Below are 144,179 nucleotides of genomic sequence, written 5' to 3'. Positions count from 1 at the left end.
TTTGCAGGATGCATTGCACGCTGCAGGATGCATTGCTCGCAGGATGCATTGCTCGCAGAATGCATTGCATGCAGCAAGAGGGCAGAAACCCACTGTGGGTGAACACTGGGGCCCTGAAAGGTGGTGGCCAGGTCCCTTGAAACCAGCGCTGGCTGTGGTACGAAACCTGTGGCTGGGGTCTGCAGGGGGAGGGAGGAATGACAGAGGTCACTATCGTATCCCATGGTGAGCACCGTCCCTTCTTCACATCAGCTCAGCCCCTCTACTCACTGGCAAACCCAAAAGAGACATGGACATACTAGAGAAAGTCCGATAAAGGGCCATGAAGATGATGAAGGGACCGGAGCATCTCTCATGTGAAGAAAGGTTGAGAGAGCTGGGACTGTTCAGCCTGGACAAGAGAAGGCTCAGAGGGGGGATCTCATCAGTGTATATAAATACTTGAAGGGAGGGTGCAAAGAGGACATAGCCAGGCTCTTCTCAGTGGTCCCCAGTGCCAGAAAAAGAGGCAATGGGCAAAAACTGAAACAAGGAGGCTCCATCTGAACATCAGGAGATACTTTTTCACTGTGAGGGTTAACGAGCAGTGGAACAGGTTGTCCAGAGAGGCTATGGAGTCTCCATCCTTGGAGATATCCAAAAGTCATCTGGACATGGTCCTGGGCAACCAGCCCTAGGTGGCCCTGCTTGAGCAGAGGGGTTGGACAAGATGACCCCCAGAGGTCCCTGCCAACCTCAACCGGTTTGTGATTCTGTGATTCTGCGATTCTGTGATTCTGTGATTATGATAATCAGCTTTAGGTCATACTATTCCAATAAGCTCTGGGCACAGAGTCGGGGAAGGTGTACAAAGTCTCTGAAGTCTTTGCTCTGACACATCACAGCAGGAATTTGTGACAGCTTCACCTACATGACAGGTAGGAACATTTCCAGAAAGTAAATGTAATCCTTCCAGCAAGGGGGTTCATGACAAAATGTCTCAAAGACCATTTGGGAAAGCATTTTTCTTGGCTTGAGTCCTCACTCATGAATCTTTGAAGACTAAACTAACCACGTACTCTGCTAGTGGCTAATGGTGCAGGAAACCAGCACTCAGAGAAAAGGTGCCAGTTAGACAGATAAGACAGTCTCCACAAGCCCAATACAAAATTAGCTGAGAGCTTTGTGACAGCCACAGATTAATCTCATTGCGATCTCAGAGGCAGCTTGTTCCAGCAGATGAAGGATCTGTGAGCCGTATGGGGATTAGTTTGGGTGGCAGTGTGTGCTTTACAGGAGTGGAGGTAGGGGAATTCTCCGTAGGGCAGGAGTGGTTGGGGGACAGTACACCCATACCGCACACCCCGGTCCCTCGCACCACCCCACCCTCATGACCTCCCATCATTGCTCCCCTTCCTCCCACTGCTGACTCAGACCCCCAGACCCCACAAGCACATCCTCACTCTGCAAACCATACCGACGGCCCCTGCCGAAATCCAGTGGCACCCCCCAACCTCCACCATCACAGCTGGGCACTGCTTTTAACTCAGGTGATCCCACGGGGAGCTCTTGAGCCTGCTCTGTCTCCAGGCACAGCCATCGGGCAACAGAAGAGTGTGCAGAAGGCTACAACAGGGAGGTGAGCACAGAAGGTTGTACTGCTACGTGGCAAGGGAGGGATTCCAGGAATAGGGAAAATTGCAGGAGTCAATGACCTGTGACACTCCCCAGTGCTGGCAAAATCTCTGCTTCTCAGCTATCATAGCTCCGTCATGTTCCCCGTGAGACCATCGCTTCCCCCATCCCCTCCATCCTTGCCGTCTTCAGTGCTTCTCGGAGGAAATGGACGTGTCGGGCAGCTTCAGGCTCTGTATATACGTTGAATTATTTGTGAGGTACCTTACACCTCCTTACTGAGTACCTTTTAGAGAGTGTGCTTATAAATATATTAACTCCTTACAGCTCTGAGACATCTGACACCGAATCCTTCCCCTTTTCCCTGCTGTTTAGGACTCAGTAAGCCAGGATAAAACTTTATTTACTTAACAAATAATTTTATATGATCTAAGGCAACCTAGGTCTTAAATTTGCCTGTCACAAGAAGAAAACCCAGAATTATGTCATCCTACTGTCCGCAGTATGCAATTTATCCAACAAATTGATCTACTTTTGTCTTAGCCTAGTGCTTGCAAACATGGATTTGGAACTGGTTTCCTATGGGAAATGGCTTGACGAGTTTGTTAGGTGCTTTGGAAGAGCAGTTTCCTCTGCTGTGTGAGCTGACTCCTGTCTAAATCTTTTCCCTTGATTGAGACAGATTTTATTAAGCCATAAGGCACTTCTAAGCTCTGTGATGAATATTAGTGTTCATGCAGGACAGGTTACAGCCAGGGTGAGATGGACTCTATGTAAGATAAGTCAGGCCCAGAAGAGTACTTAGGATTAAATGAAGGTTAAAAAGGGACTTTACAGGAGGAAGGGTATCTCAAACTTAAGCTGTTCCTGTGGAAAGGCAATATAGCCTTACAATGAACCAGAAAGAGGTCAGGAGGAGCATAGACACTAGCAAACAGTGGAGACTGCACATCAGTGCAGCTCCACCGGTGTCATTAGTGGGGATGTAAAAATTCACACAGGTTTCGAGCTGACCTAGGTCTTCAATGACTTACTTGAAAAGTAATTGAGAACACGTCAAAATGTTTCCAAGCACCTTCCCTGGGCTGGCTAGGAAGCAAATAGCCTGTACCTGAGCAATCAGCTGGTCCAAGTGGAGCATTTGGGGTAAGCCCGCGGTGTGGATGAATGCAGTTCCTTTCGCAGCACAGAGCTCTATTGCCGTATGTAGAAATTATTTTTCTCCTCTGTTCTCTGCTTCTGAGCCCTGTCCGGCAGTAGTGATGGCAGGGTGGTAAGATGCACCTCTGTTCTGAATTTCGGGTCATCGTTGTGAGTCTCCTCGTCTTTGGTAACTGCTGAATTTTGAGCTGTTGACCATTCTCCTTCCACCCTAAAGGGATTTGTTCTCCCTGCTGCAGCAGCTCCCCATGTCAGTTTTTACTCTGGAGGGAATTGTATCTTATTTTTTTCACCGCTGCTGAATTGAAGGATCAGGATTTTGTGATGGGAACTTGTTTAGACAAACTAATATACACCCTTTTTTTTTTTCTTTGTCTTCCCCTGGCTCTTGCAGCATCATCTTGGCTGGGTCTGCAGTCTTGTTCAGGAGTTAAGTATTTCACATTAAAGGGCATCTGTGTCAGTGGGAAAGGCTGAGGTGGCCTTTATCAGAGTATTCTGACCTGTCCTGAAAATGCAGCTCCCAGTTCCCTCAGGCCAAGACGAAAGCACCGTTCTCCACACGGCAAGGTAAAGCTGGCGCTTTCCTGTATCAGTGGTGAAGCTCAGCATGAAGACAAATGTCAGTGTTAGCTCCCCAGTAAACTGGGGTAACAGCTGGTGGCCAACTATGGTCAGCCACGACTGTATGCCAAAGACATCGTTATGCAGCAATGAGAAAAGGCGTATCTTTGTGCTGAAGCACGAGGGGGGACATTCAAGGTGACATTCACTGCACCGGGGTGCAGCCAGAACTAAAAAGCCTGACAGACTCTGATTATCTCCTCCAGTCTCCTCAGTTCTCTGCATCCTTTGCACAATTGTGGGAGGATTTAGTGGCAGAAGGTCTGAAGGGCTAACAGGGGCTCAGCTGGTTTAACTACTACCATCCCCTAGGAGGGGTGTGTTTGGGGCTTTGGACAGCAGCTTCCTTCTTATTCACAGATGTCCTGGTTTCAGCTGGTCAAGGACTTTCAGCTTCCATGCTCTGCCAAGTGCACAAGAGGCTGGGAGGGAGCATAGCTGGGACAGCTGGCCCAGCTGGCCAACAGGGTATTCCATATCATGTGACGTCATGCTCAGTATATGAATGGTAGGCGTGATCCAGGAAGTAGGGATTGCTGCTTGGTTATCAGTCAGCGCGGGTGGTGAGCAATTGCATTGTGCATCACTCATTTTGTATATTCTATCATCATTATTATTATTATTATTATTACTACTATTACTATTACTATTACTATTATTTTCCCTTCCTTTTCTGTTCTATTAAACTGTCTTTATCTCAACCCACGAGTTTTCTCACTCTTACCCTTCCAATTCTCTCCCCGTCCCACTGCGGGGCGGGGAGGGGGAGTGAGCGAGCGGCTGCGTGGTGTTTGGCTGCCTGCCGGGTTAAACCACGACAACAGAGCACTGTCTACCTTGTTCTGGCTTCTGGTCTTACGCCATAAGCCAGCGCTTCCACAGTGAGGGAGGGAGGGAGGGAATGACTTCCTTGTAATCAGTGCTGATCTGACGAAGGTATTTTTCCTGCCAGGTCCTCGTGGGCTACCTCTTGCCATGCAGCCACTGGGTTCAACCAGGAACGTGTCTCAGTTATGCTCTGCTGTAACGAGGCCTGGCTGTTGGTTGCACATTGGTCTCTGCCCATCACCATCAGCAGAGCACAGAAGTTTGCTCTCTGGAGAAGATGACGCATAGGTGAAGCCTCTGGGCATGACATTTGGGTGAAATGCAATAGTCTCTACTAGTACAAAGCTGAACTACATTGACTCATTGGTTCCCTCTGGCCTTGAAGCATGTGATGGTCTGAAGGAAGGTAGAGGAGAGCAGGAACCAAACCTGGACCTGACCAGGAGTGTAACCATATTACTGCTGCTGACTTTTCCTACCATGCAACAGGTCCCGTGCCCTTTCTGTATGAGTAAAACAAAGGCAGAACATGCAGGATCTTGCAGGAAGGTGAGTCCAAATATCCAGAGACTCCAGGGTGCAGATGAGTGGTCATGTGGATCCCCACAGCCCAGGTTAGTCATCATGGAATCCCAAGAACAGGTCTTCTCCAGTGATGGACACTGTGTGTGCAGCTTGTGTAAGGGCACATGTAAACCCCTGGTGCTAGGTGACTTGGGGTAAGCAGACCAAGCTCTCTGAAGAAATGAGCACCGCAGGCGCTTTGGGAAATGCAATTAAATACCACTGGGTCTGTGACTTACGGTGTTTGGCCCCCTGACAATCTGCCACCTTATCATGGAAAAATATGTGTCTTACTCAGGCCTAAACGGCTCCCTTCCTGCTGCCTGGAGAAACAGATTTTTGGCAGCGTCTCCAACCCTGCCCAAGCCCTCTGTCTCCCTCCCTGCTCTCCAAGTCCTCGCCTCTCATCTTTCCTGTCAGACGCTTGCTGTCTGTGGGCAGAGAAAGGCAAACCGGAGTTCGGAAGCAGGAGGCTTTTTTTTTTCCCCCTATAGACCTAGTACATCACCCTGTGCTGTCAGGTATCTTCAGACTAGACAGCCTGGCCTTTTTCTAACCCCTCGGGAGGCACTGGGCCTGCTCACCCCTCAGCTTTTCACAGAAAACATCTGCAGAAATACATCTTTCTTGAGATTTGCATGCAAGCTGGAACAAGCACCCTGTGGTTCAAGGAAGAGGGACAGAGCCTTTTTTGAAGAAAATATCTCAATTCAGCCATGCAAACTAGCCCCAAGGAGCATCCTACCTTTGCAGGAATGCAAAAGAAAGGCTCTGTCCTGCAAGCTAATGCAGAGCCGGGAAGGAGCTCGGCACTGACTGCGTGTCGTGAGTGTATCAAAACTCAGTGAGAGATTGTAAGGAAGCAGAAGAGGATTTGATTTAATGTAACTTTCCGAGGAAGTTGATTCTGCCCACCCGCATTCTCACACGCACATTCACAAACTCCAGGACGTGTATGCCCAGGTGGTCTCAACAAGATCTCTTGTGTGCAACATGGGGGACAAAGGGTGTCAGCTCCTGTGTCCTTACAATGCTTCCCTGGATGCTCTTGGTTGGTGAGGAAAAGGGTTTTTTGGACAGTAGTTTTGACCCAGGAGTCAACATTTATTGCAATTATTAGCATTTCTCTTGCTTTACCCTCTGTAAGTCTTAAGCGAGATTGCTTTCTGTTGCCTGTGTTTCCTCGTTTTGGCCCTCTTGTGGTTTTGGTCTCTTTGTTGGGATAACAGGAGGAGAAATGGCACATACATTGTGCCAGAGCGGCCAGAGGACAGACTTTCTGCTGAGAAGTCACCTGAGCCGTTGGTATTTGTGCAAGCAACACTTTTCTCTTTTACTGTCAGCCGTGTCCTTTTAATCAGAAGACAACTCATACAATTCTTCTGTGAGCAAAGCCAGGACGGATACCACGGATGGTGGCATTTGGAAGAAAGCATTTAATTTGAGGAGCAGGCTCTCATTTTCTAGGTTCACATTGAGTCCACAGCACTACGGCAGGGCAGTCCCTGATTGTAGCCCCTGGCTGGAGTTTGTCGTATGACGGAGCTTCATGAGATGCTTTCGGTTCTCTGTGGCTTTAGTGAGGAACTTTGAGAAAGGCTTGTGAAAGACGAAGTAAATTGCATCCTTCACAACCGGTTTGTTGACACACTTAAAGCAGGCAGAGGAACACAATTTTCCTTTAAAGAGGAGGTGCTGGGTTCTCTGTCTTAGGTGCCATAACCGGTAATGAAAGTCGAGCACGTTCCCTGCACACTCGCAGGCTTGTTTAACCCTTCTTGGTACACTGCCTGCTGTGAGATGCAGGAGGGAAGACACCAGATTGCTAACAACGTGAACAACCTGAACAATTCTGCAGGTAAAAAGTCAGTGAACTGATCTAAACCAAGAAAAATCTGATTCCAAACAAGGAGGAAGAACGGACTTTGAGGGGTGAGTAGGGTTATAAATATATTTTTTTTCTTAGATAGAAATCACATATACACTTTGCCTTCCTAGAGTTTTAAAAACAGTTAGCTGAGCAAATTGGTAATTAAAAGGTACATAACTTGAAAAACTAACTCTAAACATCTGTTAAATATTGTTTGTAGCTAAAGCTTAGTTAAGTATAGCTGTATTTACCTGCTAACAGAAATTCCTCTGCTTTTCTTTCTCTGTTCAGATGGTTTAGTTGAAGTCAAAGACATTTCTTCACCACACAGGTGGCTAGTGCTGGACTTCCCGAACATCCTGGCTGTAACATCTGCTTTGCTAGTACTGCCAGTAAAAGCTCACTGTTCCCCTGCTTGGATCTTACCCCATAAGAGAGAGGGTAAGAGCAATGAATTTTAACTTCAAGAATATCCTCCTCATTCTTTAATCAGAGACAAAACGCACTTGCTCACTCCCCTCCATGGAGGTTGGCTAAAGAGGTCCTCTTCCAACTTTACATCCTTCAGGATCGTCCCCAATCCGTCCTCCCTCCGGGGCAATGGAATAACGGCTTCTGCTGGAGTCCGAGCTCCCCAAATGACACCTTTTGCAGAACTCCCCGTGCAGAGTCCCCTGCGTCAGAAGGCAGTCCTGTCTGAGAGGGCCTCCCCTGTTTCTGTTGGCATCTATTTATTATGCCAAGCTTGGAGTAATCTTTAGGTTTTCCTTAGGGGTTCGTTTACACGGTTTAGGTATTTGATTAGATTTGTGCTTTATAGTTAATAGTAAGCATACGTACAAATAAGCACATATTTCACCTGTGACTTAAAAACAGGGAAAGACTGTCTCTTAGCATGACAACACTCTCATACAAAGGGGAAAGTCTGAGCATATCACTATCTCTTTTCCTCTGTCCCACTGACTATGAATGGTCCCTTCCTGGGCACTGGAGTAGGTTTTCCCTCCTGTTGTTTATCGTGATCAGCCAAACAGGCCGTGTACCTCTGTGAAGGCTCCTGCCTTTTCCCTGAAGCATGTGAATCAGGGTGCAGGCACAGTGTAAGACACATGCTACCCTGCGCTGAGGTGGCAAATGCCTGGCCAGAGAAAACAGACCCATATGGGAATGCATTCAGGCTTCCCAAACCTCGGCTATGCACCCCAGAACGTGGCTGGGCAACACACGTCTCACCAAACCTGGCTGTAACTGGGGGCTCCTAGGGGGGAAGGCTATGGGGGATGCTTATCAAGCCCATCTCCTGCCAGCGCACGCAATCACAAATCACAGGAAAAGGCAGTGATCCCAGAGCTGCAGACGATGTGGCAGTGATCCCAGAACGGGATCAGACTCAAGCCAAGAGAGGCATCCCGCAGGTGAGGAGTTAGCCGAGGCGGTAAGTGGAGGGAGCGGGATGGGAGGCACCGGAGGTAGCATGAAGGTGGTAGAATAGAAGACTAGTTTCAGGAAAGACTGGACACCATTGAAATAATACAATTAAATAAATCTTGAGATGAAGGCTGCAGTAATGGACCACCCACATCAAAGGGCAGTAATCAGCGGGTACAATCAGACTGAAGTATGATCGACTTTGAGTAACAATCAAAGTATCCCAGGGTCAAGCAGCAGAGTTATACAGTTCTATATCTTCATATGCTTTCTGCACGATAACTCAAATGCACCCTCACCGAATTTGTAGACAGCACTAAATATGAGGACGTAGCTGGCACATGAATGGCAGAGCTTCAGTCCAGAGGGACCTCAAAGGACTTCAGGCCTGGGCCAAGAGGCACCTCACAGAGCTCAGCAGCTAGGCTGGCCAAGCTCTGTCCCCAGGGCAGGGTGACCCCGGGCACCAGCGCAGGCTGGAAGCCTGCTGAGAAGGACCAGGAGGAGGACAGACTGAACGTGAGTCAACAGTGCACTCTCATGGCAAATGAGTGAAAACACAAAGTGGGCTACATTAGGGCTGTGACCAGCAGGGAGGAGTTGTCATACCCCTCTACTTAGTGCTGCTGTTGTTGCATCTTGAATACTCTGTTTGTCCATCCCCCAAGCCCCCTCCCTCCACCCAGAACAAGAAGGACAGGAAAAAAAGAACAGAGGAGGTCTGGCAGAGGGTGACTGAGATGTCAGAGGTCTCAGACACACGGCCTGAGGACAGGTAGAAGGAGCTCTTTTGTCAGACAAAGAGGATGCTGAGGGGCTGGTAATCACAGCCCACCAATAACTGAAGGGCAGTTACAACCAGAATGAAGCCAAACACTTCTCAATGATACCAAACAATAAAACAAGGGCCACAGAGACAAAAAAGGTTCACGTAGGATGTTAGGAAAAAATGTCAACATAGCATTAGCCCTTGCTCGGTCAGGTCCCACAGTGATCTCTAAGACATTTCCCAAAACATCTGCTTTTCCCCAGACCCACGCTGCTCCTTGCAGAACAGACATTCCCAGTCTACGATCTTGCGTACGGCGCTCTCATCTGCACAGCAAATACCTATTAGGATCATTTTTCTTCAACATATCTTCGTGTGGAATTCTACTTACCTGAAACTTTTCACCAAGCAAATTTCAGACACGTACTTGAGACCTGTTTATACAGGAAAGGAAATGAAAAATGAAGCGGCATATTAAAATTAGTCTGCGAACAATCAGTGCTGTGTAAATTGGATAGTCAATGCCACAGTTTGGGATACCACCTACTTTGTGAACAACTGATAGAATAATTTTTAATAAAAATATTCATACAATATAAAAAAAGAATAGATCACTATGGTAGCTAAGGGTGGAAGGGAGGTGGAAAATGCAGTAGAAAAGGAAGAAAATAAATCAACTAGTAGCTGAACAATGAGTATCAGCAAAAGAGAAAATGTAAGAGAAGTAGAACTAGTTTGACTCATTCAGACTAGGCAATATTTTACTTGTTCTTCAAGGCATCACAGGGAATGAATGCAAACTCAGAGGGAGATGCATGCAAATTCATGTAAATTTATATGAAAATCAGCACATACCATCAGTCTCTTGGCAAGTTACCCAATGTCTCTGTGCCTTAGCGACTGTATATGACTAAGAAAGAGGTTAAAAGTGAGCAACAATATAAATGTTGCATACCTCACCGCAAGGATCCACAACCCTGGGACAGGAGCTGGTAGACTGCATTTACACAAAAAAGGCTGGGGCTCTATTTCTGCTGCCCTTTTCTCACTCCAAAATTAACAGCATATCTCCACTTTGTCCACTGGCAGCATGGGAAAGCCAGGTACACAGAGAGGAACAAGTCAGGGGACTAATACGCACAGTTGAATTTGCTGGTCATTACAATTCCTCCATCCTCCAACAATTTTACCACTGTGTGAACAGAAGTGTTCTATATTTTGGCTTCTCCAAGAGCCGTTCAGAAGTGGCTGTGTTTGAACCCTCACATGCAGGTTTCTCCTGTATTTTACTCTCTGTGTTTAAGGATTCAGCTCTTCTTTTTGTCAATATCATTCCTTAAACCCACATAAAGAAATGCTAACAGTTGTTTATTTGCTTTTCTTTCCAGATCACTTATTTTTAAATATTGTCTCAGAATGAAACATTTATGAATGTTCATCACTATGGGCTCCATCCTCATCTCCTGAGCCCAGTGGTCCTTGCATGTGACATCCAAACAATAGGACTAAATTCTCTCCCTTTCTTGTAATGGAGTATAGCAATTTATTGTGGGTTTGGGGGGGGCGTCGGGGATTTTTTTCTTCTTTATGATTTGTTGAAAAAGCTTTGTATGAATTGTTCTGGGACTCCAAAGTATTAAAATGTGTAAAGCTACTCATCTGAAGGACACCAATAACTCCACCGGGATGCATCTGCTTGGAAAGTGTATGTCAGTACCAACACCCAGCTTTGAAGACTGAGCAACCATCTGAACATCTTCCTGATTCCTTTCAGCATCCTGTCCTCACCTCTCGTGATGCTCACCTGTAGATTTTTGCCTGTTAGGGTAGGAGAAGGGACTGGAAGTAGCACAGGGCAGAAACTAGTATTTATAATTGCCTATAAAATAGTAAACACATTTTTAGGGCTATTTTTTAATTAAATAGATTGGCATGCATTTAAAAGCTCCACAGGTAAAGAAATAATGTGCGTCTGTTTTTATGTATACAATCAAGTGTTGAAAGAGGTTGTCCAGAGAGGTTGTGCAGTCTCCGTCCTTGGAGGTTTTCAAGACCTGACTGGAAAAAGCCCAGAGAAGCCCCGTCTAACCTCATAGCTGACCCTGCTCTGAGCAGGAAGTTGGAGCAGAGACCTCCTGAGGTCCCTTCCAACTCAAATTATCTTATGAATTTGTGAATTGGAATATTTCCACAGGCAAATTGCACTTTCAGCATAGAATCATAGAATCATAGAATCATTCAGCTTGGAAAAGACCTCTAAGATCATCGAGTCCAACCGTCAACCCAACACACCATGCCCACTACACCATGTCCCTAAGCGCCTCATCTACACGTCTTTTAAATACTTCCAGGGATGGTGACTCCACCACTTCCCTGGGCAGCCTGTTCCAAGGCTTGACCACTCTTTCAGTAAAGAAATTTTTCCTTATGTCCAATCTAAACCTCCCTTGGCGCAACTTGAGGCCATTTCCTCTCATCCTAAATGTCAATGTCTGTTTTGAAGATATATTTCCCAAGTCTCAAAGCTTTAACACGATAGCATTCGTCTGCCACACATTAATGGACAATCATTTTCAAAAATCCCAATGGACCCAAAAATCCCAATCACCCCAAAATCTTAGTAGGACTAGGACAATAAATGGTAAAAGCCCAGGTTCTGCAGAGGCTTTGTGCTTCAATGGGCATGTGTATGCGTATGTCTGCATTGGGTAGCACCGGCATGAACCTCAGTCTTGCGTCACTCGACATATGATGCTGCTCACCAGTTCACATAGGCAAGAATGTCAGCCAGGTTCTCCTGGTGGCACACACATGGCTTGGACCAAATGCTTTTTAAATCTACCCCGTCTTTTGAAATGCACGTGAGTGTCCAAATCAAGAACCACAAGCCTTGCTGTTCTTGCCCTGACCCTGAATATCTACGTATGCCCTACATGTGCCTAGAAGGCACGTAGTGGAAGCAAAGTCCAGATCCAACACCATTGCATATATGTGATCCAGGTAAAGCTATTTTTAGATGATGGAGGGTTCCTAACATATCAGCTCTTTTCAAATTAATTTTAAAGGGTCCTATTCTTGCACCTCACCTTCCCCTGTAGGGGTTTTGTTCAGAATTGTATAGCTTTCATTTAGACTCTTTGTTCGACCTTTTTCCTCTGGTAGCTTCTGGCATGTTATATTTCCTTTATTTTTCCCCCCTTTTTCCCCCCTCCTTAATCTGAGGGAGCTCAGTTCACCTTCTGAGTTTATTCTCTGCTCCTTTCATTTTGTAACCTGCTGACTGAACATCTCTCTGATCTGGGACACAGATCTCAGGGAACTGTATTGATCCTGCCAAGTGAGTAAAACCAGAGTCTAGAAATGACATACGAGACACTGGAGCAGGTTGCCCAGAGAAGTTGTAGATGCCCAAACCCTGGAAGTGTTCAAGGTCAGGTTGGACGGGGCTTTGAGCAACCTGATCTAATGAAAGATGTCCCTGTCCGCAGCAGGGGGGTTGGACTAGATGAACTTTAAAGGTCCCTCCAAACTCAAACCATTCTATGATTCAACGATCCCAGGCCAGACCTTGTAGTAAGTCCCAGCTCTAAGCTTTGCACAGAGCTGTCAGAAAACCTGTGAAGACCTGTCCACCATTGCTGAAGAAGAGCTAAAGCCATTTTGCAAAACACATGGAAATGGTTCCCTGGGCTCCCCTGAGTTTGCTTATTTGATCTCTACTGGCTGCTAAAGCAGCTTTGGGTGACAAGGGTATGTGGAAACAGCTAGCTGCAGATATCTGGAAGAAACTACAAGGAGTCTTCCTCATTGACCTCATTCTTCTCAGCCATCACCATTCCCATCCCCTGGTCTATTGGGAAAGCAAAGGAAAGAGGTTACCACTGGAGTATTAGCTCCTGCAGGAGCAGAAGTGACTACAACCAAGATCACTGCCAAACTGAGATGGTTCCCAGCAGCGCTGTTCAGGGCTGTCTCATCTCAGGTGGGATGTCAGCCCTGCTTCTCTTAGAGGTCTGCTGGAGACTGGGAAAATAAGACGGCAGATTTAACATCAGAACATGGGGGATAAAGACAAGTCAGTCCTCTGGTTCACACGGTCATGATTTACTCTATTTGTGCTCCATGCAGCTCACTGGGCACCTGACACCGCAAGCCTCCTCCAGCTCTGGGCTCATTCTCAGCCCTCATCCTGCTCTTTTTCCCCAGTGAGGTGTCCCTGCCCTCATGTTCACCCCCCATCAGACCTAATTTTGTCCCACAGTCAATCCCTACCCCTGCCTCCCCTGGTGTCCTGCTGCCCCCACGGTGTCCACACCCCGATGCTCAAGTCATGCCCTTTACTGTGACTCCACTTGCTCTCTGCCACGATGAAAGTCCACTGGCACTGGTGAAGACCAGCGTTGTTCTCTCCTCCAGAAATGGAGAGATTTTGATCTCCAGGCTAAACTGGCACTTCACTATTATAGACCTCCACACTGGTGCTGGTCTCTGCAGTGAGTCAGGAGAGCACAGAGAAAGGATTTCCACCGGCTCCCCAGTGATGGGTTTGTACCACTGTGGCCCACAACGATGTCTGGGACGTGTCCCTGTGCGTATTTAGGAGCAGTGACAACGACCTGGCTGGTGGTGCTTCAGGGCAAGGCTGAACCGGCACAGGCACACGGCACGTGAGGAGTTAATAAAAACTGCTGGATTAAAATCATTACATTGTCACTGAAAAACCCTGCTGTTAGCCACAGGGAAGGACCTTGTCTGCAGCTCCCTTACAATAAAATGAAGGGTAATTTCATCCAGTCACCTGCTGCTGACCTATTTAAAGTACCCGGAGGCAGGGCAGAGCAGGTCGCTGCTGGTTCAGCCCACGGCAACCAGGGTCAGGCTGCAGGCAAGGCATCCCGGTGCCACCTCTTTGGGGGAACGGGGTCCCCACACCTTCTTCTCAGCCTGGACAGTGCAAGCAGGCAAGCTGGTGTGGCTGGTAGCATCGCTCTGCCTCGGCCCCTGGTCAGGCTCTGAGCCTGGCAGAGGCTGGGGTGCCTGGCAAGTGATGGGGCTGCACGAGCCTGGCCACCACGAGCCGTACCCAGGCTCAGGGAGGTCGCTCCCCAGTACAGAGAGCCCAGCCTGCGCACCCAGACTTTGGGGAGCCCTGCACATCCTTCCTCAGCACCTGCCCAAATCCCCCCACGCTCCTTTAGGGAAAGGGGGAGCTTCCCCGCATTATCTGCCACTGGATCTGCAGCTTTTCAAGCTGGGCTTTTAAGAGTTGAATAAACTCTTCTTACTTGCAGTGATGCGGTTTGCACAACCATGGCAATTGGCTGTAGTGGTTAACTGTACGCTGGTACCTAATTGGCTTGAAAGTCAGTCTGGGAGGCATTCAGACGCCAGCTCCAGCATCCTGTACTATGCTACAGGACATTGCTTTGTTGAGAAGGGGTGCACAGCTGCTGTGAAACCCCTCCCTGGGGTCACGCTGGTACCTAGCAGGAATTGCCTGGCTGGGTTAGGTGGCTCTTCAGGGAAAGATACTGCTTGAGCCTTCTGTCCACTTTACAGAGGATATGCAAGGATATTAAAAGGATACTATTATGACTCTTATTCAGTGTTTCCCAGATCTTGGAGTACCATGATAACTGTGGGAGAAGCGCTGCTTTCATTAAAACATTTGGAAAGCTTTTGCAGCCCCATTGGCACAGAAAAAAAGGCAGGCGATGCAATCTCGAAAGCTCCAAAAGCCAACTGCAGAGAGAAACACTCTTAGAAACTTCATATTTCTAAGCCAGTCACGGTCTTCCAAGCTGTGTATTTCTTAGGACATGCGGTGCCATCGGTCTTGGTGAGTGCAGGTGGCCACAGGGGTCGGGCACCGTTGCTGTGCATCCTGTCCTCTCTGCTGGAGCTGGTGCACCCCAGGACAAGGGTTGCACGAAGCTGCTTCCACAATCAGCTGCTCCCGCACCCACACATGCGCCCAGTCCTGCACGGGGCGTCACAGACACACAAACACTCACGTGCCAGGCCCAGCCTGCAGCATGTCGGTGCTTTCACCAAGTAGAGTTGTACGTGGGAAAAAGGATGACCCAGAGGTGTTGTGATTTCCCTGGTGACGAAGAAGGTTGGTTGGAGAGTGTACGCTGGATACTGCACCCAGCCAGTGTCTCCTCTGCTGCCTGCCTGGATGAGGATGGTGCAAAAGAGCCGTGCATGGTTTTTCCAGCTTTTTCTGTCCTTGCCTTGAATGCGCCCTTCTGCCATTGAAGGCTAACTTAATATTGGGCTGTATTAACACAAACAAGTGATTCTTCTCATTTACTGGACACTCATGAGGGCACATTTGGAGTCCCATGTCCACTTTTGGCACACCCTGGTATGGGAGAGGTGTTGATGAACCATACTGGGTCCAGAGGAGGATCGCTGTGATGGTTGGAGCTGGAGCACAGGACATATGAGGGGAGCTGAGAGCTGCGTTTGGACTGACAGGAGGAGAGGAGGCTGGCGGGATCTAACAGCATCTTCCACTGCCTGAAGGGGCTGGAGAAAGGACAGAGCCAGACTCAGGTGCACAGAAAAAGGACAGCGGCAATGGGCGCATGTTGCTGTATGATGGGACATACAGGAAAATTTCTTCAACTTGAAGGTGGACAAGCACTAGAACAGGGTCCCAAAAGACTCTGTTGGAAATCAGGTGAAATGAGTCCTGCCCTTGAAATCAGGTTTCTTGTAAGGAAGATTAGCACCTTTCAATTTTCAAAATGCCTACAGGATTCCCATATCTTCACTTGACTCCATGAAAAAAAAAAAAGCAATATTTCGAAATGTTAAAAATTGCACTGCCAGGCTGTGTCTTTTTAACATACTTGTGATTGTGTGTGTTTTTCTGCCTTACCTGCGAAGGGAAATCATCTTTTCTAAGGGACTTTCCTAGAGGCAAGAGGTGGATTACTAGAGCTGTGTCCTTCATTTAGGAATAATAGCCATTAAACTCCTTGTTGCTATGGGGCTGCGATTTCCAGAGGCGATACCCATTATCAGAGAACTGGCTGCTGGCAAGCAGTTAATGAGAGAGCTTTGAAACAGCTCAGTAAAAATCCAGCTTCCCTGCAGACTTCTGAGACGTGTATGAAAGAGGAAAGGGAGCCAAAGCTGGATCCAGCTGCGATCTGCACAGATGTGGGGTGGTGGCAGCTTCGCTATTGCTCTACAGACTGAGGAAAGCCCCTTTCAGACCCAGCACAGGAGGGTTTTTGCAGAGCTTTGGGGGCTCTGCTGGCCTGTGGCAGGTCAGGGCTCTCTGCCCTGAGTCCAGACCCCTTCGTGTGTCCCGAGTCAACACAGCATCCTGCTGAGCCAAGAAAATACAAAGGTGTCTTTAAGCCATGAGAAAGCACACATGAGAGCCGGGCATGGGGTGTGAAGGAGTTCTTACATCACAGAGTCATTCTTCTATTTGCACTGGGCTTTGGTCTCTTCACTGCATCTTCCCAGCAGCAGAGAGGAACTGGGAGAGCGGCAAATCCCGCTGGATGCAGCTGCTGCCTGGATGGAGGAGCTGCACACCCAGACGCCAACCCAGCATCTCTCAGCAGCGCAAAGGCACCTCACCAGACTGCAAAAGGGAAGCCAGGGAAATGCCATGGTCCTCCCGTTCCTCTCCGCTGAACTAAATCTGCAGTAGATATAGCAAAGGTCCTTGCACAGAGGCATGTGATCAGGCCTAATCCTCAGGGACAAGCAGTTTCTCTGAGGCCCAAGGCAGCTGGATGAAATAAGGCAACTATCACGCTTTCCGTTTTACTGGTTTCCTTCCTTTTTGTTTGTTTCTGTTGTGAGAGCACTGATGGGAATTCACGTTCGTCCTTTCCTTTCTGAGACGAGAAAGTCTTCATCTTGCTTTGTGACTGAGGAAAAAGAGAGGAAACCTGAAACATCAGGGCTCTGCTGCTCCTGGCAGAGCCTGGAGGGATGCCCAGGCTGTGACAGCACTGCCACCGCCACTGAATGCCTCTGAGCATCTCACTCTCACACGAGGTCCTATTAACAGTGCAAACACACTGTGCATCACGGATCCCATGCTAGCAGTGGTCTTTCTGGTAGCGCGAAATTCCCCCTCAAGCAGACATGCTGAAGATCCCCGCTTGGGATGCTAAACTTCTTTATATACCTGGAATCGCAAAGTCTAAATGCAGCGTAGCTCGGTGCAGCTTTAGATAGAGAAGACAAGGGGATGGGCCAGGTTGCCATAGTTATGCTCCAGAAAGTGGAGGGAATTTCCCAGTGTTTAAAAAAACAATTTCAGCATCAGCAGACCTAAAACATAAAAGAAATGAATGACACTTTGGGGCCAGGAGTGTCTGGCTTTTCATTTATTTTCTAAAATGTGCTCTAGCATGGCATTTTCATGTTGTAACCAAGAGGGTTAGAAATAGAGGTTTTCATTGAAATGGTGGATACTAATCACATGACTCCAGGACCTGCAGATTGAGGTAACTATCAAAAATCTCATAATGCACAGTAGGCAGTCTGTAGTTTTTCAGTGGCAGAAAGATTGGACTGCCTCCCATGTGCTAACGACCTGCAGATTTTCAGTGAGGTGGGGGCATCTAGGACATGTACGTTTGCTGTCTGTGCACAGTTCCAGGAGCAGGATATTTTTGCATCAGCACGTTGGCACGTTGAGGAAGAAAAAAACGTATTTTCTGTAAATGCGTTAAATAAATCAAATGTATTGAAAGGAGTTTACTCTTGTCAGGGAGCAAGAGGGCTGTCTGCTTCCTGAGGGGAGGGGAACCGGGAGCCGAGGGCAATAACAGGGTCTGCGGGGCAGGGACCTCCCAGCCAGGACCCAGCCCCGCAGTACCCAAGCAAGGTGAGCAGAGCAGCACCAGCCACCGTGGCCAGGTTCAATCAAGGGTCTCTATCATCAGGAGAGCTGGTGCTGGTGAGGCAGGTCCAATGTCAATCCACATGTCAGGGTCAGGGTCAGTGGAGTCCACGGCCGGGCATGGGAATGGGCACAGCTGCACTGGGGACGAGCAGTCTGACAACGTATCTCAGGCAAGGACTAAAGGCTTGGGTCTTGAGCTTAAATGCAGCCCTTTGGGCCAACAGGCAGGGCATGTAGGTGGGGGCTCCCGGTGAGGCTGGTCCGGGCCATTAATGCTCTCAGGGCCCTCACAAACCCCCATGGAACATAATGTAGTATATCCCATACTGTAGCATGGAGCAGCATTCTCCATTTCTATAGACTTTTGTTTGATTTTATCACAAATCTGTTGATAGACAGTTTTTCAAGAAATTCCCAAATCCTGGGGTCATGGGATCATGACATGTTAAACAAAAGAGTAAAACCAGTACGCCTCTGTACTACTTATTTTGGAGAAACCTTTGAAAACATGTCCCGGCTGTCTCCAATATTGAATATTTCTTCCGAGGCTTCTGACTCTTGTTTTCTGAATTCCTGAGTTGGGCAATGCCAGCAAATGGCAATGCTGGCCACCCCCTCCATCGCCATCTGAGTCCGCGCCGTTGCTAACATGCCTGGATACAGGAACGTGCAGCCGGAGCCCATTTGGCACTCTGCTCTATCTTTTGACTTTCAAAGCTCACTTCAACCATACAAAACTACCAAGAAAATGAACCAGCTGGTAATGGGACACAAAGGCTGACAATGGTGCCCAGTAGGACACAAAGGGCACCCGGTGGGACAACAGAGTCCCTGGCTGAGCTCTGCAATGTGGGACCGGGGAAGGGGGAAAATCCCCTTTCGCCCCCACGCTGGTTCAAAGGCTGGCGTTGAGAGGAGGGCAATTAGAGCCGCCAATTGCTTTGCCTGCTGCAGCTTCCCCTTTGTCGCTGCTAAAAGACTGACAGCCCAATAATGAGATGATAGCGCGGCTGAGCCCACGGCCCCGAAACATGCTCACTGCTCTCCCCGGCAGACAGAAAGTGCCTGCACCATTCATTCAAGAGCCTGCCTCGGTTCATTTTCTAATTCCTTCTTTCTCTTTAAGCTACTCAGGACCTGCTTCATCCACTCAGGCTGTTTCATTTGAGATGTGCAAGTATTTGGGGTAAAATTTCACCCTGACAGCTTCTGTTGGTTTTGAATCATCAGACACATAGAGCAAGAAAAAAGGCATTCCTGCAGTGGGATAGGGTCTCTTTAAACCCGAGCTTCTGTCTGCATGATTATTCACCGCTTAGTCACTGGGCCTATTTACTTTGCAGGTGAAGGAATAGCTCAGAGGTGTTTTTTCTCCCAGTCGTGGGCTGCATTTTCTTCAGGAATATCCATTTGCCCTGCAGTGGTTCCCCATGGGCTGCTGTGTGAATACCTGCTCCGGCATGGTCCCTTCCACCGGCTGCAGGGAATATCTACTCTGGTATGAGTCCTCCATGGGCTGCAGAGAATATCTGCACCACCATGGAGCACCTCCTCCTCCTCCTCTGACCTCTTTTGTTTCTCACTTTGTTCTTTCCTCCTCCCTCCATATGGCTTTTTCTGCCCTTTCTTAAGTATGTTTTCACAGAGGCATCACCAGCTTCACTGGTGGGTCCATTATGGAGCTGACTGGAACCAGCACAAGGCAGCCCCTGACCTCTCCCCAGAGGCCACGTCTGCAACCCCTCACTACCAAATCCTTTCTGCATATACCCCAAACAGTATGGCAAGCTACATCCCCCAAATTCAGCTAGGGAAATGGGGATGGGAGAGGAACTCAAGAAGGAGAAGACTGAGATTCTAGAAGAACGAAATGCATGGGGTGCCCAGCAGGATGCTGCCAGTGGGAAGGGGGTGTGGGGGGGGATGATATCTCACGCTGCTGATTTCCGATGTCTCTGCGTTAGCCCCATTAGTGCCAACGACAAAAATTGTTTCTGGGCAGGGCTGGCCAACTAATTTAGCTGCAGAGAGTCTGCCGGCCGTTCTGGCTCGCTGCTGCAGGAGCAGCCTGCCCTGTGCAAAGTGCCTGGGATTGCGGCGGTGCGGGGCTGGCTCCAAACGAGCTGGAAACGGAGAGGGATGCAGCCAGACTGTGTGCCGGGGCGGTCCGGGACACACGCAGGTCTTTGTGTCGATTTGCGGCTGAAGGGGTAGAGAAGCCTAAAAAGCCCTCGCACGGCTGCCTGTTTTGGTCGTTCCCTATCCTGCTGGGCTCCTGGGTGCTTCCAGGTCAAAGCCATTTCACGGATTGACCTTCGCAGCCTGGGGCTGCGGTGCTTTGCTGTAACTGGTGTTATGAAACACAAAATCTTTTGTGTACAGCCACTTACGTGCAGTTTATGTTCAGTCGGGCAGCAGGGAGGACAACTGCTCTTTACCTTCCTGGTTGTGGCTCTCCGCATCAGAGGGATGCTCTGAGAGAGCAGCCCAGGAGGGAGAGACTGCCCTGGAAACCCGCTCAGGACAGAGCAGGCACGAGCTCTTCTTACCCCTCTTCTGCCACGTTTTGAGGTTTCTCTAAGGTAGGACCCTTCTCTGAGCCAGTGGAAGGCCATTCAGGTGCAAGGAGGGACTGAAAAACATGAAAGTGAAACTTATGAAACACCGCTGAGCCAGGAAAGATGGAGACTCCATCATGGTTGTGGGTACGCAGGTCCTTTTTGGGGGGAAAGCACAGAGCCAATGGCTCTTGGAGAGAAGGTCAAGAAATACGGGGATAACGAGTGAATTGCTGCAAATCACACTGTGTTGGAGACTGAATAACTCCAATCTTTTTAATGAACTCTGCAAAAATGGAGTGAAAATGAAGAAGGAATGGGATGACAATGTGTCATTCCATGTAAAGTGCATGAGTTACCTACATGTGCACTTCTTCTCTTCAGCTTTGAGGGAAGATCACTGCACAGACTGTGCAGGAAAGCATAGGAAGGTTGGTGGCAGGGACAGAAGGAAATAGGAGTTCCCAGAAATGAGGATCAACAAAACTGTGAGGAGCTTGATCTACTCTAATTAGTAAGGAGGTCGCCTGCAGCCCCATTCACCAAAATATGGGCACAACTCTGGGGCAGAGGCACATGGCTGCAGAGGCCCCACTTGAGTATTTTGAGCCCTGTCAGAGCCTGGGCCACTACTGGAGTTACTGAAATGAAGAGAGGGTATTGACGAGAATACCCTTACCTGTGACCATCTGAAGAAGGCAATAGGATGGCAGGACCCCTGAGGTGCATAATCCCCCTGGATTTGGTGCATAACTGGGGGCATGACCATGCCCTCCTCTTTGGAGAGCATTTGTAATGTACTTTACATGGTAACGGCAGTTCGTTATTAACATTTCCAGCTCCCAGTGTGTTAAGGATACCCTCCTCCCCAGCTCCCCATTTTCCACTCTGCTCTATTGTTTGAGCCATGAAATCACCAGCAATACTCCCTTTTGGCTGCATCCCTGGACAGATGCTGCATTGCTTGAGGAGGGGTGAGGCATGGCCGATTAATCTGTGCTCAGAGAGGCTGACTGGTGGGATTAGTGCTTCAGATGCTCTTAACATCTGTAGCTCCGGGACAGCCCCAAATTCATCAGCGCTGGAAGCTGGAGGGTAACAGCAAGGTAAGAGCTCTTATGGGGGGGGTTGCCTATTGAATTGCCGCTGCCAGGTAGCAAGACAAGAGGGAGATTTTATGGGAGAGATGGCAGCCATGCCATTATCTTGGCACTTCCAAATCTGTCGTACAGTTTCTTGCCTGTGTCTGTGATTCCTAAGACTAAGGAGGGTGGCGTTGGCTGTATAGAGGGAGCAAGGCTGAGAAGCCAGGGAGAGGGCTGGAAGGACCCTGCAGAGCAGGCACAATAGAAATGTGTCCGTCCTGAAAGCCTCAAAGCCCTAGTTCCTTGTGCTTGGGAGGTGGGACGAGGATGGCCGTAAGCCCTGGCGAGTCCCAGAGCTTGGGTCCAGCCCTTGCAGTAAAGACAAGGTGCTGCCAAACCAGAGGTAGAGAGAGGGAAGGTGTTACTGGGGACTTATCTCATGTGGTTACTGTGGTTTATCTCCCTATCCAAAACCAGTCCCTCCCTGCTGATCTGCTTATCTGAGCTGGGCTTTGTTACTCTGGGCTTCCCTCCTTGCTCTGACTCCATTTTTTTCCTGCACTAACTTTTTGTTTCTCTTCATCACAGGTTTTATGAGCCTTTTGTTTGTGGAGACAGGGGATGAGAAGAGACTTCTGAGCAGCCATGGATGTGTTACAGCTGCGGGTAAGGCTCACCTCATGCAAATCACAACCTTCCACCATCCTTCAGAGTCCCCAGCAGCTATGGGAAAAGAAAATACCAGCTCCATCTATGTCTAGTGAGCCTGTTAGCTGGGAATGTCTGTCACTGTGGGGGGAACTCCAGGAGGCTGTTTAGGATTAAGCCCAGAGAGTGCCTGAGCTCCTGGCTTAAGCCCCCCCACCTCCCCTTCCTGCAAACAGCCCAGCCTGCCCCCTCCCAAGCCCGCCCAGGGCCGGCGGCTGGAGGCACGCAGGGGCTGTCCATCTCATGAGTTAATCGCCTCCTGTTCAGATGTCAGGAGGAGATGAAGCTGCTATAAATAGATTGCGAAGCCCTCATGGTTTCAGCTGTGATTCACACACACGGCAGAGAAGCATTAGGAAGAATTAACATTCAATCGCTCAGGCACTTTCCTAAGAGCAAATGCCGTTCTGTTCCCGTCACTTAATCTCCTTGCCCAGGGGAGGTCAGCAGCACTTTCTGGAGGGTCTGAATGGGTCAAATGGACAGGGAAACCTGGAGCAGGACTGTTGGGGAGCTAAAAACGGCCACTTCAGCCGGAATGACTGAGCAGCACCTGCCCACGATAAGCAGCTGCGTTTAGGAGCATGGCGAGGCGCTCTGCACCCGCCTTCCCGGGGCTGAGATCAGACGGTGTGGTTTTGTTACGGTACGCGTATGCTGAGGCACCTGACGACAGCCTCTGGGACTGAGACGGCTTCTGGCGATGGTATGTGCAGGGGACTGGGGCTCTTTCTTGCTCTCCCTAACCGGTGTTAAGATGTGCCTGGCTCGCAGGGTCTGTGGTAGTCTGCCTAGGTGAGCATGGTGGGGCAGGACAGCGTACCTGGGTGGTCTACGTGAAATCCCCATTTCTTCCCTCCCTACATCCTAATTTTTCAAAGCTCGGGGGGAAAAACACAGAATACAGCTAACCTACCCATGGGAAGGTGTGTGCACTTGTTCCTGCATGTGTTTGCATTCATTTGCATGTGTCTAAGTGCTTGGTAGCCTCCCTCCCCCTGCCTTGGTGTGTTTATGCTGTTAGCAGTGACGGTCACTGAGCAATGTACGTGAGATGGAGAAACCAGTTGAAAGGGAGGTGAGACCAGACAGGTCCTGGAGTGGGAAGTGTCAGGAGTCTGTCTAGGTATCTATCTGGTGTAGGTATCTATCCATCTGTTTGTCTGACAGTCTCCCAGAAGAGAGTGGTATTTTTTCCTGAAAAATAGCTTAGAGGGTAGAGCATCTCCTCAGGGTGATGGCTATTCCTCACTCTTTTGCATAGTTGGTGCCCCATCAATAAAAGACAGATCCATATCTCTAGTTTCAGAGCATTGCCACGGCTTAATTGCATTGCCACTAGATCATGGGTCAGAGAACGGAAGAGACATTCAGGGCACTCATCATCCACAGGAGGTAAAGGGGAGTTTGGACTAAAGGATGAGAGTTCAGTGTTGGCATCTTTGGGTCCTCGGTTAGTGGTCTAGGGAGTCTGGAGGTCACGAGATGAGGCATATACCAGAAAATCTTTTCCTTTCACCCTGCTTTTAGGGACCCAGGAATCGGGGTTTCTCAGTGAAGCAAGGAAAGAGGCAGAAAAATGGTCAGAGGAACTGCAGGCTGGTGGGGAGTCACCTTGTTATGATGGGACTAAATCCAAGAAAGTCACCCCATGACTACTCCAGGGCAAAAAGGGCCCTATCCCACTCCTTGCTGCAGGAAAACAGCATCTCATTGCAGCTCTAGGCAACATCCTTCAGCATAAAGTGAAGCCTGCCAGCATGGCTTCAGCGTGCCAGGATTAGAGAGATCTCAATACACAGCCTGCTCCTCGTGTGGATACGATCTCCTGCCTACCAAGGCACTGTATGAAGCTGGTATATCTAAACCAAGCTGATTTTGGTGTCAAAATGGCATTCCCCTATTTAGGAGCGCGTGTCGCTTAGTCTGATAGCTGGAATATGGACTGTATGTGTGCTCTGGCAGGCTCAGGTCTGAGTGGGTCTGCAGGCACCTGTATGGTCTTAAGCATTCCTTGAAGTCTTAACTGTGTTATGGAAGAACCTGAAGAAAGCTGCCTTCACAGATTTATGTGGGAATGCCTGAACAGGCTAAAGGGCTTCAGAAATAATTGTGACGTATTTCTGTTATTGTACAGAAAGTGGAATTGCAACCTTGAGTTTCAGCAGGGGCTAAATTCCCCATTTGGATCCTTACAGAGCCACAAAGCTACGTACAAGTCTGGAAGTGGCTCTGCAGATTCCCTTGTGTGAGGACAAGGCTCAGTTGACTTGCAGAAGCTTTTTCATGAACTATCTTGTATCTTAAAAAAGAAAGAAAGGGCCATGTGGAAATCTAAAGGGAGTATTTTAGTCTGTCTATCCTACAACCTGAAACAGCTTTGGAATGTGGACCATATTGGATGCAAATGGCAGGCCATATGTTTTATAACATTAATTGCCAAACTTTCAAAAGCACCCTATTGACCTCCTACAGTCAGTGAAAGAGCACAGCTCATGCTTAGGCACCTAATCATTTGTCATCTGTTCCTTGTTTTTCTTCAACATTTATATGGTAGTATCACCAACCTGGATGGTCTCCAGTGTTGTGAGAGCTGCACAAACCCAAAATATTAGCCAATTTTCCAAAACATGGCATCTGTAAATGCCAAGCTTACAGATGGTACATGATATAATGGGAATTACAGGCACAAAATAGAGGGGTAAGGGCAGTACATGGTGAAAAATTCCATCATTCATCTATAAAAGCTGGATCTGCTCAGATGATCTGGCTGGTGGCTGCCATGAACAGATGCTGGACTCTGGAAAAAAGGGGTTGGAAAGATATCCAGGAATAAGTCATGACAGTTGAGAAGGGAGGAAATGAGAGCTGTAACAGCATCCTGCCAGCCTGGGCTGATGATGTTCACCTCCAGGGAGGGGAAAAGGCAGGAGTGGATGGTTTTCTTCTACAAGAACCAACAAGGCCGACAAGGTAAGGAGAGTAACATCTTGCAAACCTCACTGGAAGACGAGAAGTCATCTCTGGTTCCAGTTACTCAATGTGGTCTGGTATGCCCAGCTCTGGTGCCGCAATAGTACTGGAATTAGTCCATGTCCCAGCAGTAGCTTTATTCTCCGATGTGGTGTGCGCCTCTTTCACCTAGCTGGTATGCATGAGAGGCAGTTTTTCTCTCTCTGAAATCATCTCTTTTCTGCTTACAGCAGGCATCCAGCAGCCGGAGCCTCCTCAAGCTCACAGTTATGGAGGTGAAGTGGATTCACGTGTTGGTCATCATCTTCTTCCTGTTGTCTGTTGCAATGACGGGCTGCTTTCTGTGGCAGTACAGCCTCCCCAAGGTGGAGCCCAGTGAGTAGTCATCTTTAAGCTTGGCATTGTTTGGCACGGTTGGACTCGATGATCTTAAAGGTCTTTTCCAACCTAAATGATTCTATGATTCTATGAAATTTGTGAGACCAATAAACACCTCTCTCCCCATGTGGACATTTCCCCAAAGAGATAGAAACAATTCAAGATTGTCTCTTTGCCTATGCAGAAGTGTCCTTCAGCTTTGGACAACACAAGCAAGAAAGCTAGTGCTGACCGTTGGATGAGGTTAAAGCGTGTTAGTGTGTCTATTCAAGTCACATATGGTATCTTTGAAATGTTTTCCAGGCCCATCTGTGATGCAAGTGAGATCAGAAGCTGTGCAGATGTGCCCCCGCTACCCTGAACCAGTACCGCTGGACCACCCAATCCCCATTCTGAAGGATGCATTAGAGAAGGTCTGTGAGGAGAAGGGAGCAGAGGGAGACAGAGCTCATGACTGCTTTTCTGAAGGTGTAAAGGGGAGAATATGTATTTTGCCCCTGAGCATCTCTGGGGAAGGAGGTGGGAAATCAGGGAGGTGGAGAACATGTGAATCTAGAAATGGGTATATAAATCTCCTTCACTGAACATAGTCAGACTTCATAGAACAAGTCAGTAAGCACTTATCTTATCCAAAGGGTAAGCTATGATGAAGAAACATTATTACTTGACCATCAGAGGGTCTGGTGAGCCTACATCAGCACAAAATGATGGCTCTTGGCATCTTGTCTACTGTTAGGCAGCCCTCATGTCCTGGGAAGTAGGTGACTTGTAACTAGTTCCCATTCATCAGTGACTGCCAATTCCTTATTTTATTGCTTTGCTGGCTTTCCCCATGCCACCATTTAAAAATTGAAAAGCTACTTGTAGGTAACTTCAAGGAAGGGAATGAAGGGGAAGAGGAAGAGGACCTGCATCTGAATGAGAGACCTGCTTTTCCTCAGTATGATACACTGTCTCTGAAATTTTAGCATTGTCTGAAATTCTGGTGGGCTCTGTTTGCAATGAGGAAATACTGCAGCGTTGCCTTGACTGTATGGACCATAAGGACAGCCATGCTCTGACAGGAGACTCCTGAATTTGTAGACTTCTATCATATAATATAACCTCTCATTTGTCTCTTTCTCATGAGTAGCTTAATTAGTCATAATAGAAGCTGTCCCACAGCTCTGATAATTTTTTTTACCCTTTTTTGAATCTTTTCCAGCTCTAACATACCCTTGCGGAGATGAGGGAAACCAGTACTGTGTACAGTATTCAAGGTGCAAGTGGATCAGGGATTTATACAGTCATAAAATGGCATTTTCTCTTTTATTTTATGCTACTTCTCTAATAATCCCTCATATTTGATTTACCTTTTTTTCTGCCATAGGGCACTGAGCAAATGTTTTCATAGGAGCATCCATCATAGCCCCAATGTCTTGTTCCTGAGTGCTAATGACCAGCTCGCTGCCCATCTGTGTGCATGTGTTGTGAAGTTAGGGTTGTTTTCCTGCACGCACACCGCTTTATCTACACTGAATTTCGATTGCTGTCACTTCACATTCACTTTCATGAAGTCTCTGTCGCTGTCTCTGGGGTTACTGTAGAGAGGTAGTTTATTATTCAATTAGGATTAGTCAGAGAGGTGGGGGAATGTGCAGAACATTGAGTGTCCATCAGAGAGTCATCTAACCTCCCTTCTTTGTGCTCCTCAGAAATGAAGCATCCAAGCACTTCTTTGAAGTAGGCCGGTGAAACTATTCCTATTTTGCAGATGGAATAGAGCACAGAGAACCTGAACGCTAGATGCATAGGAAGACATAGGTATTTGAAGGGGGCTCAGGCACCAGCACCTCAAAAATTGTATCTTCAGATGCCCTTAGGTTCTGCCTAAGTCTGTGGACGCTCGAACCCACACTAAAGATCTTGCACTACCTGACACCAACTACCATCCTGCGCCAGGCCAGGGACCCTGGAACTGGGACTCTGGACAGTACCAGATGCGATTATATTGCATACAGGGGAGGACTTTTTCCTAGCCCATGGCAGCTTGAAACAGGAGAGTGACATTCACTCATGCATGACGCTTAAGGAACCAGTTCTTTTCTAAGGATAAATACCTTTGCTTATCAGAAAGGCCAACGTTTTCCTCAGAAGAGTCTTGCTAGTGGCCAAATCCAAACGCTGAGTATTGGATCCAATGGCACTCGAGTCTAGAAGAGCGTCATGTATTTCTGTCAACTTTCTGCAGGTCCAGGCAGATCTACGTGCCAGACTCTCTCTGAGAAAACTCTAAGGAGGACCATGCTTGCTGACATGAGACCAGTCTGTTCTCTGCAGGTGCTGACGTACCTAACCACACTAGATGGGCCACTGGCACATGGGGAGGGGAGGGCAAAGAACCACTAGGGAAGGACTTGGCACAAGTTGGATGTTTCCACTGCTGGCTGTCAGTGCACTTCACCAGTGGACTTCACCAGTCCATCCAGTGAAGAAGCCCTGAGGACATGACTCGGCTTGGCCTTTCTTGTCTTAGATGCTGGGCTTGGAAGGTCTTTCTTATGTCTTAACCTTTCTGTGCAAAAGATAACTTATGCACGATGATGACGTAGCTTTGAAAAAGTCATACAAGAGCAAGACCGATGCATTCTGCTTGCAGGAGGTGGGTGGAGCACAGCTGGCTGATTAGGTCTACACAACCCTGGCACAACAGGGAGCGAAGAGCAATCACAGCCCTCCAGTTGCTCAGTGCTGTTTCTCAGATTGCAGTTTAAAAAGAAGTCTAAGCTCTAGCATGTTTCATGGCATGAAAAGTGTCATGGGATATTTGAAAAGTCTGAAGCTTTTTCTCATTTTGAACCTAAAATACCAGTGCAAAGAACAGATGTGCACAGTACAATTTAAAAAGGAAGAAATTACAATTATTAGGTTCTAGCATTTGTTTTTAATCATATAGGCATCACAGGTATTACAAGGATGAGCACCACATTCTTCTACACGGTGGACATGTTGACTGAAAGAAAGATACTGGATAAGTCAGCATAAGCAATTCAAAGGAACAGTACAGTTAAAACATCTTCTTTTGCCAAAACACATTTGAAAAACTCACTCTCAAGTGCTTGGAAGTAAGGAGGGCTGGTGGTCTGGGTCTTCTACTGCCTGTTACAGACTAGATGCGTTATAAGATTCTTCATTTGGAAATTCATAATTTCCCATCATTCTCCAGGTGGATATGATGCTGCGCCAAAAGATTCATAGCTCTGGTCTCCCTGCCATGTCTGCCATTGTTATCTACAATGACACTGTGCTCTGGACAGGCAACTTCGGGAAGAAGAATGGTTCGGACCCCTCCTCAGTGGTGCCCAATGAATACACTATTTACAGGTGAGACAGATGTATCGCAGGCGTGAGAGCTAGAAAAAGAGCAGATACGCATATGGAGATCTGATATCTGGGAATAGAGCCACTGTCACAAACCACATCTTCTACTGGCTCGAGTCCACTGCAGAAACCTCTTGTGGGTTACACTGACACTTTGTGAGACAATACTTCAGCTAGTCCCTAAATTATCATATGCTTGTGGCTTACTCAGTTGTTTCCTTTGGATTTTATTTTTTATTTTTAATTTGCTCTGACAATATTTTAAATTAGAATAGCAGTGACCGTCCTGAAGAACCTGAAAACACACCACTCCTTACATAGGAGTCTCCATGATTTGAGGATGCCTAGGGCACAAATCTGAAGACTGAGAGCTAGCACAGATTTTGTGAACAGCGAGGAGACTGTGGCATAGGATAAAAAAAAAGTTCAGCCTACCAAAAATTGGGGTTTGGGAAGAGAATCTACTGAACACATAAAGGAGACCTGTATGCTTATTCATTCTCCCAGTGAAGTCAAAGCCATATTTGCCATTATTTTTTAGATGAAGATAGAATCAAGCTCTTAGTGTCTGTTAAAAAAAAACAAGAACAAATACAAAGGAAGTGTTTATTTCCTTTAAAGATCTATTTTCAGTGATTTATAACTGTGCTATATATGAAACATATGGGCTGCACTCTGACTATCAAATGTTGTACTCAGAATAAACAATTTTGGAAAGTTTCACCAGCTGTGATTTTTTCGTGGTAAAATCCCGGCGGAGGTGACCGCATGCTATTTCTTCCAGAATCAGAGAACAGTTTGAGTTGGAAGGGTCCTTAAAGGTCATCTCGTTCCAACCCCCCTGCCGTGGGCAGGGAAAGGGGAACCCGTCCCTGGGTGGGCTCGAACCACCAACCTTTCGGTTAACAGCCGAACGCGCTAACCGATTGCGCCACAGAGACACCCGAAAAAAAATTTACCGCCAGTTGGCATTGTTTACGGTTGGAACTACGACAGTATCGGATTGTCTTCAAAGCTCTGACTTTCATTCTTGATTAATTGTGTTCTTGGCAAATGGTTTTGCTCTAGGCTGTCTTGCGCAGGTCCAAGAATTTCACCTCTAACGCACAATACTCATGCCCCCAGCTGTCCCTCTTAATCATGGCCCTGTTTCTGAAAACCAACAAAATAGAACCGAACTCCTGTTCCAGAAGACCTTTTGTAAATTTGACTCTGTTCGGAAGCCACCCGAATATCAACTCTGAATATGAAATGTAAAACTTTATGGCATTTTAACCTTAAAATTCCAATAAACTACTTGCAACTTGTTCTGGTATTTACTAAGCAATAGTTTACAAAATATGTCATCTTATGAATACTAAGTGAACAGAAAAAGTTCTGTAGCCCACTGCACTATTGGGGAGATACTGCTGAAGGTTATGTTGCAGTCCATAAAGGCCAGAGTTAAGGATATTAATTCAAGCTTTTTACCTGCATTTTAGCCATTCCCTTCTGAATTAGCAAAGGTGTTGCATGTAAAGCTACAGACAGTGGGTCAGTTGGGTGATCTCATGTACTGACTATCTTTCCTCTTAATTCATGGATTTCTTAATGCTTAATTTCTATAAATGTTTGTTCCTTAACAGAATTGCCAGTATCTCCAAGATCTTTCCCACCATTATGTTGTACAAAATGTGGGAGGAAGGAAAAGTCACATCTCTTGATGACCCATTGGAACGTTACGCCCCGAACTTTGTTATTAAGAACCCTCTGGGAAGGCTCAAGGAACCAGAACAGAGATACACAGCAGACGGGATGATTTTTTTGGAAAAAGGCTCAATGTCACTTAAGCCATCACCTGTTACCTTGCGCAGAATGGCCAGCCAGCTCTCAGGTGAGACCACACTGCTGCCTCCTTGCCCTCTGCCCACCACTATGCCACTGGAACGAGACCACAGAGAGAACAGACCATACGCCAGGGATAAAAAAGGTTGTTGTTGAGATCATTTCCCAGTATGGACCCTGCACCTTTGCACTGCCCAGAGGTCAGGCAGGACCCTTGGAAGCAAGTTGTCAGCAGCTTCATGAACTGCTAAAAGGAAACTCTTGTCCAGGCCAGCTGCTAGGAAAGGGGCCAAGCTGCACTGTGGGCTGGGGAATTGTTTTTCCCATGCAAGGTGAATATCTATTTCTTTCAACACAGTAGAATGGCCTGAAATCAGGCTCCAATTGCATAACAGCTTTTTGTACTCCTGCCCAGAGTGCTCTCATTTTTCTGAGATGTAGAGTTGAGGGTCGAAGTGGCACCAAACCTCTTTGCTTTGAACAGATAGACCCTGATCACTGAGCTAAATTTAGCTGTCAGTGTGGTTCCTGATCTGGGATTCCTGAGCTATTAATAGCTTTGTACTTGCTGGCAGAAGACTATTAATCTGCTGCTACCTTCATAATTGGGTAACTCTCACATTAAGGTAGAAGGAGCTCACAGGACTCAGGAGAACTTTAACCTTTCTCAGAAATAAAGCTGCTAATATTTGACTGGGAGATTCCAGAATTTAATGGCCAAAGAGACTGTGCTGATAGCTCATGTGGCATTTTGATTAAACTCCGTAGCACCTGCGTTATTCCAGATTGGAATAAATGCCCTAAAATTAGGACCTAAGAATAGCATGTAGGCAAATTGCAGTACCTCAGGACAGGGTACAGCATCACCTGAAGAAAGCCAATATCAAAATAAGGGTTCCCCAAAAAGGAACGATGTGACTGAAACCTGGAGACAAACAGACAAACAACCCACAGTGGCCAGTGGCAAGCAGAAGGCAGAAAGAAAGGTGCGTGCACAACCCTGCCCAGCCCCTCTCCCTGCAGACAAGCTCTTGCTCCAGCCAGCCCGATGATGTCCTCAGGGGCATCAACGCTGCCTGGTCCTCTCTGACTCTCAGGAGCACCTGGAGCAGGTCTGGCTGCTCCTTGCAGGAGCAGCGTGTGCTGGGGCTGCTGCAGTTCCCTGTCACCTAGCGAGGTGTGAGGCATGCCCTAGAAATACTTGTAGGAAGTGTATGTTAAAAGTGTTCCTGCTCATAGCATCATTGCTTGTAATGTGCAGCCATTCCATCGCTTCCATCACTGTGCTGGATTTGTGCCCCCGCTTAGCTCCTTTTACGTTCCTCTGTCTTTTTTTTTTTTTTTAGAATGTGGCCCGAATTTCCCAGACCAGACCAGCAGGGCACACCAACCAGTTTGGACACTGACAATTTAGTACAGGAGAAGCACAGTTTCAAAATCCCGACTGAAAATCAAATGAATGTTGAGGTCACATGTTACATTTCCTGTCTTTCAAAAACCAAAAAGGAATAGGTTCTGCTTAGCTTCACGATCAAAGCCACTGCATGACGTATTGTAAAGTGTTTTTCATCTAAATTCTTCCAGTGGAAACTGATCTATAATATATCCTCATTATCTGGGCTTTTCTACATTGCATATTACAAAAGTAACTCCAAAGATTTTTCTTCTCAACACTTGATGGGTACATTGCTAGAGGGAAGTTCCAGCTTGTTAAGACTGTGATTTTCAAATATATATGAATGACAGTAGGAGCTGCTATTGTAAATTATTAACAGCATGCTTGTCACATCAACTAGCAGCCGATGAGATATAATTCGGTGACTGTGGATTTTCCGTTATGCTCACTCATTCTCTGGTTTATCATTTCTAGTGAACCTCAAAGCAGACACCGCACTGCTGGGCATGGTGCTGGTGAGCTCTCCCACTGCTGCAACATTTTCTTTGCTGCCATTGTGGCAAGTAGGAAATGAAGGAGCCTATTTTCTACTGGAAGATGCTCAGTGCATCTCTTATCTGGTCATTAAGCTGCACAAATAACCACAGACCAGAAGCAGAAAAAGTCCTCTTGTTCCAGTTCAATTCCCAAGGTCAGGCCAATTGAGAAAAACACGTGTTGCTGCTACAAAAGAATAGGGCCTCATTCAGCTTTGCCGTGATTAAGCACATGCTCACTGAGCAGACGATTGCAAGTCATTTTTCTGTCATGTACCCTTCCTGATTTTCTCCTAACCTCTAAATCAAAGTCAGCTGTAAACTGCAATGAGGATTTCATTCCAGATGTAATCCAAGTTCTGCGCTTGGCGAGCTGTAGATGCTGTGCAAAGGAGCTGCGGCATTTTAGAAAGTCCTGGCCAAAAGTTTTTAGGTAATCCATGTTCAGTGTTGTGGAATTAAAAGTGAAAAGAACTTCAGGTCTTCTACATTCAGAAACCCTGAATAAATGTTGCTAAAGCTCAAAAAAAAAAGCTAAAAATACTTTAGGCCAAGCCTGGAATGGTTCAGAGAAGTTCAAGCCCTCTGCAGCAAGCATAAAGAACAAAAACCTGTTTAAAGGGGCTGTAGCACACCTTTGTAGTCAAGGGAATACAGTCGCATGAAAATATGGATGGGGATTTTCCCAACACCCAATATGCCCTTCTCTTCCAAAATACACTTGGGGATACAGGGGTTTTTTAATCATTCACCAAGGTATTTTTACTCAAATGTAGCAACCCCGAGTTGGTGCTGGGGTAGGACTTACTTTACCCAGATTCAGTGGTCCATGACTGGAATACCGTGTCCTGCAGTCCAGTATGAACGGGTCCTTGCCGCACATTTGCCATGTGTATAAAGCACATGTGTGCATCGTTGTTTCCATCTTGCCATTGAATCTTGCCTTTTGCGCTCTCTTCGCCAGACTCAAAGTTTCCTGGACCATGATTTGTCTCAAATTGTTAACTTCTCTTTTCCATGGCACAGGTCTGCCCAGGAGGCTGAGATCTACCAGTCTGCTGTGGAAGGGCAACACACAAGACGCTCTAGCTCTCCTGAAAGATGATGTCTTGGTTGCTGATCCAGGAACCAGGTCAGATATATTCACTTACAAGCTTCTGATCTGGGTTTGTGTTCCCCACATATATTAGCCCCACCTGCAGTCTCCATGGCCAATGGATAAAAGACAACCATTCTTAAAGGGAGCTTCAGCCACCTACCCATACACTTGTCTTAGGCTGGCAGGAGTGACTGTCAGAGGTGCCAGGGTTTTTTTAATGTGTATAGAGCCTGAGTGTGAAGCCTAGGTGAGGCAAATTAAACTGCTATATTTAGGTCCAATGAGCCTTAAATTGTGGAAGATGCAGATTTTCGAGAGTGGAAAAGCATGTTAATTTAATTGGTTTAAATCATCATAGATTTCACTTAAAATCATGCTACCTCTGGAGTGATTTGCATGTCTCTAGATTATCTATAAGTTCTATTAATGTTTGTTACAATTTATATAGCCTGTGAAAAGTCTATTACCTGAGTTGCAAACACTCAAAAATATGAAGAAGATCCAGTGGACAGCAAGCGAGGGAAAGGATTCAGACTAACTGGGAAAAACTTTCTAAGTCTGCAAAATTTTTAGGGAATGGAATTACATTCTGAAATAATTTGCTTAGGGTTGCTGAGGATTCACCATGGCTTGAAGTCTGCAAGCTTAGAAAACTCAATGGCTCGATCATGGCAACCTTGTATTAGTTCTGTCCCATGTCATGTAGGAGGTTACAATGGGTGTTCCTTAAAGGATTTTAAGACTTTAATACCATCATCTTCTTTGGTATTTATATTATCCTCACCATTAAGATACACCATTAAGGATACCCACTCATAGTCTCTCAACACCTTATTACTTGACATGTTGATAGTTTTAACTCTGTCTCCCTGTTCTTGGATATACTTCACAGTTAACAGGTCATTTTTGAAAAGGAAATTTCCATTCATTGATATAGAAATTTTAACATATTTTTCTGGGTATGTTGAAATTCAGCTCCATTTCAGATATAAAATTTTAGATCCAGAATGTATTTATTCCTGGGGTAGAAATATATATGCTCATCCTGCTTTTATTCAGCTGGGTTGGAAATTGTTGATGTGGTACCAAATTTATGATCTAAATAGGCCTCAGTGAGATGTGTGGCTTCACACAATTAAAAAAAAGAAAAACGAGCAAGGTTGAAAACATCATGAATTTTGAAAATTGTGTTCAAAAAAAAGTTGCCCATTCATGTCTTCATGTCATTAAACTTCATTCAAGTATAAAGACTTAAATCACTTTATGGATATTAAAGACTGAAGCACTCAGGTGTCTTTAATGACTCAACATTGCTGCTTTGTAGACTTTGAAGTGCTTTTTAAGTGCTTTTACCATCTTAAGGTGGCTTAGGTGCTTAAGTGATTGTACCACATTAAATCTCCAAAGAGGCTTTTACCTGGGATTTTGAGACCTTTAAGGTAAGCACTGTAACTCTCAACTCTGCTTTTAAAAAGAATGGAGATATTCTTTGGTGAACAATTGTAAACACTAAGTCAGAATATGCAAATATATAGGCTTTTGCATAAAGTTTTTTTTTTTGGTTTTCCATCTCCAGCTCTCTTTCTGTACATAGCCGTTAAATAGCTCTGCTGATGTTCCCGTAAGAGATTTCTCTTTCTCGACTTAACATCAAATCAAGGCAACAACGTTCAGTTTTTCTCTGTCCCTCCTTCATCTCTCCTCTCTCTTTAGCATGTCACCTGATAAAATGAGATTTCTTCCCCAGAGAAGAGAGACCTAGCCACTGTTTTTGCATAGTCATGCCCACACCGTATCACTGAGGTAAGGCTGATCCAGATATATTCCTCTTCCTTGTCAGATGCCACTACAGCAATTTGGCCTTCTCGCTGATGGCGCACGTGCTAGCCGACCATGCAGCTGAGGGGCAATACCAGCGCTGGATCTCGGAGAACATCCTGGACCGCTTGGGCATGGAGGACACTGGCTTCGACATCACGCCACCCATCCGCTCCCAGATGGCCGTGGGTTTCTACGGCAGCCGGCAGCCAGCCCCTCTCTATGACCTCGGCTGGTACAGGCCTTCTGGCCAGATGTACTCCACAGCTGCTGACCTTGCCAAGCTGGCAATGGTCTTCTTAGGCACCTACCACCGTCGTCTCCTAGAGCCTGACACAGTGAAGATGATGCTGACCCCTCTGTTTAAGTGCTCCACTGAATACTTTGCTAACAAGACTGGCACACCCTGGGAGATTAACGAGCAATTGGGATATGATGTCATTAGGAAAGACGGAGACCTCGACGGTTATTCAGCTACTTTCTCTCTTATCCCCAAGCTCCGCCTGAGCTTCATTGTGCTGATGGCAGGGCCCAGGCCTCAGGGTGGAGATATTGTGACTCAGACATATGAGTATCTTATTCCTGCCATGGAGACGGCGTTCAGAGAGGCAGAGAAAAGCTTGATTCCTCCTCCAAGTCCAGCGCCTTATGTTGGCTACTATACCTATTCCAACCTGACTTTCTATGAGATCAAAGTTGGAGCTGGTGGGGTGCTGGTCATGCAGCAGTTTGGGCCTCACGTGGAAGAGCTGATTCCTGAAAAGTACCGGACAATCAAGCTCCACCACCTGGAAGATCGTGTTTTCCAAGTTGTTTTTGACAAGGAGTTCCCATGTGTTCTGCACCTGGGCTCTGCCTCCATCTCACTGGAGACCCAAAATGGGCAACTCTTTAACTTTTACCCATTCGATCGCAAGGGTTTGTCTCCTGGCTTTGATGCACCAGGGCTGAACACATACAATGTGGTGCGTGTACTTCGTAAACCTGTATTCTATAGCTAAATGTCCCCTCTACTTTTCTAACCACTTCTGGTAGGTGGCTCCAAATCTGTGTCTTACCAGACTCTCCTGTCTGTGTGGCTTTATGGATGCCATTTAAAAGGGAAAGATGGTGGCAAATGACTCTTTTGCCCAACAAAGATGGCACATCCCACTTCTAAAATGACTTTAATGGCTTGCGACCCTTGGAGGTGCACAACAGGCCAGCTAGCAACTGGGGATGCCTGCAGAAAAAAGAGGTGGGAATGTGCTGGATGGATAGTGTTTGGATGCCATAAAAAAAAGCCGAGCACTTAAGTCTCCACACTTACATTGTCTGTTTGATGACCATTGTGGTGATTGACTGGTATCATCAAAGGGCTGAGAATTTCCTGTGTCTCTCAGAAAATATCTCTTCTTCAGTCCAAGGGTTTTTCCAGGGCTCTTCGGGAGCCCATCTACCATGAACAAGATTCCTCACCGGGGTTTGCCAAAAGCATTATGTGCTAGAAAATGGCACCAGCCTGATACCAGCCCCTGCTTGCGATACCTGGGAAGTGAGGGTCCATTTCTTTCCTGGGTCACAACAAGGAAACTGTGAAAATTGCAGACAGCAATGTGGTTACATCTTGGCTCCATGGATTTCTGCAAAAGCGGTGGTCACATAAAGGATATTGTAGCACTTAAGTGTAGAAGCTGAAGGTTACTCCCGTGAGCAGGGCCATATGAACATATACTGGTATATTCCAGCTGGACTCAGGTTTGTGACTATCTCAGTATATAGGCAAGTGTGCAAGTGTGGCGTTTAAGTACAGGAAGGCATGGGAATCTTTATGTGTGTTTAGGGCAGGGTGTCCGTATGGATACGTACCCATTGTGTTTGTGCAGGTATGAGGGAGGATGCTAAGGGAAAGTGCATTAGCCTGGGGAGCACCGCATTTAGGGCAGGTGCACCTGCAAGCAATCTGCAAAGCCACAGGTGCATTTTCTTCTCCCTTCTTGTGCCCACTCAATGCCAAGGCAGGCAGGACAGACGATACATCGTTAATGGCCAACACCGTATCACTGTGATGGGAACAGCGTCAGGCACAAGTGCAAGACAGGGCAAGTACCACTGACTGAGGAGTCTTGGCTTCTGCAATGCCCCTTCAAGTTTAGAAGAGTATTGTGACTGCAGCCCTAACTGGAGCCTGAAATAAAAGCAAGCAGAGGGTCAGGGCAAGATAACTCTTACCTTGAAATGAATAGTCTAGCGGCAGAGTATGGCAATGGCTGTAGAGCATGGAAATCCTGAAGGAAGTGCAAAAGGGTAGGCATACTAACGCAATCAAAGACCCTTCAAAGTGCACGTTCTCCCATACCATAACTAGTGTGAGGTTGGATCCTCCTGCAGAGTGATCTCCTTCTGCTGCTTGTCCACACAGAGTCTTGAAAGTGGACATGTCTCAGAGAGGATGAGAAAATAAATCTCCCTGCCTCCCTTCTCCCTTGTTGTCTCTCACCGTTTTCACTCTGTGTACAGTTCTTCAGCTTCAGCTTTGAGTAGAGACCATCACTGAAGGCCTAGAAATCTATGATTCGCAAATCTGGTTCCCTACCTTTTTTCAGACAATTTCCCTGATAAACGTATGAAATAATGTAAACCTTGCCTTACAGGCAGTCATGGTTGCTGCTGTATTGGTTTCCTCTGGACTTTGTAGCTGATTACATTTCATACCTTGTACAACCTCATGTGTTCAAGTATTTAACCTGGGCTATAGCAACAGCAATAAACTCTATGCAAATTCTTGCTGCTGTCATGTGTGATCATGCCCAGAGGTATGCGTGCAGCCAGATATGTTGCACTACGGTTGATTTCCTCTAGAGGTGCCTGCACCCTGTCATGGCATGCCTGCCATGACAGTGCTTTCCGGGCTTCGAACTCACAAGATGTAATGTCTGATTGCAAGATATGTGAGTCGTCTAACCCTGGTCTTTTTGAGTGAGGGCTAAGTGCCAGTTTGGGGCTGTTCTTCTTGCTTTGGAACAAAAGAAGTGATTGTTTACCCATCAGCTACCTTCAAAAGGTTCAAAGGAAGATTAGGATTTATATCACTCACTGGTCAGGATGAAACACCACACTGGACTGCCTCCATCTGTCTGATGCAGAGGTTAAGATGTTTTACTTTTCCATCGGTAACACAGACACTAACAAGCCTTTCCTTTTCTAGTGAGTCACCCTCAAACCTGTACGGTGACACTTTTTGGTGCTCTTGTTCACTCCCGTCACAGCAAAGTACAGCTCTTTGCTACTCATAGCGTGAACCCACACCTGCAGTGAAGCTCATCTCACCAAACCTTGGGTCACACTGGGAAGGTGAACAAGAGCTTCCTACACTGCCCTTTGTGTGGGCTGGAGAGCACCCTTACCTGGTACGGAGAGGAGAAAGGAGACCTTGGGATGCCTGCGCCGAGGATTTGGGAGAGGCTGTGTGTGGCAGGCAGGCTAAGGTGGAGTTTTGGAGGACGCCAGTCATCCACGGAGAGCAGCCACAGTCACAGTGCTGAGTCAATGCTACAAACCCAAAAGTCCGATTTCTTTCTGTCACTTCATGCCTAACAGTATCCTAAGAAGAATAGAACCAGCTTCTGTGACTTGGTGTGACCTGAGTCACGTTAGCAGGTGCTTTATACCAGCTTTAACTGGTATAATTCTTCATAAACTTTCCATTTTAATACAGAATCTAAGCTACCATTCTGAGTAATTTTTTTTAAGCTTTTGTGTATGCTCGTTGCTGAGCTAAATAATATCCCAATGTTATTTCATCCGTGTCAGAGACTGGCTCCAACAACAGGTACAGCAAACATGTAAAAATCTACCCAGCTGCTCACTTTTCACAGAAGTGTGTGTTTTAAAAGGTGGCTAGATGTGTCTGCAGCAGCCTATAGAAACAGTGTGCTTAAAAATGTTTTTATAATTACTCATCAGGGAACCAAACAAATAGAACATGCTTCATTAAGCATTCCCAGCATCAAAATGAGACAAGAACAAAACTTACTCATTGGTTCAGGAGACCAAATTCTGCTCTAAGGAGCACTGGTGAAACCACATAATATTGTAATAGTGTCCCTGAAAACTGTATTTAGTCTACAAGTTAAAAGGCTCTGGGCCACTAAGAATGAGATTAATCTGGCAAAATATAAACAGCTACGTCTGAGCTAGCCCCTTTAAACTCCTTTCTACTCAATGAGATTTAATGACTCTAGTCAGTAGAGTGGATTCATCTCATCTTAAAGACTTACATATCAGGACAGTCCTCCTGCCTGTTGCTCCTGCCAAACTGCTTTTACTAGGCGCTTGGAAGGAAATTGGATGGAGCTTGCAAGTCTGGACGGACCTGTGCCATGCAGGCTCTCACAGAGATATCACACGTCCTCCCCTTTGCTTCGATTCTCAGTCCTTCTTGGACTGGTCTGCACTTCTCTCTCATCCCCATGCTGTCCTCTTTATCACAGGTTCTGCACTGCACAGTGCCACAGCAGGAAAGCAGCAGGGAAGTAGGGAGGGGAATACCTCCATCCTACCCACTTGTGGTCTGGTAATAATTGCTCTCAGGCAGATGCTGGGCCTCCCCTGATAGCCCTTCCTTTTTCAGAACCCAATTATCAGATTCACGGTTTGATGCCAACTCTTCCTGGAAGCTGCTCTATCTGCTTTCATTTAGCTCACAATTTATTCCTCTAAGGAGTGATATTTCTGCTAGAGATGGGCAAGCACATTTCGTTTAATTTAAGTTCCACCTGAGCACCATGGATTAGATGGCTTGATGCAATAGCATCCTGCTAACAAAAGGTTGTGGAAAAACATGGGAAGAGAGAAGTCAGCAGGAGGATGAAATAAGCACAAGAGGGAGCCGAATGTAAAGGGATTCTGAGATGCTGCCTGGAATAAAAATGTCCAGTCACAATTTCCAATCACATTTAGCTTATTATTGAATATACTGATGAAGATGTAACAAAAGCAGTTGTTTAAATGGAAAATCTGAAAGATAGGAGCAATACGCTCCCAAGCAGGCAATTGAAACGCATTGCGCTCTGCATTCACCCAAGCTGTGGGTGAAACGATGTCTTACTGACAATAGTAGGCCAATTCCAGAATGAAAAATGGGCTGTTTCTCACACAAGTTGTGAGAAACAGCCCCTAAGCTGCCATACCTCCTCCTGTAATAGTTGGTAAACTCTTCACTGTGATCGTGGGCAATGCAGATTCTCCTAGGCCAGCGTGTTTGACTGCAGTTGTTTTGGGTTCAGTCTCATCATCCCTGAAAGTCAGTTGACGTTGTGCTTATTGTAAGAGATAAACGCCCTCAGGGGTGTTATTCTGGTTCCCCCACCTGCCATTGCACCTCTGTGCTCCTTCCTTGTGAGCATGCAGAAAAGTCTTTTATCACATAACTTAATGCTGTCTGTGTGTGTATGTGATCCCTGGTGCATGCCAGGAAAGCTGGGACAAACTGGGACAAAAAATGGCACGCTGTCTCTGGATCGCCCTACAGACTGAGGGGCGTTACTGGCTGGGGGTATGGGACACGTTATAGGACACAGGGGAAGAGCATTTGAGGATTGCACAAGACTTACTATGGCATATTTAGGGGAGGTGGGGAAAAGGAGGAATCAAGGGGGTTTGGAGAGGAACAAACATGGGAAAATAAAGGGATAAGGGAATAAAAGGACCCTCCAGCTTCCCTTTCTCTTGTCCAGTCTGGAAGATGTCAGGCCACAGTCTGGCCCCATCCCAGTGTCATCTGATGCCCACAGAAAGTCCTGTATCTATGCTGAGTGGTTTCCTCGCTGATCTGTGTGAGTTAGGAGGGACCAGACTTCATTGGGGTAATGGTCACTTTTTGCCATGGCAATGCATCCAAAAATGGGAGATGCCCACAAAGAAGTGTGTGCACAGTCTCCTGGATGGCTCCCAGGATGGCAGGCTTCCTAGAGTTTTACAGCCAACATTGGTTGATCTAATGGAGGATAATTTAATTCTTCCAGAAGGCAGTGGTTTCAGCAACAGGATTATTGTCCTCAGCCTTTTCTTGTAGGTGCTTGAAGGGAGGAAGCACAGATAACAACCTATTGTCCTGACACCCTCACTTCTCAGACAAAGAGTGAGGTCCTCGCAAGACGTTTGGGGGATTTCCCACGAGCAATCCTCTGCAGTGGAAGCTGTGGTGCTGCTGGCAGCCATCAGGAGCTTATCTGCAATGTGAGTTCAAGGCTAAGCAGAGCATGAGCATGTTCACAAAGTGCACATGACACTGATGAACTGGGAAGAGAATGAATATGGAAGAACACCGGTGGTGGAGATTCACAGGCTTCTGGGGTAGCTAGGGCACCACAGTGTGCTCCTGCTGATGTGCAGCTGGGATTTAATCTGTCGCTCCAATAGCCTGGAACATGAGCAGTATGGAAGTAAGCCAGTCCACACTACATGTCCTGGAAACCACCCAGTGCTCCCTGGTGCAGAAAACAAATGCTCAAGATAGTCATGGGTACAATCACCAATTACCCCACACACAAGGGCGAGACACATCAGACAATTTCTTTTATGTAACTAAAGTCACTACGTGCTGACGTGTTGGTTTTACACTACGTACCATCTGCAGAGGTGCCCTCTGGATCCCACTCAGAACAGTCAAAGCAATGCTTGAAATGAACATATTCGCAGCACCTTTTTTTTCATCTAATTAAAAGAGTATCATTGAGTTTTCCACCAATAGAGGAAAAGAGAGGATGAAAGAGAGTAAAAAGAAAAAGGATAGATTAATATTTGTACAAGGAGTTAAGAAAAGTTAGGGGAGAAAGGGATGGTAGTGAAAGCAGACTTTAGAGAAGCGGGGTCTGAAGTGGTGAGCGTACAGGGCTGCCTCGGAGGACAGTAAAGATCCTAAAGACCCTTGCAGGGAAGACTTTGTGTGTGCAAAGAGCTCATGGCCATGACAGTTCTCTTTTTTGACATTGCTAGTGCTCTGCTGACGGGGTTTTTGTTAAAAAAAAAAAATTAATTAAAAATGTGATTCGATTTGTGGCAAGCTTGCAGGGAACACTTTTTTTAGATGCCATTACTTATATTGGTCCCTCAGTGCATTCAGAAACTTTTTGGTGAGCTCTGGAAGTCAATAGCAATCTTTTAAGTGCCTCAACGGCACAATCATATAACACAATCCCTGTGCAAAATCTTCACTCAGTCCCAGAAACTCTATTCGCCCAACAAGAAGTTGAAGACTAATCTCTTCTCTGCCTCTTTCCCATTTCCATCCTGTCCTCAGAAATTGTTCCGGACTGTATCCCCTCTCTAGGATGTTCTTTTGAAGGTAAGAGACCATACAAATTCCTGGCCTGCTGGGGTAATGTTAGCTGCTTGTTAGAAGGACTTCTCTGCCCAGCTTTGGTGTAGACATTGAGATCATCTAGAGAGATAAAACATTGCTTTTGTCATACAGCAGTTGAAGACTCTGGGATGTGAAGTTGCCCCAGCCCCAGCAGAGAATGGCAGGGTGATTTTGCACCACGTAGGAATGCAGCATTGATATGTAGGGAGGATTCATGTCTACATTGAAGACCCGCTTTTCTGCCATCCACAGCTGTCTGCAGCTTCTCCGTAAGAAATTGCTTCCTATTTCAGGTACTGTGAGGAAACCCTCATAACCTCAAAACGCTCCGGTTTAGCCTTGGCTGATTATTTTGTAATCTTTTCATATCAGCATGACGTGTTACGTCAGGGAATTCATTGGGCCCAGTAGATATATTTTTACAAACACCTTTTCCCGACAAATAACATAACTCAGGATCCCAGGAAACTACTAAGCAAATTAAACTCTGGTGCATAATAAACAATTCAGCTTTAAAAAATACACATCGTAATAAATGAACCAGAATAGGCCCCATTCTAATCCACAAAGGAAGGATTAGTGGAAGCAGTATGACCTTTGTAAAGCACCAAAACGTCCAGAAGTGCTGTGTGAAAATGTCCAGCCAGCTTAACACAAGCACTGCTGTTTTGCCTTGATTGAACAATATCAGATGGTTTCTGAAAGGGACCATAGACCTCCGATATATTTTGTTTCAGAGAAATAGCAAATCCGTTCCTATAAATAAGGCCCTAAACATTAATTATGTCCAGTGCAGAGGGTTCTTGTGTGAGAAGAGATCAAAACTACAAGGTAGGCTATGGATTCAGCCTCCTGCTCAGAGTTGAAGGGCACTTGGGTCAAGTCTCCCAGGTGAACAGGGCCATAATTTCTCAGTAGTTTGACAAGACCTCTCTAATTCATTGCTCTACAATGTATCTTCCGTGGCTTCTTCCCAACTGCCCAGGAAGATCCTGAGATGCTGAAAAAACTGGAGAATTCGGTGGAGAGTGACCAGGATGATCATGCCTGGATCACAGGAACTATAAGGAGAAGTGGTGGGATTTAGGCTGGGTAAGTCAGATGAAGAGAGGGCTGAAGGATTTATTTACTAGCAGCTACGGCTACTTGGAGGACAACTACAAAGAAGTCAGAGGAAAAGTGAGTGGTACCAGACAGTACAAGGGACAATAGCTGCAAATTGTACCTTGGGAGGTTTGGGGTGGCTTTTAGGAAAAGGTCTCTCCCCAAATGTTTCTGCAGCCTTTGGACAGGTCACCAAGGAGGTGAGGTATTTCCACCCTTTGAGGTCTTCTATGAAAGATTTGGATTGACAAAGCCTCAGTCACCCTGATCTAGTGTAGGGAACACTCCCCTGTTGTGAGTGGGAGCTCCATCGTCCCCAGAAATTTCTGTCATTCCAGTGGCCACGTTGGATCAGTCCAACTTAGAATTGAAAGAAATAGTAGAAGCATTTCTAAAACATTGGGACTTGAACTTTCATGACAAGCGTAGATGTGGTACAGGCAGATAAGAACTGTGATCCCCTGCTCAGCTCTTCCACTAATCTGTTTTTTGGCTTTGGAGAATTTATTCACACTACATAAGAATTTGTTTCTGTGGAAAGGAGAGTCATGGGGTACATCTGACCAATGCTACTGATCTCACACCAATATGAAGAATTACTGGCCAATACGCGCTTTGGTACACAGCATTTTGGCAACACTCAGGATACGATCTCACAAACCTTCCTGGAATCAGAACAAACACTGCCCATGTGTTTTCCCTTCTGCAAGTCAGGTTCAGCCTCCTTACTTAAAAAAATGCCAGACACATCTGGGGTGAGTGGTTGGAGGCCTTCCAGTTGTTCTTGGCTGAACATCTAGCTCCATATTTCAGGCAGTGTTGAAAGAGATCTCACTATGCTCATGTCTTTAGGCTGGGAATCAAGGTCATCGGTGCAGGCTGGAACACAAAGCTGTAGCAGAAGGAAGGGCTTTCTCCTGACACTGCCAGGAAAACAGTTTCTTCCCTAATAGATAGGTTTATGTTTTGTCAGGTACCTGCTTCCCCATCCTTTTCTCTTTGTAATTCATGTGATGTTGTGAAGTGCCAGTCAGGCATTAACTGGAACGGAACCGCGCTGGGCTTACGGCAGAATTGTCAGTTTTATTAGATGAATTTTATACAAAAGAGTTTAATAACAGACAATTTATTTTGATTGTATCTGAGGCAATTTTACCAGCTCTTGAATATTTTTTTTCTATTATTCATCGTGGATATAGGGTAAATGTTGACATTTCTGGCAAAGGCAGGCATTTCCCTAAAATTTCTTAACTGAAAAATAAGCAGGCAAAATACAGGATTCCTGAGTAACAGAGCAGATTTGTTACCACTGCCTGTACCTGAAATACTGGCAAAGTAATTTTTACAGCTCAGCTTTCTGGGAAAGTGGCTGTGCAGTCACCATAAATACAGCAGTGCTGTGGGTTAATCATCCCACTTTAGGACATCTTCTTTTTGGAACTGTGTCCGTGATCACAGTAGGTACAACATCGTCGTCTGTCAGTTATCTTTCACGCAGAATTTTTTTTACAGTTTTGACTCATGTCTTTCTAAAGATTTATAACTCAGCTTAGCACCTAGGAAGGTATTCACAAGCCAGTTTTTGGTTTTTTTTTAACCTGACAAACCTTAACAATCTCACTTTTTCCATCAGCTCTAGAGTTTTTGCACGTTTGAACCGTATAACTCAACAAAATGGCATGAGGTAGAAGTGGCGTTGCGCTAGGCACAGATATCCTCAGAGAGACCATTAAGGTGGCAAAAGGTCTCTTTATATTTTTACGGCAAACGTAAATCTGAGGAGTTAGAGAGGCTGCCAACAGTGAGCTTTCCCACAAAACATCTCCTGGGCTCCCCCACCCCAGGCGGATAGCTGCCCACAGTATTTCACGGTCAGGTTGGAGGTCCTGTGGAAGAGAAGTGAGGAAGAGGAGGAGAGAGGAAGGACAGTGTGGAACCCCAGACTGTGCTCCCCGGGGAACCCCAAACAAGTTACAGGAGCTAGCTTTATTGTGAGGAGTCCTGTGATTATATGTCTGGCAAGGCTCCATTTTGGTGTTTTCCACATGAAAAAAAAAACATGGAAGGTTTTACAGTAATGTCTTTCGTATCTATAAATTACAATAGAAATTCATGTGCCATCTGTGCTGATTTTTTAGCAATATTAGAAAAGAGAAGGTACTGAGGCAATGAAGCCAGACCTACTAAAACAGGAAGAGATTTCAATCACATTGCTTAAAGATGTATTGCTTAAAGGCTGTATTTTGCTAATGCTTATTTTATTTGAACAACTGGGAAGCATTTCCTGACGAATCAACGGTCCTTATTTTTTACTTGGAAGCTGAGAACAAACCCAATTTCTTCCTAACCTGCAAGATACTGTAGTAAATATATTTTCAAAAATATTTTGTATGCGGATGTAAATGCATATAAAAACTGTAAATTCATGTAAATAGATGTAAATATAGTCTCTTGAAGACAAAGAAATTGCCTGTTAAGGTGTTTGGGATTTGGGGTTTTTTTGGATGAATATGATATAAGTATCTCTGCTGTGGCTTACACCGCTCACTACAGAGATAATACAACAGCACATTATGGATGGAATTCCCAGAATTTTCCACTTGTGATTTCACTCCTGGTCTCACGATCACAATTTCAGAAATTCTTGTAAACTCACTGTGGGTGCTACCGCTTAAGCTGCAGGTAGACAAGAAAAGTAGCGTTATCTCCAGGCTTAATCCCTCCCATCTTTATGCATAAACTGGCAGGGAGTGGAACATAGTCCTGCCTACGGCACATGCCGTGGGATATGGGCCCTCTGCAGTGTCCCACGCTCCTGTATCCATCCCCGTCGTGCGTCTTAGGTGAGCAGGAATTTGTTCCACTGTGATCTTCCCTCGCCTGGTCTCCTGGCCAGGGAACCAGCAAGATGTGGTGCTCTCCCCACCTGTGGTGGAAACCAAAACAACATAGAAAGCACTGCTTAATGGGTTTAAGAGCTTTTCACCTCAACAGGAAAGTGAAAATTCACTGAGAAAAAGAGGCACTTCTGTTTTAAAAGAAGTTAGAGCATTTGGGTTCCCATTCAGGCTCATCTTTTTGCCCTAGGAAAAAGTTCCTTGTGGAAAGAGGGAGAAATCCCTGCATGACCAACATCTTCAGAGGTCCCCAAGTCAGCAGCACTTCATCTCTGCCAAGGAGCCTTGACTAGTGTGCGAAACATAAGGGGAAAGGTAAGGTCTGGAAATCTTTGCCAGAACATGAGCCTGCGTCAAAGAAACTCCCAGCTCCATAAACTCCAGCCATAAACCTCAAGGTCAAGGGAGGAGGAAAAGGGTGTAAAACATACACTATTAACTGTTAATCTGGCTGAAGGGCATGAAGAAAGGCTCCTCTGAGCTGAAGCAAAGGTGCGGGTCTCAAGGGATCAATGCAGAAGTGTTTGTGTCAGACACAAGGAGGTTGGGGATTTGCAGAGAGATTTCCCAGGCAACTCGAGCAGACAGTAAAACTGAACCCGACCGATCAGCCGTGAAAGCTTTCTATGGTGCAAGAAAAGGCTGGTAATGTGCCTGTCAGCTCAGGGAGCTATATGTGGCCTGCTGCGGTTTAGAGGAGACTTGTGGGTTAATTGCTTTGCATACCAGTGGATAAAATATATACATGGGCATGTACTTATCTTCTCTTGCCTACTGTAACTTGTTGTTGCAGTAGTACCCTACAGTACCGTAATGTTGTACCCACTAGCTTTTCAACACAACATTTCTCATTTTCCCCTGCCTGAAAAATGAGGTTAGCCGTGTTTCTTTTCTGCCTGGCACAGAGGTTGGTGAAGTTTGCCACAGGGGTTTGTATTCACGGAAGTTTTGAGAACACTTGGCAGAGAAGATTTGGAGATACCAGAGATGCTGATACACCTGATGCATTCTGCAGTGTGTGCAGTGACCCACCCTGGCCCAGCTCTGCTCTGATGCTTCTGAGGATATGAAAGCCCCAGGGGTCTACAGGTGACCTTCATTCTCCCAGGGAAAGATCACTTTTCTGATCTTCTGTGGCATATCACGGTAGATAGGCAAGAACCTACAGGATACCTGTCCCCCACATTCCTCCTGGCCTCGAAACGGGATTAATTCTCCCTCGAAAAGGGAGAACGGTGTGCTCCACTGCTCTGGGGAGATGTGCCTTGTGTAACCCCACAAAAGATTAAATTAAAATTTCAGCCCAACCTTCATTGAGCAAGAGCTTTACAGAATTTGCACCTGGAACAGATCACGCTGACTGTGTCTCACAGCTCCATCTTTTGGGGAAAAACATAAAATAAATGTTCAAAGTCCAAAACTTCTGAGAGAGTGCTATTCCACTTTAGAGGGTCACACAGGCTGGGAGCTATGGGGAGCATTACCTACGATGTCAAGGAATTTCAGCTCACAGGATTAGGACTTGTGGGAGGGGGATGGCATTACAAGCCTCTCTCTCTGAGGATTATATTTACATCAGAACATTTGTGGGTCCAGATTTGTCTGGAAATTACCAGAGCAGCAGCAGCTTCCAAACGAGGTGACAGAAGGTGACACAAATCGCTGTGCGGAGAGGTGGATTTGAAGCGCTGTCCCCGTTAATCCCTGTAGTGCTGCAGGTCTGGGATCACAACCCCAGTAAAAGCTGCAGACTTGCAAGCACTGGGTTCCTCCTGTGAGCGGTGGCTCCACGGAGTATAGCAAAGGTCACGGAGATGGGAATCCAGAAAGCTTGCTCCTGTCACTACAGGTTTGTGGGAAATATCATCTGCTGTGTCAACATCAGTTAGAGTTTTGTGGGCACAGTCAAAAAGTGGCCCCCAGAGTACAAGGTGCTTTTCTCTGCTATGAATCTCTGCTATGAGGGTCTGAAGATTCATCCTGATTCTTGGTTTTGTTCTAAGCTATTTGGGTACGTTCTCCGAATACGCATGCAGTTAAGTCCCATGAAGTCTATTGAGCTGTATCAGTGAATCTGAATTCAGTCACAGGATCCCATCCAATCCTTGCTTGTTCTTGAAAACCAGCCTGAAAGTAAGGTCTTCTAAGAACACTCCTGTTTCCCAAACTGTTCCCTATCACCGAATAAAACAGAAAAGGTTATACGCTACTCAATCCTTTGTACATGCATCTGTGTGCAATTGCTTTGCAGCTCACACGTGTTGAATCTCAGCCAATCCACTCCTCTTCCGCAGACATTTTCCGCACTGAAAAATAAGACCAAGGGTTTCCTTTCTCATTGAACATTTCAATCGGGTAAAATATAAACAAGGAATATTTCCCCTTGCCTCTGCTTTGGGAAAATGCCACGTAAGAACACTCAGTGCAAAAGCAGTCTTTAGGGTGCCTCCACGTGAAGCCTGGCTGGGCTGCCAACATGCACATAGCCGGTCTTGTGATGACGTTCAGCATCTGTGAGACCCTGGAGGAGCCCCAGTTTTGTCCACAAGAAGGGTAGCTGGGATTTCTTAGCTACCAAAGTGTGTGAATGACCAAAGCCAAGCTACAGGTGGCAATCCTGCCATGTGAGGCTGAGCAAGGGCACATCACCTGCCCAATACATGAAGAAACAGAGGTGTTTCAAAATGAGATCCTGAACGGCTGGTGTTGAGAGTGGGAAATGCCAAGGAAAGACATTAAATCTCACCACGCTCTGGCATCTGGATGCCTAATCCAAGACTCAAAAGTAGCCACCTGGGTCTGCGATTCATAACGGCCAACCCTGGCCTGGAAGAAGGTGTTCACCTCAGCATGAGCACGCCATGAAAATGCCTTGCCTCAAACATTGGTGCACCAGGTTGTGGTCCCCCCTTCTTCTCCCCCACCTCCCGGGAAAGATTCCTTACACCGTCAGGTGGTCTTAACATCTGGAAAGGCCTTGCACAGAGTTAGTACATCACCACCAGCGCTGTGGGCTGAGGCTGTCCTACGCAGCCAGGGAGATCTGGCCTTGCTTGGGTAGGTGCCTTCAGTAAGTGCTCACTGGACAGGAGCCCAACCTGGCCTTGCCCGTTCACCTGTCACTGAACTGTCCTCCTTCCTCTCCCTGGCCAGGGAAATGCTATTTCCTCCACAGCCCTTGGTTATGCTATTTGCCTTGTTGTTTTTTTTTTTTTTTAATGTCACATCTCGCATCAAATTTGTAATCTATAATAATCCCCAGATTTTTGCAAAACTGCTCCATGGCCAGTAGTTCCCATGTGGTTACATGGAGCCAAGTACTCCTGTTGAAGTTACATGGCAGGTACCTACCCATGTTCAACAATATTTATTAAAAAATAAAGGACTGCATCTCCAGGCTGCCAGGAAAGACCACTCTTAGTCTGAAGTGTCTCCCTGTACTAGTCATCCTTCACAGTTTGGTTTCATCTGCAAACGTAAGCAAAATCTGTTCAATATAAGGTGTTAAATGGAAATATTGAATAGTGCTGGCTCACACAGGCTCTTGCAGAATCACGCTTGATACAACACCCTAGTTTGACAGTGAACCATTCATAACGCCTCTCTGAGTGTGTCTTTCTCCAATCAGTCTTACAAGGATGTTGTAATTACTCCATGATGAGACAATTTTCTCAAAACAAGCACAATAAACTCAAATTATTCAGTTAAGGTTACACTTGAAAGACATTCAAATATGGGTAAGTGGGAAGTACGCAATCTACACAACCAGATAAGGCTTTTTTCACAGCTGAGTTACTTTCTTAGGCACAAAATATTGCAGAACATGTGGGTTTGTTTTTAAAGATAGCATGAGTTGGCAGCAGAGCCACAAAAATACTTCTCATCACTTTTGGCAAGATTTAGGGCAATCTGAAGTGCTTTAACATCTTTTCTTCCCCTAACTATGGGTGGATTATTTTGATGTGTAGTATTCCCTTGGAATTTCTTGAATTTATCACACATGCAACAACAACATCCCTGTGGTGGATTTTAACACTCCCCAACTGGTCTGTTCTTTCAGTCTGAACTCTGCTTTAATATAGGTTTAATGCAATCTTTTGTTGGCAAATTCCATCTATACCCAGGATATCGACTGACAAGCATTGCAGTCTGCTATACAAATAAAATGCCCCCCAGCCAGAATGCCTAAGAGCCTACTCATTCTATTCTAGTTTCCCAGTAAGCAGATTTCAGGTTTTAATTATTTGAATGTTCCCTTTCAGAAGGGCTCAGGGCCCTGCGAGAAGCACTGTGGAAGCAGGTGCATGAAGCATGAAGCCCATGATGGTTGCCTTTCCTTTCCCATCTCCATCTCATGTCACCCTTCTTCACAAAAAATGCACATTCCCCCACCTCCTTCTACTCTGTAGCTGATTTAATAGCTCCACTGTTTAAACAATGCCACCACAGAGATTTAAGTAATAATGCTGTCATCTAGAACAATTTTCTGCAAGCCACACCACAGGTCTGAGCAAAGGTTCCCTGGGATGCTCTTCCCAATTTCCCTTTGATTTTCTAACTTAACTGAAGTAAAAAGAATGAAAACAGTTAAATTTCCAATATTTCTTGGGTTTTCTTTTTTTTTTTTACACAAGGTCATCTTCTTTCAGGAGGTCATCTCAGGGACCTGTTGGGACAGTGTAATGATATTCATTATCTCAGTAAGCAGAAGCACAGGTGAAATTTCAGTTTGTAAGTTTAATAGAAAAACAAAAACACAACCTTGCTGATCTAGAGCAGGTGTGATTCTATGTAGGTCCTGGGTTTGTCAGCTCCCAGCCTGTATAAGCTTGCCAAGAAGAAGACATGAAAGGTCTTCCAACAGTTGCAGTCAGCAGTGAGCATTGACTAGCTGTTTCAGGAAAAAATCTCCACTAGGAGTAATAGAACTGGTAATGTTCATCACCTGGCTGGGCGGGGAACCAGAAGTCATCTCCACTTTTGCAGTGAAGAGGCCACCTGTGCAAGAAGAGGCAGACGGTGCTGTTTGCTTTTCTGCATATTTCCTTTGCAGACTTGCCGTGCCCATCATGTAAAGTGATCTGCAGATGTTCACACTCGGGGTGAAGTATGAAGTATCAGATTCTGTCTTCTGGAAGATGACTAGCCAGTTGAATCCAATACCCCATTTACAATCACCTTTACAAAAATGTGAGGAATCAGAGGATAATGCCTGACCCAGAATTTCTCAGCTCACTGCCTACCAACAACAGCAGAAGCCACGGGTCTGGTCCATGCCACAGGCTATGGAGTTTTGTTATTGCTTGCTAGCACAAGACCCCCCAAAGGCGGATCTTCTGCCGCTGAAAGGGGAATCTTCTGCTGCAGCTCTGGGCTGTAGAAGAAGAACAAGGTCTGTAGTCAGGGTCCCTGGGTCAGTACTCCCTGCTAGGCAGTGATGCAGAGTCTCAGCACCTCACCTGCGTCATGTCCTCCTGCTCCATGCATAGCTGGCTGGAGGCTCGCAGAGCACGTGGAGGTCTGGAGTGGGGCAGCAGGTTTACGTCTGTGCTGCTGGGCTATGGGCCTGGCTGTGAGCAAGTCAGGGAGAGATCAGCAGCTGAGATTTGTCAACTTTGCTCCAGAGAGCCTGGATGCGGCACATTTAGGTTGGAAATGTGGAGGGCAAGGTCTTTGTTGATAGCACATGACTAATGAAGAAGAAGAAGATGAGCGGGATCCATGAGGAGAGTATATTTCATTAGCTAGATCACGGGAAGACTTAACTGCCGTATGAGTTTGGTGGGTCATTATTTCATTGTTCTTGCAGGACATGCTTTGAAAAGTTTTCTTTACATCCACTTCCTTGATGAGAAGTGACCACTAGCTGCAAAAAGGTTTCTGTTCATTTGTTTTACTTCCAGGTGACAGGATGCTTTTGGCAAAGGTCTACTGAAAAGCAGATGCATAATCCCTTAAGGGAAAAAAAGGCATTGTTTGTATTTTGCAAGATTTTGATGAAATAATGAACAATCCACAGTGGAGTTAAAAAAAATAATTTTCCTGAAGACAGAGCAGCAACAAAATTAGTTGTTTTCAACATCATTTAATTTTAAGTGGTCCCACTGAAAATTAAAAATAGATTAATTTTTCCCTTTAAAAAAGTCATTTTCGACATTTGTGGGACAGGTAGTAGAATGAATAATGTTGCTTTCACTTGTCTACCCGTGAAGAGAACCAGTGCAAAACCACAGAAGGAAAGCAGATTGGGCAGCATTATTCTCCTCACTGCTATTTACTGGGGAGCTGAAATGATTTTCTCTTACCCCATTTCCAGATGCCACACTCACCTATACATTGCACAGGGGGCTAGAATCTCATTTTGCATTATGGTGTCCTGGAGAGCGTAAGAGTTTGCACATCAAAGTCTCCTGGCTGATCTATCCACAACCACTCTATCCATGATCCACTGCCTATACTTGCACTTCTCGTGTGTATAGTACAAGCCCAGGCTAGCAGTCTTGCAAGCTTTTTACCTTGTGTCAATCCTTCTTTTATTTGAGAGTTGCCCAATAAAAATAATAAGCAGTTATTTCAATAATCAAGGAATAATGAATAATCAATGAATAATCCAAACCATTCGGTGCAGCACATGGTACATCTTGAAGGCGTATTTATATTTTGGATCGCAAAGTGCTCAGACAAGTCAAGGATGAAATTTCTGAAAGTTACTTTCATGGTACTGGCGACGATAGGCATACAGTTCCCAGGCTTTTGACAACTTGAAGAACAGCCTCTATCCGCAGAGGGACCACCACGGCTAAACGCGGGTACATGCGTACACATACACATGGACAAAGGGAACAATTTTCACTCTATGGGATTTTCAGAATAACGAATTCCAAGTGAACTAGGACAAAGGTCTTAGGGAATACTTCAGATGCTTTAGTCATTCCTCGAAAAAAAGTGACATTGTAATTAAGGATTCTGTATTATGGCAAAATGAGTCCATTTTTAACATAGTGAGATAAACGAGCTTCTTTTACAAATGTGGTTTCCTGTGTTACTGTGATCCCTGAACTGGTGAAAGGCAGGTTGTATCCAAGATCCCTGCTGTGGGGAGAAGGCCATTAACCTCATTTCCAGCAGAGACCAATTTCTGCAGAAGAAAGAGGGAAGGCAAATGCCATTCCAGGCTGCTAATTGTTTAGTGCTGTTCAACCTTCTTTCTGACCTTTGTTCTACATATTCCCCTTACACAACATCATCATCTTAGTTCCGATACCTTCACGTGTTAACGTGCAAACTTTTATCTCCTCCTGAAGGGAGGCTGCTCTTTTGCTCCGGGATGAATTACATGGAGCCTCAGAGCATCCCATGGCACGTCCCCACACTGGCCACAGCTTTGACCTCTTACTCCAAGAAGCTGGGAAGACTTTTAAGCTAAAACCAGCCAAAAATTCTCCAGTTCAAATAAAATCTAGAAATTTATCTTCCTAAGCAGAAAACCCAAGTGACCACGGCAGCACTAGACAGAAAGGTCTGTGCACAGCCCTGCCCTGCTCTATCCCTTTAGCAGAGCTGAGATTACAGTGGAAGGATCCGACAGCAGAAAATCTCTGGTTTGGTGTCTGAGCACCCCTTTCTGCTCCCCTCTGAGCTGTTTGCAAAGGAAGTCTACCCTGACTGGGAGAGCAGCCAGAAAAAAAAAAAAAGCAGAAATTAATCCAAACACGTTTTAAAAGGGTCTATATGTATATACAGGCAGCTTGCGAGAACACAGAAGACATTTTGAAGTGGAGAGGATGTGTAAAGCGTGGACCTATGTTGAAGGGTCTCTCCAGCCTTAGGCAATAGCCGAAGCAAGCAAGGACAGAAGATGCTTTCTCGTTGGAGTCACGGGGAGTTTTGTTTGCCGCCTGCACTGCTGATGAGAACACTCCAGCTGCAGAGGGGGCACGCAGCAAGCTGCGTCAGCCAGCCTGGCGTGGCCAGGTCCACGCAGCTCGCGCGGTGCCTTCGGCCCCAGAGGATCCGGACCAGAGCCCTTGGTCCTGCGGTTCCCCTGCAAGGGATGACGGCCCGAGTAACACTGCCAGAGAAAACAGCCAAGCAGTGTTACTTTTAAAAGACAACAGTTATTTTTTATATATTAAGCAGGTTATCTTTCTGTTGTCCTTGTCCCCCACTCAAAAGATGCTCTTCATTGAGCTCTTTGGTTTATCGTTTCTCAGTAGGGAGGCTGAGCCAGGTGAACATCAGTTTATTTTAAATTTCTTTAAACTTAAGGTCCTTCTTAGCAGAGATCAATCCAGTGGTTGCTAGATTTTGAACTTGGTGCTTGTAGCTGCCAATCAGGTTCTAGCAGAAATATTTCCAAGCAAAAGCCAGCTTCAACTGTACCTGCATCATGGAAATTGCAGCTTAAAAATACTGAAAAACTCTTTTTTCTTTTAGTTTTGTGTGTTGTTTTGATATGCAAGAAGGTTTGTGGAGGTAACTTCATGGCTTATTCACCGTCAGAGGCAAGTAATGTTGAATTCCTGATGCTTTAAGAAATTCCTGGGCAGAGCTAATGTGTAACAACAAAAATCCTTCACTACAGCATTTCAGGGTCATAGACAGATTAATGTCCTTTTTAAGTATTAATTCAGTGATAATCTTGGAAACAGTTAAATAGTTTAGATTCTTGATCCAGTAAGTGAGATTTTTTCACATATGATCTTTATTTGCAATAGTTACACTTATGTATGAAAAATGAGATAGAAGGTTTTTGTTAAAATGAAAGGGCAGCTATTCATATATCTTGAAAGAAAAGAAGATTTTTGTATCGTTCAGTATGTGCCTTTTGCATCTGATGTTCTGGAAAACTCTTGAATTAATCAAATTTAGACTACAAGAAGAGTAAGGTGTGCAGCAGTAAATGCAAAGACCTCACAGACAAAAAAAAAACAAAAATAAAGTGTTAAAAAAAATGCAGCATGACTAAGTAACCTAGTTAAACCTTAACTCTTTTGTACAAAGAAACCACAGAACAACTACTGCTGTGACTGCAGATTGTATAGTTTCAGATAAAGTGGGTTTTAAAACATACAGAGGATTGGTTTTACTCTTCCTCCATCACGGTATCGTTAGAGGGCAGAGTTAAGGCAATTGTTGCTTTATGAACTCTGCACTTGTCTAAAACATGCCCTTAGTATTTAGTTTCCTTACATTTGTTGGGTAGATCCGTAATATCAGTCTTAGCTTACTTTTGAAACTGTAGGTTTCCAAAGCTGATTGATAGCTCAGAGCAGAAGACAATTAAGTTGTTCAGAATCGGTCTTTGCTCCCCTCCATGAAAAACCTTGAAGAGCCGATCTATGATATCTTACAATACGGCTTTTCCTCTCCTGCCTGGTAAAGATATTCAGCTTCCTATGAAGTTGTTAAATATTCATGGAGCTAAAGAGAGACAGTTCAGTCTGGTAGATCAAGAGCAACTTGCTGGAAAACAGCCTATAACTTGCTGATGAAGGGATGTTACCAGGAGGTGGGACATCTGGCTCAGGACAGAGAGGGACTTGAACCAGGTCTCTGGTGCAGCAGAAAAGCACTCCAGCTATGAAACCCCTAGGGTGAGGTCCATGCCCTTTATGTTGGCCATCGAAAACACCCTTTGGTTTGTTGGCTGTCACGTCTGGTCCCTCCACACCTCCATGGGCTGGGGGCATCTTACATGATGCCCGGCCACTGTTGCTTGGTGGATGACCAGGCAGCCTGATGCCTGCAAGGTACCTCAACATCACATTGCGACATTTTAGCAAGTGTCAGCCCTGAGCTGGAGCAGCCCCGACTTGCTCTCAGCCAGTCCGATGCATTTTGCTACCTGGAAGCCCAGTTCCTGATGTAGAGAGTCCCACTTCACATGCAGTTAGGCGCAGCAGCTTCATCTGAACTGTGCGGTACTGTGGCTCCCTCAGTCCCAGTTTCTGCCATCTCCCACCCACAGACTTGCAAAATGTGATTATTGTGACCTCATTTTGAGGAATTCAGTCCTGCAGTCTGAGTTCTAACCTGATAAATGACACTGTCATCCCATCATTCCTGACCCAAGATCTTCCTGACAGACAGCCCAGCCCTTTACAACCTCCTTTGCTCCCAGCTGATGCATTATAACTGACTTTTCACTTTGCTTCAGCTGGAGGGACGTATGACATGAAATCAAGCCATAACACATCACTATATGCATAGCATGAGGGCATAAATTTAGAGACAGCGTGAAAAGCCTTGGTTGTAAATCTGTAAGGTTTTGATCATTTGTATCGTACCTCCACAGCTCCCTGATTTTTCCCACTGCTTAAACATCCGTCACCCAGCAAAATGACAGCTTGCGCTGACTGTTATTTGCCATCGTCAGGACTCTTCTGCCATCTCCTGGGAGAGAGGTGCAAACACCCTCAAGAGGGATTTTTACAAGAGGATGCATTAGTAAACCCAAAGTTACAGAGGGAATCTGAATGTTCGTTGCTGCCCTTTTCTTAAAAAACAAAGCAAACAAACAACAGCAACAAAGAAACAGGCAAAGTGCTCCTCAGTCTTTATTCAAAGGGGTTCTAACACTTAAATCATTTATTTGTGCTTCTTGAGCTCAAAAAAATCATTAGGCTGTTAATGGTTAAGCTATGGTTATAGACAGACTTTTCAATCAAAAGTAACACTCATCCGTGCATGAAGCCCAGTCCAAATGAGGCACCCGTTCAACACGGCAAATAAGTAAAAGAGATTGGAAATATTGAAAGTGGTGTGTTTTCCTCTCTAACCCCAACCCTGCAATGCCAGCATGCCCATTGAGTGAATTTCTTACAAACCATTTAAATCAATCTGGACTGAAATATCACCAGTTATTTGGGTTCTCACCTCCTAGTTCTCAGCCTGGCATCTCCTAACCTGCTCTAATGCAGAAGTAAGGTTTGAAAAGCTATTAAAAAGACCATAAGTGTGAGTGCTTTTTCCTAGCCAGTTCCTTTAGTTCTTGCTCAAGCAATACTGACAAAATCAAAAACCTACTGCAAAAGTAGCCCCTTCCTCTCTTTCCTGTCCCTGTGTCGGACCCTCTGCTGAAATCTTTTCTTGCCTCTGCCTTTCTGGCCAATCCATCTGTGTGCAAACCACACACGCAAAGATCATGAACTTACACCTCTTTTCCTGGACCTGCATTAGCTCCGTGGTACCCAAAAAGACTTTCCTGCAGGGAGAGATGTTCAAGACAGATGCCTCCCTTCCCACCCTCTGCTTCAGGCAAGGACAGGTGATAAAAAGAGGCCTGATCCAGCAAGGTAAAGGCAGGTCCTGCCAAACCAGGGTATTCCCCAGAGATGCTTCTGCAATCCCAGGACTTACTTGACTTGCTGTTCATTTGATTGACCCCTTCCCTGCCTTCAAGGCAGGCTAGCTTAAAGCGGGAGGAATCAACGGGCCAGGATCAGCAGAAGGTGACTGCCATCCTTTGCATTTTGACTGCCAACCTTTGCATTTGGATTAAAAAAAAGCAGTTGTAGCAAGCTACACTGCCGAGCTCTATGACCTGCTGGCAGTTCGTCTTGCATGCAACACCCAATCTGCTCAATCTCCCACCCAGAGTAGTCTGAGAGGATGGGCAGCAGAACTGCTGACCCACTATGAACGTGCTGCTGATCACCTGCAGGATGGAGAGTGCATGAGAGACAGATCCTAATTCTATCTACAGTCCAGAGGTTAAAAATTTGATGACCATGGCAGGGCAGTACTTGCACACTGAGGAGCAGACAGATTTTTGGGATACAAGTTTCTGTGTTTACAAAGTGCATATAAGAGTGAAGGCGCATGGGAAACAGAAAGGCTGATAGAAGTTGAACTTGTTTAAGCTGAAGAGCTATGATCAGAGATATCCCAGGCCGTGAGTTTGTGAGTTCAGGGGTTATGATGGCAAAGAAAACTCCCAAAAGAAAACTCCGTCCCACCCAGTCCATAAACTTTAGACAGTCTCATAAGCAAACAGAGGTTCAAATATTCCTGAGATAGCAGGGACACAGTCAGAGACCAAATGCACAGGACATCCCAAGAACAGAACATCACTGTTAATTTTTAACAGTTATAAATTGTATTTGCTTTATTAATTTGACTAGTTGATACACTGTCCTTCTGCAGTTGCGTACCAGTCTGGAGTTACCGTGATCCCCGCGTGCGTGGCTTGCATCACACAGATATAAACATGCCTAGTCATGGGGTATCATTACACAGAGGTGGTTTCAGCCATCTGCAGATTACCAACTTGAGTTCATTGCCCTGAGATTTTACAACCCTGGTAAATTCAGAACTTCCAAGCAGGGACTGGACAGTTTCACAGTTAATATGGCTACTTGTAACCACCCCACTCAGTACTTACAAAAAATTTTTTTGAAGAGTTATGGAATTCAACATTTAACCCCCTTCCCATTAGGCGTGGGAAGAGATCATTAAAATATCTAAATATCTCTTCCCATCATCTTCTGTCTTTCTTTAGACTTTTTACAGCAAAATATCTAACGTGTGGCAAGGGAGTTAGTTCATTGATTCACAGGCAATAAAGCATCTCCTAGCAAGCCCAGAGCTCCTGTGAGCTCCAGAAGGTCTTCTGGAGCCCAGGATGGGTGCAGCAGGGCTGCCAGGAGCACTGATGCCTCCAAGGTGCCACATCTCTGTATCCTGGGCCAGCGTTCATGATTACACTGGTTACTCCAGGAGCCTCAGGAAGGAATTCTGTCTTGCCAATTTGTCAAGGACCGTTAGGGATGCTCTGCCTTTCCTGCAGAATGAGACATGGTTCAGTACCTGAAGCATACCTGCCTGTGGCACGTACACATGACACTGACATATCAATGATCCTTCTCTTTTCTTCTCACACTACATTTTGAAACTTTTGGGCTTTTGCACAGGAAATATTTAGTTTGAGGTGCTGGTCAGTATTTTGTGCCCTGCAGTGTGTGGTCCCTTCTGTCTACAGTTACCTGCCTGTAACACAGAGGGACTACACTTCCCTCTCAGTCTGATCTTCCTTCTAAAGACAGAGACTTCACCTGGTTTTAGCTGATCTAACACCAACTTGCATTCCTTGGTAAAATACGATCCACAACAATTTTGAAGCTTCCAAAGCTTCAAAACATTGACTTTTGTTCTGCCTTTGTCTTCAGAAATGGACAGACCACTGTCAGACAGTCCTCCCAACAGAGGACATTTCTGAAAGGAGAGCCCTTATGCTTTAAATTCAGAGACCGACTCTGGATTCCCACTGACTATTTGCTCCTTGCTCTAGCAATATCTTTTATCCCACAATAGTCAACACACCTCACATTTTCACCAACCATCCTTTTATTTCAAACTGATTTAAAAAATCAAGTGAAACTCAGGTCAGCTATTCTCAGCCAGAACTTAGCTAGAAATTTGCAGTTTCTGGTTAAGACTTGAAGATGATGTTGAATGTTCCAAAGAATTTATCTTTTTTCCAGTTATATCAGTTGGTTTAATAAGAGACATTACGTCACTCTGCAATTCTTCACTTGCTGGCATGTGAATAGACAGGGTGTAAAACTTCTCAGGGTATATGATATTTTTCCAAATACCATTAATCATAAAACACCTTCTATATGATCTATTTCTAAATATTATCAAATGCCAGAGGCTCTCAGAATTAATTCTGGGCCAGCTGAGGTGGCAGGGGGCTGAACAGGCACTGGCAGGGTCAGGTGTGAGCAACCATTTATGCTACAGCCGCATTGAACAGAACCAGAAAATCTAGTCTAATTAGGGGAAGAAAGGGAAATAATTCATCCAAAGCTCAAGGCAGAGTCCCTGTGGCTGGAGGGAATGCTTTGAACGAGGTCACAGCACCCCACTCTGGCACGTCTGCAAGACTGACTGTGGTAATGTTGTTAAAAATGGGCTAGAATAACATTTCAGGGGTTGTTTGTCATTCTTTTGTATTGTGATGGAAAATCTTTAACCTGGGCTCAGATAAGCAGATGTCTTAATTGTTTATGAGATAATAAACACGCTTTTGTTGTGTAACGTGGTTGGCGTTAGGGTAGAAACAACGGAAGGTTTATGTCTCTCCCCACCCACGAGGGCAGCCCAGAGAAGGAAGCACTGCCAGGCTCAGCAGAGACTCCCCTGCCTTGCTGCTGGGCCCTTCTCCAAGCCTTCTCCATGACACGGGCTGTCCTCACAGGCCTGCACCCGCGCTCCCAGCACAGCCATCACCTTTTGTTTCCCAGATTTCCAGCAGCATCGCCTATCTTAGGAGATATCTCTCCAGGCACGGCTCCTCCACCTCCAGTGCCACAGTTCCGCTTTGCTACAGCCATGGACTTGCCATCCTTTACCCCTGAGGTGGTAAGGACCTCACCCTCTGCTGACCACTCTTTTTCCACCACCAGTCAATTGATCCGATGACAATGGCTGTCCGTAGCATGGGGAGCCTCAAAGTTTCTGACTGCGCAGCACATGGGGAATCCTGCCGAAGAGTGACTGCTCCACTGGAGAGGCTGCAAGGAGCATCCAGAACATGTCCGGAGAGAGCAGCCTTGCCCAGGCAGGAGAAGGGAGGTGCCAGCGCAAAAGCTGAACGAAGACAATGACAGTATCAGTGCTGGTAGCTCAAATCCTCTGAGAGTAAGAATATAAGATGTGCCCTAGTGGGTTGCAGCAAAGGTCTCACCACCGCTGAGGTTGAGGGAAAGGCATGCCTCTCCTTTTTCCAAGGAAGCCAGAACTCTACAGGGCAATTAGAAGGCTCACATCCTCTGCCAAGTTTTTATTAAACTGCCAAGAGGCCGATCCCAAGCACTGAAATGTAACAGAAAAAGCTCTGAATATGAGGCAGCAGCTTGTGGAAGAGGTCAGCCAGCCTATGTCAGACCCACATGATGTTAAAGGATTAAACACAGGTCCAATAACACTGGCTTGATATGCCATTTCCCACCCAGATACAAGTGAAAGAGGTGGTATCGTATAGGTGTGAGCTGCCAAATCTGCTACACGGCTTGTGATCTACCTGAATGCATCTGCTAAAGCCCAATACCCTCTGATCCACCCCCATAAGGTGAACTTAAAATCCCCATCCAGACCCAGGTGCCCATGAGGACGTACAACACCAAGGAAGGCAGATGCTTCCCGCTGCAGCCACTCAGACCATGAGGTTAAAGGTAATCCCACCACAGGGACCTGGCGCTGCAGTAGGTGAGCTGCCACCACTTCTGTGACCTCCTACCCCGCAGAAGAGAAGGCGGCCACTCGGCCACTGAAGATATCAAAGAGATGTCTGGAGTAGACACTCAGCAGCAGGGCTAGTGGACTCATCTTTTTCAGTAGTGGCATTTCTCTCCAGAGCTTTTTGCATCACTGCAGCTGGGTCTACCTGTTGGACCCTGCCAGGAGGCAGCTACAGGTCCAGAAGCGCATGTGGAGAAGACCTCTCATCCCAGAGGAGGAGGGAGATGCTTGGGTTTAAGTTTGCTCGGTTTGTACCTTAGCCAAGTACCCAATCTGGTTACAGATATCTGTGCAGGTGTTCAGCAGAGAGGTTGCAGGGCAACTGCACACAGGGAAAAGCAAGGAAGGCTGGCCTGAGGGGGACAGAATACCCCCCATGTGGATATCCCTTTCCTTTGCTCCATGCAGGCTCCTGTAGTCCATCCTCCAAGGACCCCGTCTTCTTGCCCTCATCAGGTTTGCTAGCAAGCCCCATCCAGTGGGGTTAACCCCCACCCCATGTGGTTTAATTAGATGGTGACATGAAGGATGGCTGCTGGTGGTGGCCTCCTCCTTCCACCGTTGGCAAGGGGATGCAAGATCAGCAGCGAGGCATGTCCTCTGGTGTCCCACAGGCCCCAGAGAGAAACGAGACATCGGACCAGCCTGCTATTCCCGCTGGTCATCCGATGCAGCCCAGAAGAGCCGTTCTTACGATCCCTATATCAAAAAAGTCAGGGAGCAGTAATAGATGCAAAAGAACAGCATATAAGCCGTGCTCAAGGAGCGTGTTTCCAGCTGAGCCTGGAGGCTTCTACAACGTGCAGTTTAGCGATTTTTTTGAGCAATATGTGGTATTTTTATGCTTAAATGTCTAGGAGATCTAGGATCTAGGATTTTTCATGTATGGTTTTGCCTTTTAAACCCACTCATCTTCAAAATGTCTTCCTGACAGAAGTTGTGAAAATACACACAAAGGTCAACATCTCCAGTTACACAGAGATTATGACATTATTCATGCAAGGGTTTATGTCAAATCTAATGAGGTCTGATTTTCAACTTCATGTTTATTTTTAAAAATTTTGTCTAATTAAACATCATTCTTACTGACTTTTTTGTGTGTGTGATGAAAGACTTGTTCCAGACTCTTGCAATGCAACAGTATATGGCAAAGTGGGTCAGTATACCGATACATGCCACAATTGTTCATGATTCCTGGATTTTAGTCTAACAGATCCAAAAATCAGGTTAGGTTTACACTGCATACACTGAAAGCTTACAGAAATCCTTTGAGGTACATGTCAACAAAAATCCATAGAGGTGTCCATTAGCCTCACAAGCCAACAAAAGAAGAAGATTCAGTCAGAATATTAAAATCTGTTGCAAAGATATGCATCACCGTACTATGAACCCTAACAGAAACCTTCATCTTATGAAGCAGAAGAAGAAAATATTAGAAATTTAAGATGCAGAATAGGTCAAAGAAATTTGAGGTGTGGAATGGATTAGACAATCCCAAGGCAGTTTTTAGGACCACTGAGATACAGTCGATAGGCTTTTTATAATAAGCACAAATTAAGGAATAGCAATAATGACCTTGGGCTAAAATTACATTTCATTTTTATTTAGCAAGATGTTACACTCTCAGCAAATGAACACCTCTATGTGCAGCACATCTGCTCCACATAAGTAGAACGTGACAATGTGGAGTGGCATCTCACCCCAAATTAAGGATTACTTCAAGCCACTGTGATGGGTTCATAAACAGACCATTGCCAGATTATGCATCTTCAACCCACTGCATTTTATGACAAACCATTTGTCAAGGTCCCCGAAGGTGAGAACAGATTCAGTGTTCTCAGCATTTCTGAAAATGTACTCAGATCTCTTTTTTTCTCTCTTCTTTTTTTTTGAAAAAAGATGTCACAGAAATCAAAAAACAGTGAGATAATGATAGCTGTTTAATACTATTTTATCATGTGAATAAAGTCAAGCTCTGCCTTAAGAACTGGAAGTTCTGGACTACGTAACAGAACGTGTTGGAAGGAGACAATATTGTCCAGCTTACCAATAACACCAGCGTCTCCATGAAAAGAGTGGCTGGATGGAATGGGAACCCTCTTCTCAGGTAGGACCAAAAGGGTGAAATTAATATTTTTCTTCTGGACTCACCACACACATATGATTGTAGAGTGACATGTAAAAGGTTTGATTATGATGGTGAAGAGAATGTGGTACCGTGGTTGGAACTCAGCTCTAGTAACCATACCCTGTTCCCCCAGCATGCTCAGCAAAAAAGTCAGAAGCTGAAAGACCTCAGCCAGCTTTTTTATGACTCTTGGTTGAAAGTTAGCAATTCTAGCTTGCTCAGCTAGAAAAGAAAAGAAGTGAATCCTAGCAAAGCTGGTGCGGTCCATATGGCCCCTGACATTATACAGTTGGCAGCCCTGCTATAACGTGTCATCTGTTTGCAGAAAAGGCAGCCTGACACACCAGGAATGTCATCCAGATAGATTGCTAACTTCGGTATACAGCTAATCATCCCGAAGGATCTTCTTATAGCAAGACAGCTTTCTTTCTAAACAAATGAGAAAAAGACAATGTGTTAAACAAATACCTGCCGGAGCGGTCCAATTTAAAGAATGTTTCTTACAACACTCCCTGCTTTCACAAGGGAAAATTATGGTGGTGCTAAAACAATCTCATAACATAAGATCATTCACGTTTCCCACGCCAGCTTCTGTTTCCATTTCCACGTCTTTATGCAACATCCTTGGGCTTGTACTGACTAAGCCACCTCTTGAATTGAAACAGAAGATTTTCTTAAGATATTTAGACATATCAAGGCAAGAGATATTTCTGGGACACAAGTAACCTCTAACATGGACAAAGGCTTTGAGGCCCCATGCCCACCACACACCTTTGCTTCTGAGGCTTCTTCACTGACTTGTTTGCACTAACAAGGGTCATGTCCTGATTCAAGCTGTTTTTAGCAACAGCCACCTCTGTCAGCAAATTGCAGGAAATGAGCAAGAAGAAACAACGTGCTGTAATGCCTTGGGCTAGCTTGTCTCACAAAAACCTTTTCTAGATAGAAGATTTTGTTCAGGGGTACAAGCTCGTTGAAACCACAGTGTTATACCAAGAGACCTGAAAAGCTAGCCTGAAGGAAAAGAGCTTTTCTTCTTACAGTTAACGCCTTCTTCCTCTCTAATTAACTTAAGAATGTTAGTCACCTTTAGGATTTAATTTAATTCTGTATTTCATAAACAAAAGCCTGTTAGGCAGAACCTGAGATATGGGGACTCCTTCCGTCTCTTCGAGGACAAGCAGATATTTTGTTACTGATGCTTTTACAGATCAAATCTTCCACTCTGTTTTCCTTTGTAATCCTGGAGAATTTATTGTTATTTTTTGTTCTGGCTTCTTTCCTAATCGAAATCAATTTAGACTGCACAATCTGAAAATATGCCATTTCAGTGGCTGCAGCTTACATGGTTTGTATCTATGCTGGTAAATCCATAAGAGCTTCTGAGCCTCTGGTCTTGCCCTCCCTCCTCTCCTCCCAGACCTACATGGAGATAAGACCCAGAGAGTACATCATCATTCCTTATGCCTTAGTTTCCTCAAGGAGGAAACTCAGATACCTGAGCTGAGAAGGCACCAGGATCCTGATCTGAACAAGCAGGATCCAACCCCAGCTGTGCTACCAAGCACATCTTCTCCTGGTATGATGGTGATCCGTTGGTATGTTCCCGTATCTGCCAGCACCCATTCTGGATCAGATTCTTTATCATACGCTGCTCTTCTCTTCTTGCACAGTTCATGCAGTTGAATTTAATTTTACTTTCCCAGATGGATTTTCTGAATGGTTTTGACTATGTGTTCAAGCTATTTAGAGGGTGTTTTTCTACTTTCTCCTCACCTTGTGCCAATTATTCTGAAGGAATGCCTCCTGGACCAGATCTATGTTCACGTTAGGCCAGTCATTCTGTGGATTACAATTTCCCTGCTCAAAGGTGATTTTCAGCAGTGCACCTAGACAGTTGCATGTGCTTTTACTATGAGATCAGCCGTAAGCACAATTGCAACCAAATGAGTTTCTTGGCTGCCAATAAGTTGGAAAAATATTCAGTTTCACTTTGGGGAAGGGTGTTCTATTGTTCTTCACTCCCAGACATGTTCATTAGCGTGGTTGCAACAGCAGATGATTGGAGAGAGTAGCTCTGCTTGAGCAGTTGATCAGAGAAAGATAATTTCAGCAGCTGAACACACACAGGTGTCACATGATGGAGCAAAAGATCTTCCGAGGTGCTACTAATTCGTTGCACTGGGGTAATCCTCTTGCCATCTGATGCCAGATGGCATCAACTATGTATACAGCATGATTAGATAAAATAATGTACGTATTTATCTCCATAACAGTTCTCAACAGCACAAGCACAAGTATCATAATTAGCATTAATCAATCTTTTGTTTATTGTTCTCAGAGACCAAGTAGAATGAAATGTACTCATCTCTGGAGGTTTGGGGTTTTCTTCTTTATTGCAGTTTAGTTTTCCAAGGTATAAAAAACAGCTGCTGACTTCAGGCCTTCGTCTTCCAGGAAACTGGAGAGTTTGAATTCAAGACTGATGCTAACATTAACAGTCAGTGGGGTCCATTCTATTTAATTAATTGAATTAAGCCTCTGTTTCCAACCTCTTTAGTGCCCACTGAAATGTCACAGAATCTAAGGAGGAATAAAGGTGCAAGTATATTATGGGAGCTGGATATGGGATCATGTGACCAGGAGAAAAATTCATCTCCAGCCTGCCAGACTGATACAGAAATAAAGATAACATTGATTTAATTGTGTGTCCTGCAGAAATCAGACTCCTCAGTTGCATAAGGAAAACTATAAGACATTTACACAGGTGGGTGTTTTATTCTGTAGCCTTTCTTTTCCAGTTGAGAAAAAATATTTTCAAAGCAGGTTTCGAAAGATCTTTTTCTTAGAAGATGGTTCATCCTTGGCTTTCATGGTTTTAGGTAATGCTCTGCAAAACTTCATCTGGGGGAAAGTCTCATGTTCTAGGTCATTAGGTGGTGATTTTTAGTTACCAGCTTAGTCCCTGGGTTTTTTTTTGTGCCTGCATCACTTATGGATCTAAAGCTTTTGTTTTGCTTTCAGTGTAATCATATGTATATCTCAAAGTGTGCTTTTGTAACTTCATCTGAACAAGAACAACCGCATTTATGGCCAGAAACTCCTGTCCTTGGACCCTGGACTCCAGAGGGTGAGCTTGTTTTGTGATCTCCTTTGTATTTCCCTAGCTTTCATTCTATGTTATCAGTCCCCATGCAATAACAAGGTAATGATTGCAGCAGGTGTCTCAGCTGGTAGGAATATGGTTTTGTGAGTGTCATGGGAACAGGTCTGCACTTCATTCACTGGCAGCCTCTCCACTGGTGGTGATTCTGCACTGCCTCTCAGAAACATAAAACAACTCTTCCGCAGGGGAGGGGGGTGGATTGCCAATCAGACATCAATACAGTAAAAGAACATCTTCACCTTCAACAGCACAATCTTTCCCACGGGAATCTTCCGAAGAGTGCCATCACAATATAACCCATCTGGGGAAAGAAGGATGTTGAAAAACATTGTGGAAGTGGGGATGGTTTTGGTCAAGGCATTTGGAAAGCCATCTGATGCATAAAGAAAAGTGAACAAATAGGGCAAACATACAGTGTTGTTCCTGTGACAATTCTGACAACAGAGTGTGCATTTTGCTCAATAACCCTCCATGGACTTTTTCATTCCCTTTTTAACCTCGTGTAAATATTTGCCATCTGTTACTGCATGTGACAAGGAAGTCCACAGCTTAATTATCCCTTGTGGGAAGAGACAAATCCTTTTGCTTGTGTTCTGAACCCGCAACCCCATAGTTTTATGTGGTGCTCCTTAGTTCTTGTGTTAGAAATGACATTGAGGCATTACATCCTATCAATCAACCTTCTCCATCCTGCTCATTACTTTTCCTGCCTCTTTCCTACACCCCTTGGTCTTCTCTGTTCCAGGATAACGAGTCATTTCTTTAATCGTTTTGCAGAATTGCAGTACAGCTAGTAGGAAGGGACCTCTGAAGTCTCTGGTCCAGCCTCACGCTTGGAGCAGGACAATCACCAACACTAGATCAGGGAAGTCATGGCTTTGCCTAGGCCCATCTTGGAAAAATTCAAAGTCCACCAATTCACCACCACTCTGTTAATATGTCCCAGGTCTGCACCACCTTGCTGATATACTTTTGTTGTTATTTTTCCTTTAAAAGACAGCAAGCGTGAATGTTACCTAAGACTTATTGCTTAGTCTAAACCTTATCTTCTGTCTCGACCACAGTGTCATCTGTCACAACAGATTAATTCTGAAGCCAAAGCTGGAAATACGTCCTTGCTTCATCAGTTTCTTCATCAGTCATCCCTGTATCAGCGGACATGTTGTATCTATAGAGCATACAGGGTTCCTCTCTCTATAGTTCTCCAGCTCTGTTTTATCCCATTTATTAGGCATATTGATGGTGTTCACCTATCAAAACAAAAAGAAATGTGGATTATGGGGAAAGAGTTCTAAGAATTCGACTAATTTGACACCTTACCTTAAGAATCTGTCTTTCATTTACTCAGGAGAATATTACGATGTCAAGAGTCTTCATTGGGAGGTATTTCTAATAGGTGAGATTTCTTCAAAGCAGCAGGAAAAAAAAAAATGTTTGGTGAATGGCCAAAAATTAATCTAAGCATATTTATTCTATAAAGAATGTGAACAAAGGAAGGCAACTCACTGTACTTAGGACACTGAGAGATATTTTTGTATTCTTACAATATTTCATATTGGAGCAACTGATCATGGATCAAGGAATGCTGCTAGTTTAAATCAGAGTTAAGCATCTCTTTTGCAGCACCTCACTTCAGGCATAAGTTTTTACTGGAGAGGGGAGTTACTGGGAAATGCTCCTTCTTCATCTTTGCGTTATCTGGCAGGTCAGGTGGAAGGTCAGACCAGCAGAAGCAATCTCTTCAGGTGCCTTTCTTCCCCCCTAACTTTTTGACTATTCTGGTCCATTTTACCAGGAAAAGTTCTCACTGATGAGCTCCTGTGAATTACCTCAAAATCAAAGGGAAACAGAAAAGACGGAATTTATGTGTGCACCAAGTCTGTGGGGAAGTTTCAGAGTAAATTCACACCATTTCAGACAACAGAAATTTATGTGCAAAGGAGACATTGAAAATCTCCTTGTCTGCATAAGACAAGTCTTATGCAGAGCCCATTCTTCCTAGGCATCGGATAGACTGTGCATGGGAAAGCCCTGCACAAGAAACTCCAGAGGGAGCATTAGCCAAAGCTCTACTTCCATGATATATCATGCCTCATATTCTGGCTTTTAGACTGAAGATTGTGTTTTCTGTTTGTGTTTGGAGATGTATCCATAGGCAACATTTCCTCTTACAGCTTTTATTTCTATGCAACCTTAAGGACAAAAGAAAAACACAGGGGCCCAACAGGTTTCCAAATAACTGCATGCAAAAACTTCATATATATCTACTTCAACTTTGCAGCTTTTAGTGGGCAATCTCCTTCCCCAGGGAGAAGACCCTAGCTTATTTACAGAGGTACTTCTATAATTCCCAATCCATTTTCTGCATTGCATTACTGCACACCACGAGTGTTTAGTGGAACGGATATTTGGTGAATCAACAGGTGATGGTCTGTTTAGTTTCCTTCTTCCCAGTCTGTGGTATGTTACAAGATGTGCCTGAGAAGCCCAATTCACCATCCTCCCAGTACCTGCCCAAGCAGTTTCCACCTTTGCCCTTTGAGGCATTGGGGAGCTTGCAGGTGGCTCTGAATTTTCTGTCAACAGAAGTGCATGTTCCAGCCCTGGCTGGCTGCAAGGCAGTTACTGTCAGAGAAGCCGATACTGTAAAACTAACCTTTCCCAAAGGATTTGAGATTAAATCTTTTTTTAATTCATACTGAAGGAAGTAAGAAGACAGCCGTGAAAAACAAAAAAGTACAACGAGAGCACAAAGTCTTCCTCCTCCAGACATCCCTGTGGCACACGAGTTGGCAGGTGCGTCTTCCTCCTGCTATCTCTACATGCCAGTTTGCCCTCAGATGCCCACTTGCTGTGCCTGCCTCTCCAACAGATGGGAGCTCACTGTGCCCGTGCACAAAGCAGATTAAAAATCTCACGAACATGCTGAGCAAGACACAGAGCCTGAGCTAATTCACTTTTCTGGGAGGCAGAATAGATTAGTTTGATCTTCTCTACTCATGGTTTCCAGCTGGCCTAGGTTGTGGCAGAGTGAGTTTGTGCCTGCCCAAAGTACCACACAAAAATGCAACCTCAGCACTGGGGACTTAACCGGTATCAATGTTTTCATCTTCTGCTTGTTTTGTGATCACTTCTTCCTCTGTTTTCTCTTCCTGAGCCATTATTTAAAATGTATTACTAGCCACACAGCTCAAGCTTTAATCTCCAGATGCAGAGTTATATTCATGTCTGCCACTGCTGAAGACATAAAGGATACTTGGGAAGCAGTCATCCCCTGGATCATCTGATTAAAGCCAGAGCAGCACTGCAATGCAGAGGAGCGCAGCTCAGGGAAAGGTAAAGAAAAGCAAGTCGTGCTAGGCACAGTTACCGTGTGCTCAGGAGTCTAAGGAGTGAAATCCTTTTTAACTCTAACCACCGCCCGGTTGGAGATTTCTTCCTCCTCTAGTGGCGTTTCTCTTTCTTATCCTATCAAAACTAGGGTTCACCACGTTTCTCACCATTTGGAAGGTACGCCGGATCAGGGGCAGGACGGGTGGCTCCTCACTGAGCTGATTTTCTCTTTGGGACCAGAGACCTGGCGGAACATTTCTATAACAGCCTTGAGGCTACAGTCTCTGACGGCACAGAGCCTTCTTTCTCTGTGGGCTCCCTCATACGAGTCGTGTCCTACAGAAAGAATACCCCCAGCTTGCCTCTTCTTCACGTAGGAGCCGAGCCTTTCTTTGCTGCTCTGTCAATGGAGTGGGGTAACAATATTTTTTATAGTAATATTAAAGATACGAGTGTATTGAACCAGGTGCTGAAGGGCTGCTGGTGGTTGTTGCAACTGCAGGAGTTCAACACAAGCTCCTTGCTGTCTCCCTTGCACTTTGATGGCCTCAGGAGCCTGTGCTGAGCTCCTGCTTTAGATCCACTGTTCACAGTATCCAGTGACCTGCTTTCAAACCAGCGGTCTGCCTGTCTGAGCTTCTTTCCCAGCAGTAGCTGGGACTGAGACTTGACTGTCAATCCCCAATGCCACCAGACCCTACTGCGTTCACACAGGTAGACGTAGCACTGTTTACTTTTGACTGAGACATGCTAAAGAAATCCTTTTCCAGGAGGTGAATTCTGCTGGTTCACTGTTCGCAGTGAGAAGCATATATTGCCCAGCTCAGTGCTTACACCTGAGAAGATTTGTTCAGCTGGACCTTGGTGGGGTTTATAGGATGAAAGAAGCCACCAGCTGCATTTGCTTGCTGGCAATGGGCTGCACTTACTGTCACAGAGGCTGGAAGTTTTCATTTGTTAAATGTCTGTGGCACAATAGCATTGTTTACCCCTCTTACCCTCCCTGCTCTTGTAAAGAGGTCTGATTCCTGCAAAGGACTTGCTGAAGAATGAGACAAGTGGAACAGCTGAACTGCAAGGTTTCTTGACACACACCAGATCTGAACTTGGGCTCCTTTGTACTCAGGTCTCGGCAGATTTAGGCTCCATTGACAGCTTCCTCTAGCTAAGAAATAATTGTGCTTCATCATTCATTGGGTTCTGAAAAGAAAATGAGCCTGTGTATGAAATCTGTTTATTTCATAGTGTCAAAGGACATGGAAAAGACTGAGGTACTCGGTTTTCCCTGAAACGCTCCTGGCAGAATCTGTGGGAGTACAGCATTTCCCACAGCAGAGGAAGATACAGTCAGGGATCTCTTCTGCCTGTTGGACACACACAGGTCCATGGGATGGGAAGGGATGCACCCAAAGGCACAGAGAGAGCTGCCACAAATTACTGCAAGACTGTTTTCTATCATCCCTAAAAGGTCATGATGAAGAAAGAGGTTCCTGATGCCTGGGCATCAAGGAAATCAAAACATCTCACCCACCTTCCAGAGGAAAAAGAAGAGGAGTTTGGGAACTACAAGCCAGTCAGCTTCACCTCAGTCCCTGGGAGGGTCATGGAAAAAAATCCCCATGGAAGCTATTTCTAGCCATATGAAGGAAAAGAAAGTGACCGGGAAGAGCCAGCAGGGATTTATTAAGGGCAGATCATGCCTGAGTAACCCAATTGCCTTCTATGTGAGATGACTGGTTCTATGGACAAGGGGAGAGCAGTGGGCATTGCATACCTCAAGTTTAGCAAGGCCTTTGACATGGAGCTAAATTGATGCTACATGAACTGCGCGGAAGGACTGTAAGGTAGGTGGAAAATTCACTGGCCCATCAAACTCAAAAGAGTGGATGAGTGGTACAAAATCCAGCTGACAGCCAGTCACCGGTGGTGTCCCTCAGGGGCCAATATTGAGGCCAATACCATTCAATGCCTGTTATAATAATCTGGATGATGGGACAGAGCGCACTCATAGTAAATTTGTAGATTATACCAAAATGGGCAGGGGAAGCAGTCGATACACTGGAGTTAAGAGCTGTTATTTGGAGGGATCGGAACAGACTGGAAAAATGGGCTGACAGGAGCCTCAGAAAGTTCAATAAAGGCAAATGCAAAGCATCTGATACAGAATAATCCTGAGCGGCAAGTCAGGCAAGCAGCCAGCTAGCTAGGAAGTAGCTTCGCAGAAAAGGGGCTTGGGGTCCTGGCTGACAGCAAGTTGAATTAAAGTCAGCAGCGTGCCCTTACAGCGAAGAAGGGGAGCCACATCCTCGGCTGTATCGGCAGCAGCGCTGCTGGCAGGGTGAGGAAAGGGATCCTCTTCCTCCGTTTGGCACTTGTGAGATGATACCCGAATACCAAGTCCAGTTGGAGACTTCCCAATATAAGGAAGGCATTAACACACTGGAGCAAGTCCAGCTGAGGACCAAGGTGACTGGGAGTGGGAGCACATGATGGGGAGAGGCTGGGGGAACTGGGTTTGTTCAGCCTGGAGAAGACAGGTACAAATACCTGCTGGAACAGTGTGGAGAAGACAGAGACAGACTCCTCTCAGGGTGCGCAGCACCCAGGGCTGGGATAAGAGGCAATAGGCACGATGTGGAAGATGGAAATTTCAACTCGATTTAAGGAAAACATTTTGTGCCGTGAGCATGGTCAAATACTGGAACAGGGATCCAGAGAGGTGGCAGGATGTCCACTCTTGGAGATAATCAGTACTCAACTGGACAACCTGCTCTAACTGGGCCTGCTTTGATCGGGAGACTGGAGTACAGAGGGACCTTCTGTGGTCTTCTCCACATGATTTTGTGGTTCTGTGAGTTCACATACCAATATCTGGGGAATTACGGCACTGGTGGAGCACTGGCCAGTGCTAATTCATGGTGTGCTCTCTGCTAGGAAGTAGCTGTTGGGAGTCTCCTCAACCTTTATCAGGTAATTCGAGCCCATTTCCCACAAATGACAGGATAAAGTTGCCCTCGTGTGGTTAACGACAGAAATAAAGGCCACCGAGAGGGGGGAAGGCAAGCTGGTTTGCCAAAACGAGGTTACTGGTGTCCTTCTCATAGCCATTGCTTCTTCCTTCATCTTCCCAGCTCTTTTCAAAATGTGCAAAAAAAGCAGCTCCTCCTAAAGGATATGCACTCTTCAGCCCTGCACGTACACCAGCCTAACGCTCCCTTAACTTGCAGCATGCTTTATCTTCCTTTAAATATGTGGACTGTTGTTTTGCGCCTTCAAGATCTTCTCTGATTGCTCACGTTCACAGCATGTAGACAACTGGGACTGACGTACTCAGAGCGGGACATCAGCTGGACATGAGCCAGCCAGGTCACTGCGTAGTGAAAACGGCAAGCGCAGCCTGGGATGTGAAGAACCATGACCCACAGAGCATGTGGTTTAACCTTTTATATTCATTTAGAGAGTTGCACTTCAGAGAAGACGTGGGCCAGCTAGTGTGACTCCAGAGAGGACCATGAGTGTCCTTGGAGGGACAGACCCGTAACGGTCCAGATAAGATAGAGGTGAGGATGAAAATAGCCCTTGCATGTGTAGGCACTTAATAAAAGAGAACAAGTTTGGTCTGATCTCCATTTCCATGAACAGAACTGGGAATAGTGGGTTTAAACTGCAGCAAAGAGTTGATTCAAAGATCTTTTGATCTATATAACAGATATAGTGAAGCTTTGGATTTTTCTGAGGAACTTGTGGAATTCCTTTTTCTTGTAGGCCCTTAAGAGTAAGTTGTTATTTTTATTAAGGAGAAGATGAAAGACTGGTAGGAGAGAAAGCAAATGGCTGTAGAAAGGCCTCAATAACCTGGATACCACCTGACTGGATGCAGCAGCCTTTGCCCACGTCCTCCTATAAAGCTTCACCGCAAATGAGGGTGTTTTGTTACACGGTTGTACCTGGTCGTTTGCCAGTTTTGACCTTAGAGCAATCAGCCAGCCTCAGGAAACAGGATCTGCAATTGCCCCTATTTTACACTGAGCAAACATTATTCCTGCCATAAATTCTTTGAGGCAGGGCTCCTATCTTCTGGATTTTATTTAACCCCAAGCATGTTGATGCTTAATAAACAAACACTGTCATGACTATGTTTAAGCATTAATTTGTCCAGCCTCTTTTCAAACCCAGCTATCTCCTGACATCCTGTACTCACAAATAACACGTGCTGTGTGCCTCCTTGGAGATACTCCGGTCCCTAACTAATTTAACTGCTACGGCTCTTTTCTGATGTTGCTTCTCGTAGGGAGCTGCAGAATCTGGTACCCCAACAGAGGCAAGGCTGCCACAGGTCCATGCCACCAGGTCCAGCCAGTAGCAAGACTGGGCATGTATTTGCAGTAGGTGCACATCAATTCAGTAGCTGCTCCTGGATCCTTGCTCTCCCCCGTTGTTTCCCGCTCGTGGGCACGCACACACATGCAAACAGATCTCCCCATTGACCCCCCAGACCTTGTGATCTCTCCAGCAGTTGGGCGGGACCACCCTGGTGTCTCTGGTAGCCAAATCATCCAGGTGTCTCACCCTCAGCGACACGCACAGACAAGTCCCATAAAGGATAAAATTCAAAGCTGAATCCTCAACCAGGCAAGGCAATGTATAAAATGTTTCCTGAGCAAAAGCAGCTCTATCATGACTAAATAAAAGAAAAAGGCATGGGCTGGGGATTTCAGGCCCCATTCAGTGCTGGAAGGCTAAATTAAAATTAAGGGAAACTGGGTATGCGGCCACCTCAGGAAACACTGAAAATACCAGCCACGTTATTCTGTTGGAGATAACAATTCACAGGGCACATTCAGATTTGCACACCAGGTTTCATTCAGGTGCAAAATCCAATGCGTGCAGTGGTGAAAAGCATTCTTTGAGGACGGCAGCTGGGGACATGGGATGTGAAGTGTTGGAATGGGGCACACAGGAAACAAGCAGCACTTGTTTCATCCATTTTACTTTTTACAATGGATGTGTGGTTTTGTGGTTTCTGTTTGACTCTTTAGCTCCTTCCTGCATCTCTTATCCTTAACCCTTCCTTCCTAGAGACAGTCACCTCCAGCTCTTTTTGGTGGACCATGGAACTCAAAGAGCTGCCTCTGTTCACTGTGTAGGGCATCATGGCGTCTTGTCTGCACAAACGTGCAGAAATTTGATCCCTTGAGATCTCTAACTGGTTCGATTTTTTTCTGCGAGGGATCCCAAGCTAAAAAGGTACCTGACATGGATAAATGGTCCAAGAGAGAGAGTATGAATGGGTCTTTAGGAAACCAGGCCAAAAATATAGTGTTGGATTAAAACTGCAAAGCTCCATTGAGTCTCCTCCCTTGATATGCAATCCCATTTTTGTTTGGTGTTGAATGTTTTACTTTACCAGAAGATATTTGCCTGAATGTTTCCATTTGATAGAAAGGGCAATCTTGTTGTTTAGGCTGTGAATTATTATCTAGAGATCTATGAACAGCTCTTGGCTCCGAATGTTAAAGCACTGGTGTCTATAGGGAAATGACACCCTGCAAACCCTTGAAAGATAAAGCTGTGCTGCCAAGTTAAAGAGCTGTGGGAGGAGGTGGGCAGCCTGCCCAGTATCAAGAAAGATGCAAAAGGGATGGACTAGATCTTCACTGATAACCTGAAGAGACAGGACCCTGAACCCCCATCTGGGATGAAGAAGGAGCAGCCAGAGTCTATGATCAGCTGTGGGGCAAACGGAGACTCCCAAGACAGGGAAGGCTGGAAGCTTGTTACTTCTGGCAATGGGAGGAAGGCTCCTTCTCCACCGGCAGGTCTGCAATGGCAGAATAAGTTCAGTGCCCTGGTTACAAACAAGGTAGAGAAAGCCGTGTCTTGGGAAGCATCAGAGACAGCTGGGCCTGGACTATGCATCTACACAAAGAGAAAGCAAGCGGTAGTGGTGGGAGGTGACCATCTGCTGACCTGAGTTACTATGTAGGGAGGTCTGCTGCCTGCTAGGGGCTCAGTCTGGCACATTGCAGAGAGACTGCTGAGACTTATCTGGGCCTTGGACTGCAACCACCAGCTCCTCATCTGCTTGTGCATAAATGAGAAGGTGCCATGGAAGGGCCTAAATGCATCGGGAGGGACTACGTGGCTCTGGGAGTGAGGGTTGAGGGCATGATCCTACCAAATGATGACTTCGTAAGAAATTAGTGTAACAGAACTCAGCGTGGTACCTTATGGAAGGAGAAGGTGATATTCATTTCCAAAATTTCTAAGGGAGGTGATTTCATTAAAACGCATTCTCACGTCCACATATTCACAAGCACCAAAACGTGTGTATCCCAGAGGTCTGGCCAAGTTTACTTGGATGCAGCATTGATGATAAAGGATACAGGCTATTGAGCTGTCATCACATCTCTAAGGCTTTTCTTGACTGGCAATGACAAACCAGTGTTTGGTCACATCTCCAACACGTTGCAGATGTCCACAGTTACTATGGGGCAGTCCTTTGGAAGGATCTGTCTTCCTGCTGGTCTCTAACAGAAAAAGGAATAGCATCTGTGATGTTCTGTAAATGCACTGCTTTCCATCCATGAATTATCTATGTCTTCCGGGCTTCCCAAAAGCCGTATGTTCATCAGTTTTACTGCTGGAACCGGCACCCTTTGTTATCAGTACAAGCCAGTCTTTCGAGTGTTGTTCTGCTGTTTCTTTGTGTGCTTACTCAATCACACCTGTCCGTTCGGACTTCATTCATACTAATCATAAGATCTCTATTAGATGCCTTTATAGTCTGAGTCAACAAGATGATCAAATGTATAGAACAGCTTTAGAGCATGAAGAGGCTAATAATAGGAGAGAAAGGGGATTCAGTGAAATGATAAGACAGTGGGTTTAAAAGAATCATAAATACTCCCTTTTCATGCACAAATACTTAAACTGTGCACCAAACAGACTTGGTACAAGCTTCAATAAATACAAAAAAAGGTCTTCAAGAGCTATTAAAGGCAAATGTAACACCCTAGCTCATAAGCAAACTGAGACACAGATCCTTGGAAGCATCAGAGAAGTATCACTAGATGTTCTTCTGCTTGTCCAAAGCTGCCTCCAACTGGCTGCTCTTAAAGACAGGCCAGTGAGAGAAACGGACTTCTGGGCAATTTGTACGTTTCTATGTCTTCTCTTTTTATAAATTTTTTTACAAAGAACATGCAGCATATGTACCAACTATGTGGATAATACCCCCCAAGTACACAGCGGTTCCATGAATCTTAACCTGGTCTTTTGGACAACAACCTGCAAGAGGTTGCCCTCCACCTCTTTGCCCTCTCTCCCTAGGCTGTGTTTCATCTACCCATACTCAGGAGAAAGGCAGCCCAAAGGAGGATCCTGGCATCAAATATAAGCCCAGATCTTGCACAGGAAAATATCTATGTAGACCAGACACAGTTGGGTCCAGGAAGGAAGTGAGGTTTTAATCCCAGTTCTTCTCTGAGACAGCTTGGTTTCAGAAGGCTGTCCTCTTTATGAGCTGTGACTGGAAAATATATGGTCTGCACAGATGGGAGGATGGGGGGGATAGAAATGTCTCAGCTCTTTTTCAAAAGAATCCCAGAATCCCAGTGGGGCTGGTGGAAAGGACATCTGGGATCTCCCATCCAACCTCCTGTTCATGGCAGGACTATCAAAGCCCTAGATTAGGGCAACTGTGGCTTTGTCTAGCCAAGTTATGGAAGCCCTCAAAGTCAGAGATCCCCCACCTGCCTAGTGAACTGCCACAGGTCTGCACCAACATCTGGGGAAGGAGCTTTTCCTAATGTACAACTTTAACCTCCCAGGTGGCAATTTGTGGTGTTGGCCCTTCTTATGTTGCTTGATACCACTGGGAAGAGTTTGACTCTCTTCTCTTTGTAACTGCCCTTCCAGTGATCAACCTGTTGTTGCATGATTACCCCCTGCCTTCTTCCTCTCCTCTTTACCAGATTAAAGAAGTTCATCTCCCTCCACCTCTCTTCACAGGCCATGTGCCACAGACCCCTCACCACCTTGGTCACCCTGCAGTGGACTCTCTGCTGTTTTTACCCAGGTATCACCTAGGAGAGGGATTGGACATCTACCATTAGGTATTGAGGAAAATCCGTTGCCTGGACTAAATCAACTGAATCACAATTAAATGCAGGTACCCAGCTGTGCGGAGACATCAAGCTGCCGTGTATTTAATATTTAAAGCAGATGAATGCTAAGCGGAGTATCGGGATTCAGTGTATCCCCTCATCCACTGGAATAGGAAAGCAGAAAAGATGCTGATCTGGCCAAATAATACCTCACCATCAGTGGACTGAAAACAACAAAAAAGACCTGCATCATCAATTCTGATTCCAGTGCCTGGAAAATCTCCCAGACAGAGGAGCATGCTGAATTTGTCTTTCAGATTCCTGAAAAAAACAAGATAGGCTCCTGGAAATATCTAAGGCTATTTCTATCTAGACCCTACTTTTTTTATCAGTAATACAAAATATTTAATGTAAATACATCTTGGCTATGCCATGGGTTTTATAGGTTTTTTATTGCTTATAAACCAAATCACGTCATCATTGATACTTTATTTGACCCTTGTAGTTAAAATATTACTCAAAGGACAATCACACCTTTGTGTGTTTAGCGTTTGCTGAGTGTTCATTCTGGATCCTTGCATTTGCATGGTTGGTGGCAGTGAGAGCACCATCCAGGGATAAGACCAGTACCATCAAAATTGTTTGCAAAAATTTTACATTTTTCCCAGCATAAGCTCTTGACATTGAAATTTCCTTTCCTCAGCAAAAGCTTCATTTTAAATTAGCAAAAACTGTTCTTCCATTTCCTAGGAGGAAGCAAGCCGGAAATTCACCCATATTAAACTAAAAGACCTAAGAAATGGTTTTCAGCCTTCACATTTTTGAGCATTTGAAAGGAAGGAAATGTTTTTGCTAGTAAGATAACTTTTTTTCTGCTTGCCTCAAATTTTGCCAAGATTTGAACAAAATAAAGCCTTTAGGAAAAAAAAAATTCCTGAAATATAGGAAGAACATGGGCTAACCAGGACACGATAATGGCGGGAAGACGGAGGTTAATGGGAATAGAAGCAGATAGACACAAAATGAGTGGACAGAAGGGATACAGGAGTGAGACTAGAGGTTAATGTGGGTGGGAATTGGGAAAGAAATGGTGAGATTAGAATTTTAATAGGATCTAAAGCTGGTTGGTTGAGAACACTGGTAACTAGAACTAGAGGAGAGACCAAAATTATGAGAAATATATAGAAATGGATACCTTTTAAACTAAGATAAAAATATCTGATTATCCCAGAATTTTGTGCTTCAGCAGAATAGAAGGAGAAATCACATAAGGGTCAAGAGAGTCTAGGGGCAGAAATGAAAGGAAAGGAGTAAAGAAAGTTGGGAAAAGAGCCACCTTGCAGAATCTTAGGAGGAAAAAACCAAACAAGCCCAAACTCCAAAAACTAAGGGAAAGAGAATGGGGACTGGGTGTCAGTAGGAAGAAGGACCAGAATTGGCAGCCCTTGGAGGCCAGTAAGTAGAGTAAAAGGATATATCATGCAAGGCCTGGAGACTGACGTAGAAATTTGGAAGAGCTAAGCAGAGTGATGAGAAGGGTAAGAGAAATTTTGGGGGAAAGACGAGGTAAGTTTAAGGAAGAGCAGGCACAAAAGTCTGTGCATGCTATAATAGTGAGAAAAGGGAAAATCCCGGATCACTGAAGGACATCATAATACTGAATTACAGAGTAATAAAATGACACGGGGAATCAGAGGCAGTAAGCGTAAAGTGATGAACATAGGGAAGAGCAACCGTGCTGCAAGTCTCTCAATTAACCAGTGCGTTAAGAAGAAGCTCTTGGAATTACATAGTTGATTGAATCTGTCATCTCAGTGCTCAACAGCTGGAAAAAAAATCCAGTGTTGGGAGTTACTAGTAAAGGAGCAGAGGACACGCAGGAAAACATAACTGAACCATTGCATAAATCCAGGGAACAGTAAATTTTACTTTGCATTGCATCAAAGATAGAGCCAAGATGGCCAGTAGTTCTGAGCAAAGCTTGACAACATTTTACATGGCTGTAGCTTGACCACTAGCCCTCTGACCAGACCCTGGAGCCACCAGACTCAGACATCTGTGCAAGACTGATCACAGGTATTTAGCTCCTGGGAGAAGTGCAGTCATTCTGAAGCTGTTCTAGCAATAAACCACAGGAGGGAATCCTTCCCTTGAAGCACCTTAGTTCAGCAGTGAAAGCTGAAAGAAAGTTTTTTAACTAAGCAGAGGACTGAGGATTGTGAGCCTTATTATTGCTAAGGTGCAAGACTGAGGGTTTTCAGAGCAATACAGACCACACTTTCCTTCCTATGGCTCATGAGGGAAGAGGGTGATGATTTAGAAACAAGAATATAGATTCTAAAGCCTAAAAGACCACTCTGCATACCTAGTCTGAACTTGGTTTTAACATATACTAGAGAAAGATATGCATGTGGTAAGGAGCAATGCATACGTGGTTAAGGAAGTGGATGCAAAGTATGTGTTTAAGAAAGATAATTCAGGCAACACTTTAAATAGCAGACACTCAATCTCCCTTGAAAGCTGCTCCATGATTTAACTACACACCCTAAAAAGAATTACATTTAAAACTTTGAATTTATCTACCTAGCATTTTGTTACATCTTTGACATAAAATCCTCCTTTTTATCACTTAGCTCTCCCTCTGTGCAAATATCCATCTGTGTTAGGAAGTCACCTCTTCTCCTTGATAAAGTAAGTTATAAAATACTCACTATTGCACACTTTCCATGTACAGGATCACCCTAGTGATGGAAGGTTTAGGTACACAGCTAGCAGAGAGGTGCTGGCTGATGTCCTTCTGAAGAAGAAGGCTTTTACAATTCAGGAGGTAACTCAGGAGGAAGAATGTATCAATACAAAATTCTTGAGGTTGAATTAGCAGAAATATGTGACCTGACAGGAGCTAAGGGAATTAACACCTCATTTTCCCTGGTGGGACCCAGCCACTGATGCTGGGCCTGTGCTCACTGATTGCCACAGTGTCAGGTACTTTGCCCAGGTCACCCGTGATGTTTCAGTTCCTGGTGTGCTTTCCTTCATCAACAACAGAAATGGGGCTAGCCTGATGCAGACCAAACTTTAACTCAGCTGAACGTCAGATCTTCTGATTTTACTCATGGTATTTCTTTCTCTTCAACAACGACGTCGTCAGCCACATCTCTATCATGAATGAGAAAAACAGAGATTGGTCCTCTAGGATGTGTATTATGTATGAATCCTTTTTTGTGCCTCCAAATGACTACCAAGCCATTCCTCTCGGTATTTAGCTTGTACCTTGTCTACATGTGACATTCACCATCCTTGATTTGGGTGATGTAAATCACTTTGATGGCAGGACCTTTACAGACATCTAATGACAAATCTCTGTGAAGTGTGATCTCTCTACGATCTCTATATAAAGTTCTGAAGGCCTCATTCATATAGAAAAGACATCCCTGTTTGACAGGTATGAGAAGTTTGAGACGCCGTTTTGGAGACCATGAGGATCTAATAGGTGAGGATAGACCCTGCTGTCACTTACTCTTCCTGGATCCCCTTTTACTAGGAGCTACACAGGAGCAAAAAAGGAGGTCCCCAAAGCTTCTACCTAGGGAAGCATCTCTGATCCTTCTCCAAGTGAGGAACCCATGTCAAGCTATGCCAGTGTCACTAGACACCATAGTCAACAGAAAGATAAGCAATCTCCCTGAAGAAGCCTAGCTTTAGAAGGTGTCTGAAAGCAGGCGGGTGAGATATAGCCACCACCCTCTTTTCATTAAGAATAATCTCAGCTCCCAGCAGCACGCAGGGTTTGTGCGACCAGGCTGCCCAGGACTCTGGACACAGGCTGGCTGGTCCCAAGCTGCTCCCTGGAGCAGAGTGCACAGGTAGCGCAGAGGTGACTGTGGGCTGTGGCCGAGGAATATTGACTGAGGGAAACTGTGCAAGGAGTTGGTGCTGCAGAAAGAAGGGTTCAAGCTGTCTTCATAGCAAGAGCGGAGGACTTTGTTAAAAAAAGGAATCCCTGCCACCACAATCACTAAAACCCCTTGAAACCTTTATCCCATATTCTTTCTTTGGCACTCAGCCCTAAATCTCCTTTCAATTTCCTACACCCTGATTTGTCCTAAGCCCTTGTTGTTATAACTAGGAATAGGACAGTTCAGTAACCAGCAGGAGGAGAGCAGAAAGTTCCTTTTTTTTTTCTCCCAACTGTGCAATCTGAATCACCACAGCCCTGCTTTATCATGATCATATAAACATAATTGTTTTGCATGTGTTCTCATGAACAAAGTGTACAGAGAAATTTGTGTTGCTTAACGTGGACACTGTTGTTATGCTTACCAAAAGTGTCCTATAAATTGGAGCAAATTTTCCCAAATAATTAAAAAAGAAGTCACAGAAAAGAATATATTAGTGTTCCCTGTCTTTTTTCCCTGTTAAAACAATGTCAGTCCTTTAACAAGGGAGCAGAAATAGTGCAATGTACAGAAGTAACAGTTAGGTTTGCACATAAACATGGGCAAGTCCTAAACTTCAAAATCAGTCTACAACTGTCTCAGGTGAGTACGTAAAAGCCTGTAGCTTGCTTAAAACCTGGTTACAGAACTGTACTTCTGGCCCTCCTGGGATGTTGGATGAGCACTCAGAACCAAGGCCATGGCAGCTACGGAGAAAATCTTGTTATATTGGGGCAATCCCCAAAGATCAAGTGTACACAAAGTTTGTTCCACCGGCATCTTTCCTTACACAACTATCAGCGACAGACTTCGTTACCAGAAATGTGCTGACGACTACTCTCATCGATTCGTTTGAAGTTGAACTTGGAGATGCAAGTGCACCCAAACAATATCTCCCTGCTGAGATGTGGGAAACTTCTGCTGCAGAAAAACTGGTTAGTATTCACTTTGATTAGGCTTTCATGTAAATCTGATGAAGATGACTGGGGAAATCTGGACACTGCTGCTGTCCTATACTCTCCAGAATACCTACTGGAGGTGTATTTCATCTGACTGACATCTATTTGTCACCAATGAGACACGAGAATTCATATTAAAGAAAGCTAATATGTGTAACTAGGAAAAAAGGACAAAGAATATCTGTGATCAGCTACAACGACTAAAATGTGATTGCACTAATATTCATGTTATGTTACTCTTCTAAAAAAGTCCAGTCTGCAGAAGACTAGGCATTTCTGCTGGTGAATATATTTACCTTTGAATTCTATTTCTCTCTTATGAGGTAAGTTCTTTGAACTTACTGTTCTGATTTAATGGCTATTGATTTAGTGACATGAGCATTAAAGTGTGATTTATAGCTAAATCATGGGTCCTTCTGATTCACGGGCTTTCATCATAATACTGATTAAACTCTACCAACTCTTCCCAGGCAGCACTCACAGACAGGGAAACTTGCTGGGCTTTAAAGAGTTTAACACTGTGGGGAGGTCCTCAGTGATCCAACCTGTACTGTGGTTAGAGGTAGACTGAGAGGCAGACAGCATGAAGCAGCATGGAAATATTGTCTGGATTCTTTGTAGGATCTGTTCACAGCACTCCTGCATGATTTCTTGCCTTATTCTGCCCTTTGCCCTCTTGTTACATGTTGTGCGTACTTATTACGTACAGCAATATAGAAATATGATACAGATTTTTCTAACGAGCCTTGAGCCAAGAGTTGATTGTCTGTAAAACTCGTATGAGGAGGGGAGAAAGATATCAGCAACAGGCTGGCGTCTATACTCTCATTAGCGATTAAACATTAATAGGAAATGCATGCAGATGCCACCATTCTCTCATCCAGAAGAGCCTGGGAATGGCAGAGGTAGCCGTGCTGCACTGCGATGGGGAGATGTATCCTGAGAATTTGCTTCCTCAGCTGCCTGGAGAGGTTAAATGGTCGTGTAAGGAACATGCTGGGTTCCAAGATTTATCCAAAATCCCAGCTGTTACTGAACAAAAAAAAAATGAAGATGGAGATGGGAGCATGTTCCAGTATACATGTGATGCTATAAAGAAAGATGTGGAGACAGCTCCAAGTTGTAGTTATCAGCTGCAGACTTTGAAATCTATTCTTAATCTCCCTGTGTGACTTTTTGGCCTTGAAGCAAAAGCTTGTGCAAAAGGTAGTATATGATATGACACTCTTAGTATGCTTATGTGATAAAGGCATAATTGCTCATTGAGTTTCAAAATGCTTCTGTTGCAGCTGGCTTTACTGTATTTCAGAAAAGGCTTTCCTTCACCTTTGTCATATTTCCTTCACTGAGGAGCTGCCATTTATTTCTGTAATTTGAGTATTCGAGTCAGGAACATTTTGAAAAACCACTGGTTCAGATGGAGAAAAGGAACTAAACAGGGTTCCCAGCTCCCACTGGGAAGAGGTTTTACATTCAGGTAGTTTCTAGGTGTTTACTCCCTTTGGTCACCTATTCCTCAAGGCTAGGTAGGAGCAAAATTGTTGACTTAATCACAATCATTAGGGTCACAAACTTAACTACAGTCATAAACTTAAGACCACATCCTTCCAAGATCACCTCTGTCTTCCACCTATGGGCTTGGGGAGGATCATCAGGAACACGGTATGAGAAATAATTAGGGAAGCTCTTCTGAGTAAGTTTCCGTGTCGCCCAGGCCACCAGCAAGGAGCAATGTTATATTCTATTCTTTTACCATCCCTTGGGTACTTTGTTGTAGATTTGTCACCATATATAGTACATGCTGTCCATGACGTAAAACTCCTGTATCATGGCCTTGCACGTAAAATGAGCAGAACATCAAACACAAGCATGGACAGTTAGAAATATTTTTCACACTGATTTATTGTTTCAATCTCTTCTGAATTTACACAAGAGGAAGTCTTTTTATGGCTGCTTCATTGCTGCTTGCTCATTATAGGAACTTACTTTATATGTTTATCTAGCAACAACTTCATAACTTTGCATCTTTCTGGAAAAATGCTACAATACGGAGAAAGGAAGTAGACTGGATTAAAAACATGCTAAATATTTTGAGAAGGGACTTTGTGAGGAGTAGCTAACATTTTCTTGTTGAAAATGCTACCATTTAGGAGCATGGTGTTGATCTGCTGTGTTATTTTTGGATGCCTCTGAACTATTTCCATTGGGACCAATCAAATGTAAGTCAGACCATTTTTCAGCAGGATGGTGGTGGTCGTTATGGTAATCATCTGCTCAGAAGTAAATCTGAATCCTCAGAGCTTATAAGGTCTGGCTGTTTACTAATGGAGATTGAGTTACTGAGCCTTATGGTCATTTTAAAATATGCTGCTATCCACCTTTCATCTGCACCACAAAGTGAAATGCCTGCCATTCACGAGTGAAATTGTATACATTTACTTACGCAAAAAGGGAAAAAAAAAATTGATTACAGCACCTCACATGTTATTTTTGATCTGGTCGTAGTTCCTTTTCAGATTGTCTTACAGGCTTTTGACCAGGGCAATATAACTTACATGATGGTGGCCACTTGTTTACCACAGGCATCCTTTAAAAATGGGAAGGCTGTAGGCTACAGAGGACTGGTGTCAAAGGTGTTCTACAGCAGCAACACCTGAGAAAGACTCTAAAAGACCTTTGCTTCACAAATGCTCTTTTGACTGATAATCTGGACTTAGTTGAGCTTGGCTATGACCTCTGGTCTGCCATGATCTCCTCACCCAGGGGCTGTGGGACTGCGCTATGACTGGTGAGGCCCTTGCCCCACTGGCCATGGGATTCCCCTTGGCTTCCCATCCCTACAAAGCATTGTGATTCAGGAGTCGCTTGTAGAACCGAAGTGGAAGAAAAGAATGAGCTTTGTAATAGGAGGATCTTAAGGGAAAAAAAAATGGATTTGGAAACTAGAAGGATGTGTGACATAACACAAGCCTAGCAGTTTGGTGAAAAATAAGGGAATCAACCTGATTATTTTCTCATAATACAAATTACCCAGAGAAATTGCCAGTGAGTCATTTAATTATAGTTCATTTTCCAGGGGCTGAGGTCTTGAAGAAAGGGGTTTGGACTGTGGCTTGATGCCTAGAAGTTGACTATGTCAAAAGTAGTTCTTTCTGATGTAGGATTTCATTCAGCTTAGCATTTGGGTTATAAACATAAACATCATGAAGTCAGAGTGCAGTGAGAGCCATCTGCTCCCTAAGGGATGGGGAGGTGGGAGCCAAGGGCAATCCCATGGCCAGTGGGACAGGGGTTTCGCCAGCCACAGTGCAGTCCCACAGCAACCTGGGTGAGATGAGCAGGGCAGACCCAAAGACTGGGGTCAGGTTCAATCAAGAGTTCAAATTTTCAGGAGAATTCATGGTGATGAGGTAGGTCTGAAGTTAATTCGGGAAGTCAATGTGCAGGTCTTGGGAAGGCCGACAAGGCAGATATCCTGCTGGGAGTCTGTTATAGACCACCTAACCAGGATGAGGAGTCAGACGAAATATTCTACCAGAGGCTCGCAGAAGTTTCACAGTCGCTAGCCCTTGTTCTCGTGGGGGACTTCAACTTTCCGGATGTCTGCTGGAAATACCACACGGCAGAGAGGAAACAGTCGAGAAGGTTCCTGGAGTGTGTGGAAGAGAACTTCCTGGCACAGTTGGTAAGAGAGCCCACCAGGGGAGGTGCCTCGCTTGACCTGCTGTTCACAAACAGAGAAGGACTGGTGGGAGATGTGGTGGTCGGAGGCCGGCTTGGGCTTAGCGACCATGAAATGATAGAATTCTCAATACTTGGTGAAGTAAGGAGGGGGGTCAGCAAAACCACTACCATGGACTTCCGGAGGGCGGACTTTGGCCTGCTCAGGACACTGGTCGAGAGAGTCCCTTGGAAGACAGTCCTGAAGGGCAAAGGGGTCCAGGAAGGCTGGACGTTCTTCAAGAAGGAAGTCTTAAAGGCGGAGGAGGAGGCTGTCCCCATGTGCCGTAAGAAGAACGGGCAGGGAAGGCGACCGGCCTGGCTGAACGGGGAGCTCTGGCTGGGACTCAGGGAAAAAAGGAGAGTTTATCACTTGTGGAAGAAGGGGCAGGCAACTCAGGAAGAGTACAGGGATCGCGTTAGGTCGTGCAGAGAGGAAATTAGAAAGGCAAAAGCCCAGCTAGAACTCAACCTGGCCACTGTCGTGAGAGAGAACAAAAAATGTTTTTACAAGTATATTAATGACAAAAGGAGAGCCAAGGAGAATCTCCATTCTTTATTGGATGTGGGGGGGAACATTGCCACCGAGGATGAGGATAAGGCTGAGGTACTTAACGCCTTCTTTGCCTCGGTCTTTAATAGTCAGAGCAGTTATCCTCAGGCCCCTTACGACAAGAAGGACATTGAGGTGCTGAGCATGTCCAGAGAAGGGCAACGAAGCTGGTGAAGGGCCTGGAGCACAAGTCTGATGGGGAACGGCTGAGGGAACTGGGGGTGTTTAGCCTGGAGAAGAGGAGGCTGAGGGGAGACCTCATCGCGCTCTACAACTCCCTGAAAGGAGGTTGTAGCGAGGTGGGGGTCGGTCTCTTCTGCCAAGTAACAGCGATAGTACGAGAGAAAATGGCCTCAAGTTGCGCCAAGGGAGGTTTAGATTGGACATTAGGAGAAATTTCTTTACTGAAAGAGTGGTCAGGCCTTGGAACAGGCTGCCCAGGGAAGTGGTTGAGTCACCATCCCTGGAAAAGACATGTAGATGAGGCGCTTAGGGACATGGTTTAGTGGGCATGGTGGTGTTGGGTTGACGGTTGGACTGGATGATCTTAGAGGTCTTTTCCACTGACAATACACTGTCAGTGTACAGTGTACAGTACACTGACAATAGTCTACGGACGGGCAGCCAGAACTCTGGCTGGCGGGGGACGTTCAGCTGCTCTGACAGATTGCATTTCAGAGTGAGTACAGAGATGGCTTTCGTCCGTGTTAGTGGAGTGAAGCGAATTTTGTGTTTAAGAGGATGTCTCCTACAGGCATTCCGGCTCTGCTCCTCCAGGCTGAGGATATGCTCAGCAGCAATGTCACGGGCAGAAGTGTGAGACCTGACACTTGTGGCTGCACGGACGCCGGAGCATTTCTCCATGTTGCCTTTCTTTATCTATGCTTCTCTTTCCACCCACGGGAGGTTTCATCATAATCAGATACATGCGTTGTCTACTTTCTTCCCCTTTCAGTACCCTGAGAGTTGGGTTCACATGTAGATAGGAGGAAGAGAGGAGGAGTTTGGAGCTCAGCCCTTGGGGGCTCACCTCTCCACGTGTGTCTGTGATGTACGACAGATATCCCCTGCTGGGCTTCTGTTTCAGTTCTGTCATCTGGGGGCTTTAGAAACTCCCTGTCAATACAGATTTGTGCTTCTGTTGGCTGTGAGGTCTTTTCCAACCTTAATGATTCTATGATTCTATGAAATGCTCTAAACTAGGCAGCAGGTTCCAGCCAGAATATGTCCCAGGGTGCTGATCCCCAGATGGGGCTGGCATTTGCCCTCCGATCTACACATTGAGGTTTCTCTTCCCTGGGGAAGCTCATGTACCTAAGCTTGCAAAAATCTTCAGCCTGGTCCACCGGTTCTCAGCTTTTGTTAAAATAATAAAATTCTGACATTATTTGTTCTCCAATGTGTGCTCAAGACATATCCTGAACCTTTCATTCCTAACCAACAAGCTTAAGCCCTTCACTTTTCTGTGCTAAAAAAAAACTGAAACTCTTCTCCAGTGCCGTAAACCCAGGAGGTGGAACTTTCAGGAAAACCCCAAATCTCAAGAGATAATCTATAAGATCATAGAAGAGAGAGCCCCTCAATCTCATGCATACAAAGGAATGTATGACCTGTACCCATTTTTAGTAGGCCCAGGTACAAACTTGGAAGATTCTTCCATGTTTATAGCCCAGCATCAAAATGCATATTTCCTGGGTATTATCTCATAAGTTTTTTTAAATCCAGTATTAGACCAAAATTTAAAATCACATTTTAAGATCAGGAATAGCATAGTAAAAATTGTTCTCAAAGGATGTGAACATGAAACAGAAGTACTAGAAATGTTAGAAGAGCTCATCGCAGGAAATTCATGAGATAAATTCAGCTTTCAATAACGAGTTTCCATCTCCTGTTCTGATTATGTGTCCATTGGCATCTCAGAGAGCAAAGCAAAGGTGAAATTTCAATTTGCAATAAGAGCCATAAATCAGAAATGAAGCATTGCATACTTCTGATAAAATACACTGTGCAAAGGCAGCAGGTCCAGCCCTGTTACTGGGCTTATCAAATGGCTTTTAGTGTATCTTTGTGGGACACTTGCATGAAATTGCCCACTAAAATATTTTCCGAAAGTCAAGAGCTATTAAATTAGGGGGGAAAAGTACTAAAGCTCAAGACTGAATTTGTGTAATAAACTTGCTTTGAACAGGATCCACTCAGCTCGGTTATGGAAGGAAAAAAGCCAGGCAGCATTTGAAATCAGTCACAACTCTTTAGTCTTGAATTCATCTGACACTGCTTAATCAGGGACAGCTTCCCTTACTTATCACCTGAATATTTTTAATTCTTATATATTGGTTCTATTTAAGGTCTCATTCTACATTTCACATTGGTTTGTGGTTATGGCAATGATCCTGAAAAGGGTCTGTAGGGCTTTTTTTCTGTTGTTGTTGTTGTACAAGTCTATTTACTTCTTAGCATGGACAAGGATACTGGGACTAGTTCATAGCATCATTGTGTACAATGTGTGGATTTAGAGACTTCTCATATAAATAGAAAACAAGTTTGTTTTATGTAAAATCCATTTCAGTGTCAGGGTCCTGTATCACAGAGGTCCTCAAAAACTCATGCTCTAGAAATTACATTTCTGTCCCTTGATAATTCAAAATGGAGAACAAAGGCAATTAGTGTGCAATGGTCTATTCTTTCCTAAATGACGTCAGTGTGTTTATGCCACGCAGTTGTGTTACATCCTTACCTTGAAATGTGTTTTTTTTTCAAAATAGAATAATCACCTGTTTAGAGTTTCTTTATGTTGACCAACAAATTCGAATGAGCTTATATAACATTTGCTTAACACTTGTTACTTTTCCCAGGTTTCAGTCCAAGCAATCATGCTAAAATTCAGTCTGTTATGCCAGGTCTCTGGGCCATCTCTGTGCTTTCCTCTAGGCAGGGATACAAGGGAGTTCTCATGCCCAGACTCTCCTGCCACAAAGGTTGTTTATGGATGTCTGTCATGGCTTGGGGCAAAGAGTGGAGCTGTATAGGGAAGCAGTGTTTGCACAGATACCGGCTCACTGGGCACTGGCAGGGCTTTGTACACATACCTCAGCAAACAGCCTAAGTTTGCTTGCCCTTGAACACACTTTGAGGCGAGGCTGTGGGAGGAAAAATAGACTAAAAATATGTTGTTAATCCCAGGGTATCTGACACTTGCCTGAGGATATTGGCTAATGTTACAATTTAGGATGGTTCTCCCCTCTACCCTCAAAAGGTGCAATTAGGTGAGATAACTGAGCTGAGCCAGCAGCTTACTGCTTCTGAGCAAAAGGCTGTGATTAGCTGAAGACCTTGTCTTATCACTGTCAATAAAGGCAATGAAAACTAGAGGATAGTTCTTTGAACTTTATCTTGTTTTTCCTTCATTTGCTTTCTCGTTGTGTGTGTGTTTAGCATGCTGGCCTTGAAGGTGACGTTGCTGAGTACAGGGTCAGAACAGGAGATAGCAGCTTTGCTATGTGGAGGAGCACTTCTAGCATTTGCCATGGGGGTTACTTCTTAAACCAAGACGTGGTTCTAGTCTTGTTGCCAGCAAGCCTTCCTTGCAAAATGCATAACCTGTCCTCTCTACATGAGCCGCTCCAAGCTGTTGTGCTAAGACTTAATGATTTGTCAAGTTAGTTTTAACAGAAAATAATAAGCCACCTTTCTATAAGCAGAGGAATAACTTTAAGTTTAAAATAAGCCCAGGCAGTGTTTTGAGCCAGGAAATCCAGTTTCCCAGAGGTACCAATTTCAAGGCAGCAGGAAGAGCCTTAGTGCGAGACTCTCTCTTTGGCATCTGCTGTATGGATGTTTTTTGTCCTGGAGTAGTCAATATATTGGATGTGAGGAATTCTTTTCTGCACCCACTTAGCTTTTCTGTCAAATGAAACAGGAATTTATACACCTAATATTATTTTTTTCGAACATCAGTTCTGGATTTAGGCACTTGGTTCCTGGGATAAGTGATTAGCTTTATAGCATTGACAGTCTTCTGAGAACTTGGTTCCTGAGTTGAGGGCCCCATATATATGAAATGGAGATAATAATTCAACAGTTAAAAGCAAAAGGGAATAATTTAAAAGCTATGATGTAGTCTTATATTACTACGATCCATATAAGGACCACAAATGGTTTTAAGTTCAGGACTATATTAACAAGATATCTTTTATTCCAGTGAAGACCCAGACATGGAAGACCTTATATAGGAGAAAAGCAAGTAGGCAAGCAGACTATCACAAAAAAAAAACCCACCCCAAAACCCAGCAAAAACTTAAACAAAAAAAAACCCCAAATTATTACTAGCTTTTATTTCATATACAGCATATAAACATGGGCAGATCCTTTCTTCACAATCTTGCCACCAATAAATAAAAACACAAGGCAATGTTTTCATTTCAAAGTGATTCCAGCATTGCAGTTTGGGCTTCCTTTCTCCTAAATAGAGCTTAATGAACATGAATATCTGTCAAAAGAAAGAAGGGAGCTTCCATACGACTATGTAGAAAGTGTTCCTGTGCTCCTCTACATCCATTCCCTAAACTGGCAACGTTAGTACAAGTAACAGACTGAGAATTTTCTGGCTGTGAAAGTGTTGCTAAACACCCGTAATTTGTCCCCAAGTTACTTGCTGCAGTTCTGTTACAAATATACGCATGTCACATGCAGACCTACAGGTAGAGAGATAGTTATCCAACGCACTGGAAAGCATGGGCTGGAAAAGATGATAACGCAGTGCTGCTGGGTGTTATGTGTAGGGGAGCCCAAATCACAGGCAGATTTAGATATTAAAAAGGCTGCAGGAGGCTGCTCAGTTTCACCCATTGTGTTCCAATCCAGACAAAATAGCGGAAAATGAAACTGTGCCCAGGACATTTTTGTTCCAGTGTGACACAACTCACGCAGAACTGAAACCTCGCAGATGAGGTTTACAGTCTCCTTATTGCGAGAACTGCACTGCTGGTGGCACCTGATCCGACTACTTCGGGACTACCTCTGGTATATCTACATAAGCTAGCAGCTCCAGTTTGACTGTAGTGAAGATGGAGCCCAAATATTGATTTGTGAAAGTATGTAATCTTGCAATGTGAATGAAAATACTTCGTAGCTTGACACATCTTCCTTGGATTGTTTCATCCTTATTCAAAAGCAACCAGCGCAGGCAGCATTGGCACAGATTTCACACAAATCATCTTCTTGGACAGCCAGGTCTGTTAGAAAGAAAAGAGAGGGTTTCAATGAGATGGCAAGGGAATTTCTTGGAGAGCAGAGCCACATATCAAGGGATTTGGAGACACCTTTCCCTTCCTGTTTTATGAGTTTTAATGTTCCTTGAAGTTATTACTGGTATAAGTAAAATTAGTTCTTCCAAAATAGTGTAGTCCAACCCTTGTAGGAGGGGTAGTAGAAAGGTAGCATGGACTCTCTCAGCTGCTTTAGAAGTGACAGAACAGTAATTATGTTTCTTTGCCTGCTGTTATTTGAATGTTTAAGGTTGAAAAGTGTGATAAAAATAGCGACTATGCAATATGAGCTACATACTCAGCCTCTCAAAAATCATGGATGCATCTTCTCTTTTGCACACAGATTGGAACTCCTCAGGGAGATTTTTTTCATGACACGGAGAATAGCTAGCCTTTGAAACCACCATGCGAGGGTTAATGTGTCTGTTCTCATCCATAAGCTCCTTTAGCTTCTTCACGGACTCAAGGGAGAATTTCAAGTCTCCATCCTATGTAGACAGAACCAGAAAAAAAAGGTGTCAGGAAGTCAGTCCTTAGGCAAATCCATTTCATTCCAACCATAAGCTCTCCCAAAAACTATACTACAGGGAAAAGACAGAGTTGAAACAAAACCTAGATAAAATCGGTGCTGACTGAAGGCAAAATGATCAGCTCTTCAAGGCAAAGACCTTTTTAGAGCAGCAGTGAGACCTGGCTGGCTAGTCAGAGCTTTTGTTATTTATCACAGTGGATGGAGGCAGAATTAGTGCATTTCTCACTCCCATGAGAGAGACCATAAAATCTGGGGTCGAAAGATACAGGCTGGGACTCTTCAGCCTAGAAGAGAGGTGACTGGGTAATATGTGGTAGAGATTTACAAAATCATGAGTTGAAGGGGGATTTATTTTGTTCACTCTTTCTTCTAATACACCAGTAGAGAACTTCAAGTGTTGGCTGTCCTGTGGCAGGCTCTAACCACACAAAAGGAGCTATTCCTTTACATTACACAGTGTTAAGAGCTGAAATCCCTCACCCGAAGGTACTGTGGCAAGTTCCCATTGATTTAATACTTGTCCACACAATTAATGGAACACAAGTTATTGGCAGCATAAATATGACACTTCTGACTCGAAGCTCATACCAAAAGCTTCAGGAGGCCAGGACAGTATTCTGGGAAATATTGCTCCATGTTTTAGATTGCTAGACCCTGTGCATCTGTTAATGGTCATTCCCTCAGTTTCAAGTGAATTCCACTGTTGAGGTCATAAACTTAAATTGCAGGTTTTAAGCAACTGTTAAGCTAGGTGCGTAAAGTCTGTGTATGTCTGCAGATAATCAGAGTTTGGCCAATAAGAGAAATAAGCATTTCAAATTGATCTTTAGCCTGTGTTTTAACCTGGTTTAATGACCAACATGTAGTCGGTAGGACGACCAAGTAACACCTGCTCGTTCAAAGAAATAAAGTGAAGTGACTCTGATACAGCGTGAGACCAAATATTGCCACTTGTTTCATAGTCTCATGAGCCCAATGTGGAATAGTGTGAGATGGGAGGGGAGGGGAGGGTAGTTGGTTTTGGTTTGTTGGTTTTTTTACAGAATCACAGAATTTTGGTGTTAAAGAATTAAAAAAACCCAACCAGATAAACTCTGGACATGCATTTACTTAACAAAGTCAAACCTCTTTTCTACTTGCAGTCAGTTTATGATTTTACTCAGGTTAATTTATCAGTCATCATTGCCTATGAAAAATTAACTTTTCCTGTATAAATGCAGTTCTAGATTCAGCTATTTGTCAGAGACCTCAAAAGCAGAAAACAGAGAACTAAAAAAGGATGGATTTCCACTGGTACAATTTCGGAGAAATGAGAAAGTAGGAATGAAACAGGAAACTGGTAACAAAAAACAACAAAGGAACAACAAAAAAATGAAACAAAAACCACACCACTTCAGACAAGAAAGATGTATTAGAGAGAGCTCAATCTTCCCTCCAAGGTGAAAGTGCATACGGTGTTGCTGAACTAAGAGATTTTATCACAGAAATTGTGCAATCCATCTCTGTAGTTTTTATTTTTACTCCACACCTAGTAAATAATCTTCCTCCAATTTCCATCATATTCGTTCAAGATCTGTGATGGAAAGTGTCGAGATAGTGATAGTCAGTCTTCAAAAACATGATAGGAAGTCAAATGAACTTCACTTTTGCTTTGCAAGGCATTTTGTTAAATGAACAACTTCTGACATATTACGGGAGAAGGAAGTCTTGGGAAGAATTTCAGAAAACAAGAGCATAAGCTAATTGCACTGAGTAATTAGTCAGACCTTAGGGATCTCAGGTGGTCTAAGTGAAAGGAGTGCAACACACATGCAGAGTACACTGCACGTATATTGGGGAAAATTCAGATTTAATGAGATAAGAATTCAAACTACAAAGAGGAGCTAAAACTCCAGAGCTGCACCTTCTACACTTTTACCCAACCTAGAAACAGCTATTCTCATTTAGGGTTTTTTTTTTATGCCTCCAAGAGGAAAACTGAGATTTTTTTTTCACTAAGTAGGAAGCTTCTGTTCCCCTGGAGACTCTAAATGTTAAAGAATGGTTTGGAAGAAAGGAATAGCTTAAATCTGCTATCTCTGGATATCTCTGACATCCAAAGGAGAAAAAGAGGATATTTCAAGGCACAAAGATAGTACCTTATCCCTGGAAACCTACTGTGCACATTAGAGTGTCAATAATTGTTTAAGAAATATTAGTTCTCTTGGTACTCTAAGGAAGTTATTTACATTGCAATCAAACTGAAATCTCCCAAACCGTTTCTAAGGATGAGTGCAGACAGATCCAACACCCTCACAAGAACAGATGAGAGCACTGAAGTGCCTTCTTAACTGCTTGCATGTTGCATGTAATATCAGTCATAGGTGCTGTGTATTCTGGAAAATTTGATATAGCCTCCTCATACAGCTTATCTGCCTATTAATATTTCATTGGATCCAGCTAAGCATTTCTTTCACCTTTTTTTATATGTGATATGTGTGTAGGCTCCATCACATCAGCTTGCAGATCATTTTCGTAAAGAACTTCCTGCCTAGAAGCAGGTGAGACAAGACAATTTCTCTTTTGTCACATCTTGTTTACATCATTCTATGAAGTTAGAGGTGTCCCCACTTCTTGCAGCTTCACAACACATGGGGTTATGTGCAAAAGAAAACTCTAGAAACACAATGCCTCAGTCAGCAAGGGATTTCAGACCAGTGATATGGCTGGTGAAGTTAATTAAACTGCAACAGCATCTTAGTAATACCTGAAGCATTTTATGGAAAGAAAAACTGAACCATAGGGAGATGAAGTTTGATATCAAACCAGAGTAAAGCAAAAATTCAGGGCTATTAGTTTAGCTCAAGATTCCTGTTGCAGCCACAATACTTCACATAATATCAGTACTTTGTTGAACTTGTAATACCAACAAATTAAAGAGCAGAAAACTCACCTGAACGTAGACTGCCTGGGAGATGTGCACCAGTAAAAGGACTGCAAAGACTGTAAAGGAAAGAAAACCTTTCATAGTGCCTGCCAAGTATAGCCTTTCCTAACCTAAATATATTTTATTTTCTCTGGCTTTGGTCTTTCTCTGCCTTTCTTTTGTGTCTCTCAGACTTTCTCTCTCCTTCTTAGCACTCGGACAGCCTAGCAGTCAGAGCTCTATGCTCCCAGTGCAAAGCTGGAGCTTTATAAAGACTTCACACAGCATTTGCTTGGTAATCCATTAATAAATTCTTTATTGACATATAATAAACCCTCAGTGGACTATCAGTTATCTGCTCATTAGCAGGGTAGGCCAGTCACACCCAGGCAGATCTGGGGTTTATGAGTCTCTCCCACTTCGAGATAACCGGCCATGACACAGGCAGGCAAAACATTCCAGCCTACAATAAATAAACTGTAGAGACTGATGTAACGCAACATCTGAAACTCAGTCTCCATATGGGGAATGTACTCAGGTTTCTGGCCACTTCCCGCAGAGCTGTGAGAAAGAAAGAGATTTGGAAGGAGACAGAACAAAAAACTGATCTCTTGCACTGATTGCTGGCCAGTCAGTTCCCTCTTCTGGGGATCCCAGGTACTAAGACGGTAGCAATGGACCGAGGCAGATGAACACAGGCTGTGCCTGTATATGACCAGACATAAAATGTCATCTTGCTCCTGCTTTTCGCAGCACCTAATTAAAATGCACACATTAAAAGGCACAGGGATTGTCATTAAGGATAAAGGCTGCCATGAATCAAATCTATTTCTCTGTGACGTTCAGTCTTATCCAGAAACATGGTAATGTCACACAGATGGAGAAGCATCAACACGCCTCACTCAGCTCAGTTCTGCCCATCAAGCTCAGGTCCTTCAATCCGTAAATGATTTCTGGCATATTGTGGCTTTGGAGTAACAACAGACACCATGCCAATCTTCCTGATACCAGCAGAACGGAGGAGGGCAACAGTCTGCCACTAAGCAACTTTCTCAAATCTCAGCAATGTTTTTTGCCGGCAAAGGCTCTCGTTCTTACTGTATTCCAATCTATTGCTAAGATTACAGTGAAAACCACCATGCTGCTTGGTATAAAATTCCAGAAACTAAAGCAACCTGGAGTTCCCAGGCAGTGGGCTTGTAGGGAGGGAATGGGACTTCTCTGGTGAACCCCAAAAACTTCAGTAAAGCTGAAGCTACCCCTTAGCTGACAGTAAGCTGACTGCCTACTGATATACTTTGCTTCTCTCCTCTCCACCAGTCCAGTCTACTCCTTATCCACAAAATTCGAACCCCTAGAAGCATCTTTATTACCACAAAATGAGCTTGCTTTCTCTGTGTTATGCTTTCTCTGCTTTCTGTGCTGCCATGGCCAAGAGCCAACACCACTTGTAACTCCAGAACAACTCACGCCTGTGCCCTTAATTACTCTAATATTCGTCAAGGGTGTAAGAGCAGAGGGTATAGCAACAACCTCCTCCTAGAAGCTTTGCAGAGGTGCCACAAGAGACAGACATGCCTAGAATCCAATTAGGTGAAGTCAAGGGTAAGAAAGCAATTAAATGTAGGGAATAAAAAGGTATATTGAGAGGCATGAAAGAGGCGATTGAAACCCTATCTCCCATTACATAGTTGGGTCCCAAAACCGCTGGGTCAGGACACACATTTCACCAGTGGCATGCCTGACATGCTGATGGCATGCCATAGTGGAAAATCCCAGTGCTTTCTGACAATCAGGAAGTCCACACTCTCTCCTCCATCTTCTTTTAAAAACCTCCAATGAGAATTATGGCTGGCTTACACTTTTTTTTACTACTTTATCGAAGAGTTACGTCAAGCTCTGATACCAGTTTTGGTCCATTACTTCACACCCCTCATTTCTAACTTGTTTAGACAATATTAAGATAATATTGGTTAAGTTAAACCCTTGAGCGGCACTGTTGCATTTTATTGTCCGGATTCATCCAGTCCACCTAAAAGTTTTAAAACGCAAAAGTTTTTCCAAGGACCTGGAAAAAAAGGGCTCCCTGTCAAAACTCAGATCATGTGTCTCCCCTGTTTGGTGTCCTGTTCCCAATTGATGGGAATCACTTATGCTTTAGAGGAAACGGGGCCTTTCCTCAGAATAGTTGTCAAATGCTTTCACCTGGAGTCTTAAGAGGGCTCCCAGGTGGTATCCCCCCAGGCATGAGCAGGGATGATGGGGGCACATATCTAAGCAGATAGGATCTTTAAGAAGAAACAGAGAGGCACCGAACCAAAGGCAGGCTGAGAACATGCACACTTGGCCTGTCCAGGGTGACAGAAGCAAACATAATTGCTGTGGGAACACAAAGATCTCTCCAGGTGGCATCTGGAAAATGTCCATTTCTGTGTGGGCTATGATATAGAATCATAGAATGGTTTGGGTTGGAAGGGACCTTTAAAGGTCATCTGGTCCAACCTCCCCTGTAATGGGCAGGGACATCTTCAACTATATCAAGCTGCTCAGAGCCCTGTCCAATCTGACCTTGAATGTTTCCAGGTATGGGGCATCTACCACCTCTCTGGGCAACCTGTTCCAGTGTTTCACCACCCCCAATGTAAAACATTTCTTCCTTATATCTAGTCTGAATCTACCCCCAAGGAAAATATTGTAAGCCAACAAGGCAAGTGGACTACCACAGAAGAAGGCATCCATTATCTGAGGGAATTCGTGGTGGTGGAGGTGGTCTACAGTGACCTGGACAGTAATCAGGCCACTTCCATCTGTGTGGCAGAGGTTTGTACAGAGCACACCAACATCACGCAGCAACCTAGCAATGATGAATTGGTCAGCCATCAAGGCACCAACTGTGTATAGACTGGTCTGCCATCTCTGGAGATTCAAAGAGAATCTCTCTTCCCCTTCCCTGCTACAGCCCTACAGGCCAACATCTCAGCTACCAAGGACCTTCCCTGCCAAAAGGGAATGGAAACGTGGGCGCATGCCATGTGCCACCCTGTGGTTTGATCTGCATGACCATGGGGAGGCCATGAGGAAGTGGGATGGTGCACTTAGGAATATATCTATATATATTAATATATCTCTCTATATGGATATATCCATATCCACCTATCTATCTATATATGAATATAAATCAGCTTGTATGGTGCTGTGATTTAGATTTGTGACCAAAACAATGCTGATAACACACCGGTGTCCTAGCTACTGCTCAAGAGTTTGCACACTGGCAAGGCCTTCTCTTTCCCTCATTCGCCCCCCACCCAGTGAATAGACTGGGGGGTGGACTACAGCTTGGGAGGAGACACATGCAGGCAGATGGCCCGAGCTGACCAAAAAAAGCCATAAAATGTCATGCTCAGCACCAAAAAGGAAAAAGAAAGGGTTTCGTTAGGTTAGCCATCTTTTGCTGGGGAAGTGGCTGGGCATCGGTTTACCCATGGCCTTCTCCATTTGTTATTTGGCCCTGCCAGTGAGTAGATGGAGGGGCGCACATTGGGTTGGGAAGGGACACAACCAGGAAGATAGCTCGTTTGGTTTTCTTCCTCTCTTCTTCCACTTCTTCACTTACTAAACAGGTGTGGAGGGCTGCTCTCGCCACCACTCCGCTCTTGGGTGCTGCTTTGCAGCAGGGAGCAGAAGGGAAAGGCAGGCAGTGCGACAGCACTGGGGCCATTTGGTGAGGTGGAGAGGCGGAGTGAAGGAGATCAGCAAGGAGGAGGTGGAGGCATGGAGGGAGACACAGGAGGTACAAGCAAAGGGATGCTGAGGGATGTGTAGGGGGGAACGAGCAAGGTGATGCTGAGGGAAACGCAGGGGAGATGTGCGAGGTGACACCGAGGAAGGTGTGGGGGAGAATGACGGGGTGATGCCGAGAGGGATGCAGTGTGGGTGCAAACTCATGCTGAGGGAGACGCAGGAGGGATGGGCAAGGTGGTGCTGAGGGAGACGGGGGACAGGACAGGTGACGTGACTCCGTGGGAGATGCAGGGGGGACGTGCGAGATGGCACTGAGGGAGTTGTGCGAGGTGATGCTCAGGGAGACGCGGGCGAGACGTGCGAGGTGACGCCAGTGCAGATACAGGGGGGACACGCGAGGTGATGCTGGGGAGGTGGGGGGCAGTGAGTTGTGTTTGCTTCTGTAGCCCTGGGCTGACCAAGTGGCTCTGGTGGGCACAGCATCGCCCTCTCTCTGGGGTGGAAATGCATTTTCCGCAGGGATAGGGTGCGATTCGGAGAAGGGGATCTGAAAGGAAAGCAGTCCTGTTCCCAGCAGCCTGAGGTGTCCTGGGCTCTACAGAGCCTGCTCGGGAGATGGGGGTGGAAGCCTTTGGCCTGGTGAAACAACTGCCCACAAGAGACTCGAGAAGCCATGGAGAATGGGTCAAGGTGGATTAAGTCCGAGCTTTTCTTCCAGGAAGACTGGCTTTCTGGCCCTGGGAGCCAGAGGAAGAAGCGGGCTTTCCCGCGGGAGCGGCCGAAACGAGGAGGAAGCCGGCTGGGGAGCAGCCGGCAGACCTTCCCCTCAGGCACCCCCCTCTCCTCCCAGCAGGCCAGGGACCGGGCCGGTAACCGGCGCCGCCAGGTGGGGGCGCCAGAGAGCGCCAGAAGAGCTCGTTCCAACGGCTGAGCCACGACAGCACCTCCCCTGGGGCCAAGGCAGCCAATGAGAGGAGCCGGCACGCGGGAGCCAGAGCAGCCAATGAGAGGAGCCGGCAGGCGGGAGCCAGAGCAGCCAATGAGAGGAGCCGGCAGGCGGGAGCCAGAGCAGCCAATGAGAGGAGCCGGCGGGAGGCAGGAGTAGTGGGGGCCGGGCAGGGGCTGAGGGAGAGGCCGGAGGGAGGAGGAGGAAGGCGAGGCTGAGGGAGACGTTGCCGGGAGAACGTGAGAGGTTTTGCTGAGGGAAACACAGGAGGACGAGCAAGGCGACAGTGAAGGAGACACGGAGCAAAGAGAGGCCGACGGAGACGGGGGTACGTGCAAGGTGACACTAAGGGAGACGCTGGCGGGGAGGACGTGAGAGGTGACGCTGAGGGAGACGGGGGTGCGGGGACGAGCAAGGTGACCGTGAGGAAGGCGCGTGGGGGACGTGTGAGGTGACGCCGAGGGAGACGGGGGGGGACGTGTGAGGTGACATCAGGGGAGATGCGGGGGGGGACGTGTGAGGAGATGCTGAGGAAGGCCCAGAGGGGAGGTGCAAGGTGATGCAAGGGGAGGGGTGTGTAAGATGACACTGAGGGAGATGCCTGGGGACTTGTGAGATGGGGGGGAGAAGATAGGGGAGAGTGGCATGAGGGAGAACGACCTGCAAGATGGCACCCAGGGAGATGGGGAGGGGAAGTGCGAGGTGATGCAGAAGGTGATGTGGGGAGGGGGGGGGGGTCATGCGAGGTGACCCCAATGGGTGTGCAGAGGCAGGGGGGATGTTCAAGGTTGTTCAGGTGGGCCAAGGCCCTGCTGAGCCCAGAGACCTTTTGTGGCTGTCGCTGTGCTTGCCTTGCTGTGCTTAGCAGCCTTCAGGCCAGAGGGTCTGGGACTGCCTCACCACCCCCCCCCTCCCCAGCTGCTGTTGTTCCACTTCCCAGGGGTTTGGTTCTCCCAGGTCTCCCTGTGTGGCAGAGGAGGAAGAAGGGCTGTATCTTTCTGTTCCTCCAGGTACAGGTGCAGCCATTTGACTCTGAAGAGAGACTTGGGTCTTGGCCTCAATGCTTGCACTTGTGGAGAATGGCAGCATGCCCTTGTGCAAAGCCTCTCCTGTGTTTGTTTTTTAACCAGCAACCACTGCTGCAGATAGAGGAGGGCTTCACGCTGGAAGAAAATTAAAACTCAGCTCTGCAGGCTTTTCCTTGCTGAGTGCTTTAAGGGGGAGAGGTGGTGTTGGGAAGGTGCAGGATGGTCAAAGCTTGTACTTCAAGCATGGCCTGTCTTTCTCTCTACCTGTTCTTTCTTGCTTCCCTTGTTTTCAGACTGTCATGCTTATGGTCGTGAGTACCACGTACATTACGGAAAACTCCTTCTGGTATGGGAACATGGAGTGTTTCAAGGCCCAGAGACCCATGTTTCACCTGGACAAGCCTTTTCTGGTGGGGACCAAGCTGTGCTATGACAACAGATTGTGACCTGGTAAGAAGAGACCTTCAAACCTGTGCTTCCCCCTTGAGTGATAGCTGGGGTTTCTCTCCCTCTCCTCCTTGACAGGGGCAGCAGTCTGCATGGGGATAGGGCTGTGGCCCCCAAAGGCAGGCCGTTTGCTTCCGATGGGTCATAGGTTTGGGCAGGATGTGGAAGAACAGGTGGGTGGTGGAGAGATGCAGCTGGGGTTGTGGGTGGCGGAGAGGTTTGCTGCCCTTGTGAGCCAGGCCATCCTTGCTTCACGATCCCCTGCTGTCTCTCTGTCCCTGTTGCAGATGCCAAGGCTGAGTCCCCTGATCGCAGCCTGCACAGAAATATCAATTTTCCAGAATCCTCGTGCAGCAGCGTTCATGTTCCCACAGTGAGTCTGTTTGCTTCTGTAGTCCTTCTGTAGGACTGACCAAGCGGAACTGGTGGGCACAGCATTGTCCTCTCTCTGGGTGGAAAAGCATTGGCGGTTTTCCCCAGGGAGAGGGTCCTATTTGGGGAAGGGGATCCAAAAGGAAAGCAGTTTTGTTCACCATAGGCTGAGGTTTCCTGCTGCTCTAAAGAGCCTGCTGGAAGCATATGTATTTGGAATTGATAATTTACTTTTAAAGAACTTTTCTTGATTTTTTACAGGCTTGGCTGCTTCTCCGGACGTGCAGCCGCTGCCTTTGCTTTCTTCCCATGAGAAGGGCTTGTGCCTGCAGAGTGAGCAACAGGCTGTAAACTTGGAGACACTTTCCCATCACAGATGGGAGGATGCCCTTGTGTAAAGCCTTTCCCATGTCCATTTTTTAGCCAGCGACCACAGCTGGGGACAGAGGAGGTCTTCTTGCTGGAAGACGGTAAAAACTGAGCTCTGCAGGCCCTTCCTTCCTGGGTGCTTTAAGGGCAGAGGTGGTCGTGTTGGACGGTTCCTGTGTCTGCTGGGTGGGGAAAGTAAAGAATTGTGGTGCAATTGCTGTTACTTCAAGTATGGCCTGTCTTTCTCTCGACCTGTTTTTCTTTCTCGCTTGCCCTTGTTTTCAGACTGTCAGGCTAATGGGCATGTGTTCCATAGACATTATGGAAAACTCCTTCTGGTATGGGAACATGGAGTGTTTCAAGGCTCAGAGACCCACGTTTCACCTGGGCAAGCCATTTCTGGTGGGGATTAAGCTGTGCTCTGACAACAGATTGCGGCCTGCTACAAACCTGTGCTTCCCCCTTGAGTGATAGCTGGGGTTTCCCTCCCTCTCCTCCTTGATAGGGGCAGCAGTCTGCATGGGGACAGGGCTCTGGCCCCCAAAGGCAGGCCGTTTGCTGCTGAATGGGGAGTCGGTGGTGTGGGAGGAGGGTTGGTGGTCTCTCTGTAGGTCTTGACATGCGTCGAGGCAACCATGAAAGTCTTTGTGTTCAAGAACATCGTCATCCTGGTGTGCCGAAAAGGGAATGTGATCATGAGGACCTGATCGAAAATGTGGATGAGATGAGGAAGCTGGCAAATGCTTTCCTCCAAGTGAGGCTGGCACATTTTCAGCGCACCCTCTAATTCAGGGAAAACACTGTCATGAAGGAGAATGGGGAATTTGGTATGTATTCTGTTGAAAAACTTCTTGGTCAATAATTACAAAATACTTCAGAACCAATAACAATACACTCAAAAAATTACTATTCCTAGACATATGTGATCAGTGTTAGTAGGTGAAACATATTATGTAAGCCAGGTTCTAAAATGTCTATATGTGTAAGAAAAAGAGGATCCAGATCAGCATGCCAGCGTACCTTTTCTTGTGAAATAGGGTCTTTGAAAAGAAATTTGCTGGAACACCTAAATTCTGGCACAAACTGGCTTTTTATGTGGAAGATCATATGGGGACCTTTAAAAATAATTATGAAATCACGTACCAACTAGCAAAAAACGCTCAATTTGAGCTTCATGGACTTTAAGACTACATTAGACAGTCTTTCTGTCAGTCACTTTGAAGTGTTATGCTTTGCCAGCTGAAATAATTATCATCAAAGCTTTATATCACAGTGCAATATGCACAGTTAGTCTAAATGCAGATCTGTATGAATAGATTAAAACAAAAGCTAGGATGCGAGCTATTCTCTCATCTCTTCCATTTGGGATTGTTACCGATTTCTTTATGATAGAGTATGTGGATAGACGCAGCAGGAGTATCGTATGTATGACATCTGCACTGTAGAAGGTACACATTTAACTGTTGATGCAGCTTTTCTAAGACATATCACAAGTAACGTGGAAGAAAAGAGGAAAAGACTGTCCTGTATTGCAGAAAAAAGAGGTCTTTACTGCAACATGCAGTACAGACAGACACATCACTGGCACAAGAAGAGCAGCATTCATCAGAATGAGCAGGATATGTTCATTGCACATGTGCAACACACGAAGCATCATGCACTTTGTAAGAAACCTCTGAAGCCTTCACTATGAGGGCTACTTCTGTGAGTATAAATATAAATCTAGAAATTCACCAAAAGTACCAGCAGATGTCTAAAGGTTTTCAAAAGAAAATTAGGTATTGAATGGATTCAATGCATGGCAAATGGTGAAATGCATCTTTAAAACTACCCAGAAAAAGAAAGCTGAAATTTCTGGAACGTATTATCCATGAAGATAGAATATGTACTATTGCATAACAGCCATTTAAAAGCTGTAAAAGCAGGTGAAAAGAATAATCTGAAAGAATCTTTTCATCCTACCAAGTATAGAAACATAGAGAACTTAATAACATACAGTCATATTACTATATTATGGTCGTATTATTATATTAAGCTCTATATATATAGCTTAACATGAAAAGCAGTGTGAGGTACGTAAGGACAGCAGACTCTCCTTTCATGCCAGACAATGCAGAACGGTACATGGAGCCTAGGCCATTAGAGAACCAGAGACAATTACTGGATTTGGTGAATGCTGCTATGTAAGTTCAAGCAACGCACATAAGTCTTTAATAGACTATAGTGCCCCAAATCACCTTTCAGGATGTGGGCCTTAGTTATTACGTTCATTATGTACAACTAGGGGATTAGAGAATACCTTTACTTGAGATGAGCTCTGTACAAATGTTAATGAAACCACTCTGTGGTTTTCTTGCAGGCTTTCTTTTAACATGTTATATGCCAGACATGACAGGGCTTAGGCTGCTCTTATGTACTCCTGTTGCCTTCTTTGAAAGCTTTTTGGGTAAAAACTTTCTTTCTCTGATGGCAAAGCACACAGCACAGTGAGTCTGGCTTACAAGTACTTAAATAATACGTGATAACAGGTCTAGCTGAACCTGCTTTGGCCGGGAAGTTAGATTAGATGACCTCTGGAGGTGCCTTCCAACCTACATGATTCTATGACATTTAACTAAGACACGGTAATTCAGTCACTGCAGAAATAAGAACAGAATCACGGGTAAGAAAATTACTGCAGATATTTGGGAAATTACCTTAAATATATCAAAGTGCATTGAGATACAGAAGGTTTGGTTATTATTATTCATGTAAATTATATCCACAGCCCTCTTGTCATCCACAGGACCAATCATTTCATTATAGAAGGCAATCAAATTACAATTGCAGCATAAGAATGCATATCTCAGTATTTAAAAGAACTCGCCTCGTACTGGCTGCTTTTATATACAGTAGTAGAATACCAAATCAAACTTTGGCCTTTATCTTTAAATCTGTGTTACTGTGTCGTTCTCATTACACATAGTTGCAATATTTAGATGCATATCTTCATAGTTCTACTGAAGTTCTTCCTTTTCTGAGAATCGCAGAGCATGATAAACTCACCAGAATTTCCATCAGAGTATATATGCAATAAGCGGAGCTTTGATGGCTGGTCAACATCAGGAGGAATCTCTGCCTTGAAAGAATTATGATAAGTTGCAATTAAAACCAGTAATACAAAAGCAACTAGAATTCCTACTATTAAAGCAAGAGCATAAAAGGGTTCCATTTTTCTTTGGTGGGAATAATTTATTAGAGAACTGTTTGATACGTTTCTGTCAATATTTATATCCTCTAGACTGACTCCACAGAGAAGTAATTTGCATACCAAAATTCCTCCACCCTCCTCCTACAGATAAGGCTGCCAGATGCTAGAAGCATACAAACATCTGGCTATTACAACTTTATTGAGCATGGCAGAGTTAATACTTAGAAGATTCACATCCAGGAAATGTCATTATTTTGTATATTCCAAAATTGCAAATGAACTTTTTTTTTCCTTGTTTAATTGTATTCTGCTTTATGGGCCTGAAAAGCTCTGTGTGATTTTTTGCAAGTGTACTAGTTAGTGTAATGAAAGATACTACCTCTACTTAAGAACCCACGGAAGACTGGAAATGCTGAACTCCAGTCTCCATGTTCAGGAACTGTAATGGTTCTGCTCTTGGAATAGGTCTGGAGTATGAAGTATGATTCTAAGGCTTTTTTTCCCTGCTATATTGCTGAGGCAGACAACTTGCCAGAACAGTTAGAACAGACATTCTGAAGTACATTTTAGAGATTCATATAGAGCTGTCAGTTATTTGGAAGCTCCCTACCTGAGTGTACAGCAGGGGTTTCTGGGCTCACCAATGGTCCAGTGATATCGGAGGGAAACTTCCCCTTGACTTGGAGAATTTTGGCCCTAACCTTCTATTCTGATTCATACTAAAAAAAGGATTTTGATGTCTTTACAACTTCATAGTTTGCTATTTTTTGCCAAGGCAACTCTACATTATCCTTTGTTGTAATTCAGGCTGTGATTTGACCATATGGCTAGCTAAATGCTTGTACCAATAGAGGTGATGATAGTGAAGGAATGAGCGACCAGGTGCGACTCCATGTATTTCTGTCTACCATGTGACTGGACAAAACTTGTTTGGGTAAAAGTAAAAAGCGAACAAACATCAGATCAGCTTGACATAATCAGTACAACCTATGCTTATCCCCTGAACACTCTGAAATATTTCTTTATCCCCACTAATCTCCCAGATATTCCATTTTAAAACCCTTATAAAAGCTTGTAATCGAGGTCATAGAAGAGAAATACTCCTTTTTATGAGCCATAAGATTCTGCATTTGGCTAACAAACCTGTAGTGGTATTCCCTCAGAAAGTGGGATCTTGACTAAAAAAAGGTGAGTCCTTTCTAGCTTTTCTTATACCTTTAAAAGAAGCAGATGAAATATATCTGCTTAGAAAAATCCCATTTATGCAAAATATGCATTACAGGAAAGAGCGAGAAACTTTAATGTGAATTAGTCAATAGGGTAAACAAATATTTAGCTGTGTGGAATGAGAGTAAACAACAAGAGTCATAAGAGATCAAGGACTAGATGATAAAAGTGACCAGACTGGATTCTTGAGAGATCTAATCGTTAACTTCAGTGGAAGTCAGCAAGTACAACTAATTGAATTATGTGGTTTAAAATTAAAATAAATAAATAAAAAGGTGTTAAGAGTAAGAAAACAATGAAATCCATGTAAGTTATAACATGGAATTCTTGACTTAACTCAGCAGGCCTGGAACTTGTGATCATAGTAGGCATCTTTCCAATACCGACTCAAATTATTTGACTAAGCTGGGGAATAATTGATCTCTCCCATCACGGTGAGGTGCACGACGCTTAACTGAGCCCCTCCCAATTTCTTACTCCATCCAGACCTGTGGGGGTACACCAACTTGAATGTTTTTGTTTTTTGGTTTTTTTAAAATAACATAAATTAAAGCAAAATTTAGGGCTACTTTTATATTCTGGGAAGAAATATCTAGGTTGGGGTTTAATGAGTTTTACTAAGCTATCCCAGAATTAATAGGTTTTAAGTTCTAGATGTCCCCATATAAACATACTTTTAAATATGACAAGTGAAAGTTTAAAGACTTTTCTTCTTTATTAATTTTTAATTCTCTTTGTGGTGGATTTAAACACGCCACTGATATTATCATCTGAGGAGATCGTGGAATATCCAGATTTCCCCTCATAAAAGCTGGATGTCAAAATACGAATTACCTTCTGCCAAATCACTTAGGAGCTCCCAATATACATGTTTTTTTTTCCCATTATATCAAGACTTTCAGACTAGCAACGAAGCATCTAATGAGAGATTGGAGGGGAGGTAGGAGTCCTATGAAGAGGCATTCTTGGACTTTGGAGTTGGTTTAGGGGATTTTTTTTTTTTTAATCAAATAGTGTTGGACAAAGTTTAATTGGAGGGCAGCGATGAGTGTTCTGAAAAAGCATCTCTGTTAATTATTTTACAGGCCAGCTTCTAGGAAACATCTGGATTTATGCATGCTACTGTTATAACAGGTCTTTGTTCCTCCAAAGAATCAGCCGATCCTCACTGCCCTGTGCCATTGTGCATATCAGGAAAGATAAAATTACTTTTGAAAAGGCAGCAGTCCTCACAAATGAGTTAAAGGATCCGTTGGCCTTTGGAAGCCCTGTGTTGTTTATCCCATGTATCATTTGCTCCAATGTCCTCCTCCAGAACTGCTCTTCCCTTAAAAAGATTAGTGATACCAATTTGTAGGAGTAATGGCAGTGATTCAGCAAGAATGAGCAAATTGACTTTCTGCTAGCAGTGAGTAAAGTTCTAGGAATATCCAGATAAATTATTAAAAATCCAAACCTTATCCTTGCTTAGACCATCATCAAAAATGCTGTGGGTTCTGTTTGAATGAAGAACCCAGCATCCCTCTGTGCCTTCTCTTAGCTCAACTGAATCTCTCTAGATATCTTATTTTACCATCATCAATTTATAATGTGATCTTATTCCCCCCACATCAATTCATACACCTAAAGCTGATCCATCCTAGCCTTCCAACCAAAAAGGTTTGCCTTTGACAACAGCGTTCTCTTCCTAACATTCCTCCTCTTTTTGGCTTCCTTTCTAGAATTGTCAAGTTTGAAGAAGCTTATGACAGTTAGAGGACTTGAATTATTTCACCTCCATATGTACTAGTGAACCACTAGCTCTGAAAAGAAATTATAGCTGCATGTAATTAATTTTTTTTCAAAGACGACGTTAGAAAGGATTCAGGGAACATTTTAGCTAGAGATTTTTTCCTAAGCTAGTTTACAAACTTCCAGGGCAAACTTATTACCGGCATTAGCCTACTGTTCCGTTTTTGTCAAAATCCATATCATGTTGGTTTAATAGGATTTCAGTTCAGACTCTTGAAACAATAAGCTTCTCTAATTTTGAGGCCCTTATGGACTTAATTCTTCTGCCTCCCTAGTTCCTTGTGTGTCTTAGAAGTTCTGTCAGGACTGAGGAATTAGTCAGGAGGAATGGTAAATATTGACTGGCGTAAAAGTGAGGTAAATGTACTAAAGAGAACATAAGGCGAGTCAATCAGTTTAACAAAATGTAGTCACTCCATTCCTGTTTACAGGTGGTTATTTTTTCTCTGCTCTCTCCTGCAATATGAAGAAGCAGGCTAACAGATTGAGACAGATTTGGCTTCTAATTAAAGATAGGTGAGAAAAAAGAAGGGCAGTTAGTACAAATGACAAAATCTAGCATGTACTAAAATGACTAAGCAATTGAAATTCTTGATGTTGCATCCCTTTGTCTGAATTCCAGGTAGCACCTACATGCACTTTGAAAACACTGTACTTCTGCTTATAAGGCAATTATTTTTACATATTTTACATATTGAATCTAGAAAGGGATGTCATCTAGAATTTAAAATGACTCAGTAAGACATTTGTTGTATCTTTATTCATGATACTGATTTGTTGTGAGACCCTGGGAAAGCAGTAAGACATCCAAATGTAGCTTTTTGCACAAGGCTGGACACAGACTGTTTTCTGTCGAGGCTGGAAGTTAAACAGAAACCTGGTCCCTTTGAGCTTAGTCCATGGCAAAACTCCACTTACAAGGCAACAGTGTCAGACTCTTAATACTTAATAGCATATAGAAGGACAGTGTGAAATCATAGAACCACTGGGACACATTTCAAATGGAAAATGTGAACTCAAGGGAAGAATGAAATCAAGAAGCTCTTGATTTATCCAAATCTGACAGCAGTACTTCATGTAACAAAAACCAGATCAGCTTGGCAAAAGGTTTTCCTTTTTTAAAGGAGGTTTAGTTTTAGTCTGAGATCGTGATAGATTGTCCATGGTCAAGAACGCTGCACTGATGTAAAAAACTGGTATTACTTGACACCCTAGTAACACAGACTTTCCATTTCATAACAGTGCTGTTCTGTGTTCCCAGTTTTTTCACATCTGCTTACCAATGTAGTGTATATATTTGGGTGGGGTTTTTTAAGTTGAAAACACAGAATTGTTAGCCTAAATGACTTTCAGACATGCCTTGAGCATGCTTTTAATTTCCATCTCCTTTCCTTTCGAAAGTTCTTGCAGTTTAGCAACTTCATTTGTACGGACTTCCAAGTTTGCTAGGAACTTGGCTGCAAAGGCTCTATGAACAAATTTAGAGTTCTGCCAACATATATAGGAGCAACATCAAGGTCTAAGCATTCAGAGACTCTACCTGAGCTTCTTCATAGATCCGTATAACATTGTTCTGCAAAAATGGACCTTTGTTATGCAAGTGATGTGTAACAGGAGCGTATCAACCTGTTCTGGAGGTAAAAGTTGCTTTTTCACTGCTGTTTATTTCTTCAAGACAGGGCAAGTAAGAAAAAGTAGGTTTTTATGACGCTCATTGAGCATATGAGTAAATCTACACTAACTACAATCCAAAAGCTGGGTTTCAGTTACTATAGGCCTTCCTAACCTACCTTTGTATTAGCTAGCATAAATATGAACAACAGGTTTAGTTTTAAGCTGGACTATTACAGTTAGGCACTATTGTAGTTAAATATTCAGAAAGCATAAACACATCTTTTTAGCTACGGTCTCAGGAATGGGTCATTCAGGGATGATCTAAATTTAAACCTATTAATTCAGAATAGATTTGTAAAACTGATTAAAGCCATCTTCCTTTACACTTCTGTTAAGAAGTACAAACCCAAAAATTTAAACAGACAAGCAGAAGCCAAAACTGAATGAGTTACCACTGAGATGTATTACATGACTACCTTCCTGCTCTTGTTGCAAACTGGAATAAAACATAGTTTAAAGTGCCATGAAAATGGCTTAAACCAAGTTTTGAGTTTTTTGCAATTTATGCTTTGTTGTGAGTGTCTGTATAGGAAACAAATAGTTCAGTACTGTGCAACTATCCAAAATGCAAAATTAATTCTGCAGCTAAGTGATAGCATTAGCAACTGATGCAATTTTACAAAATTAACAGGCCTGCTTACTGAATGCTCCAGTGCACTGGTTAAGGACTTCTGAGTAGAAACATGGAAGGGATTCACTTTGGGACAACTTTTAACTTACAATTAGGAACAACTATGTGACAGATCCTTGTTACCATCAATAAAGGTATGTACTAAGTGTCTGTTTGCACCTATAGAGTTTTACTGAAAGCAATTTGGATAATCAAACCTACGTGAAGGTGTAGTTTAGGAGGTTTCACTAAGAGAGATTAACTTTTTGAACAAAAGCACATGTTGGTTTTTATAAAGGTGACAGTTTGGAAAAAGACCTCTTGCCGAAAAAGAGTGCAATGCTTATTATACAACAATCAGATTAAATCCCAGAATACTACTTTTTTGCCACTTTTCAGAGTGGAACTGCAATTAAAAGGGACAAACCTCAGCTGTTCTCAGTTCTACATAGTACCTGTAGAATTTACAGCTATTTTACTTTTGGGTTAAATTAGGTGAATTTTAAAATAACTTGCCTATATTTTTTACCATATTTATTACAGGCAAGATGCAGTAACTTCAGTTTTACTACAAGTCTGCTTTTGCTTCTTGCTTTTGTACATTTGTACAATGTAGTAACTACTTTTTTACTGCTTCAAGGTAAATTTAAATAAAGCAAAGAAGTAAAATAGTTCATACTTTCACTAAATTTGAAGAGCAGGTTAGGAAAATTTTAAATGTCTGGAACTGTCTTTTTACTCCCACTCCAAATTTGGTAGCAACTTTGCACATAAATCAATAAACCAAAATTATAACAAATGAAAAAAACCACTTCTAATGCATTTTAGAATATTATTCAAGCTGGAAACAGATACATGAAATATTCACAAGATTATTCCATTCCCCCTGCCTTCAAAGGACCTACAAATGTTTTAAGTTAATAATTAATTTTGGTTTTCATCTGAACATTGCTGACTTTTCTATTTTAAATGTGTCTGTGGTGATATTGCTGACTTTTCTATTTCAAATGTGTCTGCGGTGATTTATGCATAAAGACTGAACTCAGGAATCAAAAAATCAAATTTATTTTGATGAACTTCATATCCTTTCATTTTTAACACTGCTCCTTATTTCCATACCAGAAAGTTGTTATATTTGTTACCAGTCCAGACACTGAGTCATTCTTGTTTAAACCAGACACTAGGCTCTCTGTGTAATTTCTCTCTCCCCTTCAGAGTTTTTGGACTGAGAGGAAAATTGTAATGCCAGGTGCCTCCCCTAGCTCCATTTCTAAAGGTATTACTATAAAAACACACAGAGGTGCTAAATGCTGCCAAGTGGCAATGGAAATTCTCTGAGCTCTGGTTATTTCAGATGCAGCTAAGTTAGGGAATACCACCTGACTCTGACAATATCTACAGACTTACAGTTTCTGGTTAGAATGCTTCATCTTCTTCTTTCCAAAAACCTCTCTCCTGACACTTTATGGTGATGCAGTGATAGTCATATGGCTTACTTCATATGAGGTAACCTGGCATTGAAAGGTAGGAACTCTGCAAGTTTCTGTCCAAATTTTATTTTCTTTTTTTCCCAAAAACTTTTGTGGAACTTTTAACAGAGCTGAAATTCAAGGATTTATATATTGTTCATATTTTTTGTTAAAAAAAAATGTGTGATGCAGGTTTTGAATGTTGGATGGCACCAGTTGCTTTTCTTTTTGCAAACAAATAACCTCTGAACACTCTGTTACCATATGGACACTTTGAACAACGCCTGTTTTAAAAAATATCTGTTTGATTCCAAAGCACAAAATTGAATTTATTTTCAAAGGGTTTCAGCTTCCTAACTCACTTCTATTGGTTGTGTAATATAACTTGGCTACCTATATATAGATGCTTAAACTCATACACTTTCATTGCAGTGGTGCTTTATTAACTATAGATGTAAAGAAGTTTGAGGTCTTTCAAATTTGTCATTTTTCAGTAATTCTAGTTTTTACCACTAGATGGCTTCCCAGGATAGTGGATATAGATCCAGACCTCCTGAATTAACATGTGGGATTGGATTCATTTTGGCACATTCTTAATGGTATATACAGTCATAAAAACGAAGTTCTTTCCAGCTCAACTGTGAAGACAGCAGTGTGAGTTTGACATCCTTGAGCATCTTTGGACATCCTCAATGCTTTGCATATTAGGTTACTTCTGATTGCTGCCACAACTACTAGCATGAACAGTCTCACTTCAAATGTGCAGTTAGAGCCTCCTCAGAAATGCTTAGTTGGTATAACTGATTACATAACTTACCTGCCTAATGCTTAACAGTGCAAACAACCAAGTTGGGGCACCTAGTTTAAAGTGCTGTGGAGACCTTCTTGTGTTGCAGCTACGCCCTCATAACGGGACAGAAAAGTCTTGGAAAAGGAGAGAAAAAAACCACAACACCCTTTGTTGTGAGAAAGTGAGTCTCCCTCCTTCGTTCAGAGCCTGCCTTTTTTATTGCCCTGCTACTAAATCACCAGTTTTCAGCAATGCAAGCATCTTCCAGCTTGGAAAATCCATGAGTTGTCATGTTGTTCATAAAAACGTTGGTCCAAGGTAATAGATTTTGATGATTATCAGCCGAGGCTGGATTCAGCCTGGCAGTCTAGGGCTGAAAGAAGTTTCCCCTTCCACACCAGCTTATCTTGAGCAAGCAGTTCTCTGCCAGAGCTCCGTGAGGCAGAGATGGCTCCCTTGAACTCAGCCTTAACCCTGACTGTTCCTGGAACTGCTTTTTCCTGGGCTCAAGTCAGACCACAGCACCTTCTTTCTGGTGTGGGTACGTTAGGGAGGAGGCAGGGGTTGCCTGGCTCGGTTACAGTGTACTTCAGTTACAGCTGCAAGCCCAACGTGGCATGCAGCAAGCCCCGACTTGCACGCTGGAGCTCAGAAGCGAGCGTACGCCTCAGCCTGCCTGCATGTGTGAGTTTATGTGCAGTGGCTCCAAGATAGCTCTGGGGGAGGGGAGAGCAAAGCCAGCCACTCACAGAAACAGTAGTGAAATCTCCCCAACACTTTAACTGTCAATCAGGCTTAATGGGGTATAAAAACTCCCCAGCGCCGCGGCTGTGATAGGCAGAGAGAGCAATAGGGAGAAATGAGTGAGAGCCAGAGCTGAAATACTGTACGGCATAATTCCTGCTCTGTGATCACAGATACTCCAAGTGAAAAAAACAGGAGAGGGGGCAGAGAGAGGCGGTTATCCACTCAACCTTTGCAACCGGCTCAGGACAGAACGTCTATAGATATTTATAGATATTAAAACAAAAACAACAACCTTACCCTGAATAGAGCCTTTCTTAAAAAGAAGGTCCTGGCAATTCTGTCTTATTTAAGCAATTTCCTGAGTCTAAGAATAGAAATGAGCTGCCTGGAAGGCACTGCAGGCTGAAATTTGGAGACATAGGCTGCTTTCTTTTATTTTTCCAAGTATAAAAACCTTCCATTTGGATATTGGATTTTTTTGTCGGTCTTTGAAGCAGAGGGATGTATGGTTGCTTTTAATTTTACTTTTTTCTCTCTCTCTTTTAATTAAAAAAAACTGTCTTCCAGTTAAAAAGCAAGGAAACCGTTCTACCTGCATGTGACAATCCCAGAGGACACCGATCAAGAAACAGGGGAGTGACTTGGTCTTCTGCACTATTTCTACCCCAATTTTTTTTAGGGGGAGAGAAGGATTTTTCCAGTCCAAGAATCTCTTGCCCCCAAGTTTTGGAAGGGGGTTGAAGACTTGTCACCCATCTAGGGGTGCATGAAGGGTATTGGTTTTCTTTCTCTGTTAACTTGGTTTTGTGAAGGGTTGGAAGAGAATTTTGCCTTCCTGACTTGCCTGGAACAAGAGGATGATTTGGAAGTGGCTGGGCGCTTTGCTGCTTTTCCCCGTGCAGATGGTTTATTTGGTGGTGAAAGCTGCCGTGTGCATGGTGCTGCCGCCCAAGCTCCGAGACCTGTCCGGGGAGAACGTGCTCATCACCGGAGGGGGCAGAGGCATCGGCCGCCATCTGGCCAGGGAGTTTGCGAAACGAGGAGCCAGAAAGGTGAGCATCGGCATGAAGGGGAGGGGGGGAGGAAGCTCCCACCTGCTGCTCTGTTGGGGAGTCCTCTGACTCGGAGACTTAAAAGCCTTTTCCCTCAGCTCCAGGTGGGATTGCTGGGATCACTTTGAAAAGGCGAGAGAGGAGAAGGGGCACTAATTTTGCAAAACCCTGGCGTGCTGAGCCATTATGCTGACTTACATTTCAGAAGTTGCCCACTCCTCCTTCCCTGCAGCCTGTCTCTCCCCATCTCACCTAAGAAAATGTGAAGGTGAGAAAGGGGCCCCCTTGTGAATTCTCCTCTGCTGACAAAGGAGAGGTTTTTGCTCCAGCCTAGGTTTCCTGAGGCAGGGAGAGGAGAGCTATGTGATTCCCAGGCGTGAAGCTAGTGCTCACTTGCATTTCTGTTTACTAGGCTGCTTCCTGGCAGTCCTGGTTTGCTGGGACTGTGTACAAACAGAGAGGGGGGCAGCTGACTGCCGGCTCCAGCCTTTCAGGCTGAGCACATCTTTAGCTCTCCTTAGGCACAGCCAGGCTGCCGCTGCCACGCGTGTCACCCCAGAGGAGAGGGGCGTGACTTAGAAAGGGGCAAATGGTGGGTGCAGGAGGGCTCTGGCTCTCGTCCTAATAGTGTGCAGTCTCTCGGGAAAGTGGGGAGAAGAGTTCAGTTTCACCCCGATGGTTTTCCATTTGAGAAATGAATTTCTTGTGCTTTCTGAAGTCCCTTGTATTTTGCTTTTTGCCAGCCCAGAGCTGTTCAAAGCTAAGATGAATGAGACCCCAGCAAGGAAGAAAAGCACATGAGTAGGAGCTGTGAGACTGTTTGCATGTTTCCTTTAGGAAAGAGGGAGAGAGGCTGAGAGACTGGTCTGTCTGCACAACAGCCTAGAAATGCCAGTGTAGCTGGTGTGTCCATTCTCTAGCTCAGGAACTGGTGGTTTACCTTGAAACTTTGTGTTTTCATAAGTACAGGTGTCTCCATATGTGTGAATCAATCAGGAACACAAAAACCACACACACCCTGAAACGAAGCTTGAGATTTAAAGTTCCATCTCCCCCTTTATGGGTAATGAAAGGGAGGAATTGTGAAATTAGACAGCTGCATAAATACTTCTCCGTGTGAGAAAGGATGAATGAGAGTAAACAGAGAATAAAGAAGAAGAAAAATACAGAATGAGAGGATATTTAAAGAAAAATTTGCATTTAGTTTGGGATAGTGTTTTGTCACTTCCTTACACATGCACTACAATTTTCTATGTGTGGTATAAAGCTATTCTGGCATACAACTTTGAGGTGTAAAATATGTCAGCATTGAACTTTGATGTTTGTATATGCTTGTGTTTAAACACCATGTTGAGATTTACAAATTCTTGGAGACAGAGCAAACAAGTTGACTGACCTTTGGACCCAAGCAGTTTGCTGAAAGTGTATTTATATTATCTGTTAGAACACCATGCTTCATTATTTATTTATTTAGTCCGGCTGGTTGCTATGCTAAGCTCTGGTATTAAAGTACCACCATTTCTACAGCTAATTCAAGAGCTGCTTAGCTGCAGTTCAGCTAGAAGCTGAACAATGGCAGTCAGCCCTAATGAACCAAGTGACATGGGCCAAAAGGAGAGGGAGCTATTTAAGATATAGAGCTGAGGATGAAATTACTGTAAACAGATATAGACTGTAGTTCATTTGTATGTCTTATCTATAAAATCTCTACATATCTTAGAAGGAAAGAATAAATGAGCATAATTGTTGGGCACCTTTGTACTTCTCTCATATGTTGTGAAATGCTGTGTGGTTGCTAGTTATTGTTTAGAACATTGGAGGATTTTGCCTCATGGTTTTTTTTCATGTCTGTCATCAAGGTGTTTCAGTTTTTGCTTTTACTGAATTTGAATTAGATTCTCCTTTCAGTTATATCACGGCTATCCAATAAGTCAAATATGGCACTCAGCAAGTTTTGATCCTCTCTGGTAGCGGCATTGCCTTTCTGCCTTTGGTAGTGGCACATTTTCCGTGCAACACTGAAGTAGGCTTATCCTTTTCTTCCTTAACATTTTTAATGATAATTTTACCTAGAAACTACCAGTGGTAGTTTCCATTCCCTTTGCTCTGAGATGTCATTTTTTTCCTGCCTTCTGTGCTCAACCCTAACTGTGTGAATTCAATGCAGTCTCCATATGCTTTGCCTTAGACAATCAAAAAGAAACGAAAAAGACTTGAAGTGGCTAGCAAGTCGTCTTTCAATAAGGCTTGTGAAGATTAACTATTCTATTTTTCTGCTGTGTTCTTATGCAGTTAACTGTTTTAGTTATATGCAAAGCTTGAATTATTGATCATAATTAATAATTTATAACAGATTCTGATTATCGGATGGTGTAGTCACAATATTCCAAGTTTAGAAAAACACTTCCACCAAAGGCGTGAAATTCTGAGGCCAAGCACAGTGTTACATAGAGGTGAACGGAAATGGCAACATATAGATTGAGATTCTAATAGTGGGTGTGCAGTATATCTTAAAAAAGTCATCACAGCGCTTGCGCACACAGACATAGTGGCGGAGTTTTGGAGGTAGGCGGCGATATATAACCATATTTTTGAGATTAGAATCTTCTGAAAGGTAGGTTAGTTGAGACTGTTAGCATATGAAATTTCCTCTGATACTTAGACTGGATTGGATTTCATCTTACACTCTATTTTCAGAGTCTGGTTTTGTTAATCACAAGTGAGATGTATCTGAGCAGTTTTTACCTAAGATGACAAGTGTTGTATCTCACTAAGATTACGAATTGTCATATCTGCAACTTTTTTACCGTAAAATTTGAGCTTGCATTTAAAGCTATGAAGATGGCGAGAAATAAATCAAAAAAGGGCTTATGCAAATGGAATACAGTGTCTTCTGCTTGATAGATGAGCATTGGAGACTGAAATTCTCAATCCAACAGAATGGAAGTCTCTTGGGCATGATCATGCAAATCCATCCTGATTCCAATTCTCTACCCCCATACTTTTAAGTCCATTGCTCTGCCATTGTGCCTCAAATATGACTTGGACAGATAAATGTCTAGGAAACATTTCCTTCTAAGGTGATACTTCTTTTCTTATGGTTGTTCACTGGCCTCTGATGAAATGGCCAATAAGGGGACAAAGCGGTGTGAGTTGTGTTTTCAGTTACAGAAGTGTGTATCTTCTAGTTTTTTCAATTAAGACTAACAACGATTTTTAGGCAGAGAGAGTCTTTAATCATTAGATCATCCCTGTTCGGGTGTATAGTAAGAGGTCAAAGGATCCATACTCCATTTTTACTTTTGGGTAGAAGTCTTCAAAAACTACTTGGTCATGGGAGGCATTGTGTATTTAAATGCTTCCTGTAGCACTTCTGGAAAAAAACAAAAGCATGTAAATTTGCTGTATGCAGAGAAAGAGTGGTTTACAGATGATACGGGACATGTTAGTGTTATTATGAGGGATGAATAGCATTGAATTTTCTCCGGAAGTACTCAAGTATTGTAATTCAACTTTCATGCTGTTCCCCAGAGATGTGTCCAGATTCGGAAGTGCTGGCTGAGGAGTTATGTTGCTGCTGATGATTTGCTGGAGAAACGAACTTTTTTACTTTCTGTTCCTTTTTTGGTTGCTTGCAAAATTCAAAATTTTCACTATTGTTGGCTTTAACTCTTGAGAATCTTGACTAAACCTTAAAAGTATTTGACCAATAGAGCATCACCTCTGCCTCAGTCTCACACATTGGTAGCTTTGTTACGGCTCTTAGCTTTTGATATTCTGTGGTTAGCCAAAACAGCAGAGTATATTTGTGTTAATGAAAAGGGAGAAGGAGATATTTTTATGAGTATATGATTTAATGCCTATGAAATAAAAATCCACTTCCAAAGCCTAATGGTGTTTTGCAAAGAATATACTGTATAATCGAGCTAATATTGGGAAGACTGGCCCCTTTGAACAATATTTCTTGTGTAGAAGAACAGCCCTCTACAGATGTGAGTAGTCAGGGGGATGTAGGGGCTGAATGGGTTCATTCACTGGTGGTCAGAGTTGGAAAATGCTTCTGGTTTCCTCTAAGCCATTTTCTTTTCCTACAGTATTTTCTATTATAGTGCCATTGCCCAGAGAGTTGTCAGCCCTGGCTTTGATGATCTCCAGTGATGAAGTTTTGATTCGTATGTCTTTTGTATGTCATTTGTTTGTCTTGCTCTTTGTAAGGTTTTCTTTTAGGGCATTTCCTTGACGTCTAAAAATTTTCCTTGTAATTTTAACTTATTTTGTTCACAGATTATTTAATCTGACATCTGACTGAACAGGAAAGAGATGCTTGGTTCTTAGGCATTCTGGATTATTAAATGTCACCAAAACCTAATAAAAGTAACTGAAAAAGATATATGATAGAAACAGATTCCCCAACTCTAGTATGTATTTTAGTATTCAAGGTTATCTGACAGTGACTTTGGAAGAGTTTCTTAGGCCTTTCCTGTTGGGAGACTGGTCAAAAGCCATTGATTTACAGTAGGTTTTTTATTTACACTGAAGGCTCTGGGCTCAGAAATCAGCAGTATGGGTCTTCAGTAGCATATCTACAAGGGATCTTATACAGCAGTGCTTTTCTGTTGTTCCTTTGTGATCATTTCTGTGATCTCAGTTACTTTCAAAGTATGTATATTTTGTCCTCCTATTTTTCTTTTTTTTTTTTCTTTTTTTTCCCTCCAGTTGTGATATGTTTGCCTTTTTGGCAACTGTAGCTATTGATGAATGAACAGAGGCCTTCTAGGGAATCAGGGGTGTTTTGGCATGAGAGATGTCTCCAAAATACCAAATGGGTTAGAGGCAGCCCTGGCCTTGTGTTAGCGTGCCAGTACTGCAGAGAAGAGTTGAACAATTCCTATTAACCTTGTTGAGAGTTCTTTACCTTCATCACTGTGCAAGAAATAACGTCGTAAGACACTGAAAGATCTCTCCTTTCACTGTTTTGTCCTCTGGACATTCACTTCCTGTACTGCAGGAGACTATGCGACTCAAAGGGTTTGCATGCTTGTGCAGTGGATGAGGTAAGCAGTCTGGAATATCGGGACAGACAAGAGCCCTTACTAGATGGCAAGGAGCTAGTATCACCAACAAAAACAAGAAACGGAAACTTCGCTCTTGCATGGAATGTACGGCTTGATAGCCATGACCTCGCTCTGTCAGCACTGGAGTCTAGACAAGTATGTCTGCAAGTCTGCAAGGTACTTTTAACAGGATGGCAACGTGATGGGCAGCTGTAGAATGCCACAAATGCAATAATGCAGTGATTATTTTGGGATAGGGAACAAAGATCCTGAAGGGGCACTACCTGAAAACTTTTGCTTTGAAATCTGATCAGAGGTTTTTTTCTTGTTTTGGTTTGTATTTTGCTTGTATCACTCCTGATTTGGTTCAGGCTACAAAAAAAAAAACCTGAAAATGTTGTGAAAGTAATGACAGAAGGAACAGTTGAGATTTCAAAGTCAGACCTTAATGTCTTCATTTAGGAAGACATTTGAGTGTGCTATCCTCTTTCAGTTCAATTACAATTGGGATGGTAATAAGAAGTCGGTGGAGGAAGGAGCATCAAGGAAGGGATGAGAACTGTGCAAGCCTGCACTGCTGCTGAAACCTGGAGCCAGTTTCAGTGTTCCACTGAATTCAACAGAACTGAAAACCTCAGAGGAATTGCAGGTGCTTGAGAGCCTTGTATAATTGGAGAGTTTTAGCTGAGTGAGATTTTTAGGCTATAAATTCAGTTTGGGATGAGAGTATTGCAGAAAGGTTATGTAAAAAATGGTGTCAGGTCTTAGAATTTAGCTTTGTGTTCCCAGTAATGGAAAATTTGGCAAGTTTTGAAATGAGTTTCTACAATGGCATGCTCCTCCCACATTATCTACACAAACTGCATCTGTAGTTCTATGAATATTTCACTTTGGTCTTTATGAATCGTGGACATATTATTGTCCTGGTTTGTATGAATTAGTATATAGCTTTTAAAAACTTCTTTATAACATATACCAATGCTGTATGATAAAAGATTAACTGCATTGTGACTAGAGCTGGAAATGAAATTAATACTAACCTCCTGAAGCGAGGGCAAAATACTGATACTGATGCTAACAGTCACCTTTTTTAAGGTGTAGGACAAAAGCTATTAGTATCTCACATGGATTTCAGTAAGAGTTCTTAATCTAAAATGTCTTTTAAAATATTGGTCATTCTCAAACATTCATCTCCGATTTCACTTTCAGAACCTGTAGAATACTCTTAGTAAGCTGTATTTGAGAGTTAGCTCTTGCCTGAAGAAGAACCTGACATCAAATTCTTAACGCACAGGAATTTTAATCTGCCACGGAGTTCCATCCAGATGGGCTGTAGTGTTCCAAACCTGAAAAAAATTTCTTTTGTCATGTAGAAAGGCATATAACTTCTGATAATGTGCTGGAGGAGTGGGGAAGGGATGAGGTAGCATACCTGCAGTAAACTCAGTAAGTCCTTTTGCTTGCTGTCTGTCAGTTTTTAAATCCACTGCGGCTGAGCCAGTCATCAGGAAGACACTTGTATTCTGCAAGTAATTGATTTCTGACATATATCTTGCAATTCATTCCGAGTTCAGAACATTAATAGACCTGATCTGGCCACCCCAGAGGAGGTTAGTTATACAAGGAAAAGAGCCGATTTAAAATTACTTAATTTCAGAGCTGAGAGGAACTGGTTTTCCATAAAATATGATTAATCACCATGTTTTTTTTTTAACAGGCACCATGATCTAACATAATGAAATCATAAAGCCTTTAAAATGATGTTTATAAAAGAAATGGACGCAGTTCTGATATACTTTACCCAATGCAAATGCAGTATGCAAATATACTGCACAAACAGATGTTGAGATGGCCTGCTGTATAATAATTTAAAAAAGGCTCAGTGTAAAATTTACATAAATATTTTTAGATTCTAGTACTAAGACAAAGTTGTCAAGAGAGCATCTGTCCACATACTGAATGCTTTTTATGCCCTGTGGAGATACCAGAATGACATATAGTCCATGTATCTGATGGATTTCTCTGTAGTAATTTAGCAATGCAAGTAAGGAACTAGCCATTTTGAAAAGGCAATCTGACATGTCTTGAAGTGAAAAAGATAATGTAATCTAAAAGGAAATTTTGCATTTTCTATGTTGTAGATATTTTAGTATATTGAGAATATTTACTCAGGTAAATATCAGGTTCTAGGTAATTAATCTCTCCTGTTGTGTGTGTGGTTGAAAAAAAAAACCCACACAGGAACTGAACAGTTTCAGGCATATTTTTAATGACGGTTACTTTAATCTTATTTAAATTTAAGCACTTAATCTTACAGCGAACTATTAGAGCGTGTCATAACTTACCAGTAACCAGAAATATGTGAAAAGAATTGGGGAGTGAATGTTTTTCCATGTCATGCAAAATAATATATTAATTTGGAACTTTTGGTAAACTATGAGAGAGTAGATTTTATTGAGTCGCTTTATGGTTTCTAGAAAGGCTTTCCTTCTATACAGATTATATACTGACAGCAACTTTATTTAATGGGTTCCTGTTGGCAGCTCACTTCCTTGTTGATTGAATTTAAGGATGGGCAGAAAAACCCTTGTTTCAAGTCCCAGGCTTAGATGGCATTAAGCCTGTTATGTGTGCTAGTGCCAAGGCCAGCAGTTTGAATAACATGCTGAATAAGTGTCTCTGGTTGGCAAGCACAGCCAGAATTTATCAGATATCAGATATGTTGATGTCTGTGAAGCAGCATTCTGGCTGAAGCTATTTTAGCTTATAATTTAGAACATACCTGTCTTTTGTTACCAAGTATGTTGTAAAGAGAATAAATAATGTTAACAAGGAGTGAAACTTGCAGAGTAACAGGCTTGTCATCTCACATCAGGATACAGGGATGTCATGTGAAAATACTGTCCCACTGAGACCATGCTGTGTTGGCACACCAAAGTCCAGCACTTTTTAAAATGCTTAAGGGCTGGCATCAAGACAGTTAAACGAGGCTTCCCACAAAATATAAGGACTGCATCAATGCTGTAAGAAATCCTGCGGTAAGTTTTTAAAGATGAGGTTCTATATTAATGTTCTTGTAGTGCCTCAGAAACCCACTCATGCACCAGAAATAATTTAGCATAAAGATGCTAAATATGCTATATAAGGACAACAGAAAAAGACGATGCCTCCCTCAGGGTTTACAATGTAGATATAAAACAAAAGGCAACAGCTGAATACAAACACAGAAGTCTGTACTGATAGGGGTTGTAAAGCAAGTGATTTCAGCACCACTCATTTAGCATTTTTAAGGTTTTGGAAAGATATCACGGCAATGGAGGTTTTAAGGTAGCATTTGAAGAGCAACAATAAAGAGGTTTGGGAAATGTTTACAGAGGTGCAGACAGAGTGGTAGAAAACACAAAGGTTGTTTGAAAAATTAATGCTGGGAGGTGAAGGCTGCAATAGGAGCTCTGATGCTAAATGAAAGGTGATCAGTAACATGGGGATAGTGGCCTTGAAAGTGAATACAGAAGATCTGGAAATCTTGAAGAGGAAGCAGTGAAATTCAAAATGGGTGTTGACTTGGTCAAAGCAGTAGACTAGGTATATGATCTTGAGCAGGGGGGTTGGACCAGATGACCTCTAGAAGTCCTGTCCGGCCTCAACCATTCCATGAGTCTGTGATCTTAGTCTTACTTGTACCAAAGAAAGGAAAAAGGCTGCTTTTCTGAATTTCATGGGTGACAAGATGGGTTTTCATCTATGATGTTTCACCTTACTTATCTGAAGTGATTCATCCCTATTTTATTTGCGGGGTTTCATCACCTACAGTGACTTGTAAATGTACGGCTGAGTATTTCTGTTGCATTTATGTCATGAGTCTGGCATAGGCTAGGAAAAGTTGTCTCAGATTTGTAGAACTACTTCCACCTATAGATAGTTTTTACTGCATTATAAAATGCTGTTGAGCTAATGTCTAATTAGTTTGGCACAGCAATTTGCTTTAAGAGTGACCATAAGCCCTGCATACATTTCTAAGCATTCTAACTAAAAAGTTTTAGAAGGAATCAAAGATTTTTTTTTTAATTATTTTTCTTTTTACCTTGCTGTGAAAATCTGTCTTGATAGGGTGATACTATGCAACGGATAGTAAAAATATGAAGGAGGAACTTAGAAAACTCTGAATAGACTCTGAGTTACATTCCTCAAACAGATCAGCAACATTCGAAGAGAACATACACAAAGATAGTACATCAAGAACTAGCTGATTTTACATCATACTACCATAGCCAAGACCAGGAACTTAGCCTTACAGTAACCTGAGAGGTATAAAAGTATTATGACAATTTTTCCAAGAAAAGAACTAGGGCAAATAGATGACGATGATAAGCTCACAGATAAGCTCACAGAAGTAGCCAGTTAATTCTACAGGAACTATGGGCAGAAGAAAAAAAGACAACAGTTCTCTTTATTTTCTTCCCGTAAAATTGGACAAGTTTGTAGAAATTCTGTATCTTTCCTTCTGAACAGTTTGGAAATGTCAGCTAATGATTATTGATTTTGAGTGTTTGTTTTAAAATCCATTAACAAATGTAGGTTACTTTTTAATGTTCATTTTCCAATTTGATTTCTGTACTGAATTAAAGATACAAATCTAATACCATTGCTGCTTTAAGGCATTGTGTAGGAAAGAGAGACTGGAAAGGGAAAAATCTTAAAGACAGAGAACAACAGCTGACCACCAAGAGAGAACAAACTCTGGAATTTTTAAACCTGTGTGCTTATCAGGAATATAAAGCAGAAATTATTAGAGAGATCTTTTTAGCTGGGCCCAGACTCTGTTCTTCAAAGCATCGTGTCAACATGCTGAAGAGTCGAACAAGTCAGACCCAGGCACTGCCAGATCCATTGGCTGATAACACTGACGCCAGTAGAAAAGGGTCAAATACATGTTGTTTGACCTTTATCCCAGTGGGGATTAAATTGATTCTAATTAATAGACTTGAGAATAGATGGGTACCTTGGCAGAGTTTGTAACTAATTTAAATTGTTCGTCCTATTAGCTTAGTCATAAACTATGCATAATTACAAAAGGATTTTGTGGACAGCCACCCTTATGTTGCCACCTTCTTAATTACAATTTATTGAATACAGTGCTACAGAGCTTACTTGTTTTGATTAACATAGGGATTTCTGTTGTCTAACACTGCCTGAGCAAATGTGTCAGTGCTCCACTTACAGTAATAAAATAGTGTTTGAAAGCACAAATGCAGCCCTGCTGAAATCAGTTATGCTTTACGCATGTGACCATGAGATAAATGTGGCTCTCAGTATGTAATGAGTGGTAGTTGTACCTCTGAGTACACTTAAACAACTTAAGCAACTTAAAATCATACATATTTTGAGGTGGCATAAAAATGATGCCTGGAAAGCTTCTGGGCTGTGAATATCCTGTAGTATGACATATTTTTAGCCATAGGTTAGAAAGAGTCTATATGAAGATGGGGTGGCAGTTGGTATGACCTGCCTAATATATTTCATCCCTTATCTAAATGAAACAACCATTTAAAATAGGTGCAAATGGAGTTCAAGCTTGACTTCTCATTAAGTCAGTGTTCCTTCTCTTGGGTCAGCACAGGAATCAGCTTGCACCAGTTGTATTGATAGGTCGTATTTGTCTTTTAGATATGTTCTCTTTCCCAGTAAGTCCTGGACTGCAACTGCTAGCTAAGTTTCTGTGAGTGCTGACTTGTATCAGAAAGTGAAAACTTGACACTGAACAAGATCTTACTTCAGTGTTTCTTAGAAGTTTAACTGTGCAGCAAATGTCTCCTGTATAGGCCTGTGTTAAGAAATCAGGAGTTACCACTCAAAAAAAGCATGATATTTTAAGTAATTATAATTGTTTGTTCGTTCTGTTTGCCCTTTGAATCATGTGTACACCCAAGTTACATTTTCAAGATTTTCTTCATATTAGAGGAGTGGACAAACTTGCACCACTTTATCTGAAAGCAGAAATTGTTAGATAATCTTTTAACTCTGGGTGCTGGACCTTAAGAAAAATCTCAAATATACTAGACTTCAAATTAATGGAAGTGGAAGATGTTGTTGTAAAGACACTGCACAGTTCGTCTTTCTGTGCCCCTAAAAAGAATGGATCAACAATAAAAGTGGACAATCAGATATTTTCTACATGAAGATTAAATTAGTGTTGTCTTAGATATGTCGTTTTAATCTCCTTGCTAGTAGTAAACAGAGACACCTCGTCTGTCGGATCAGTGCATTCGCTGGGCGAGACTTGGCTGTGGTAGTTTGGAGAGGAAATGGGAAATCATGACATCCACTTTCAGCAGCTTGGTTTTATGTTGATTACAAACTCAAATTCCCTGTGCCCTACCTCCTAAAAAAACCCTTACCAGTGAGGACAAAACTCAGCTTACTGCCTTAAAGAGACGAGGTCATGCTTCCAAGTAGAATATTAAAGACATCCAGCTGGTACAAATACTTCTTTCCCAAAGTGGTAATAGAACAGGGCTGGCTCTGACCAGAGTGAGCTGTCAGAAATGATGTAAGAACATTTCCAAGACTCTTGGGAAACACGGGAGTCCTGTCTCACTGAACTGAGCTGTTTGATTTTGGGTTTTGAGATACGCTGATTGTGCAATGTTGTAGAGTGTTCTTTGTGTCGCTTGTTATTTGATTTTAATCCAGGCTCCTTAGAGACTATTGTCAATGTTGTGTTTATATTTGAATGTGTGCTTTATGGAAGCAAGAGGTTTGCCTCTTTCAAAGCAAAACGTTTAGCTGTCAGAGGGGTTTTTCAGGGTTCATTTCCCTAGACGATGATGTGCAACTGTTGCAGATGGCCTTATGACACCTTTTATGCTGTAAGGAAGTGTGTGCATGTATGCACATGTGTGTATATGTGTGTGGGTAAGTGCGTGCGTGTAGTGCTCTGGCACCTTGCATCTCCTTTACAGCCCAGAGTTCATCAGTGGGTCAGCCAGCTCCTAATGACATCATTACACTTGTTTACTGCGCACACAGAGGAAGTGCTATGCTGATGGGTTTGACCACTGTCATCTTATTTTAGTCCAGCACTTTTGGAAAATCAGAAATTTAGAAAAGCATCTTACTTCTATAAAGTGATTTTAGTTTCTCTTCCTGACTGAGTTAAAAGGGAAAATAAAAGATAGAAAATAAAATTCTTAACCATTGAAATATTACAAGAACAGTATTTCATGTTGTCATTAGTTAGTGCAACTAAATAATCAGAATGCTGGCTATAAATTGAAAAAAAGATCCATCTCAAAGGGAGTTACTATAATTGGGATGAACTATTCTGCAATACATGAAGTCAGGATGGCTTCTTTAGCCACTAAAATCAGTAAAAATAGTTAAAATACTTTTGGTTTGCTTTTGAGTCACAGATTTAGGCCAAGTCGCATTATTTGTATCAGGATTTAGGCTTCTAAGTGCAATTTCAATGATGACAATACATTATAGATTTCCCACTGATGCACATGGAGATTGCTGTCAGCCAGTACTCCTGCAAATCATGTCACTTAGTTCAATTATTTTAGTCTTTTTGAGTACCTATAAATATTTTTCAGTGGAAGTAAAGATTGTTCTACAGTGAATGGGAGTCAACCAAAAATAGGCCTCTTTTTTAGGGCTAAATTTCACGCACTTCATAGAAGTAATTCACAGATCCCCAATGCTCTGCAGTCTACTGGTAGGTAGAAAACCCTTATGGCATAGAGCTGTGCTTGTTACTGACTTCAAACACATTAAGGAATGTGTGACACATTGTGCATCAATATTATGTTACTGCCTCCTCAGCTAAATCTTAGGTTACTGACCAGGTTACTTTATATAGTTAATTTTACTGGAAAGTAAAGTTTATCTCATGTTCTGTGGTAGCTTAATTGATTTTATGTGCATGTTGAAGTAAACTAACTTCATTTCGCATTGCAGTAGCTTAAAAGGCATGCATGTGGTAGGCAATTGCATCCAAAGGATGGTAGCTTCCAGCGAGCTGTAACTTCTTAATATGCTGGAGCTTGGTTTGTGATTCCAGCCCCTCTAGTTTAAATAAGTACCATTGTAGCAGAATCTGATTAGAATTGCTTTGATAATTGCTGGATAAAAGTAATGATCACAAGTTTTGTTGTTACATTTAGATATCATTTTATTTAGCTAGAGCTGTGCTGTTTTTCACGTTTTTAGAAGCAGGGTAGCTACTTCATCTTAACAGTGCATTGAAAAAATTGGTATAATCAATGAAAGACCCTTTTTAGCCACGCTGTACCCCTTTGGGGGATGCATGTTCTGGGAGCTTCCGATCTCCAATTTCCATCCTCCTCCTTTGACTTAATAGGCTGAGAGAGTGAAATATGTCCTGAAAACTGTCATTTTGAATAGATGAATAGATTTTAGAACAACAGATGAATAGATTTTAGAAATTCTGCCCTGTTGCATAGCAACAGTCACCATTAAAAAATAACATTTTGAAATGTACATAAAAAGACGGGAAGCCATTAAGCTTTCTTCTAAGCAGTATCCTTTATTTCTTTGAGTAAAATACTTATAAGAAAAGCTCCTTTTCTGTCAGCTGTCAGCTTTTAGATTGTTTAAAATGGTAGCAATTCTTTTTCTCTGGAGGCAAAGAAAGGAGGCTTGTAGAGGAGCTTGTCTGGAGCTGTTGCTAGCATTCAGTTTATATACAAATTTCATCTAGGCTATTTTAACTCCCAGTACTTCTCTGGTAGCCTCATGGGAGAAATTATTTTTTCAGTCAAAAGCTGCATCATATTATGCACATGGATGATCTGGAGCATATTTTAGGTCTTTCTGGAGGGTAGTTTATAATGACAGCACTAGAAACGTTGGTCATCCTTAGGTTTCCATGTCTGTTTTTGTTGCAAGTCTTCTTCCACTTCGACAAATTTAAACCCTTCCCCTAGTCTTCCTTTTCTGTGATGCTCCTACAGGAGCTGGGGTTGTCTCTCTGCCTGTGTCTTCCTCTGGCTTGTAAATGTTCCTTGTGGCTTTCCTCATTCATCAGAGCTTTTATTACATTTACCATTTTGTCCACCTTACTTTTGGATTCTGCTGATATGACAGTACAGCAAAATGCAAAGTCCCCTTGACTGGTAACAGGACTATAATGACATATCAGAGATCTACATAACAATGTGGAGTAAACTTAGCTCCAGTTCACATAGCAGTGATCATAGATTACTGCCAAAGTTCAGAACCAGTCCAGCATCAGAAGGCTAATTAAGTTACCTTTTGAGTATAGCATCTGATTGATAAAATTGTATTTATTATTTTTTATAGAGCTTGTAGTGGAATTGTATATATTCCCCAAAATAAGTAAAGTGCTGATCAAATGCTCATAATGGTTTAGCTTAAAGCAAAACTGAAGATGTTCTGAATTAAAGCTGACAATTTTTTACTCTAAACTGGTAATCCAGTATAATTGATACTTTTGTAAGCTATTCAGGGGACTAGCCCTAGGAGTCTCTCTGAGTGCTGTCTCAAAGGTGGTGATGCAGTGACCAGCCTTCTCCACTAGAAGTTAAAACCGCTCAGCATTTCAAGATTTCTGTGTTACAGAAACCATCTCATAAATATAAAGGCAAGCTCTAAAAAATAATCCAGTTCTATTGGCACTCATTTTGCAGCTGTTTAATTCCTCTTTTCTATAAATTTATGTTAGGTCTGATTTTCCCAATTTGTTAGTTAAGAAGTAGCAGACTTTTCAGTTAACTGTTGGTTGAACCAGGCAATTTTAGGAGTTACTTTCACCCAGTCAGGTGATGGAAATAATACTGTGTTAGATCCACGTTTTTAATTTCACGTCCCTTACTTCTAGCATTACCCTGTAATCTAAACTTTTGTTTGTTTTTAGCTTTACAAAAACAAACACTCTTACCGTTCAGTGTCAACATAACTTTCTATCATAGTAAATGTTTAACTATATTACGTGAACATTTAACCTGCCACATGTTAAGAATTCTTTACCCTGAGAGGTATATGTAATAAGTAAAAATAATAATGCAGCATTTTGGAAGGAAAATATGCAAACAGCAAATCTTCAACTATGTTGAAATGCCCTGTTGGACCATGGCATTTTTGTCAAGCAGAGCCAGTAATTTCTTTTTTTTTCCTTTGAAACGTTATTTACTGACTTTCTATCCCTTCATCCTGTCTGCTGTGCTTGCAGTACGGAAGGGCTTTCTGCACCTGCATATTTACCCTTCCCACAATTTCCTGAGATCTCTGTGGACATTTTTATATGAATCTGGATTATAGGGATGGCATGCCAAGCAAATGGAGGCGGCAGCACACTAGTTATTTTTACAGGATGGAGTATTATACTTCTGTTGGTAGATATCTTCAAAGCCTTACCTCAAATACATAACTGTAAAAAACTTACCCCTCTCCCCATCCCCCAGATATGCCACTACTTTCTGCTTTGCAGACAGAAAATTTTATTGCTGGATAGTTCTTTGTGTGCTTTAGTTCCCTGGAGCAGAGGCCAGTTCTAACACATGGTGTGGCAGACATTCACCATTAAAAATCTGTCGTTTTTTCCCCCACAAATGCTTCCATGAACCTTTGCAGGGTGACAGCTTGTGGCCACTTGGTGCTTTTGTTGGAACGTGCACTCCATTTGACCCTGTCCCAGCGTTAATAGGATTGTAAAGGCTGACTCCTGCATGACCTCTTCTTGCAAACAACCCTAACCCTTCCCCTTCCTCAACTGTTCTGTACAACAGAGCTGAAAAGTGTTGCTCCCAAGGCAGTCTGGAGTCGCAGTTCATGTTGCAGACGAAAGCAATTGGAAAAACCACTGGAAAAAAGTCAGCATGGGGCCACCTGTCCTTAAATAGTCCTGACTGTGAGAACAGTAGGCATTTGTTCACTTCTTTAGAGGGAGCCGGTCTTAAATGCCTGTATGCAGACAGAAAATTACAAATTTTCTTTCCAAGGAGGGCCTCTATTGAATAGGAGACAGGCGTTTACATACTTCTCTATGAGTTTTTAGGTGCTGTTTCGTTTTCTTCAGAGGAAAAAAAAGGGTGACTGGGGTACAATTGGAATTGACGGTGGTTTAGGTGAATAATGTTAATCCCATTGAGTGCTAAGTCAACATACAAAGTAATAAAAGTTCTGACTCTAGACTAAAGGAATTGGAATTCACTCTTTTAGTCTCCTTCTGAAGTCTCTTTAGACCTAACTTTTAATCTCATTACTGTATATTACTCCTGGCCTTAACTCAAACCAGTCTGTGTTTTGTTTACCATGGTGGCAGGATTAAATTTAAATTAAATTCTTATAGTCTAATGTCTTTACAGCTTTTAAATACTAATCTAGAAAAGCTTGTGTGTAAAATAGGTAAATGGGCTTACTCTCTTGATTCCCTCCATGCTTACCTGTAATCTTTCTTATACCCGTCCCTTGCAGCTTTGATATTCACTTTCCACTGTGGGAATTGAGAAAATTTTGCCACTGGCCTGCTTTGTTTGCTTACTTTTATACAAGTGTCACTAAGGGGTGGGTTAAGTATTTTGACCTACTTCAGGCATCAAAAGGTTCTTTTTTCCTTTCTAAAGCGAAGATTGGCTTTTCACACTGAACGGCCACACCTTTCACTCTTCCAGTAATCTGTCTTTAGCATGCCTCTCCCATGAAGAACTCCTGAAAGAACTTGTCTGACTTTGCCCTGGGGGCAAGAGAGGGGAAGGGGTGGAGGAGAAAACCCTTATGCCATTGACAAGCAAAATACATGAAGGCTTCTGAGGCTGTAGGATTTAGCCTCCTGTTCTCATGATATGCAAAACTCTGCCAGGATTATGGGATACACTGGAATGCGTTTCTTCGGAGGACCGACTGTGAGTTAGTACTACCAGGCCTTGTAAATATATGGGGATAAGACTGACATACTTCAGTGGATTATCTACACTTTGTACTTCCTAAAAGTATGCAAGAACTTTCAGTATTGGGTGCAGAAAGGCTTTCTCTGTTTGAACAAAGGTAGCAGTCTGTGCAATTACAGATACCAACTCAAACAGAGCAACTTTTGTTTCACCGGACTAGGAAGGAGGTTGAAAGGGGGAATGAAATGTGTTGACCTACCAACTACTTCCCATCTCTGCTGATCTGTGGCTAGGAGTTGTGGTTGATTTGTGGAGGCAGCAATAGTGAGATCAGGCAGCAAGGGCACTTCCGTGTCTCTCTGCAACACTTTAATCTTTCAGTGTCTTCAAATCGATACAGAGGATTGCTTCATGAATTGTAAAATGCAGAAACTTTTGGAATGGAAGTTATATCTGCTAATCACAATGCACGTTGTTGTGTTGAAAAAGACTTAAGAGTGAACAATTCTGTACTAAAATACAACCCAGATAATCCAAGCGGAGTGTCAAGAAATGGCACATGTTCTGCCTCAGAAATGCTTTTGTTGTGGGACACCTTTCCAATACTGGTATAGTTCACTGGAGGGATAAAGTCTAGCACAGCGGGTTTGCTGAAGATACAGTGCCAAATTAATCGACGATGTAAAAGGGCAACGTTCCTTTGCTGCTGTTCTTGAATTGTGCTAGCAATAAAATCGGACCAAACAAGTTAAATAGCCTTGTAAATGATGTATAATTAGCTCTAACCTCATCTCCTGCACCAATAATATACTTAAGACTCTGGAAGCGTAGATCATGTGTGTCTATTGTGGTTGATAGCAGCTTCAATCTAGACCAGTTTATGTAAATTAGTGGCTTGATCTGATTTTGTGGTGGTCAAAAGCATAACTCTTACTTATGTTATAGTGAAAATCAGGATTTAAACCTGCAGTCAGGTTTGGGGCTTTTGGCAAGTAGCCAGTGCAGGCCTCTATTAGAAAGTCTTGCCTTAGTACAACAGCAGCTAAACCCTTCCTTTTGACTCCCCTCCGACCTCAGGGCATGTCTCATTAGCAGATTAAGTCCAGAGTTAAACGAGTCCTCTGGGAGCGGAGGATACAGTGTCTACTGAGCCTGCCACTCTAGCTGAAATGATTTTCCTAAGGCCAGATAAGGAGTTCTGTGGCTTGCCAGAGGGGAGATCTAGAGATAAGGTTTGTTTTGCAAAAAGTCTGCTCATGAATAAATCCTGGGAAAATCTGCACTAAACTATGATGTCACAGCCGTTACCTACTTTAAACTTAATTAAGAGGAGGGCGTGTTACGTTCCTCTGTCACCATAAATCTATTCTTTCCTATGTCCAATGGTAGGAAGACCCCTACCCTGCTGCTGCCCGGGCTCTCATCGCCTCTCACCAGCAGCCTGGAGCATAAGCGATTGCTTTAACATTCCCCCTGCCTCCCTGACTGCCAACCCCTGGGGTCACCCAGAGGTAACCACGGGGCAGGAAGCCTCCAGGAGCGGGCCTGCCACAGCGGGGATTAACCGCCTCGCTGGGCTGTTGCCCTCGACAATTTTCTGGTCAGTAACTTTTTGAAAGGAGAGCGTGTCTAGTGCCGTAGGGAGGGGCAGGCAGGAGAGGATGACGAGAGATGAAGGGGGAGAAGAAATAGTGGCTGGATTCTTTCCAGGACGGAAAACTGTCTGTCCAAGAACTTCTCCAAAACACAAATTAAATATTCCTCTATCCACCATTAAATTACTGTGAATGGGTGGCTGTGCAACATCCTGACAGGCTGTGTAACAAGGAACGCCGTGTCTCTGTTCTCCTTTATTCCTCTGCATTTTCCTCTGTCCCAGACAGGAACTTCTGTGTCTGTAAGAGTCATTCTCTCCAGGACTTAACCTCCAGTTGGGACACACTTATTGCCAATTTAGAATTAAATTTAAAAAGGAAAGGAGGCACAGACCAGAATCCAAGACCCATGTCTACATTTTGAAAATTGTGCTTCCTAGTAAAATGGACCATTTCCTAAACTGCAGACTTAGATCCTTACAAATGCAGAGCCCTCAAATCCTAACTAGGGCAGGATAAAGCTAAATGATGCCTTTCTTGATGTTGACTAAGCAAAGAATAAAATGAGAATTCCTTACATGCTTGCTTGCATATAAAGGGAAGAGCCAACTGCGCAGCTTTAGGCTAACTGGAGCTCACGGGGCATCAGCAAAACACAGGCCCAGGCCCACAATCGTTCATCAGTTCAACAGCGAGCAAAAGTTTTTGTTCAGGAGCATTGAGAACATGCATGATTATCCCTGACTCTTACGCTGTGTGGTTGAATGGTTTAGTGAGAATGTTACAAATAACACAACCTTATGAGTGCCAAACTGCAAATTTTCAAATTGCAGATTCTGCAGAAGGAGGTGAATTCAGGAGAGCAGAAGACTGATGAGTACGTTTGTAGAAATCTCAAGAGGCAATAGTAGAGTAAGGACCTAGAAAAACATTGATGAAACTGCTGCAAGCAAGAAAAGAAGAGAGAAGTATTGCCTACACAGAAACATTAAGCCAAAGCCCTCTGTAAAGACAGAGTTCAGGAGCAACAGAAGCCTCAAGTATGAGGGTAATGCAGGAACTAAAAGTCTTGTCTCTCCGTAAGATCTGATATCCTAGGAGGCCAGAGGGAAGCCCGTGCCAATTTAATTTGGCCAGATGTAAGAGAGAAATTGAAGGTCTCGTATGATCTTGTAGGAGCAGTCAAGCTTGAATTTGGACCAAAAGCATGTTGTATTGAGTTTTGAGTTTTATCCATCTGTAAAAAGTAGCAGAAATGACGGCAGGAAACCTCACTTCCCACTGTGTCGTTAGGGAACTTTCACCTCTCACGAAAGAATGGTCTTTTATTTACTGCTTTTCTCTTACGCAGGCTGAAGCCTTCACCTGAGTGTGAACAGTATCAAGGACACGAAAACTTCCCATGGAAAAAAATCAGTACTGAAGTTAATGCTGTCAGCAGGATAACCAGCAAATTCTGTCTTCCCCAGATGGCCCAGATTTTAATGGGGTCACCTTGCAAGACTTGCCTGTAGGATATTAAAGGTCCCAAAGTAACTGTTGGGGCATAAAAAATGTTATGTCCAAGAGTTGCATCACAGACAGATGTTCCTTTGACAGGTCGTCCTTTGCTTAACTATTCTTCCATGTATATTTCCTGACATTCAATGCATCAGTGGCAACTCTTGGGAATAGGAGGCTGTATGGATGTTTGAAACAGATTAAAGTGAAGAGTGAGTGATCTACTTTTTATTTTGCAATAGCAGTATGAAACCCTAGAGTGCTAGGTATATGAGGTCAGTTTCTTGCCTTACTCCCCTTGTCTGACACCTTATTTCTCTTTCTCTCCTCTTCCTCTCCTACCTTCCATCACTCTTCAACTTGTCAGTTACTTTTTTAGTGTCTGCGTTTGACTGATCCAATCCTGCTAAGAGGTTGCAGTTCACACTGATGCAAACTCTGTGGGCATCAAACTTGATGCTTACGGTTGACATTTTGTTGTGTTTTTTTCTCCCCTTTCCGCAGAGATGTAGGTTGTGAAAGAGAGAGCAAGTAAGTGTGTATGCTTATAGTTGAACAGTATTTTGTAAATATTTCCTGAAAGCTTGTGAAATTTCTCACATGTTTTTGGTTTCCCTTCAAGCCTGCAGAGTAGGCATAAGAAATATCACCAGGTCTAGCTCTGAGCTCAGATGCGAGTAAACAGCCATCAGTTTTACAAGCTTTATGTAGATGCCAAAGCCTGATGGCCAAGAGTGATATGCTGAGACTTTTGAAGACAGGCCAATACACAAGCCACATTTTTAACCGTATGCTTTCTTACAGTTTTTAAGTCTGGTCACAGCTTTTTCCTTGAAAATTACTTGCCCTGAGATAAGATTTCCCATGAAATGGCTCTGGCATATTTATACATGGTCTGAAGTTTCTGGTTAACCAACTCGTTAGTCCTTTGGTGATTTTGAGAATATAAGTCTATCAGTCTGTGTGTGTTGATGTTCATAGATATGCCAATGATTTATAAATGGGATTAATTGTAAATTTAACTCATTTAGGAAATGGTAGAGGACCCAGGTGCTTCTGCCTAGACCTTGCCTAGTCGCACAGGAAGAGCTCTTTGACCCTGCCAGAGATTAGTTTTAGTACCAGTTATGAGATAAGCTTAACTAGTCCTTAAAAATAAGCATGTTAAAGCTCTCTGCAAGAGATTTGTTGTGGGGAGCAAATACCACAGGTCCTAAATTTTTTTGCTGCTACTAAGTTAATTGAGTGATATAATTTAGACTTTTTTTCATGTTCTTCCAACTTTTGGAAAACTCAAAGATTATTAACTCTTTAAAGTTTAAGTGTGCTTATTTTTAACCATTAAAAAATCAACATACCAGTCAGATTCATACTCAATACACAGTGGTATGGGAAGCAACTGTAATCCTGGATCACAGGTGATAGGGCCACTGCTTGGAAATAGCACTGTTCTGAGAGCAACAAAGCTGTTTGCATTTTCAAAGTCCATTTTCCCAGTCCCCTGATCAGAGTAAACCTGCATTTGACTATGTAAATGTCCTCATTTATTTTTTAGTACTAAATAGTAATTTTGCATAATCAGTGCTCACAGTTGCAATTGTGAGCAGTAGCAACCTTTTCTTCTTTCTCTTTTGGATCTTGCTGTTTGACTTACAGAGCAGTCAGCTGATTTCAGTAACATACTCCATTCGGTAATTTATTTTTTGCAGAATGACAAGTGACTCACCATTCATAATATGATGAATGCTGAGAAGACTTAGCTTGAAGAGCAAAAAGGATAGATTGATTCATATATAGATGTCTTAGGTAACAGAGAGATGAAATTATATTCCTTCCAGTAGCCTTAAAAGAAATAGAAAATAAGGTTATATACTAGGAAAAAAAAATTTCATTAACTCTGTTTAGCTGTAGATTAATGTTTGAAAAACAGTGGTGGAAGCACCATCTCATACTTGAGACTAGTGTTGTTGTCTAAGAAAAATCATACTGGATAAAGCCCCACAATGAAAGTTAATGAACTTGGTAACTTTTCAAGTTATTTCTATTTCTGATCTCCATCATGGTGTAGACATACAGATAGGGTTGTGCTGGTTATGTCTTCATTATATATCAAATCCATGCTATATGATACTCAGAATTGTTCTTCGTACAAGAAGTAGTGCATGATTTTTACTGTGTTAAATGGGAGTGGCAAGTAAAATCTTGCATATATTAGTTGCAAAATAAATTCATGCTTGACATTTCTCACTTTAAATGTCTGTATTAGGATGAACCTCTTGTTTGAAACGTACCTAGGACACCAGCCTGCAAACAGCGTTGCAAATAGTTACATATGATATGCTGAAAAAATATGTTTTACTGCAGAGCAGGTACTATCTCCAAATGTAGAATAAGAAGTAGATTACATACCAGATATACAGGAAGGTCTGTGATTTTAGAATAAATTTATCTTTCTCTGTGTGTGTATAGCAAAAGCAGGAATAGATTTGAAATTTCATGATACAGAAAATTTGCCAAGTGTTTCATATGTTTGTCATGTTAGGCTAGAGATCTGATTTTTTGTGTTAGCTATTGTGTTGTTTGTAAAGAACCTGTAAATAGAGTATCAGCAGTGGGATGCAGCTACCATCATAATACTCAAGTCCCATCCCCTCATACTAGAAAATCATTGCTAGTCTTAAATGAAACAATGCAAGAGGCCTGGCAGTGAAAACACATCAAACAAACTGTTGAAGTTAGAAGCATGTTTTAATTATTTTAGATTTGAAGCAGAAGCAGTTTGACTCTAACAAAAGTTTCTTGCTGCAGATCATCCTGTGGGGTCGAACTGAGAAATGCCTGAAGGAGACCACAGAGGAAATCAGGATGATGGGGACGGAATGCCATTATTTCATTTGTGATGTAGGAAATCGAGAGGAGGTCTATCGGCAAGCCAAAGCTGTGCGGGAAAAGGTTAGTGTCTGTGGAAACACTGTTTGTGGGCAAGATTTAGTAATGACTTATATTTGATGAGGAAAAAAATATATTGGCAAATTGGGGAAAGAGAAGGGTGACCATCCATATTATGTTGTACAAAGTCTAGCTACCTGTTTTAAGTGATCCAGAAGGATTACAAGGCCTATAGGCAAGAATGTCAAAAGCTATGAAAATAATAATGTATTTAAGCAATAATAGATATTCAGATATAATGGTGACTGCTGATTCGTGAGGAGAGATATTAGTTGTAACAAGTCATTTGCTTTTTTTGCAGGTGGGTGATATCACTATCCTGGTGAACAATGCTGCTGTGGTCCATGGTAAGAGTCTGATGGACAGCGATGATGATGCACTGCTCAAATCACAACATATAAACACCCTGGGACAGTTCTGGGTAAGACAAGCTCTTGTGTCACATGTGTTCAGAATTGGGAATGAGAGTGACAGATTACAGCCAGTAAACACTTGGCTGCTACTAGGTCTTTCTAAATGATGCTTGGTAAAATCAGTCTGACATGAAAAGGAGACAGAAAAAAACAATGTGAGGCACAAAGGCCAGAGGAAAGAAGTCTAAAAAAAATTTAATTTTTCCAGTAGTAACACAGTATTTGATGCTCTTGTATCCGCATTCTGTGATTTCCAGTAAAACATTTGGTTTCTTTTGAGAAAGCCTGAGCTCACAAAGGATAGTTTTCTGTACAGTGATGTGTATGGAACATCAGAGGAGCATGAGACTACATTGCTCAGGGAAGGAAAGTAGTGTGAAACTCATTCTATTTTGAATTAGATAATAAAAAAAGAGCTTCTTGTGATTTCATCACTTTGTTGAAGACTTTATCCTCTACAAAAAGTTCCTAAACACACAAAGCATTCTGTTCGTGGCCTTTATCTGTGAGTACCGCTTACTTACGTGGTAGGAAAGATTTTGTTTTGTTCCTACACAAACTTTCACTGTTCAGAATCTTTCAGAAAATGACAAAGCAACAAAGTACTCTCCTACTCCTTTCCTAGCATAATGAACAACACAGTTTGGCTTATTGTCTCCGTGTCACCTTATTTTTTTCAGTAACTATAGTTTTTGTTGTACCTCTGCTGAGCAAACCTTTTTTTCACACACCCCCCTCTGTTGTTCTTCAGACTACCAAAGCATTCCTGCCAAGGATGCTGGAGTTGCAGAATGGACACATTGTTTGCCTGAACTCTGTCCTGGCCTTGTCAGCCATCCCTGGTGCCATTGACTACTGCACCTCCAAAGCCTCATCCTTTGCCTTTATGGAGAGCCTGACGTTGGGGCTGCTAGACTGTCCTGGAGTGAATGCCACAACAGTCCTGCCCTTCCACACGAGCACAGAGATGTTTCAGGGCATGAGAATCAGGTCAGTCCAGGGGAACTAGAATAAAGCATCTCATTTTAAATGAATCATCAGAATACACTCCTAATTAATGCCTCATTTAGTTAAGAGAATTTGATGTCTCATTTGGCTGCCTGGGAACAGCGGGTCACTCTAGGCCACCTGGGACTCATCAGACTGGTTCCCTCAGTTTGCTGGCATATTCATACAGCCTGCCTGTACTGAGCGAGACATTTGCTTCTACAGAGAAAACTGAAATCTATTTTTCCCTAAGTGTATTTGGGCCATATGCAGCCACCAGAGAAGGAGGGGAGGTAATCTGAAAATTGAGGTCATTCAAAAGGAGCAGTCTAAAAATTACTGGAGAATGAACAGTACAAATTCCTTCCTCATTCGTTGAAATACTTAATTCTTTCCCACTGAAAGGAATGACAGCCACTTACTGAAGTAAGGCTATCAGTACCTCCTTTTTACCTCTAAAAGAACAAGCTAAATGCAAAGACTAACGGCTGACCAAATTAATCTTTTACAATGGACAAAATAACGTATTAATATAGTCTGTGCTCTCTTAGTCAAGAAAATACGCAGTGTCAAGCTATTGCTGGAGCTGGGAAAAGCCTTATGATTGGTATTAAAAGCAATGGGGGAAAATATTTGTCTTTCACCTGTCAAGAATTTGAATCAAGCAAAGAGCAACAGAGAGGAAGAGGAAAAACACCAACACTGAAAAAAGACAGCATTTTGGTATTGATTTGCACAGTTTAAGAAAATCCCTGAATCAAGGTTCTGCCACTTATCCTGAAAGGCACCAACATGTACATTCTTAACCGTTTAGCTAACCCGGTAGTACTGGTTGGAACTGGGCTTTCTGCTTTCCAGCTTTCTGGCTGGAACTGGAACTTTCTGCTTCTTCCAGCCTGCTTTGGGGCATGTTTGAATGCCAGTAACCAGTGATAGCTTAGTGAGTAACAGGGCTTGGACAGTGATATCTTAAAGGAGGAGTTCGGGTTACAAATAATTATTTTATTTTTTGCTTTATTTATTCAGGTTCCCTAATCTTTTTCCTCCTCTCAAGCCAGAGACAGTGGCTAGGAGGACAGTAGAAGCCGTTCAGATGAATCAAGCCTTCCTGCTCCTTCCATGGACAATGCATGTTCTTGTTATCTTAAAAAGGTAAATATTTCCTTTGCCCAGCAATAGCCTAGCCAGTTAGGCAAGATTGGCTTACAGTCCTCTGTGTCTGTCCACCAAGACAAACCTCAGTTTGACTGTAACCCCATATCCAGGATCAGATTGGTTCATCCCTTCCCACGAAAGACAGTCACGGAAGCAAAAGGGAGAAAACTTTCTGAGATTCCCTTTGTAGATGTTTTCCCTGGATATAACCCCTTTATGAAATCAGTTTCACTCCCAAAATTTGGATTACTGAGTTCTGAACTGGTACTTGTATCTCAGAAATTTCTTAACAGTTAACATATGCGTGTAGTTGATTCTGATTTAGTAAGCCACTCTTTGGACTCTAGGCTTTATATTGTATTGTAAAGGATTTCTGTACAATAAGGTATGTACATCACAGCTGTATTTAGAGAGCATTGCTTGTGTTAAAGCAATGAAACTATTAAAAAAAATACTTTTGTGTATGATTAGGACAGGAATTTTAAAGTCCCTAAGCAAAGAAAGTCATAACTTCATATCCTGAAACTACTAAAGAGAAAGGACATTCAAAATGGCGTTTCCATGAGAGTTTGCACTAAAGCCTTTGGAAAACCTACTTCAGTCAGGAACTGAAACAAGGCCATGAGATTTCTGTGGAAAATAACTGCAATATTGCATTTCAAACAAGAAAAAAAAATTCACAATAAATGATTTGCTCTGAATGTAAAATTTGGGATACTCGTCCCAGAAATTCTGCAGATTGAAAAAGGGCTGTTCTCCTTCTCCTTTATTGTAAGAATTAATCATTTATTTTCCATTACAGTAGCTGTCAGGAAATTATGTCTATATCCATACCTTATGATAAGGAGTCCACGTGCCTAGCCAAATAGATGGCAAGCTAACTAGAGAACTCACTTTAAATTTGTGTATTTCAGAGTGCAAGATTCTGCACAATATTTGGGAGGAGTAAAACATGATGGTATCTTCCAAGTTACAGTTTTTACAGACCTTTTTGGATAAATATTCCTGTAGAGAAAGAGTGACTTGATATAACTTTCTCCTTTTAGGCCTACTCACAGCAGGATACTGACACGTTTGGTCTGTGCGCTCTCATTATCTCATTTTAAGAATATGTGTACTTATGTATGTGTGTACATAAATGCATATTTATACATCCTCTTATTAGAATAGACTAAGAAGTTTGTCTGGTCTGCTTATTTTCTTTCTGCTTCTCCTGCAGCATTCTCCCTCAGGCAGCACTTGAAGAAATCCACAAGTTTTCTGGGAGCTATACCTGCATGAACACTTTTAAAGGACGAACATAGACTTGATGGTGCAAGGACTGTTCTTCAGTGAAACCAACACAAGCATGAAAATCCTGACAAGACTGTGAATCAGCAGTCTTGGCTTTTAGCCTGTTCATGTGACTTGCACTGCTCTGAGGCAACACATTTCTTGCAGGTCATATCCATAGTAACATGACCTTTGCACAGGATTGAATGAATAGACTATGGACCCTTGGAAAGAAAAACAAAGAGTGTGAAATGTTTATATGATGTTTAATTCTTTAGAGTTCAATTGTTAAATCTACTCATAGTTTTAAGATGTAATTTTTGTTTCTAAAGTGTCTGTAGGCTGTCTCAGCTGAGAGACAGCACATCACACCCCATACTTTATCCCCTCTCTTCAGAGGAACTGCAGTTACCAACTGCTACTGGTTTCATTTCAGCTTTTTGAATGGGGAACTTAAAAATACTTTGAAGAACTAAAAGTTATGGACATTTAATGGAAGCTTCCTTTCCTTCTTTCACTTCACATCCGTTGATGAAACTGTTCCCAGCTCACATCAGGGAAGGAGCTAACTGTGAAGCAATGTTTTCTTTGTTAAAGGCCACCCAGGACTTCTGTCTGGAAGGACTGTGCTGGGCCCAGGAAAGCTGTCTCACTTCACCTGTGAAGGCAGGAGAGGAATGCTCAGTCAGAAGAGCAGGCGGTTTGAACAGTGGAAGATTCCTTCTGTCACTGAACTCATATATGAAATTTAATTGTCTTTCTGAATATTTTTGTTCATTTATGATAAAATATATATATATTTTTAGCATTAATCCCAGATTGCCACGCATGTAGGCAGCATCACATTGGGGATGAACTAAATCTAGAACTAAAACTAGAGCCTGCTTGTACAAACATACATTCACTGACATAATCCATGCAGAGGAAAATCCATTGTATCAATCTGCACACTGAAGTAAGTGGAATAATGCTCTAAAAATAGAATAGACAGTACTGTAGTGCTCATGAAATGTGAAGTTTGGAAGCACAGTTAGCAAAGACCTGATTAAATGCACGTTGAATTCAATTGGGAATATACCCATTGTTTTTTAGGGGCATTGAATCAGGCACTGATCAGCCAAAAGTGATAAATACTGCTTGGACTGAAATGCCAGAAGCAGCTAGACATTATTTATTTTTGTAATGATATATTCTCTTTGACAGCCTAGTAAGAGCAACACTGCATTCCTATGCCAGATGCAGTGTGCAGC

At 43.6% G+C, this 144,179-nt stretch overlaps 3 protein-coding genes and 1 non-coding gene across 17 annotated transcripts; 2 read left to right on the top strand and 2 right to left on the bottom strand.

The window, feature by feature from the left end:
- The first annotated feature begins 22,009 nt into the window (after positions 1-22,009).
- On the top strand, positions 22,010-36,481 carry LACTBL1 (lactamase beta like 1). Its single transcript, XM_075172069.1, is given in 7 exon segments — positions 22,010-22,054; positions 25,300-25,444; positions 25,751-25,860; positions 28,653-28,810; positions 30,433-30,680; positions 33,590-33,695; positions 35,503-36,481. Coding segments are annotated over 7 exon segments (1,791 nt in total).
- TRNAN-GUU (transfer RNA asparagine (anticodon GUU)) lies at positions 29,675-29,748 on the bottom strand. Its single transcript has one exon. It is a non-coding gene; the product is annotated as a tRNA-Asn (tRNA).
- Positions 36,482-92,923: 56,442 nt separating the features above from the next.
- Positions 92,924-96,783, bottom strand: LOC142092260 (guanylin-like). The gene is made up of 3 exons (XM_075172068.1): positions 96,709-96,783; positions 93,543-93,732; positions 92,924-93,211 (listed from the first exon to the last, which is right to left on the bottom strand). Exons 1-3 carry the CDS (start codon positions 96,781-96,783, stop codon positions 93,144-93,146), a joined length of 333 nt encoding a protein of 110 aa, XP_075028169.1. The 3' UTR covers positions 92,924-93,143.
- Positions 96,784-101,487: 4,704 nt separating this feature from the next.
- On the top strand, positions 101,488-143,737 carry DHRS3 (dehydrogenase/reductase 3). Of its 14 annotated transcripts, none has more exons than XM_075172538.1 (14): positions 101,509-101,696; positions 102,690-102,846; positions 103,131-103,216; positions 103,477-103,548; positions 103,639-104,411; positions 111,194-111,429; positions 112,098-112,231; positions 114,062-114,199; positions 115,650-116,134; positions 138,962-139,105; positions 139,404-139,523; positions 140,267-140,505; positions 141,529-141,654; positions 142,877-143,737. In XM_075172538.1, the coding sequence occupies exons 9-14, from the start codon at positions 115,940-115,942 to the stop codon at positions 142,959-142,961; spliced, it is 909 nt and encodes a 302-aa protein (XP_075028639.1). In that variant the 5' UTR covers positions 101,509-101,696; positions 102,690-102,846; positions 103,131-103,216; positions 103,477-103,548; positions 103,639-104,411; positions 111,194-111,429; positions 112,098-112,231; positions 114,062-114,199; positions 115,650-115,939; the 3' UTR covers positions 142,962-143,737. The 14 variants fall into 14 exon arrangements, with proteins under 14 accessions (XP_075028638.1, XP_075028645.1, XP_075028637.1 ...); XM_075172540.1 differs by having other exon boundaries at positions 103,477-103,685; positions 104,241-104,411; XM_075172539.1 differs by lacking the exon at positions 101,509-101,696 and adding an exon at positions 102,364-102,378 and having other exon boundaries at positions 103,477-104,411.
- The last annotated feature ends 442 nt before the right edge of the window (positions 143,738-144,179 follow it).

Source organism: Calonectris borealis, chromosome 23, assembly GCF_964195595.1.
Source record: "Calonectris borealis chromosome 23, bCalBor7.hap1.2, whole genome shotgun sequence".
Classification (NCBI taxonomy): Eukaryota; Metazoa; Chordata; class Aves; order Procellariiformes; family Procellariidae; genus Calonectris; species Calonectris borealis.
Note: the sequence above shows the minus strand (reverse complement) of the source record. Positions and strands in the feature narration are given on the sequence as shown.

What these genes read in the sequence shown, in the direction of transcription:
- DHRS3 (XM_075172537.1), top strand. Translation starts at nt 115,940, where the DNA reads ATGATTTGGAAGTGGCTGGGCGCTTTGCTGCTTTTCCCCGTGCAGATG. An exon ending in CGAAACGAGGAGCCAGAAAG is followed by an intron (nt 116,135 to 138,961) that starts GTGAGCATCGGC and finishes TTCTTGCTGCAG; the next exon opens with ATCATCCTGTGGGGTCGAAC. An exon ending in CCAAAGCTGTGCGGGAAAAG is followed by an intron (nt 139,106 to 139,403) that starts GTTAGTGTCTGT and finishes CTTTTTTTGCAG; the next exon opens with GTGGGTGATATCACTATCCT.
- LOC142092260 (XM_075172068.1), bottom strand. Translation starts at nt 96,783, where the DNA reads ATGAAAGGTTTTCTTTCCTTTACAGTCTTTGCAGTCCTTTTACTGGTG. An exon ending in CCCAGGCAGTCTACGTTCAG is followed by an intron (nt 93,733 to 96,708) that starts GTGAGTTTTCTG and finishes CTGTCTACATAG; the next exon opens with GATGGAGACTTGAAATTCTC. An exon ending in CATGATTTTTGAGAGGCTGA is followed by an intron (nt 93,212 to 93,542) that starts GTATGTAGCTCA and finishes TCTTTCTAACAG; the next exon opens with ACCTGGCTGTCCAAGAAGAT.